At 58.4% G+C, this 139,688-nt stretch overlaps 3 protein-coding genes across 8 annotated transcripts in view; 2 read left to right on the top strand and 1 right to left on the bottom strand.

Moving 5' to 3' along the window:
* Positions 1–22,956: 22,956 nt before the first annotated feature.
* MUC6 (mucin 6, oligomeric mucus/gel-forming) lies at positions 22,957–45,223 on the top strand. The gene is made up of 38 exons (XM_061203817.1): positions 22,957–23,014; positions 26,224–26,286; positions 26,695–26,935; positions 27,005–27,131; positions 27,433–27,523; positions 27,604–27,713; positions 27,870–28,077; positions 28,264–28,386; positions 28,802–28,922; positions 29,030–29,168; positions 29,257–29,361; positions 29,505–29,577; positions 29,664–29,801; positions 30,081–30,242; positions 30,321–30,415; positions 30,508–30,640; positions 30,738–30,987; positions 31,066–31,118; positions 31,210–31,319; positions 31,778–31,929; positions 32,077–32,218; positions 32,315–32,425; positions 32,777–32,962; positions 33,047–33,286; positions 33,410–33,566; positions 33,737–33,880; positions 34,107–34,169; positions 34,418–34,540; positions 34,654–34,761; positions 35,193–35,418; positions 35,483–35,710; positions 36,917–37,362; positions 37,690–39,123; positions 39,451–41,230; positions 41,573–41,733; positions 42,089–42,493; positions 44,617–44,719; positions 45,046–45,223. The coding sequence occupies exons 1-38, from the start codon at positions 22,957–22,959 to the stop codon at positions 45,221–45,223; spliced, it is 8,787 nt and encodes a 2,928-aa protein (XP_061059800.1).
* A 2,509-nt stretch (positions 45,224–47,732) lies between these two features.
* On the bottom strand, positions 47,733–110,935 carry AP2A2 (adaptor related protein complex 2 subunit alpha 2). 4 transcript variants are annotated; one of them, XM_061202295.1, is made up of 22 exons: positions 110,744–110,935; positions 84,962–85,030; positions 76,298–76,440; positions 74,727–74,920; positions 71,557–71,686; positions 68,420–68,521; positions 65,227–65,335; positions 63,763–63,910; positions 62,697–62,865; positions 61,410–61,547; positions 60,323–60,505; positions 59,675–59,772; positions 59,068–59,299; positions 58,787–58,960; positions 55,538–55,698; positions 52,871–52,953; positions 51,282–51,373; positions 50,488–50,609; positions 49,422–49,538; positions 49,264–49,333; positions 48,985–49,119; positions 47,733–48,132 (listed from the first exon to the last, which is right to left on the bottom strand). In XM_061202295.1, the coding sequence occupies exons 1-22, from the start codon at positions 110,808–110,810 to the stop codon at positions 48,055–48,057; spliced, it is 2,814 nt and encodes a 937-aa protein (XP_061058278.1). In that variant the 5' UTR covers positions 110,811–110,935; the 3' UTR covers positions 47,733–48,054. The 4 variants fall into 4 exon arrangements, with proteins under 4 accessions (XP_061058278.1, XP_061058276.1, XP_061058277.1 ...); XM_061202293.1 differs by having other exon boundaries at positions 58,757–58,960; XM_061202294.1 differs by having other exon boundaries at positions 63,763–63,913.
* An 8,569-nt stretch (positions 110,936–119,504) lies between these two features.
* Positions 119,505–139,688, top strand: part of CHID1 (chitinase domain containing 1) — a 24,422-nt gene continuing 4,238 nt past the window's right edge. For 2 of the 3 annotated variants that reach the window (XR_009702267.1, XM_061202296.1), the window contains exons 1-10: positions 119,505–119,607; positions 122,416–122,569; positions 123,094–123,243; positions 123,502–123,634; positions 124,189–124,233; positions 125,026–125,132; positions 125,547–125,608; positions 128,615–128,707; positions 134,692–134,793; positions 135,326–135,481. Coding sequence is in view for 2 of the 3 variants with exons in the window: in XM_061202296.1 (XP_061058279.1) it covers positions 122,459–122,569; positions 123,094–123,243; positions 123,502–123,634; positions 124,189–124,233; positions 125,026–125,132; positions 125,547–125,608; positions 128,615–128,707; positions 134,692–134,793; positions 135,326–135,481 (959 nt within the window). In the remaining variant the exon portion in view is untranslated. The remainder of the gene's footprint in view (positions 119,608–122,415; positions 122,570–123,093; positions 123,244–123,501; positions 123,635–124,188; positions 124,234–125,025; positions 125,133–125,546; positions 125,609–128,614; positions 128,708–134,691; positions 134,794–135,325; positions 135,482–139,688) is intronic. The other variant, XM_061202298.1, reaches the window with a different exon arrangement.

Below are 139,688 nucleotides of genomic sequence, written 5' to 3' on the forward strand. Positions count from 1 at the left end.
ATATATAGACCAGTTTGGGAAGAATTAAATCTTAGCAATACTGGGTCCTCCAACCCATGAACAAGGTACAACTCTCTATTTATTTAGATCTTTAATTTCTCTCAGCAATGTTTTATAGTTTTCAATGTACGGGTCTTTTGTTTCTTTTGTCAGATTTTTGTCTAAGTATTTCATGTTTTTTATCGTATGGTAAATGGTCTTTTTATGTCAATCTCTGATTGTTCCTAATATATAAAAATACAGTTGATTTTTGTGGTACCTACAACCCTGATAAACTCACCCACTAATTATAGTAGCTTTTTTGTATAGTTCAGGTTTTCTACATAGAAGATCATGTTACCTGTAACTAAAGGCAGTTTTACTTCTTCCTTTCCAGTCTAGTTCTTTTTTTTTTCTTTCTCTTCCTGGTTGTACTGGCAATGATTCCCAACACAATGTTGATTAGAAATGATAAGAGCAGGTATCCTAATCTTGTTCCTGATTCCAGGGAAAAGCATTCAGTCTGTATGTATGACTCCAGCTGTAAGCTTTTTGAAGATGCTCTTTATCAGGTTGAGGAAGTTCTCTTCTATTTTCAGTTTGCTGATGGATTTTATCTGGAAGTGGTGTTGAAATCTGTTAAATGCCTTTTTCTGCATCTATTGAGCTGATCCTATAATTTTTCTTCTTTAGTCTGGTAATATTGTGAATTATAGTGATTCATGAATGTTAAACCCACCCTGTATTCCTGGAAAAAAAAAAATTTAGTCATGATTTTCATATGTTGCTGGATTTGATTTGCTAAAATTTTGTTTAGACTTTTTGCATCTATGTTCATGGGGGAGATGCTCTACAGTTTTTTTCCCCCTTGGGGTGTGTTTGTGTGGTTTTGGCATCAGGGTAATACTGGCCTCATAGAAAGAGTTGAAAATATCCCTTCTGGGGCTTCCCTGGTGGTGCAGTGGTTAAGAATCCGCCTGCCAATGCAGGGGACACGGGTTTGATCCCTGGTCCAGGAAGATCCCACATGCCGCGGAGCAACCAAGCCCATGCGCCACAACTGCTGAGTCTGTGCTCTAGAGCACGCGAGCCACAACTACTGAAGTCTATGCGCCCAGAGCCTGTGCTCCACAACAAGAGAGGCCACCGCAATGAGAAGCCCGCACCCCGCAAGGAAGAGTAGCCCCCGCTCGCCACAACTAGAGAAAGCCCGCATGCAGCAATGAAGACCCAACACAGCCAAAAATAAATAAGTAAATAAATAAATAATTTTTTAAAAAAGAAAATATTTCTTCTTTTTCAGTCTTTCTGGAAGAGTCTGTGCAGATTTGGTATTATTTCTTCCTTAAATGTTTGATGGAATTCACCACTGAAGCAGTCTGGGTCTGGAGCTTTCTCTGTGGGGAGGCTTTTGGTTTTGTTTTGTTTTCTATTTCTTGAATATATAAGGCTCTTCAGTTATTTCTTCTTCTTGAGTGAATTATGTCTTTCAAGGAATTTGTCCATTTCACCCAAGTTGCTAAATTTATTGGCAGAAAATTGTTCATAATATTCCTTTATTATCCTTTTAATATCTATAGAATCTGTGGTGATGTCACCACTGTCATTCCTAATACTGGTAATTTGTGTCTTCTTTCTTTTTTTTCTATCAGTCTGGCTAGAGGTTTATCTATTTTACTGATCTTCTCAAAGACCCAGCTTTTGGTTCCTTGCTTTTTTCTCTAGTAATTTGTTTGCTGTTTCATCTTATTAATGATATTCCTTTCTTCCACTTACTTTGGATTTAATTTGCTCTTTTTCTTTTCTAATTTCTGAAGGTGGAGTCTGAGGCATTGATGTGCGACCTTTCTTTCCTCTTTTCTATCGCAGCTGCTTCGTGCCTGACAGGTCCCCCAAACACTGCCTTCACGGCCTCCCCTCCTCCTTGGGGCTCTGTCTCTAGGGTGCCCATCTGCCCTCCAGTCTCTTTCCTGACTTTGGACCCTGGATTGACCTCGGAAATCCACCCTGTACCACTTACTGTCCCATCAGAAAAATGAAACCACAGAAGGTATTTCAAACAGACGGGATTCAGCACAGAGCTGGTTACGCAAGTGCTGGAGGTTGTGAGGACAAAAGGAGGCCTTGGGGGAGCGGCAGGAAGTGGCTTCCACCCCCAGGGCTGGGGGAGCAGAGAGGAGGGGCCTCCTGGGGCTAGGGCGCAGCTGGTGGTGGGACCGCACAAGAGCCACCCTCTGGGACGGCAGGGACTCCAAAAGAAGCCAGAAAGGAGACGGGAATTTCTCCTCCCTCTCCCCTCCCCACCCACCAACAGTGCCTTCCAGGGAGCCAGCCGGCCAGGGAGTCCAGAAACACAACTTGCAAAGTCCCAGCCACAGGTATAAATCAGCCATCACTCACAGCACAGCGCCTCAAATCCAGCTTGTTCAAACCATAAACAGAGGATAGATGACAGATACAGAGATAGATGGGTGACAGATAGATAATAGATAATAATAATCGTGATAATAATAATAGCTAGATAGGTGACAGATAGATGATAGATAGACAGATGGGTGACAGATAATAGATAATAATAATCGTGATAATAATAATAGCTAGATAGGTGACAGATAGATGATAGATAGATAGATAGGTGATAGATAATAGATAATAATAATCGTGATAATAATAATAGCTAGATAGGTGACAGATAGATGATAGATAGATAGATAGGTGATAGATAATAGATAATAATAATCGTGATAATAATAATAGTTAGATAGGTGACAGATAGATGACAGATACAGAGATAGATAGATGATAGATAGACAGATAGGTGACAGATAATAGATAATAATAATCGTGATAATAATAATAGCTAGATAGGTGACAGATAGATGATAGATAGATAGATAGATAGATATAGGTAGATAGAAAGGTGATAGATAATAGATAATAATAGTAATAATAATAATAGATAGGTGATAGATAGATAACAGACAGACAGATGGGAGATAGATAGATAGACAGATGGGTGATAGATAGGTGATAGATAATAATAATCGTGATAATAATAATAGCTAGATAGGTGACAGATAGATGATAGATAGATAGATAGGTGACAGATAATAGATAATAATAATCGTGATAATAATAATAGCTAGATAGGTGACAGATAGATGATAGATAGATAGATAGGTGACAGATAATAGATAATAATAATCGTGATAATAATAATAGCTAGATAGGTGACAGATAGATGATAGATAGATAGATAGGTGACAGATAATAGATAATAATAATCGTGATAATAATAATAGCTAGATAGGTGACAGATAGATGATAGATAGATAGATAGATAGATATAGGTAGATAGAAAGGTGATAGATAATAGATAATAATAGTAATAATAATAATAGATAGGTGATAGATAGATAACAGACAGACAGATGGGAGATAGATAGATAGATGGGTGATAGATAGGTGACAGATAATAGATAATAATAATCGTGATAATAATAATAGCTAGATAGGTGACAGATAGATGATAGATAGATAGATAGATAGATATAGGTAGATAGAAAGGTGATAGATAATAGATAATAATAGTAATAATAATAATAGATAGGTGATAGATAGATAACAGACAGACAGATGGGAGATAGATAGACAGATGGGTGATAGATAGGTGATAGATAGATAGATAACAGACAGACAGATGGGAGATAGATAGACAGATGGGTGATAGATGGGTGATAGACACGTATGCATTTGGTGTCTTTCTAGTGCTGTCCACTGAGAGGGCCTGCAAACAGGACACCTCACAAGCAGTGACCACACCCAAAGCCCAGATCTGGGTTCTCAACACCACCCTCCAATAAAAGGAACCGGGGCTCCTTGGAGAAGTAGCCGAGCTTCTGGGCAAGAACATTGAGATGACCTAGAGCAGCATTGTGTAACGTCAGAGAATAAGCGTCCCCCCTAAGCGTCCACCATCAGGAACCAAGGCCTGCTGTCCCGCCACCGGGCCTGGATGGATTAAGGGCCGTGAGGCTGGACCCCAGGACAGCCCACAGCCGTTAAAAATCAAGTTCTCAGCAAATATTTAATGTTTGATTTCATTTCCCCGATATACTGTTGGGAGAACGAGGCCATAAAACAATCTAAGGTGACAGCCAGGGAAAGGGGTGAGCGCCCAGTGGGCCGGGGCATGAGGAGACCCACCAACACCCTTGAAGGCTCACCACACCCAGCAAGGGTGTCGCCAGCCCCGCAGACCCGCCATGTTCCTCCAGGACGAAGGTCCCCGTCAGCCCGCCCACCAGCTGCCCCTGGGCCAGGCGGGAGACCCTGGCCCGCAGCGCCTCGGCCGGGCGGTGGGCGCCCCTTGCTGAGGAGCCCTGTGGCCTCCAGCTGGTGGGGGTGTCCGTGGGCGGCTAGCAGTCACTCTTCATCCGCGCTCAGCGCAAGGGAAACCCAGGCAGGCACGGGAACCCTTGCGTCCGGGGACCGGGGGCTCAGGGCTCTGAGGCAGGGGCGGGGGAGCCGGGATGGGACCCCCAGGCCGCTGACCGCTCAGAGAAGTTAATGTTATTTAGTAAAGAGAACTGGGTGCAAATTGTTCCCAAGATGTTCAGACACAGAAACGTCTCCAGGAGCTGCGCGGAAGAGCTGGGAGGGAGGCCATCGGGGCCAGGACGGCGGTCTGCGTGTCCAGCTCCTGGGCTGATGGAGCAGGGCCGGCGCTCAGAAAGGAGCAGTGTGTCTGGCGTCTCTCCAAACCCCTGCCACGTGGGTGTGGGCAGGGTGACGTCACACCACTCACAGAGACGCGAAGGCCAGGCTCGCCCAAGGCCACAAACGCCTGCTTCCTGCTCCTCGGGGACCTCCTGACGCAATCACAGCACAGTAAAGATAGGACACCGGAAAGACAGGCGAACGTCAGTCCCCGGGCCCACATCCAGCATCCCGCCCCCCCGGGCTGGGGGCTGGGGCCCTCCCTGACAGGACAGGGAGGCCTGGGCCTGAACCCCAGCTGCTCTCCAGGCCTCGGTTCTGAGACTCAAGACACACAGACACCTGGGCCCCGGGGGAAGCTCTGCGGGCCCTTCTAGGGGCAGGAGACCCCGGGACACCCTATCCTGGCAGGACCCCTGGGCCTCTGAGCAGACAGGCACCAAGGACAGGGGCTCCCCAGGGAAGAGGAGGCAGCAAGGGAGGGGCGCGGGAGCCCGGGCGGGAGCGTCTGGCAGGTGGCAAAGGGGCCTGGTCTGAGCCCTGGGGCCCGCCAAGGATGGACCTCAAGCTAGAGGCCAGGGCACCACAGCCACCAGGCTGCCCATTGTCCAGAAAACAGACAATAACAAGTGCAGACGAGAATGTGGAGAAACCAGAACCCCGTGCACCGTTGGTGGGAATGTAAACCGGTGCAGCTGCTGTGGGAACGGTACGGAGGGTCCTCAAAAAATTTAAAACAGATCTGCCATTTGATCCGGCAATCCCACTTCTGGGTACGTCCCCAGAAGAAGTGAAAGCAGGGACTCAGATACTTGCACACCCGTGTTCACAGCAGCTAAAACATGGAAGCAACCCAAGTGTCCACTGACGGACGAATGGGTACACAAAAGAAGGAAATTCTGACACGTACTGTAAATGTGGATGAATCTTGGGGACACTACACTCAGTGAAATAAGCCAGAAACAGAAGGACAAATCCTGTTTGATTCCACCCACATGAGGTCCCTGGAGGAGTCCCATCCATAGAGACAGAAAGTAGATGGTGGAGCCGGGGCTGGGGGAGGGGAGGGGAGTGAGTGCTTCATGGGGACAGAGCGTCCGTCTGGGAGGATGAACAAGCTCTGGAGGCGGACGGAGGTGAAGGTTGAACAACAATGCGAGTGTGCTTCACGCCAGCGAGCTGTGCACTTAGACGTGTGGCTAAAATTGTAAATTTTACGTTACGTGCACTTTACCAAAATAAAAAAAAAATTTTTTCAAAAGAGAGAGAAAATTTATTTGAAGTAATAAATAAATAAATGCAGGTCAGGGAAGCAGCCCCCAGCTGGGACCCCTCAGGGAGGGGCCCAGAGCAGGGGCAGGTCTATCGTGGGGTGCTCCGGATGGGTCAGCACCTCTGCATGGGGGCAACATTGCCACTCCCCAAGGTCAGAGACCCCCCCAAGAAGGAGCATGCATTGTGGTTGGCAAGAAGGGGGTCCCCAGCAGGACAGGACGAACTCCTCCACCTGAAGACCCCTTTACACCTTAAAAAGCATTGAGAGCCCCCAAAGAGCTTTGGTTTATGAGGGTGCTATCTCTCGATATTTGCCACGTTAGGCAATAAAACTGAGAAATTTTTTAAATGTTGATTTCAGTTAAAAATAAATACACTACATGCTAACATAAATAACATTTTTACCCCAAAAAACTATATTTTCAACAAAAAAAAATTCAGTAAGAAGAGCGGCATGAATACACGTTTCTGCGAATCTCCCTGACGGCAGGCTTCTCAGCGGCAGCTGGACGTCATCACCACGTCTGTCTTCAGTCAGTTGGGAAATGTCGTCTTGGTCGAAGCATCCGGAGAAAATCCGGCCTCGCCTAGACTTGCAGCTGGAAAGGTAGGAGCACGTGAACAGCCTTTTAGGATCCTCGCGGACTTTCTCCTCTGCTCCGACACCAAACCCCAGCACGTGGCGTCTCTCGGGGCGGCTGCAGTCTGGACCGGGAGCCCACCCCGTGCACGGCTCACTGGGGCCCCGGGCATCCTCGGTCCATCTCGCCCCGTGGACGGGTCTCTGGCCGCCGTGATGCTGTAACATCGCGCATCGGTCGTTTGGAAAACGCTGGTTCAGAGTCTCCCATTCCGTGTCCACGTGGAACTCACACCTACATCACAAGCTCGGAGAAAGGCCTTCACGTCGGGAAGCTGTCTCGCTGATGCTGGCAGGTTCCAAAATTCTCATTCCCACTAGAGAGCTCGAGTTTACCGTGGCAACAAAGACTGTCCGCTGTTGTTCTCGTTTTGGAGAAAACGTCTACCAAGAGCCCCGGTGTGAACAGCCACGGCCCGTCGGTCAGTGGTTCTCACCCCTCACCCGTCGCCCGAGCCCAGCGCAGCGGGACGCTCGCGCCACCCGACTCCTCACGTGCCAGGGCCCAGACTGAAGTCAGTTAAATTAGGAACGTTTGCTGAAAGCGCTTCTTTCCCTGGGAGAGTGTGTGGCGAAGACGGGGGGCCCTGCCCCGTGGCGACGCCGGGATCCTTGCTGAGGAGCTTCACCCACTGGGGCTTTTGCACCGTCTGTGCCACGGGAGCCCAGTGAAAAAGGCAGATCACTCGGTCTTGTTATGAAAATAGTTTAGCGCTCTCAGTCTTCCCCCAAAAAATGTCTCGGGGACCGTGCTGGGGAGTGGCTGAGACGATGCATCACCTGATAATATTATTAGAATCACCCAGGTGAACACTGATGCCTGGGTGGGGACCCTGTCCAGGGGCAGTCAGCAAGGAGCTGGAAGAAACACCATAAGCTCCCCCAATGTGGCCCCTTTCCAAACTAAAACATGAAAGTGATCATTTCTGCCTCAACTGACCCCACCTTCCTCAATCCAAGACGAGGCCAGGCCATGGAAGGGATGGACCCCGGGCCCTGATCCCAGCTCAGGGCTGGCCGAGTGGACGCACGCAGGCCCTGCCTTTTCTGGGCCTGTTTGCCTGCCTGGTCACTCTCCAGGCCTGCGCCCCACTGTTGGGTTGGGGGGGCCTGTGCCTGCAGCCCCAGGGCCCCCAGGGGAGCCCCAGCCCCCACTGGCCCCCTCCCCAGGCCCACAGAGGAGCCTGCCAGGGCTTGGGCAGGCAGGCAATGCCACCCACACTCTCAAGGAACAAACAAAGGTGGCCATTCCTGGGAAGAGCTGACAGCTGGGGGCCAGGCTGGGGGCAAAGTCCGCCAGGGAGGGTCAGCAGTCCACGCCAAAGCCCCCACCCCGCCTGTTTATGGCCAGGTCCTGTTGGGGCACAGGTCCAGCGCCACCACCCTCCCTCCTCCCGGCATCTTCCGGAAGCCAGCCGGGGATCCCGGGGGCCAGGAGGCCCCGGCCAGGAGGACACCCACTTCTCACTTCCCAGAGATGGAGGAAACAGCCAGCTGTCCCCCCATCCAGCTCACAGAATCGGAGGCAGTGTCACAGAGAGCAGAGGACAGGTGCTCCCATGGTCCAGGCTGCCCTCCGCCCCGGGTGGACGCGGGGAGCAGACGTCCTGGACGAGGCACATGGTCACACACTTGGTGTGCAGCCGCAGCGGGGACCCACCTGCCTCCCCTGAGCCTCCATGTGTTAAGTCAGCTGAGGCTAGGGAAGAGGTGGATAGGGGAGGGTCCGGAGAATTGAGGGATCAGCCCAGAGGGCCGGTGGGGGGGTGGTGGATTTAGGGAGGGAGGTGAGAGTGGGGTTGGGGGTTAAGGGGTACAGCTTTGGGCACAGGGCAGGGTCTGAGGGCTACGGTGTTAGAGCCAAGGGGACCTGGGGTGGGAATTTAGGGCAGGTGTAGCAGGGGTGACACCTGAAGGGGGGGGAATTAGGATCAGGAACCCGGGACCACCGTCACCCACTAAATGACGGGACGCACTGCTCTGGGAAGCAGTGAGGGCAGCAGGGTGGGACCCGAGCGCCCACCCCTGCGGCGGGGCCTCCACTGGTCAGCTGGGGGGGCCTCCTCGTCCCTGCATCCTTCGCGAGGGCGGGGGAACACCAGCCACATCCAGCCGACCCCTCCCTTCAGCCAGGGCCCAGGCAGCCACCAGGAGACCAGCTGCCCTCAGGCCCAGAGCCACCAGGTGGGGGCCACCAGGCATCTCCTTAACAGCTGGATGAGTCCTTGGTGCCTAGGCAGCCCCTCTTGGCTCTGCCCCAGGGCGGGCCTGAGATGCAGAGCCTGGTGGCCCCACTTCTCCAGCCACATGTAAGATCACCGGGGAAATCATTTCCTCCAGGCCCATCTATGGGCTGGGGCCGGGGGGACGATGACCACACCCACTCCCAACACCCCCCCACCCCGAGGCCCCTGCAAGTAGCTCAACCAGGCAGCCCGCAGGGGCACCAAACAGCTGGGGTAAGGTGGGAGGGGGAGGGGGGGAGAGGAGCTCCGCCCAGGCGCCCCGGGTTGGGAGTGAATGTCTGGGGGGGATTCTGGAACCACAGGTCCTCGCTGGCCCTCAGAGCCAGCCCACTGTTTGCTCCCGGGCCTCCCACCCTCAGCATGCTCTGCATCCCGCTGGCACTCAATAAAAACCTGAGGTTTTGGACGGCGGAGGGCGGTTCCATTGCACACTGTGGCACTTCCGGGCCCCCGTGTGGGCTGCCACTTCGTGCCCCCACCTGTGCCCTCTGGCCAGCGAGTGGCCCTGGGGGTGCGGGCAAGCTGCAGGGAGGGAACAGGGTCCTGGGGGGGAATCCCCGCAGACTCAGGCGGAACCTTAGTCTGGGGTGCAGGCGCGGGGGCTGCTGCCAGCCTGGGGGTCTGCAGGGACCTGGCGGTGGATGGGGGTCAGCTCTGAAACCGCACATCACCCTGGGGGGGCCATGAGCAGCGGGGGCGGGGAACCGGCCTCCTGTGTCTGCGGTCTGGTTGGCAGCTGCCCCTTCTGCACGTTCACAAGCAAGGGGGGCTCGGCACAGCCATGGGGAACTTGGGACCCCCCCGCCTGGAGCCCGACACAGGGCCCGCCAGGCCCAGAGGTCCCAGGAGCCGGGCGGGCCCTTGCCCCCCACCCCCAGTGCCACCTTGTCTGCCCACCTCAGTGCTTCCTCTGGGCACTGGGCGCTCCTGCGGCCACACGTGCAGGGAGCTCGCCCCCTTCCCAGTCCCGGGTGTGCAGGAAGGGTCTCAGCATCCGGGAAGGCCCACACCTCGGCCAGCGTGACCGGCCCACGGAAGGTTCGGGAGGCGGGAGGCACGCGGGATGCCGATGTTGTGCAGCAGGTGGCGCCCAGCGCCCGCACATCTTCCGGGAGGAGAGCTGCGCGTGCGCCCTCGTGTGCCGGAGCGTGGGCGGGCCCGAGCGTGTGTGGGTGTGGCTGGGACTGAGCGGGTCACGCCCACTCGGACGGACCTTCGTGGGTGTGGCTTGAGTGGACCACGCCCACTCGGAGGTCCCCTGCGTCTGCATCTGGGCCTCAGCGGCCCTGGAACGGAGTGGGGGGCGGTCGGTCAGAGGGCTTCCCGCGGTCACCTGACCCCATCTGTCTCTGCACCGCGGCCCCTGTGACAGGTGGGCGCCGTCTGCTGCCGGGTCTGCGTCCTGCATGCGAGGCAGGCACACAGGCTGGGCCGGAAGGAGTCGGCCCCTCTGCTTCCTCCTGCCCGACCTTGGCCTCTCTCATCTGCCCAGTGATGGTCAGGAAGCATCAGTCACTCTAAGCATTACACCCGGTGGGGACCCTTCCCCAGCTGGGCAGCCCTGCCCGTCCTGGCCCTGAGCCCTCCCTGCCCGGCCCTGCCCCACAGAGGGCCGCCCATCTCTGACCCTGTGCTTGGGGAACTGGGCGGCAGCAGGCAGGTGCAGGGGAAACTCCTGACGTTCGGCCAGATGAGCGCACGGAAGGCCATTGGGCATCCTGGCGGCCTCCCTCCTCCAGAGGGGAGCCCTACTCCACCCGGAGGCCCTGGGGCTCTGCCTACAAACCCCTGGGGATAGTCAGGGCTCTGAGGCCTCAGCCCACACCCCAGAAGGCCCTTCATGACCAGGCTACCTGGGGCCCACCTGGCCTGAGCCCCTCCCTGGGAAGCCAGGGGGCAGGATGAAGGCAGAAGGGCCACGCTGGTGGCCAGCCCCTGGGGCAGGGGACGCGGGAGGGTTCAGAAGTGCCCAGAATGATAGCCCCAGCTCTGGGGGTGGGAAGAGGTGGGACCCTGCCTGGAGTCGGCCACAGCGCCACCCCCGCCCGTGGGCTATGAAGCTTGGATGACTGGAATCTGCCCCTCCTTCCCTCAGAAAGGGGGCCTGTCCTCCCCAGGCGTGGCCACATCTGGCCTCGGCACAGCGACCGTACAGAGAGCCTCTGGTGTCCCAACTTCCTATGGTGGGGAGTGCAGCTGTGAGTGGTGACCCCCCAGGAGGGGCCAGAGCCCCACACAGCAGGCCCAGAGCTGGACCTGGAGCCAGGCCTAGTGACGCAGTGCCGCAGGAGCAGGGACATTCCTTGTGCGCAGGCCTCGAGGAAGCGGATGTGGCCTCTGCACTAGCCGATTACAGAGCTGGCGAGGGGTAGAGTCAACAGAAAGCTCTCAAGGAGCAGCTGGGGGGACTGCCCTACCCGTCACCTGTGGGCCAGAGTCACTCCGGGGGCAGCAGCACGGGAACGGGGCCCAGTGGGCAGGGCCGGGCTCCAGGCGCCCCCGCCAGCCACAAACACTCAAAGGGCAGAGCCCGGCACAGGGCTGTAAGCGTGGACTGCAGTAGCAGCCATTGCCATGTTTCTTGTTATTATTGCTGGGAAGCCTACCCTTGTTCTACAAGCCGTGTGTGCCCAGTGAGGCTACGGCCAGAGGGCTGGGGGCTGACTCAGGCCAGCAAGGCCCAGGCCTGGGGGCACCGCATTCATCTCAGTGATACCCAGGAGGAGGTGAGGGGAGACTCCTACTCTGCGTGGTCCCCCAGCAGGTGGGGAGGCCTGAGGGAGAGAGGTCCAGCTCAGAGGGTGTATCCATGGCCCTCTGGAGGCCCCCCAGCAACTTTGGGCAGGACCCCCTGAGATGGGCATCTCCTTCGGGAGAGTGGTCCAGGATGTTGGCAGGATGGAGGGTACGGGCAGAGCCTTGGGAAGAACGGGCCTGCCCCACCCACTCCCCACAGAGATGAACAAGGTGCACAAGGTAGCCCCCCAAACAGTCTCCAAAGGAGAGAGGAGTCCCTGTACGTGGCCTCCTGTGGAAATGCACAAATTTCCAGGTCAAAGTCCTGACCCCCAGCACCTCAGAATGGGACCTGACGTGGAGGTAGGGTCCTTGCAGATGTAATTGCTTAAGATGAGGTCACACTGGAACAGGTGGGCCCTAATCTATACGAGTGGTGTCCTTATAAAAAGAGTGAACATTTTAGTCAGACACGCACACGGGGAGAAGGCCACGTGAAGATGCAGGCAGAGATGGGGGTGATGTGTCCACAGGCCATGGAACTCCAAAAGTGACCAGGAAGCAGCAGGAAGAGGAGGGCTGTGGACCAGATGCTCCTCCCAGCCCCAGGGGAGCCAAATCTGTTGACCCCTGATCTCAGACTTCAGCCTCTGGAACCAGGAGACAATAAATTCCAGGCATTCAAGGCACCCTGGAAAAGTAAAACAGGTGTCACGACAGTGCTGCCCAATGTCTCACACACAGAAAACAGCCAGGAGGAGACACAGCAGGCTAACAGGGTGTGGGTTTGGGCAGAGGGACCCCGCGGGGCAGTGCTTCTCTTCTGGCTACTTTTCTGCATTTGCCCACATTCTGTTAGTGACTATGAACCACATTATAAGGTTTTTAGATTCCATCTCATCAAGTTCTTCCAGCTCCAACCTCCAAAAAGAGTAACACTGGCTGAATGTACTCCCGCCTGAAACAACTAAAAGATGGGACAAAACATGGGAAACAACAGTGGTCAAGATGCTGGACATCAGGCAATGAAGAACAGGGATCCCAGGGGAGATGGGGCATGCACCAGGGGCGCCCTACAATTTCCCGGGTCACTGCCCTGAGATAGCTTCCAGGACAAGGTGCAGGGAGGGGACCAGGAGGAGCTCAGCCGAGGCCCCTGGACACCAAGGTAGCTGGAGTTCAGGGGATGCCGGAGAGGACAGGGCTGCAGAGAGTGAGCCCTGGGTGGGCAGGAGCTGCCCGAGCCCCACGGGGCAGGACACACAAGGGAGGATATGCCCGGGCTGGGAGGAGCCACTTGCAAGGACCGGAGAGAGCAGTGGCCAGGGCTCCCACAGGCAGGGAGCAGCCACCGCCACCCCCCCAACCAGGCAATGCTGGAAAACCTCAGGATCACAGTGCAGCAGGTAGACACTCCCCAGCCCTGCCTGGACAGAGCACTGCTCCAACCCCATCTGATGGTTCACAAAAGTAAGACCTGAAAGACCGAACTGCATCCACGTACCTTAACCGTGTCCTAGAACAAAGCTCAAGAAGACAAAAATATCCAGCCCCCACAAGGTAAAATTCACAATGTCTGGCATCCAATCAAAAAGTACCAGGAAGGCAGAGGAAAAGGACAATTCAACCCGCAATCAGGAGAAAAATCAGTCATTCGAAACCAGCCTAAATCTGACATGGATGTTAGAATGAGCAGACAAAGACATTAAAACAGTTATTATAACTGTATTCCCTGTGTTGAAAAAGCCATAGAAAAGACTGACCATGTTAAGCAGAGACCAGGAAGATATATAGATAGATAGATGGATGGATAGATAGATGGATGGATAGATGGATAGATGGATAGATGGATAGATAGATAGATAGATAGATAGATAGATAGATAGATAGATAGATAGATAGAGATATATTTTAAAGATCCAAATTACAGTTCTAGGGATGAAAACCACGACCACGTATGAGATGAAAAATGCACTGGAGGGGTTAACGTCCAATTAGACCTGACAGAAGAAAAGATTCATGAACCTGAAGACACAGCAATAGAAACTACCCAAAATGAAACACAGGAAGACAAAAGAGTCCAAAAACAAACAGCTCATGAGTGAACAGTGGGGCAACTTTAAGCAATTTAATTTACATGTAACTGGTTCCGCAAAGGAGAGAGAGAGACAGAAAACAGACTGAAGAAATAATGGCCAAAATTTGTTCAAAATAATGAAAACCAGAAACCCACAGATGTGAGATGCTCAACACCCCCCAAGTACAAGAAACATGAAGAAAACTACACGAGACAAATCATCAAATTGCTCAAAACCAGTGATGAAAAGAGAATCTTAAAAGAATCCAGAGGGGGGAGCACTCAGAAGATGACGACAGAAACCAGCAGAGAAAAGGACAAAAAAGCGACCATCCTGAAAAGTATCTTCCAAAAACAGAGGCAAAGTGACAGTGTTCTCAGATGTGCCACCATCGCACAGGAGAGGTTCAGGCAGAAGGAAACAACACCCGATGGTTGTGTGGGTTCACGCAGAAATGGAAGCAGCTGGAATGGCAATTACACAGGTAAATATATAGGATATTTTGCTTATTTTATTTAAATCTCTTTAAAAGATAACCGACTAAACAAAAATAATAACCACGTAACTAGTGAGGGTCTATAACATGTGGAAGTAAAGTGCACACAGAGCACGGGAGGAGGGAGAAGGGGGCACAGCACTGCGGGTTCTCATCCCATATGCTGTGTCTCTAAAGGTGGGATCTGACAAGTTAAGGCAAACACTATAACCCTGAAGGCGACAAAAATAACAAGACGAAGGATTCCAGCAAAGAAGGCAGCAAAGGAGGTAAAGTGAATTGTGAAAAACTGCTCAGTGGATCCAAAACAAGGCAGAAGAGATGGAAGAAATAGAAAACAAACAGCAAGATGGTGGGTTTTAACTGAACTGTGTCAATAATTGTATTCAGTGTAGCCTCTGAAACCCCAGTAAGAAGGTATGGGTTGTCAGGCTGCATAAAAAAGCAAGGCTCCTCTATTAGCTGCTCACTAATCATTCAAAGTAAAAGGATAGAAAAAGACATGCAAACAGATGGGAGGAAAATGGAGAGGCAATGTTAACATCAGACAGAGTAGATTTCAGAGCAAAGGGTATCACCAGGGATAATGGAGGTCACTTCATCATGATAAAATCCGATTTCTTAGACGCAACACTGGAAAAGCACAATCCGTAGAAGAAAACTTCGTAAATTGGGTTTTGTCAAGATTAACAATGTCTGCTCTTTGAAAGATACTATTCAGGATAAAAAGACAAGCCACAGACTAGGAGAAAAATCTTTGCAAAGCCTCTATCTGGTAAAGGACTTCTATCCAGAATAGATAAAGAACACTCAAAGCTGAATAACAAGTAAATAATCCAATTTTTCTAATGTGGAAAGATTTGAAGGACACATGACCAAAGAAGACATATGGATGGCGAGTAAGCATGTGTATGCGAGACACCACTATCTGTAAGAATGGCTAAAATTTGAAAGACTGAGGGTGTCAAGTGCTGACGAGAATGTGGAGGAACCAGAAATCTCATCCGTGGCTGGCAGGGATGCGGATGGTGGGGTCACCCTGGAAAACAGTTTGGCTTAAAAACTCCAACAGATGCCAAACGTGCAATCCAGCCATGCCACCCCCGGGTATTTACCCGAGAGAAACAGGAACATATGCCCAAGCGAGACCAGACACACCTGTTCCAGCAGCTCTATTTGTAATGGCCCCAAACTGGAAACATCCCAGTGGCCACCATTGTGGGACAGAGAAGCAGGCCGGCTCACCCAAACCACTAAGTACTGCTCAGTGATAAAATGCAGCCGACGATTGGATCAAACTACGACATGGATGAATCTCAAAATAATTTCACTCAAAAAGCTGAGTGAAAGAAGCCAGACCAAAAAGGTACATATTGTATGATTCTATTTACATAAAATTCTAGAAAATGCAAACAAATCTGCAGTGACAAAGAGCAGGTCCACGGCTGCTGCGGGTTTCGGACGGGTCGTTCCCAAGGGGGCACTGGACACTTCTGGGGATGGAGGTGACTGCTGTCCTGGTGGCGGTGATGTTTTCCCGGGCGTGTGCTTGGGTTGAAGCTGATCACACGGAACTCTTCAAGGACAGGCAGACTCATTTTATTGCGCTTGGCAAATATCACATTTTTTTTTGTTTTGTTTTAAACAAACTGAAGGTTTGAGGCAACCCTGCGCCGAGCCAGCCTATTGGCGCCATTTTTCCAACAGTATTTGCTCACTTTGTTTCTCCGTGTCACATCCTGGTAATTCTCGCAGTATTTCAATCTTTTTCATTATTATATTTGTTGTGGTGACCTGTGATTAATGATCTTTGCTAAGGGCTCCGATGATGGTTAGCATTTTTTATCAATAAAACATTTTTTCGTTAAGGTATGTGTAATGTGTGTGTGTTAGAAATCATGCTGTTGCACACTTAATAAACTACAGTAGACCATCCCTAAACTCTAAGATCACAGGGTCACAGGGACCCAGTACCAAGCCTGGAGCAGACCGGGCAGCAGCTGGGAGGGGGCGTGTCGTGCCTCTGCAGCTGGGCTGGGACTGGGGCCCCAGCAGCCCCTGAGCCCTCCTGCACCTGCCTCCCATCTGAAACTCTGTGGAGTGAGGCCACGGCTTGTATACAGCAGGTGCTAGTGCCCCAAGCCAGGTTCCCAGGTGAACCGGCCCCCCAGGTCCCAGGGCCGGGCCATGGGGCTGCCTTCCCTGCGGCCCAGGCTTGGCCCTCTGGTCCTGCGAGCGCTGGAGCCCCTGGCAACTGCCTCCGTGCCCACAGCCCAGCGGCCACTCGCTGTCTGAGGCCTGCAGGTACCTGCATGACACCTCCCCCAGGTGACCAGAGTGACACCATGGCCGCTGGACAGCAAGTCTGGGCCCCAGGACTCCCCGGGGCCAGTGCCTGGCATGAGTGGCCCCGGAAGTCCACCTGGTCCCATATGGCACGTGCTGAGTCCCCGTGGTCAGCCAGGCAGACTGGCCATTGTAAGCCTGGGAGCCTGGCCCTGGGATCCTCCCCACCCGGCCCTGCCCGCTCTCCCTGCTTCCTGCCGGGTACCTGGATCGCTGCCCCACCACTTTGTGCAGGCCCCCCACCCTGCTGTTCATCCGCAGTTTACCCACTTCTCCCAGCTCACGCTAGGCCCAGGACACCCTCTGGCCTGGCCCCGGCCCCCTCACCAGTGTCCCCACAGCTAAGCAGGCACTTCCGGCCTCAGCAGGGCCTCTCCCCACCCCAGCTCCAACCCCGGGCCTTGAGGGTCTGGCTGCCCCTCCTCTAGCCCACCTCCTCCAGGAAGCCTTCCCGGGCTGCTCAGGGCCCTCCCAGCTCTGAGCTGTGTCTGCCCTCAGAGACCACTTGACTTGTGCTTCTGGGGTTCCTACCACGCCTTCCAACCTGACAGCCCTCCACAACCTGGTACTACCTGTTTGGGGCTACATGTTTGTGTTTCCCCAAAATTCATACGTGGAAGCCCTGACCCCAGGGTGATGGAATCGGGCCTTTGGGAGGCGATGAGGTCGTGAGCGTGGGGCCCCATGATGGCATCAGTGCCCTCCCCCCTCTTCCCACGAGGCCCAGGAGGAGCCCTCACCAAAGCCCGGCCCCAGGGGGACCCTGACCTCAGACCTCAGTGTCCAAGGGCTGCGAGAAGCAGTGTGTGTGTGGGCGAGCCACCAGGTCCGGGTTTCTGTTCAGCAGCCCGACCGACCTGGACACCCTGCTGAGAACGCCCCCCATGTGCTCCCCGCCACCCTCCGGCCCCCCAATGGAGGGACGGATCGTGTGCATCAACCGGCACCACCACCTGGCCACCAGCTCCCGGGTCACACCCACAGCGGCCGGCAGCCCCTCACGGCCACCAGCGGAGCGCAAACACTCAGTACCCGCCACGTCCGCACCTGGAGCCACAAGCAGCCCGATAACCCCTGGCCCGGTGCGAGGCTCCCGTCCCGCTGCTCCTGACCAACTTTATCTGTTTGCTTTTCACCCAACATCCGCTGGCACTCAACGCAGCATAGCACAGCACCGGGCAGGGGGCCAGGGCAGTCCGCTCAGCCGGGGGGCCGGGGCGCGCTGAGCCGGCCCACAGCTGGGGGGCCGAGGGGGCAGGGGGCTCTGGCCAGAAGCTGAAAACATCATCGTCTCCTCTGGCACCTTGGAGACGTCGGGACCCTCAGCTCAGGGCTGGAGGCGGGTGGGTGGCAAGCCAGGCCCAGGAGAAACGTGACTCGGAGCCCCTGAGGGGCAGCCCCAGGTCCCCGAGTGGGGTGGGAGTGGGAGTGGGTGCTGGTCGGGAGGGGCCACTCCACCACCGTGGGGTCAGAGGTGCCCAGACTCCGAGTGGGGGGAGGATCGTTCAGAGCACGGGCCGGGGCCAGGGGGCACCCCGGGTGCTGCCCGAAGAGCTGGGCCGAGCACTGCCTCCTGGGAGCACGTCTCCCCGACCCCAGCTACGCTCCCCCCTGGCGGGAGGGGCAGGTGGCCAGGCCCCCATCTGGCCGGAGGTGCCTGGGCAGCAGGTGGGCATCCAGCCCCAGGCCTGCTTTCCCAGCCCACTGTGGCTCAACCTGTCCCTCAGTCCCCTTGTGGTCCCCCCGTCAGGCCCCAGCACAGGGCCAGGCACCTAAAATATACACAAAGGACCAGAGGCCCTGGCCAGGAGAGGGGCGGAGGTGAGCCTGTCCAGGAGCACGGTTCCACCAAGCCTGTGGCAGTGACTCCCCGACCCTGGACCCCCTAACCTGTCCCAGCGCCAGTCCTATGCCTCAGCCCCCTCCTGCAGCCACAGCCATGAAGTTCTGTCCACCTGACAGCTACACGATGGGGCTGTGGGCAGCAGTCAGCACTGGGGCTGCCCTGCAGGGGCCCGAGTGGTGGGGGGCAGCACACACCTCAAATCCAGGCCCAGGAATTTTGGGGGAGGGCTGGGGCCCAGGGGTAGGCGCTGGGGCTGGCAGGGAAGCCCTGGGCCCCCGGAGGAACGGCCTGCCCCAGCCCCTTGCAGCACCCTCCCTGGCTGCCCAGGCCCCTCGCCTGTGGCCCTGGCTCGGTGGCTTCACTTCTGCCCGGCAGGGTTGATCCCAGCAGCTCAGGATGGGGGTCTGGAAGGGCCAACGGGAAGCAGGAGTTGGCCGGGGAGCGCACGGGAGGCCAGGGAGCTGCAGGTAAGGTGGCTGGGACGTGGTGGGGAGAGCCTGGGTCACCCTCTCAGCCCTCACGCGGCCGCTCCCAGCTGGCTCCAGGGTGGGGGTCTCGAGGAAGGGGCTGCAGGTGACTGGCGATCAAGAGCAACAGTGGGGAGGGGGGCCGGCCGGGACCCCAGCGGAGCAGCCTGCCCAGGACCTGCCCCCTGGCCACACACAGGATGTTAGGGCAGAGCTGGGGCTGGGGTGGCTGGTGACTCCACCCCCAGGCCGAGGTCCCTCGGGGAATCTTTGCTCCGGCTACTCTGGACCCAGGGTCTCCTGGTCTGCACCATCTTCCCAAGCATCAGCTCTCAGGAGGGGCCCAGGCTCGGGGCACTGGCCACTCGAGGTCTCACAGCTCCCGCATGGCAAAGGCTCAGCCAGCCGGCCGCTCAGCGCTGGCCTCAACGCCGGGGTCCAGGACAGTTGCAACCTTGTGTCCCGACTCAGCGGGAAGTCACTGCTGGCTCTGCAGTGAAAGGCCCGTCATCCCAGCGCTCCTGTCCTTACAGCCCTACCTGCCACCCGGCCCACTCCCCAAACAGGCAGTGGCCACAAGGCTGACTCCCCTCCAGGCTGAAATCTTGCCCCAGCACGTGCTGAAGCCACCGTCCTCAAGCCTCAGGGGTTGAAGCCCCACCTGCCCTCCCCCAGGACCACCGCATGTGCGGGGGGCGCCCAGAGGGGAGCCTCTGGAAGCACCTGCTGGTGTCCCCACCCAGGCCCTCGGCCCCAATCCCAGGGAGCCACGGCCTAGGGGACAGGGCCCACCCTCCCAACTGAGCCAGGAAGCTGGAAGCAGTGTGTAGGGCCTGGACAGAAAAAGGCTTTTTTTTCCTAGACAGAAAAAGGCTCTGGGGCTGGGGGTAGGCTCAGGGCAGGCTTCGGCCAGGGCTCAGGCCCCCTCGGGGTCCCTGCCTCACGGCACCGGCGGGAGCCCTGGGGTGACCAGCGCTGCTCAGGGCCGGCCACACAGGCGGAGGGAGCGAGGGCAGACAATCACCCGTGTGTCCGGGGTTCCGCTCCCCGAGGCCGGCCAGCGGGACGCGCTCCTGTCGCCCAGCCTGCAGGGGCACAACGGAGAACAATGGCCACACACATGCTTATCTCCCTGCCACCGTTTGCTCAGCGCATTCCAGCGCCCCCAGGTCAGCAGACAACAATGCCATGCTCTGTGGTTTCCCGCCAAACCACTGTGTAGAAAGGGAAAAGGGGCCTCAGCCCCGCCTTGCTGGGATGGAACAGGACCCGGGTGCCAGCAATGCTGAAAGGTCAGAGCTGTCCGCTAATTTCAGGGCCTGGGCCGCCTGCGGTGACAGATCCTGGACCGCACGGCATAACTTTCCCAGGAAACTCAAACCAAGTCACACGCACACATACACAGGCCTCTGATCCAGGCCCCGGGGGCAGCCGATTGCAATCCAGTGACATCCCACACCAGCCAGGGCCACGCCTGCAACCCTCAGGCTGCTGGGAGGTGACCCTGGGCCCCAACGAGGGAGCCCCTTGCCTGCCACAAGCCCCGCCCCACCCAGGACACAGGAGTGTCCGGAGACCACAGTCTGCCCCACCTGTCCCCTGATGTGTCCCGAGGCGTGGGCCCCCTGCAGGTGCTGGGACACACTGAGAACAGGCGGACGGGCCCGTTGGGGGAGGACCTGCTGGGAGACACAACAGCACCCAACGTGCAGGGCGCAGTCTGGAGAAGGGGACAGAGAAGGCTGTCAGAGGGGAGGGGAGGAGCCAGGGGACATCTGGGGGCCGTGTGCGGGACACCAAGGGCAGCCGACGCCAAGGCCCTGTGGTCGGGCGCCTGCTGGGCAAGGGCTGAAGCAGCTGGGGACCCGGAAGGGTCCGGGCAGAGGGATGGAACGGGGGCCATGAGAGAGAAAGGCTTGGGGCTTGATCCCACAGCCAGTCCCGGTGGCAGGGGGACCTCTGGGGGACAGCCCCACCCGGCCCATTCTGGAGCCTCGAACTGCCCACCGTGGGCTGCACCCAGGCCCCGGGGATGGCTTTGTCTGGTGGGAGACGGCCCGGGTGGCCTGTCGGAGCCCCTGCTTCCCTGCTTGTCCCGAGGCCCGATGGGCCGTCTCCCTGCAGCCCCACAGTGCGTTCACCCTCCCGGGGCCCTGGCCAGGGCTGAGGGCTGAGGCCTGAGGGCTGAGGCCTGAGGGGAGGGCCCAGGGCCCACCCTCTTGCCCCTGAGAGCCCCCACCCACCAGCTTTCCCTGGCCCTCCGTCTGGAGCTGCACGAGTCCCCCTGTGAGCGGGAGCTCCCCGAGGGCAGGGGGAGCCCCCAGGGAGGCCCCTCGGCAAAGCCCGGGCAGATGGCCACGTGAGCCCACTCATGCCCAGACCACAGGCCCCTTTCAGCACCATCCCTCCTGTAGGGACCCCGGCCGGGAGGGTCTGGGGTAGGGGCACCCAGGGGGGCCTCCCTGGGACCCCCTTTGCCCACCCCTGCCTGGGCCGGGAGCATTCCTAGGCCTGGGGTTCTCCAAACGGGGTGCCAAGAGCATGGAGGAGAAATGACAGAGAACTGGGTCCCCAGGGCATCCCACCTGCCTGCCCGCCCACCAGGGCTGAGGCACCCCCAGGCCGGCAGCTCGCCGAGAGTGGTTTCCTGTTAAAACAACTTTCTATTAAAACTAAAATGTATTTAAGGTAAATACACAGAATCTTCTGCATCTGTGAGCCGGGAGGGGGTGGCCCCGCAGAGCTGGGTGGTCTGTGAGGTATGGGGAGGCCCCAGACACAGAGTCTCTGTGGAAGGAGCCCAGGTCCATGTGGGGCAGAACCGCCCCAAGAAGGCAGAAGCCCCCTGTGCCAGGCCCCCCGGGCTCCTACTCAGGGTCAGGATGCCCTGGACAGGTCGGACCCACCCTGCTCCCTGACTGCGAGACGGTCCCGTGGAGAATTCAAAACACCTGTGCCCCGACCCTCGCCTCACCCTGACCCTGACCCTGATCGTGACCCTCGCCCTGACCCCTCGCATTGCGGGCGTGTGAGCTGCCCGTGGACAAGTGCCCACTGGCCCCACCGGCCTCCTGCTCCCCAGGGCGCCTCCCCCAGGAGCCATGTCCTTCTGTCCTTCTCCCAGGGGGGTGTGGGCACAGCCCCTGCTTCTCTGCCTGAGCGGGCCGGGCACCCTGAGGCTGGCACAGGAGATGCCCCCCCCAAGGCCGCCTCACTCCTGCTGTGCCTGAAGCAAGTAGCTCAGAGCCATGTGGGTTCAGACAACCGTAATTAGGGGGCCCCGGGGTCCAGCAGGACCACTCTGCCCCTCCCACGACCCAAAGTCCCAGGGGGCCAGCTGAGAAGGGGGTCTCCAGCAACGAGCTGGCCAGCCAGGGCCGTGCACCCCAGGGATGTGGTGTCAGCCCCATAAGCTCCTCAGGCCTCCAGGGAGGCATCCATCTGAGTCCCAAGGCCAGCGGCCCATGCATGAGAGCCCCCCAGCCTGGACCCCACCCCGAGGGGCAGTCTGGACTGGCTTGCCCTCTGGAGAGTCCCTGCCACTGGGCAGTCTTTCCTCCCAGGGTGGGGGTGGGACCCAGTGTGCTGGCACCTTGTAGGGGTCCTGGGTCCAGGTGAGGATGAAGCGCCCCCCCAGGAGCTCTCTGTGTAGCACCCTGGAGGGGGTGACCAGGCATCTCCCCCCACATGTCCTGGACAAGCCCCCTCTCAGTCCCCAGGTGCCCACGCTGACTCCCTGGACTGACCCCCAGGGAGACCCCTGGCAATCGAGGTTTACCCCTCGCCTCGAGTAAACACCGGAGATGTTTGCAGGACCCCGGAGGGTGTGTGCCAGCCCCCTGCTCAGAGGTAAGTGACAACGGGGCCGCTGCCCGCTGAAGAATTTTCCAAAGGCCAGGTCCTGATAAAGCAGCGCCCCAGATCCTGTTTGGCCACCACTGGACTGGCTGTCCGTGGCAATTACCGGACGGGAGCGTGGGGCACAAGCAGGCGTGGCGGGGCAGGGCCCTTGGCCCCTATATAAGGCGTCGGGGGAGGCCACTCAGGCCGCACAGGTGCGGCGAGCCTGCCCAGTGTCCCGCGGTGGGAGGTGTCGGGTCCGGCAGTGACCGCTCTCCTCTCCGCGCCATGCTCGGGCCCCGGCTGCTGCTGTTCCTCTCCTGCGGGGGTGCCCTGCTCAGCGCCGGTGAGTGGGGGGGGCCTGCAGGCCATGCACCAGGGTTGGCCAGACACCCTCCGAGGGCCCCGCGCGTGGGAAGTCCTCCCAGGCCTTCTCGCCTCTGCGGCTAGGCCGTGGGGACGCTGATGAATGGGAATGGGAGGGGAAGCCAGGCCCAGGAGGCCTCTCCTCGCTCCGTGGCTGCCCCACACTTGCCGAGGCCCAGGTCCCCGCCGGCGGCCTCGGAGCCTGGCCCAGCCCGTGGGAATCCGGGGCGACAGGCAGTCTCCCCCACAGTAGTGGTGCGGCAGACGTGGGCGTGCGAGGCGGGGACAGTGCTGGGACCTCAGCGCTCAGCCTGGCCCTGTCACTCTCCCCGCTGGGCCCTGGGTCCCGAGATGCCTCTGGGGGTCCCCAAGGGGCAGCCAGAGGGCGTGTAGGGGGCCTTGTGGGCCTTGAAGTCGAAAGACTCAGGGAGAGACCCCAGCTCCACTGGGTCCTGGCTGCGAACAGACAAACCACGAAGTGGGCTCTGGGCCTCAGTTTCCAGGTCTGTACAAGTGCGGGCGATGCCTCCCTTCTGTGTGGCTGCCATGAGGATTGAAGACCTGGGAGGCTGGAAGGGGCCGTCCCGCCCGAGTGCCCCCAGCCTCACCCATCAGGCTGTTGGGACGGGGGTCCCCTTCCTCCTCCCACAGGTCCCTTCGGCCAACTCCCCCAGGCACGGCAGATGCCGCAGGCCTGGGAGGCTCTCACCCCGGCCCCGCCCCCCAGGAGGGGCCAGCCCCCAGGGGTCCCCTGATGGCCAGGGGGGAAGCCCCTTCCTGCTGACTGCAGGCACCCGCCCCAGAGCCCCGGTCTCCGAGCCAGCGGGACTCGCTCCTGCCTGCCTCATAGGTCCTTGCCCCGCTGCCCTCTCCTTGGCGGCCCCAGAGCCCCACCAGCCTCAGCTAGGAGCCAGGGAGAAGCGCCAGGCCTGCCGTCTGGCCATGGCCCAGGCGCTGGGGGCAGGCTGGGGGCTCCGAGTAGAGCAGGCCCCCCCTGGGCCCATTCCACCCCTTGCCTCCCACGAAGCCCCTTCCCCGCCCCCCAGGCACCAGCTTTCCCACCAAGGGTGGCCCTGAGCACTCAGGAACCTTGCCCATCCGAGGCCGCCTCCCTGGGCCCATCCCTGGCCCTGGAGACCCCCAGACCTGGACCCAGAACCAGGGCGAGGAGGGAGGTGCCCGGGAGCCAGGCGGGGCGGGGTGTAGGCCAGCAAGTGTAGTGAGGGGCGTGGCTTTGGGGAGCCATGGGGGTCCAGGCTGTGAATGCTGCACGGGGCGGGGGGGCGGGGGGGCGGGGGGGGGGACGGGGCCCTCTCCACGTTTCAGCAAACACTCTTTGAGCACCGATTCCGTGCTGGCATCAGGGGGAGCGAGAGGCAGGCCCTGCCCTCCTGGACCAGAGGCCTCAAAGCACCAGTTCAGACATCAGGGTCTTGGGGGCTGGGGATTCCGGGACAGAGGCCCCTGAGCCGGGCCAGGGTTGACCCAGAACGGGCAGGGCATGCAGGGCTGCCAAGCGTGCAGAAGGAACAAACAGCGTGTGCTCCAGCCACCACAGGGCCCGTCCAGGGGCTGAGAAAGGTCAGGGGCGGCGGACCAGCCCGCCCTGCAGGCCCCGCGGGTCCCAGCCAGGGACCTGAGCGCGATGCGAAGCTCAGACAGTCCTAGGCGGGCAGCAGCGACGCTGCTGGGGGGCTGTCGTTCAGACAGTGGGGCCGCAGGGCCGGGCGGGGACTAGACAGAGCCGAGGGCCGGAGCGCAACAGGGCTCGGGGGGCTGGTGCTGGGTGACAAGGCGGAGAAGGGAGGAGCCGCTGCGAGGGGGCATCTGGGAGTGACCCTCGGGGGCACAGTGGACGCGACTCTAGGCATCGTGGGGGCCAGCGGTGAGCCGAGAAGCGGGGCCCCAGGCGTGGACGTGCGTGGTGGGCACTGCAGAGGAAGGGGGCCAGGTGTCACCACCCGCCCAGCCTAGGGACCCTGTGCCATCGGGCAGGCACCCCTGCTCCCTGGCGTCACCCAGAGAAACAACACTGGCAGCGACCAGCACCGTGACTCGGGAGGTCAGTGTCACCCAGGAACACACAGACCCCGGGGAAAAGGGGGCGCGGTGGGGAGCAGCAGGGACGGGACCCCCGGGGGCCGCATTCAGCGGACGACCCTGCCGCCCGCCCGCACCGGGCCTCATTTCCCACGGGGCCCACGGGGCCGCAGGGAGGACTGCAGCAGGGCAGGGATGGGGGAGGCGAGGCTGGGCCCGTGCTTCCTGTCCCGACAGTCGCCGTGAGCAGCCTCACTGGGCATTTCTCTGGCGATGGCCAGCGCGCCGGGAGGTTGACAGGGAGGAAAGCAGCAAAGAAACAGCCACTTTTAGGGCCCAGAAGAGGGAGAAGTCCTCCGTGGGCCTCAGCCTCACTCAGCCTCTGAGCTGGCGGCAGAGCGGGCACGGACCCCAGAGGGAGTGGACCCGAGGTGGGCTGAGCTGGGAACTCGGCGGGTGTAGCCGGACAGCGGCACGCCGCCGGCCAAGTCACCCACAGACGCCCGGGCACCCCTGCCCAGCTCTCCCTGACCCTCCCGCCACTTGCAGAGCCCCGAGCCCCTCTGGGATCAGGGCTCCTCACCCCCACCTGCAGCTACCACCCCCCATGAGGCCCACACGGGAGCCCACTGGGAGCCAGCGCAGCCGGGAGCCCCTTTATCACACGCCACCTGCGTGCACGGTGCCCGGGCTTCTCTGGGGAGCGAGCCAGTGCCTGGAGCCCGGCAGGCAGACCTGCAGGTGCTGCGGGCCAGACGCCGCCACGGACAGCCGGGGCCCAGCTCGCCCAGCCCTGAGCCCCACGCTCGGGACCCCGTCTCCCCAGGGACCTCCCGGCTCCCAGCGCCTGCGGCCACCCCCTCCTCACCCTCTGGCCCCACTCACCGCCCTTCCACGCGTGCGTGTGCCTGGGGGCGGGGCCTCATCCCCACTGTGTCCCCAGCCCCAGCAGGTGACAGCTCAGAGAGGTCCCTCTGAGGCGACCAAAGGAAGGGACGGCGGGGACGGCGGAGCTTGTGCAGCCCAGGAGCGGCCCCGCTGGCGCTCCCCGCCGTGCCCCGGGCCCGGCTCACCCCAAACACGCTGCCGGCCACAGCCCTCGAGCAGAGCTGGGCAGCCCCACACTGACCGCGGGCCCTGTCCACGCAGGTCTGGACAACAGCTCCTTGGTGCCCCCAGGCCTCCAGAGGCTGAAGGACTCCCCGCAGACAGGTGAGGGTCACGGCAGCCCCCTGTCCCCGTGTCCACCGGCCACGGCCCTGCTACAGGGTAACCGTGTCTGGGGTTTCCACGAGAGGCTCCAGCTACGGAAGAGCCTCAGACCACCCTCGCCTGGGGGAGACAAGCCCCTGCTGCCCCTGCTGGATGGGGGCTAAGCTGCAGCTTCATGTCCTACAGACCCCAGGGCTGATGGCGCCATAGACCCCAACCACAACAGAGGCCTGCGCTCCCGTAGGCAGGGGATGGGTGTGGGGGGCGGGGCCCTTCTCCCGCCCACCCCAGGAGGGCCTAGAAATTGGGAAGCCTCTTGTCTCCCAGTGTGGGCTCCCCGGGGCCCCAGACCTGCCCCACCAGCCGGGAGGACGCAGGGCTCCGAGACCCCGCCCGCTCTCTCCGCAGCTCCAGACAGGGGCTGGTGCTCCACATGGGGGGCTGGCCACTTCTCCACCTTCGACGGCCACGTGTATGATTTCTCGGGGACCTGCAACTACATCTTTGCGGCCATGTGCAAGGATGCCTCGTCCACCTTCAGCGTGCAGCTACGGCGAGGGCCGAGCGGGAACATCTCCCGGGTCATCGTGGAGCTGGGGGCCTCTGTGGTCACTGTGCAGAAGGCGGTCATCTCCGTCAAGGATGTGGGGTAGGCTGCAGAGCCGGGCCGGGCGGCTGGGGGCCCGAGGGGCGGCCGCTGACTGCTGTCACCCTGCAGGGTCGTCAGCCTGCCCTACACCAGCAACGGGCTCCAGATCACACCCTTCGGCCAGAGCGTGCGGCTGGTGGCCAAGCAGCTGGAGCTGGAGCTGGTGGTCATGTGGGGTCCGGGCACCCACCTCATGGTGAGGACGCGGCAGGGGTCGGGGGACCGGGCTGCGGAGCTGCCCTCCTGGGGATGGGGGCCCTGACCCCGGCCAGGAGCCTGGGCTTTTTGTTGGCTCAGTTCCCTCCATCGAGCAAGAATGGAGGTCCCCTAGGAGGAGCCGGGCGGGCAGACCCTGGGGTGGCGTGGCGCCAGGACCCTCCCCGTGAGGGGTGCTCTGGGCCCCTGGAGCAGGCGTGAGCAGCTTCCGAGGTGTCCTGGGGCCCTGGGAGTCCTGTGCGCCTCCCCGCCCACCCGACGGCGGTGCCCGACCCCTCCAGGTCCTGGTGGAGAAGAAGCACATGGGCAAGATGTGTGGGCTGTGTGGGAACTTCGACGGTGAGAAGACCAATGAGTTTCTGAGCGAGGACGGTAGGTGGGGGGAAGTGGTGGGGAGACCCCTCTGTGGCCCAGCAACCATGGTGCTGACCCTGCCCCACCCCACACCCCAGGCCAACTCCTGGAACCCCCTAAGTACGCCGCCCTCCAGAAGCTGGATGACCCCAACGAGATCTGTGCCTATGAGGCCATCCCCAGCCCCCCGGTCCTGCAGGCAGAGAACGTAAGTGAGGCGGTCGGGCTCCCCGGGGCCAGGGTGGGGCCGGCTCACGGGATCTGGCAGGGTCCCGAGGCCAACGACACCCCCAGACTTCCAAGTCACATGTGTGGTGTGGGATGTGGCCTTGACCCCTATGACCCTGAGTGTCCCTGTGCCCAGGCCCAGACCTGCATCCAGCTGCTGACCCTGGTGTCCCCCGAGTGCAACGTGCCCAAGGAGCCCTTCCTGCTGAGCTGCCAGGCGGACATGGCCACGTGTGCCCAACCCGGCCGGCACAACTGCAGCTGTGCCACGCTATCTGAGTACTCGCGCCAGTGCAGCATGGCCGGCCAGCCCGTCAACAGCTGGCGGGGCCCTGGCCTCTGTTGTGAGTCCTGGGGAGGGTCGGGGGGAGGGCCAGGGCTCCAGACACGATGCCCCCAATCCCCCCTTGTCTGTGAGACAGAGGAGACCCAGGTGGAGGAGGGGCTGGCCTAAGTCCTCGGCCAGGGTGGGGTGGGTGGCCGGGCCCTGGGCGCCCGACCCCTCTCACGAGGGCCACACGGGCCTGCAGCTGTGGGCCGGTGCCCAGCCAACCAGGTGTACCGGGAGTGCGGCGAGACCTGCGTGCGGACCTGCTCCAACCCGCAGCACAGCTGCCCGGGCTTCTGCACCTTCGGCTGCTTCTGCCCGGAAGGTGAGGACAGCTGCTCTCCCAGGACCCTCGGAAAGGAGCCCAGAGACAGGGCACCAGCTCCGCCCACACCCATGCTCGGAACCCCCGGACCCTCTGCTGGGACTTGGCCCGGGGAGGGCTCTGCCTGCACCGCGCTCACAGCCGCCCTGGGCCACGGCCGTGTGTGCCCGTCCATGGGGAGTAAGGTGGTGGGCAGAGGCGGGGTTGGAGCTGGACAGGGCCCGCTGCCCAATGAGGAGCAGCACCTAGCACGAGGGGGCGGGAGGCTGCGAGGCAGGCGGGGCTGAAGGCGGAGGCTCTCCTGGGGCACGCCCCCAGCCCCCGCCGCCGCAGGACAGGGTGGGGGAGGGGCTGCCCAGCAGGAGGGCGGGAGGGGTCTCCTTGCCCGCAGCCCCAGGAAGCCCCTCTCCCGCAGGTACGGTTCTGGACGACATCTCCAAAAACCACAGCTGCGTGCCTGTTCCCCAGTGCCCCTGCTTGCTCAGCGGGGTGGTCTACGCCCCTGGGGAGGTCACGACAGCCGCCTGCCAGACCTGGTGAGTGCAGGGCAGCAGGAGAGGCGTGCAGGCAGGCGGGGGGCAGGGACGGGGACGCGGCGGCCTCAGCCCTGGGGGCCACCTGGGTCATGCCTCCTCGTCCACAGCCGGTGCTCCGGGGGCCACTGGGAGTGCGTGGAGCGGCCCTGCCCCAGGCGCTGTGCCCTGGAGGGCGGCTCCTTCGTCACCACATTCGACGCCAGGCCCTACCGCTTCCACGGCACCTGCACCTACATCCTCCTCCAGGTAGGACACAGCCTCCGCCTGGGGGCCCGCCATGGGGGGTCGCCGTGAGCACCCCGGGCCCCCTGTGCTGAGCCGCCCCTCCTCCCAGAGCCCCCAGCTCCCCGACGGGGGCTCGCTCATGGCCGTGTACGACAAGTCTGGGTACTCGCACTCGGAGACATCGCTGGTCGCTGTCATCTACATGTCCAGCCAGGTGAGGCCACCCCGCCTGCCACCTGCGCCCACCCAGGGCCCCAAGCAGATGCGTCCCAGCTCCCCCTTCACCCTGCCTGGCCCGCGGGAGGCGGAGGCCTCCGCAACTCCCGGCCCCCCGTAACTCAGCCACCCTCCCCGCAGGACAAAATTGTGATTTCTCAGGACGAGGTGATCACCAACAACAGGGACACCAAGTGGCTGCCGTACAAGACTCGTACGTCCTCAGCCCCCACCCAGCACCCAGGGCCTCACGAGCCGGGTCCCAAAGCAGGCCGCCTGCTGAGGCCCCTATCCCCTCAGGCAACATCACAGTCTTCAGGCAGACATCCACCCACATCCAGATGGTCACCACCTTCGGGCTGGAGCTCGTGATCCAGCTGTGGCCCGTGTTCCAGGTGTACATCACTGTCGGGCCCCAGTTCAGAGGCCAGACCAGAGGTGAGTCCCTCCCCCGGCTGCCCAGGGTCGGCCCAGCTGCCCCGTCCCCACCCGGCTCGGCCACTCCAGAGGAGGAGGGGCCCAGCAGAGCCCTGCACTGACCCAATGTGTCGCGCGTTCACGGCCCAGGCCGGCTCCACCTAGCCGGCTGGTCCTCCCAGGGGTGTAGCCAGCCATGGCGTCTCACCCTGGGCGTGGTTAGGGGAGAAGACGGGCTTTGGGGAGGGTGGGGCAGGACAGGGGCATGGGCCAGTCCACCCTCACGCCCGGCCGGCCCAGGGCTCTGCGGCAACTTCAACGGGGACACGACGGACGACTTCACGACCAGCATGGGTATCGCCGAGGGCACCGCCTCGCTCTTCGTGGACTCCTGGCGGGCAGGGAACTGCCCAGCCGCGCTCGAGCGTGAGACCGACCCCTGCTCCATGAGCCAGCTCAACAGTGAGTGCCGTCCAGGAGGGCTGCGGGGTGGGCGGGAGACCGCGGCGGACGGCTGACCCACGCCGGCCTGCCCCCCAGAGGTGTGCGCGGAGACCCACTGCGCGGTGCTGGTGAAGAAGGGCACGGTGTTCGAGAAGTGCCACGCCGCCGTGGACCCCAAGCCCTTCTACAAGGTGGGCGGCCCCGTGGGCAGCGGGGGTGTGGGGGGCGCGGGGGGCACCCTCGGGGTCCTGGGTGGGCACCCACGGCCCCTGTCTGCCCACAGAGGTGCGTGTACCAGGCCTGCAACTACGAGGAGACCTTCCCGCACATCTGCGCCGCCCTGGGCGACTACGCCCTCGCATGCACCTCGCGGGGCATCCTGCTCCAGGGCTGGAGGGGCAGCGTGGACAACTGCAGTGCGTACGGGCCGGCGGGGCTGGCGGGGCTGGTGCCACCCCCCCCCCCACACACACACACACACACACACCGGGCCTGACTCTGGGTCCCCCGCAGGCACCCCTTGCACAGGCAACCAGACGTTCAGCTACGACAGCCAGGCCTGCGACCGCACGTGCCTGTCACTGTCCGACCGCGAGGTTGAGTGCCACCCCAGCGCCGTGCCCGTGGACGGCTGCAACTGCCCCGAGGGCACCTACCTGAACCACAAGACCGAGTGTGTGCGTAAGGCCCAGTGTCCCTGCCTCCTGGGCGGCTCCAAGTTCATCCTGGCCGACGAGTCCACCATGGTCAATGGCGTCATCTGGTGAGCGAGGGGTCCAGAGGGCGGCCGCCCGGCCTGCAGCCCAGCCCAGGCGGCGCTCACCGGACCTCTCTCCTGCAGCTACTGCGTCCACGGGCGGCTGAGCTGCCCGGCACAGCCTCAGATGCTCTTGGGTACGTAGCTGCGGCCGAGGCTGGCGGAGCTGGACTGTGGGTGCCTTGGCCCCTCCGGGCCCGCCTCACCCCAGGCCCCTTGTCTCTGCAGCAACCTGCTCGGCCCCCAAGACGTTCCAGTCCTGCAGCCAGTCCTCGGAGGACAAGTTCGGGGCGGCCTGCGCCCCAACCTGTCAGATGCTGGCCACCGGCACCCCCTGTGTAAGACCGGGTGGAGCGAGGGGCACGCGCGCTCCTCAGAGGGCAGGTCCCACCGCCTGGGGGTGCCGGGGACACCCTGGGCTAAACATTCCCACGGCGGACGCCCCAACATCTTCTCCTTGGCCCACAAGAAGATTCCCACAGACCCCTCATGAAAGGCGGGCCATGCTCCATTCCCACCATCCCGTTGATGCACGTGACCGGTGGCGTGGCCGCCGGGTGTGCTCCTTTGTGGGCTCCCTGAGGACCGTGGGCCCTGCCAGCTTGGGGTGGGCGTACAACAGCCCAGCCATGACGCAGAGGTGATGCCCCTCAGAGAGGGGCAGCTGTGCTAAGGGAAGGCCCAGAGCAGGATGGACGCAGGGAGCAGGTCTGGGGAGAATGCTGGGGAGTCTCAGAAGGTCCCAGGGCTGCAAGCAGGGCCACCCTCCAGGGGCCACTGACCCTCCTCCCTGCAGGTGCCCACCAAGTGTGAGCCTGGCTGTGTCTGTGCCAAGGGGCTCTACGAGAACGCCAACGGGCAGTGTGTGCCCCCCGAGGAGTGCCCGTGCGAGTTTGCAGGCGTCTCCTATCCCAAGGGCGCCGAGCTCCACACGGACTGCAAGAGCTGGTGAGCCGCAGCCCTACCCGCAGACCCTGGTGGCCAACTGCCCTTGAGCCCTCGGGGCGGGCAGGGGTCCCTACCAACCCGCGAGGTCAGGGTCCTGCGGGGGTGCGTGTACCCCAGTCACCCCAGAATGCCCTGCTCCTCCCACAGCATCTGCTCTAGGGGGACATGGACGTGCCAGCAGAGTGCCCACTGCCCATCCACCTGTACCCTCTACGGCGAGGGCCATGTGGTCACCTTCGATGGGCAGCGCTTCGTGTTTGATGGCAACTGCGAGTACATCCTGGCCACAGTGAGTGCTGGTCTGGGCCCCAGGGGACCACAGGGGGGCCACGGGGGGCCCGGGGGGCCGCAGGGCCGGCTCCTCCTCAGCGCCGTCTCCCCACAGGACAGCTGCGGTGCCAGCGACTCGCAGCCCACCTTCAAGATCCTTACAGAGAATGTCGTGTGTGGGAAGTCAGGCGTCACCTGCTCGCGGGCCATCAAGATCTTCCTGGGGGTGAGCAGGCGGGTGGCCTTCCCAACCTCCCCCTGAGGCCCCAGGGCCTGGCCTCTCGGGGCCCTCACAGCCCTGTGCCCTGGCCTCCACGTCCACATCACGGGCAGCAGTGTCCCCGGAATTGGACAACCGTGCAGCAGGGAGGGGTTCTCCCACAGGCCTCACCCTCAGCCCTCAGCACAGTTTCCAGCATGTTCTGGAACCTTCTGCCGACAGCAGGCTCTAGAGGGCAGACCCCCCAGGCCAGGGCTGGCCCTGCCACGGAGAGCTCAGGCCGGGAGGCAGAGCCCAGCGGCATTTAGTGGCCACCCAGGACGTGGGCAGGCATCCTGTGACAGCCGCACCCCACAGGGCCTGTCCATCATGCTGGCGGATAGGAACTACACGGTCAGCGGGGAGGACCCCAGCATGCACTTCCGGGTCAAGGCCAGCTCCCTGCACCTGGTGCTGGATGCCACCATCAGCAGCACGTACCACCTGACCCTCATCTGGAACAAGCACATGACCGTCTTCATCAAGATTGCCCGTGCCTCCCAGGTACCGCCGCCCCTGCCCCACAGCCCCAGGGAGTGGTGAGTCCCTGCCTGCCGGCCACCTGACACCTGACACCAGCCCCCGCAGGACGCCCTCTGCGGCTTGTGCGGCAACTACAACGGGAACATGAAGGACGACTTCCAGACACGCAGCAAGTACCTGGCGTCCAGCGAGCTGGAGTTCGTGAACTCCTGGAAGGAGAGCCCGCTGTGCGGGGACACCACCTTCACGCTGGACCCCTGCAGCCTCAACACCTTCCGTCGCTCCTGGGCTGAGCGCAAGTGCAGCATCATCAACAGCCAGACCTTCGCCGCCTGCCACGGCCAGGTGACCCCCCAAGTGCCCCGTCCTGCCCTGGCGGGCGCCCCGGGCTCCACAGCCAAGCCGTCAGGGGAGGGGTGGCCGGGAGGAGCCTGGCCCCGGCCTGACGCTGAGGGCCGGCCCCCGCAGGTGTACCGCCTGCCTTACTACGAGGCCTGCGTGCGCGACGCGTGTGGGTGTGATGTCGGCGGGGACTGCGAGTGCCTGTGTGACGCCGTGGCCGCCTACGCCCAGGCCTGCGTGGACAAGGGCGTGTGCGTGGACTGGCGGTCCCCAGACTTCTGCCGTGAGTCCCGCTCCTGCCCAGAGGCCCCCGCGGGGCCACAGGCGGCATGTCCGGCTGCAGCGCTTCTCCCGGGCGGGCGGCACCCCCAGGGAGGCACAGGCGCCCGGGGCCCGCTGGCAGGTGCGGGCTCCCGGACCAGCTCTGCCGCCTGACGGTGCCCTTCCCCCCAGCCATCTACTGCGACTTCTACAACACCCACACGCAGGTGGGCAGCGGCAAGTACCAGTATGCCCAGGAGGCCAACTGTACATGGCACTACCAGCCGTGCCTCTGCCCCGAGTGGCCGCAGAGCGTCCCGGGCGCCAACATCGAAGGTACTGGGCGCAGAGAAGGAGACGGGAGGAGGGGCTGCCTGGGAGGGATTGGGAGCGCTGGCGGGCAGGATGTGGAGGCGTGTCTGACAGTGGGGACCCGGGTGGGCACCTGTGCCTGGGGATCGGGGGAGAGGCCGGCAGAGAGAGGGGAGGGACCAGGCCTGGGGAAGAGGGGCTTCTGGCTCTGGACACTGAGGTCTGGCTGTTCTCTGCACGCCCCCCTCAGGCTGCTACAACTGCTCCCAGAACGAGTACTTCGACCACGACAAGGGGATGTGCTTGCCATGCAGTAAGCTCAGTCCACCGCCCAAGAGCCCCCCATGCCCCCCCACAGAGCTCCCAGCTCCTGCCCAAACCTCTGGCCAGCCCCCCAGCACCCCCACTCCCCAGGGGCACAGCCAGAGACCAGGGCAGCCAGAGACACAGGGAAAGGGATTGGCCCTCGCCTCCCCTCCCCTCCCCAAACATCCACTCACCCAGCCTGCGGCCACACGGCACACCCGGGTCCTGCCAGCCTGCTGGGGTGTGTGGGTGCAGAGCAGGGACCTCCTGGGAGTTCGGCAACAGGCGGCCTGGTGGGCACTGGACACTACCTGCAGCTACCCTTGGGCAGCACCCCGGCTGGCCCCTCCAGTCCCTGCCAGGCCCATCAATGCAGAGGTGGGGGGAGGGGAGAGAAGATGGGGAGGGGAGGAGGATGGGGAGCAGGGGTCCCGGCACGTCTGCGGTACCTCCATCCCCCGTGTCCTCTGACTCACACCCTGGGGACACAGCTGAAGGCTCTGAAGGGCCCAGGCAGGCGGAGGCGAGGCGGGAGGAAGCACCCCCGACCACCCCTCCTCTTGCAGCGTCGTCGCCCACCGTGCCGCTGCCCACAGCAGGTGACTGTACACATGCAAGGTGCCAAGGGGAAGCAGGCTCTCTCCCAGGGCTCTTCCCCGGCTCCACCAGCCGGCCTGCAGCCAGCCCAGCCTGTGTCTGTCCACCCAGCGGCAGCAGCCAGGCTTGCGGGTGTGGGGCAGGGCAGGGTGCACCTGGGCTGGCCCTGGGCTGCTTGGCACCGTGGGGGCAGCAGGTGCTGACCAGGAAGTCAGATGGGAGGGGCTTGGCAGGCCCCACTGGGCCCTGCTGCCTGGCCACCGAGCACAGCAGGGCCAAAGGACACATGCCCTGCCGGGGGCCCCCACTGCCCTGAGGGCTCCTGCCCAGCCCGCGTGGCTTGGGGGCCCAGCAGGGAAGTGAAGGGCTCTTCCCAAAGGGAGTGCCAGAGCAGCTCCCTACCCCACAACAATAGCATGTGTGCCACACTCAGGCTTGCCTGGCACAGAAACCAGGCCCACCACAGCCACGGCCAGCACCACAGTGACCCCCGGCACCACTGGGCTGAGCTCCCCCAGACCCTCGCCAAGCTCCCCGGCCACACCTGAGGCCCCGACCCGGACACCCAGCCTTCCAGCCACAGCCACAGCCCCCACCACCCGGACACAACCAACATTCTCCTCGGGAGGTAAGGCGCCCGGGCCAGGGCCCCGGGATGGGTGAGGAGGCGCCCGTGGCAGTGCGGACGGGGCTGAAGGGGATGTCGGGCGTTGTTCTCTGCAGATTCGCCTCGAACCACCTCCACCGTCACCACACGGGCCACAGCAGCGCCGACCGCCACGGCCACTCGAAGGTCGACAGCCACGGCACCCACCGTGACCCGGGCCACAACGCGGCCCACAGGATCCTCCCGCAGCACAGCCACGCGGTCCACAGCTCGGTCCACGGCGCGAACCACAGCAGCCCCGCCAACCCCAGCAACATCAGGGACCTCCACAGTGTCCCCCACAAGTAAGCATGCCACCACTGCCTGTCCCCACAGAGGGGCCTCGGCGGGGCAGCCCCAGCGCCCAGCCCAAGCTGTGTGGGGCCACGTGGAAGACGGCAGCCTTGGGCTACCCCCACGACCACACAGGGCTGGCTCAGGCCCGAGGGAGGGGGCAGCCTGGCTGGCTAATCACGCTCCTCTTTGCACATCTCCCCGGCCACAGCACCCAAGCCCCCATCCACCACGGCCACCCCCACCAAGGGAGTCCACAGGCCCCAGGGGAGGCCAGGGCTCCAAAAGGCCCCTGACCCAAGTGCAGGCCCCAACCCTGGGGCAGGGCCACAAACCTCCGATTCCCCTGACAGCAGGCGAGAAGAGAAGCCCTTTCCCAAGGCCAGTGGCAGGGGAGCCATGGAGGGACAGCCGAGCCCACCCGAACAACGGCCACCCTGAGAGTAGCGTTGAGGGGACAGAGCCATGCAGGGCTGTTGGAGAGGGACCCCAAAACCCACTACAAGCAGCTAAGATGCAACAAGGGTCCGCAGAGAATGCCGGGGTGGGGTTTGGGAGAGGAATGAGATAGTCATTCAGAAAACTCCTGGACACACCACCAGGGACACACAGAAGCCACATGTGAGAAGGACGATGTGGAAGGTGTGGGTGATGAACAGGTCACACTCCAAGGTAGGGTAACGAGGAGGAGGGAGTGAACTGACCACCATTGTTTTCTACAGTGTCCTCAACACACCGTTGGACCCCTGAAACCCCAGTCAGCCAGGAGACACAGCAGACGGACCGTCCACGACCCCCGGAGAGCACCACAGGCCACAGCACAATGCACACCAGTCCACTGTCAAGAGCCACCACTGCTAGGGCCGAGGAGACCACCAGTCACACCACACACTCCGCATCCAACCCCCTAACACACACCGCCACGGCCACACCCACCACACCACACATCCCTTTCAGTACTCACTCCACCCCCACCCGTTCTGTCCCCACTACCACCCACACAACAGGTCCGCCCACGGGAACACCTTTCTGGACCACCACCACCTACCCCACCCCATCACACCCAGAGACCCTTCCCATCCATGTGTCAACATCTGCCACCTCCTCGGTGGCTCCAACCTCTCACCGAGTCATCACCCCAACAGAGTCCCATGCTACTTCCTCCACCCCAAAGCCAACTGGCACCCCACCCACATCGACACACGTCCCTGTCACAGAAACAAAGCCCACACCCACAGCCCCACCACTGACAAAGACCACAACAAGGACGGCCACACCCAGAACCCCGCCACTGACAAAGACCACAACAGGGACCGCCACACCCACAGCCCCACCACTGACAGAGACCACAACAGGGACCACCACACCCAGAACCCCGCCACTGACAAAGACCACAACAGGGACCACCACACCCACAGCCACGCCACTGACAAAGACCACAACAGGGACCGCCACACCCAGAACCCCGCCACTGACAAAGACCACAACAGGGACCGCCACACCCACAGCCCCGCCACTGACAAAGACCACAACAGGGACCGCCACACCCACAGCCCCACCACTGACAAAGACCACAACAGGGACCACGCGAGCCCAGAACTCGGTCAGCACAGCCACAACCTCCACGGCCCCGGTATCACACTCTACTTCAAATGCCCTCCATGTAACCACGTCCCCACCATTCACCACCAACTCCCATAAATCCACCAGTAGAGGTGCAGGCGTGACACACACCGCCACGGCCAACCACACTGGGCCACACACCCCTTTCACCACTCACTCCACCCCCACCCGTTCTGTCCCCACCACTTCCCACACAACAGCTCCATCCACAGAAACACCCTTCCAGACCACTACCACCTATCCCATCACATCACACCCAGAGACCCTTCCCATCCACGTGTCAACATCTGCCACCTCCTCGGTGGCTCCAACCTCTCACCGAGTCATCACCCCAACAGAGTCCCATGCTACCTCCTCCACCCCAAAGCCAACTGGCACCCCACCCACATCGACACACGTCCCTGTCACAGAAACAGAGCCCACACCCACAGCCCCACCACTGACAAAGACCACAACAGGGACCGCCACACCCAGAACCCCGCCACTGACAAAGACCACAACAGGGACCGCCACACCCACAGCCCCACCACTGACAAAGACCACAACAGGGACCGTCACGTCCACAGCCCCACCACTGACAAAGACCACAACAGGGACCGCCACACCCAGAACCCCGCCACTGACAAAGTCCACAACAGGGACCGTCACACCCACAGCCCCGCCACTGACAAAGACCACAACAGGGACCGTCACACCCACAGCCCCGCCACTAACAAAGACCACAACAGGGACCGCCACACCCACAGCCACACCACTGACAAAGACCACAACAGGGACCGCCACACCCAGAACCCCGCCACTGACAAAGACCACAACAGGGACTGCCACACCCACAGCCCCGCCACTGACAGAGACCACAACAGGGACTGCAACACCCAGAACCCCACCACTGACAAAGACCACAACAGGGACCGTCACACCCACAGCCCCGCCACTGACAGAGACCACAACAGGGACCACCACACCCACAGCCATGCCACTGACAAAGACCACAACAGGGACCGCCACACCCACAGCCCCGCCACTGACAAAGACCACAACAGGGACCGCCACACCCAGAACCCCGCCATTGACAGAGACCACAACAGGGACCGTCACACCCACAGCCACGCCACTGACAAAGACCACAACAGGGACCACCACACCCACAGCCACGCCACTGACAAAGACCACAACAGGGACCGCCACACCCAGAACCCCGCCACTGACAAAGACCACAACAAGGACCGACCCACCCAGAACCCCGCCACTGACAAAGACCACAACAGGAACCGCCACACCCACAGCCCCACCACTGACAAAGACCACAACAGGGACCGCCACACCCAGAACCCCGCCACTGACAAAGACCACAACAGGGACCGCCACACCCACAGCCACACCACTGACAAAGACCACAACAGGGACCGCCACACCCAGAACCCCGCCACTGACAAAGACCACAACAGGGACCGCCACACCCACAGCCCCACCACTGACAGAGACCACAACAGGGACCGCCACACCCAGAACCCCGCCACTGACAAAGACCACAACAGGGACCACCACACCCACAGCCACGCCACTGACAAAGACCACAACAGGGACCGCCACACCCAGAACCCCGCCACTGACAAAGACCACAACAGGGACCGTCACACCCACAGCCCCGCCACTGACAAAGACCACAACAGGGACCGCCACACCCACAGCCCCACCACTGACAAAGACCACAACAGGGACCACGCGAGCCCAGAACTCGGTCAGCACAGCCACAACCTCCACGGCCCCGGTATCACACTCTACTTCAAATGCCCTCCATGTAACCACGTCCCCACCATTCACCACCAACTCCCATAAATCCACCAGTAGAGGTGCAGGCGTGACACACACCGCCACGGCCACCCACACTGGGCCACACACCCCTTTCACCACTCACTCCACCCCCACCCGTTCTGTCCCCACCACTTCCCACACAACAGCTCCATCCACAGAAACACCCTTCCAGACCACTACCACCTATCCCATCACATCACACCCAGAGACCCTTCCCATCCACGTGTCAACATCTGCCACCTCCTCGGTGGCTCCAACCTCTCACCGAGTCATCACCCCAACAGAGTCCCATGCTACCTCCTCCACCCCAAAGCCAACTGGCACCCCACCCACATCGACACACGTCCCTGTCACAGAAACAGAGCCCACACCCACAGCCCCACCACTGACAAAGACCACAACAGGGACCGCCACACCCACAGCCCCACCACTGACAAAGACCACAACAGGGACCACCACACCCACAGCCCCACCACTGACAAAGACCACAACAGGGACCGCCACACCCAGAACCCTGCCACTGACAAAGACCACAACAGGGACCGCCACACCCACAGCCCCGCCACTGACAGAGACCACAACAGGGACCGCCACACCCAGAACCCCGCCACTGACAAAGACCACAACAGGGACCGCCACACCCACAGCCCCGCCACTGACAGAGACCACAACAGGGACCGTCACACCCAGAACCCCGCCACTGACAAAGACCACAACAGGGACCGTCACACCCACAGCCCCGCCACTGACAGAGACCTCAACAGGGACCGTCACACCCACAGCCCCACCACTGACAAAGACCACAACAGGGACCGCCACACCCAGAACCCCGCCACTGACAAAGACCACAACAGGGACCGCCACACCCACAGCCACGCCATTGACAAAGACCACAACAGGGACCGCCACACCCACAGCCTCGCCACTGACAAAGACAACAGGGACCGCCACACCCAGAACCCCGCCACTGACAAAGACCACAACAGGGACCGTCACACCCACAGCCCCACCACTGACAGAGTCCACAACAGGGACCGCCACACCCAGAACCCCGTCACTGTCAAAGACCACAACAGGGACCACCACACCCACAGCCACGCCACTGACAAAGACCACAACAGGGACCGACACACCCAGAACCCCGCCACTGACAAAGATCACAACAGGGACCGCCACACCCAGAACCCCGCCACTGACAAAGACCACAACAGGGACCGCCACACCCAGAACCCCGCCACTGACAAAGACCACAACAGGGACCATCACACCCACAGCCCCACCACTGACAGAGACCACAACAGGGACCACCACACCCACAGCCACGCCACTGACAAAGACCACAACAGGGACCGCCACACCCAGAACTCCACCACTGACAAAGACCACAACAGGGACCGTCACACCCACAGCCCCGCCACTGACAAAGACCACAACAGGGACCGCCACACCCACAGCCCCGCCACTGACAAAGACCACAACAGGGACCGCCACACCCAGAACCCCGCCACTGACAAAGACCACAACAGGGACCGTCATACCCACAGCCCCACCACTGCCAGAGACCACAACAGGGACCGTCACACCCAGAACCCCGCCACTGACAAAGACCACAACAGGGACCGTCACACCCACAGCCCCGCCACTGACAAAGACCACAACAGGGACCGTCACACCCAGAACCCCGCCACTGACAAAGACCACAACAGGGACCGTCACACCCACAGCCCCGCCACTGACAAAGACCTCAACAGGGACTGTCACACCCACAGCCCCACCACTGACAAAGACCACAACAAGGACCACCACACCCAGAACCCCGCCACTGACAAAGACCACAACAGGGACCGCCACACCCAGAACCCCGCCACTGACAAAGACCACAACAGGGACCGCCACACCCACAGCCACGCCATTGACAAAGACCACAACAGGGACCGCCACACCCACAGCCCCGCCACTGACAAAGACCACAACAGGGACCACGCGAGCCCAGAACTCGGTCAGCACAGCCACAGCCTCCACGGCCCCGGTATCACACTCTACTTCAAATGCCCTCCATGTAACCACGTCCCCACCATTCACCACCAACTCCCGTAAATCCACCAGTAGGGGGGCAGGGACACCCCTGACACACACCGCCACGGCCACCCCCACTGGGCCACATACCCCTTTCACCACTCACTCCACCGCCATCCTTTCTGTCCCCACCATCTCCCACACAACAGTTCCATCCACGGGAACACCCTTCCAGACCACTACCACCTACCCTATCACATCACACCCAGAGACCCTTCCCATCCATGTGTCAACATCTGCCACTTCTTTGGTGACTCCAACCTCTCACCGAGTCATCACCCCAACAAGGTCCCACACTACCTCCACCACCCCAAAGCCAACTGGCACCCCACCCACATCGACACACGTCCCTGTCACAGAAACAGAGCCCACACCCACAGCCACACCATTGACAAAGACCACAAGAGAGACCACCACACCGACAACCCCGTCACTAACAAAGACCACAACAGGGACCGCCACACCCACAGCCCCACCACTGACAGAGACCACAACAAGGACCACCCGAGCCCAGAACTCGGTCAGCACAGTACTACCACAAAGCTCTAGCTTTAGCTCTACGTTATCTTCTCCAACTCCTCTAAACCCAAGCCAAAGTCCTTTCACCCCTTCTGTTTCTGTATCGAATCTTCCACATTACCCCTCGTCTTCATCCAGCACCTCCACTCTCTCCTCCCTGCCCACTACTTCCTCTCTTCCTTCTCACGTGTCCTCACACACCACTCCTCCTTTTATATCATCTTCCCCATCACCTTCAGCAGTTTCCACTTCACAGAGCATCCCAACCGTTAGTTCAGCTCCGCACAGCCCTTCCCCCTCTGCACCTGTGACCATATCACATACAGCCTCCCTGTCTACCAGCCCCTTTTCCCCAGCCACCATCACGCCTGTCAGGTCCTCCCTCTCACCTCCATCCTCTCCCACCCTGTCCCCTCTCCCCACTTCCAGTACCACAGTCCTGCCTACATCCCGGACCACAGCCAGCAACCCCACCTCCTCAGTTCTGTCCTCTCGGTCCACTACCTCACAGCCCACCTCTCTCACGACCCGAGCCCCCACGCAGGGCCTCCTGTCTTCTACCCTGGGGGTGACAGCCATCCCGAATTCTCCAGCCACCAACCTCACCACCAGACAGCCAAGTACCACCGGGCTGCCGGCCACCGTATTCCTGACCAGCTCCATCACTGCGCATGGAAGCTCCTCCTTTCCCACTGCCGGGTCCTTTTCCACCAGGGACCAATCCATCTCCTCTCTCATCACATCTCTACCCAGCTCTCCAGGTGAGTGACATCTCTGCAGCCACCTCACGACCCGTGGTGCACACTTCTTCTCAGCCTTGTCTCTCCACTCTGGACAACACTCTGGGTCACTGCCATGGCATCTCCGCCTTTTCTCGTCGCCTCACACTTCCTGATGGCCCTACGGGCACTGCCTCTCGGCCTCTGCTCCCACCCCTGCCGCGCCCCATCATGACCTGCGCACACCCCCAGAGGCTGGCCCCGCCCTCGCGGCAGGTGTGTCTCCTTTGCTCCCCCTAAAGCCTTCACTTCCCTTGCCTGGGGGTGGCGCGGCAGCACAAGGCGCTCAGCAGACTCGGGGTCACGCGCAGCCTGGGGGAGCCCCAGCTTGGCCTCTGACCAGCCCCGGGTGCCATTCCAGGTCTCTGAGCTTCGGTGCTTCAGCTGTGTCCTGGGGGTGTCTAGAAGGACAGGGCCTCCACCAGCAGGCGGTGGCCGAGTCACATCTCCCCCAAGCCCCTCTCCAGCCTGTCCTCTGCTGTACGCTGCTTACATGTTCTCGGGGCCTCTCCTCAGCCTTTCTTGGCCAGGTCCCAGATCTTCTCTCCCCTCTTCTCAGGGCTCAGCTCCAGTGAATTCCAGTCTGGCCTAAATGGGCGCCTGGCCTCCCCCAGGTGGCCCCCTTCCCCACCTCAGGGCCTGACTGTCCTGCACCTGCCTCCCTCAGCCCCCCGCCCCTCCACGTCCCTGCTGCAGTCCTGGCCTCCCTTTGAGGTGACCCCCTCAGCAGTCTTCCACAGCGACCCTCTGCAGAGCTCAGAAGGACCTTGAGTTTCAACTCTCGCAACCCTCCCCCCGGTTGCAGAAAGCAGGCACGCGCCTCACCCCAGGTGATCGTCGGGGCCCGAGCTGGGACTAGCGGCCGGGGCGCCTGCACTCCAGGGTTGGCGCCCACCCAGGTCTCAGTGCTGCAGGTGCCTCCAGCTCTGCTCTACCTTCCTGCCCCAGGCCTGCCTAAGCCCACCCTGTCCTCCAGGGACACCACCTCCCCTGCACAGCACCCGTCCCCTGGAGCGGGCTCCCCTCTCACACCCCCAGCCTTCCCCCGGCAGGACTGTCCGCCACCGCAGGACGGTGTTGAAAGAAGAAGTGTTTTCTTTTGTGGGACAAGGACGGGGTGGAGGCTGCCCATGAAGAGGGGACCCGGGACGTGGGGCGAGGGAGCAGGAGCTCAGGAGGGGAGGAGAGCTGGGGGCAGTGGGAGCCACAGCGAAGTACCCACAGCCCCATCCCCGCCGGGCCTCTTGTCCCACCTCCACTGGAAAAGCAGGGCAGGCAGGGCTCGAGGCCACAGGGAGACCTTGGAAGGGGGCAGGTGGGAAGGCAGGAGAGACTGTCCAGTCTTTGCTTTTTCACTCAAGTCCCACACTGGCAGTTTCTAATGGCAACACTGCTCTGCCAGCTGTCAGGGTACCCACTACAGTCTGTCCACTGGGACAGATGCAGGACAGAGCTCACAGCCAGGTCCACACCCCTGCAGGGAGCTCTTGTGATACCAAATGTCCCCTCAGGGGATGCTGATATCCTACCCCATCCCTACCGCAGGTACTGAGCCCAGCAGACCAGAAACACCTCTGCCCACAGGTTGGTGTCAGGCCAGGAGAGCAGGTGGAGAGGGAGGCTGGGGCCAGTGCTGGGAATCTGCCTCGTCCTCTGAGAAAACCCTTGACCCTGGGGGACTCCCAGTGTAGCCAACTTTCAGGAAGAAAACACACAATGAGAGACTTGATATCAGGCTTTGTTCCCATGCAAAGCCATGAGGTCTGAGCTCAGTGGGGCTCGGACAAGGGGAGATGGCCTGGGGCAGGGGCCCGAGTGCAGGGTGGGGGCTCAGGGAAGATGCCACCGTGGGCACGAAAGTGCTGGCGGGTGCCCACACGGCCACATCCAGATCATCTAAGCTGTCGGGCAGCTGGCAGCCTTCCCTTGGTGGAGCCGGCACTATCCACCGTGCCACAGGAAAAGGGATTTAAAAACCCGAGGCCCAGAGCCAGGTACGTCAGTTGCTGCCCTTGAGAGGGCCAGGTGCGGAGCCCCCAGAGGCCACACCTGTCCTCCAACCCAGCCGCGGGGCCGCCGTCTGATGCCTGCCTCTCGGCTCCCAGGGACCTGCAGCGTGAGGGAGTTTGAGGAAGAGGTCACTTACCAGGGGTGCACGGCCAACGTGACGGTGACCCGCTGCGAGGGCGTCTGCGCCTCCTCAGCCAGGTGAGCTGTCGGCCCCGTGCGGTCCTTGTCCAGGTCCCGGACTTGGAACCCGCCCTGCTCGACAGAGGCGCTGCCAGTGGGAGCTGGGGATGATCCACCGAGAGCTCCCGGCCCAGGCAGCGTGCTGCCCCATCGGGGGGCCCCGGCCCGCACCCACCTCCACCACACCTGCCGGGAGCCGGGGAGGTCAGCGATGCGAGGCCAGCCCCTCCCCGAAGGCGCAGCCTGGGACCCTGGCGTCCACCTCTCCGAGCGACCGGGGAGGGGCAGGAGCGCTCCCAAGGCAGCGGCCCTGACCTGCGCTCCCCGCCGCCGCTCCTCCGCAGCTTCAACACTGACACCATGCAAGTGGACACCAACTGTAGCTGCTGCCACCCGCTCAGCTCCCAGGAGAAGCAGCTCGTGCTGCCCTGCCCGGACCCCAGGGTGAGGGGACAGCGGCTGACACTCACGCTGCAGGTGTTCAGCAGCTGCACGTGCCGCTCCCAGCGCTGCAGAGACTAGAGACCCGGCCCCGGGAGCGAGGACCAAGCCGCGCCCCCGACACCCGCTCACCCCGACTCACTGTGCCCAGCAGCCCCTTTCCTAGGCACAGGGCATGGCCTCAAAGAGCCCTCAGGTGCAGCTCCCCCGGGCATCTGAAGAGAAAGGGGCTGCAGGCGGGGGTCCTGCAGACCCTGACCAAACCCAGCAGGCTGCACTGGACTGCCAGCCTTGGGACTGCACAGGGCACTGCCCACCGCTCCTCCACACAGCCTCCCGGCCTTGGAAGACAGCCGTCCAGTCCTGCCGGGACCAGAACCCCGCCCCCGGTGGCAGGAGCCAGGAAGGCTGCTGCAGAGGGGGTTCCTGGGGAGACAGGGGCCGCGCAAGCAGAGAAGGGCTGGGGAGAGGCTCGGGTCACAGCGAGGAGAGGGGCCCTGCAGTCGGGGAAGGGAAGGGAGAGGCCAGCGTCACCGCCTGCCCACCGACAAAGCTCACCCTGGGGAGGGGGCACCAGGCACTGCGCGCCATGAGCCCACCGTGAACAGACAACAAATAAACTGGCACTGGTCAAGGCACAAAGGCTCCTGAGCTCTGCCCCTGCTGTCTCCCGCGCCCTCAGGCACTCCTGAGTCCCCAGACCCACGTCCGGCCCATGGGGCTGGACCCGCACCAGTCTGGGCCAAGGAGGGATGCCACTGCGGGCCCCCGGCCTTCCCCTCCCCTCCCCTCCCCTCCCCTGCAGGCCCTCTCACCCTTCCCAGCTCAGGACTACTCTCCTGTGAGGCCCTCCGTCCCGCGGGGCCCTGTACCCTGCCTGTGGCTGGGGCCACCCCGCCTGAGCTCAGCAGGCTCACTCCCCAGGAAGGAACCCCTGGGCCCACTGGTCCCCTAGACCCAGGCCTCCAGAAGGCAGGCCCCCAACGCGCACCATGGAGTTGGGGGAGCCAAGGCCAGGCCGCAGGCCCCACCAGGATGAGTCCCACAGGCTCAACCCACGTCCCGAACCCAAGTGCAGAACAAAAGGCACGTCACCTCGACACACCTAAGCTTCCACCCCCGTGACTGGGGAACAGGTTCCGGACGACGGGCCCGTGTCATCGGTTCTCAGCGCCCCATGCAGCCCCACAGGACGGGACCTTGAGCCGTATGCCGGGTGCCTTTCCCTCCAAAGACCACACACATTCCGATCGCCATCCCAGCATTTGTTCTTCTTTGCTGATGGATGCTCACCCAGAACGGTGGGTGGAGGGAGGGCGTCAGCTGACATGAGAAACCAGCCCCGAGCTGGCAGTCCGAATGCTGGAGCCCAAGCACCGCGTACCGCCCAGCACCTTGAACAAAAGCACGACGGCCACGCCATCCATCTGCAGTGCAAAGCGGTGCCACCAGCGGCCATGCTGCCACACACGCAAAGCCTCAGCCGCCACAACTGCGCCCTGCAGGGGCTGCACGGGGTGGTGGCTGTGGGAACCTTGAGTGGGCGTCCGCAGCGCGGGGGGGCCCCAGTACCCACGTGGCGACTCCCAGAAGCTGCCTCCCCGCGACCCGCACCACGGCAGAGGGCCACTGTGTTCCCCTGCCCCACACGGTTCTCCCCACCGCGCGGCAGGGAGCCCGGTCCCTGCTGGAAAGCCAGGGTAACCAACAAGGGCCCCAGCTCTTCCTGGGCCCCTCAGTGCCGAAAGCAGACATTGTCTGTCGAGGACAAACCTGCAGCCTGTGCCTGCCGCCCACCTGGTACATCTGCCGCTAACAGGACATGGGCCCCGCCTCGGCATCTCGAGGCGCAGGGGACGGCACATGAGAGCCGCGCGCATGGGGCGGGGGCGGGGACAGGTGCCAGCTGATGCCCGCTCTGCTCTCTGCTTCCTGACCACACGCAGGCCTCCCTCCTCCCACTGCACAGGCCAAGGTCCACAGCACCCCAGCCTGCAATCATGACCCGGGCACATTTAGGCCACTGCACAGGGAAGAGACCAGCTCACCTTCCAGAAATCTTCTCTGTTGGCCCACAACAAACGCTTCCATCACAATCGGGAACCAGTCCTGGGCCACTGTGGTGACGGTGCACTCATTTGAAACCCAAAGATGCATGAGGTTAGGTACACACCCTCTAGAGCCACCAGGAACCCTCCCCCCAGCACTGCACACATAAGGTCTCAGTCAGGCGGCTCTACAAATCTCACTTTAAGAACACAGTGCTGGGAAAAAGGAAAATAGAATTAAATCTAGCCAGGATACGTGTTTTTGTTGATTGTCATTGAGAACACAACCCTGTCTAACTTCTAGATTCAGAACCCGGCCCCGGCAAGCCCCCAGGCACCGTGCTCTCACCCTGGCCGAGGTCGGCGCTTGGGCCCCATGTAAACATACCCATCAGCCCTTGGGCCACTTCCCCGTCTCCCATCCAAGTAGTCAAGATCTATTCCCATGGCAGACAGAATGCCGCCTCTCCTCTCAGAGCATCAGAGATGAACTATCAATAAGATAGCACTGGCATCTTGATAAAATTTCAAAAAACTGTCCATTTTCATTCAAACTTCTAAATTCCCTTTAATTTGTAGACTTAACCACAGAACTGTCTTGATTTCTATAAGAGTGGATCCCGGGATCCACGCCCCTCTCCTCCTGACTTGGCAGGCCGGCTGGGTCCAGGTTGAGCCTTTTCTTCCTCAACGGCACACAGGCTCCCCATCCATCCCCAGAAGGGACGAGGCCAGAGAAGCAGGGCTGGGAGGCGCCCGGGCTGCGACACTAGACAGGGCATGGACTTGCAGCATGGCAACGAAGACGATAGTGGAGATGAAGAAAAACGCAGACACAGGAGCCTGACCCTCTGTCCTTGTTGATTAAAACTGTTCCGAAAGCAATTCACACAATCTCTGAGAGACGGTTTCTCTACTCGTCCGCAGCGTGAGTCGGTACATCTGAAACAGAGGACACAGCAGGTCAGTGGCGGTGCCAGGGCAGACGCTGCGGGGCCAGCCCCGCCCAGCGGCCCCTCAAGGCCCCCTGCTCAGCCCTTCCCTGGAGGCGCCCACTGTTGACAGACTCAAGCACCGAACACGCTTTCAGTGGCAAAAATAAAACAGTTTGACAATAACAAGTGCTCGTGTGCATGTGGACCAACTGGAACCTTCATGCGCGGCTGGTGGGCGTCTGAGACCGCATCGCTGTCAGGGCAGCAATGCTGACCGTGCCCGGACCCCATGAGCCGGCAATCCCACCCTGACTGTTCCCCGTGTGAAATGAAAACACCGGCTGGTCGCACCACCGGGGACAGGCGCCACCTCTTCCCGTTCCCAAGCGGTCCGTGTCCTACACAAAGGCATGTCCGGATGTTTGCAGCAGCCCTATTCAATGCCTCCTGAAACAGGGGCAGCCTGATGTCCATCGACAGGAGGGCTGGGCAAACTAGCGTGGCACCTCCCCGCAAAGGAGGGCCACATGCTCCACGAGGACCCACCGTGGACACGGCAGCAACACGGTGACTGCTGGAGCCCGGGGCCAGGCGGGCCCCACACTGGGCCACACGGCGCTGCCTCCTAGGGAGGCCGGGGCTGACGCGGGCGTGCCAGGGACTTTCTGGGGCAGTGGAAATGTTACACGCACCAACAGGTGGCGGTGGTTACACAGGTGTACACATCTATCGAAACACATAAAACTACCACATTTGGGATCTATCTGCATATTTCACTGTGTATGAATTACACCACAGTAAAAAAAAAAAAAAAAAAAAAAATTTAAGCGTATTCAGCGATTCCCTCAAGGGGCTTGACCTGGGCTTGCAGATTCGGCTCCAAACGCAGTAAGCATCCAATCTGGGTGGTTTTGGTGTGTATGATACCGGCTCCCACAAAGTTTGCAGGATTAGGATCGACTTCCTCTAGGAGTGCAGAACCAAAGCCAATAATCTGTGGGAAGAACCGGGAGAAACAGGAGCCCCTTGCACCGGCGCCAGCAGAGGTGGAGGGTTCTCCGAGGGGAGAACCCGCCAGCCTCCTCCGAGGGCTCCGGTCGTGTCCCGACCCTGGGAACGTCCACAGCAAGACCTTTACCTTGGCTTTGGTGATCTCTGTGTCCATTGGATGCTTCGCCTTGAAGATATTCTGCACTTCCTGCTGGGGACTGTGGGAAACAGAGGCCAGCGCGGGTGCCGTCAGCTGAGCCAGAGCCGAGGCCCCCCGCCCATCCGGGGGCACAGGGCGCCACTCACTTGCTCAGCTGCTTCCAGCGCTGGAAGAAATCCTGAGAAGCCATTTCCGTGGGCTGGAAAAACTTGTTGAGTGTGATAGGCAGCTTCACAGACACATTCTGAAAGGTTCCCCCATACCTGTGAGCAACACAGAGGCTCGCTGGGAAGAGTCCAGGTCCCGAGCGTGCCACCTCCAGGGCACAGAGGGGCCGCGTGCAAAAGGCGGGGCGGAGAGATCTGGAAGGGCAGCCCGGGGCTCCAGGGAGGCTGGTCCGTCTCCGGCGCACCGTCATCGATGGCCGAGGACGTCGGGGAACGTGCCCCCGCCACCCCCGGCCAAGGCTGCCGGGCTGGTCGCACCACCGGGGACAGGCGCCACCTCTTCCCGTTCCCCAGCAGTCCGTGTCTTACAACTCCAAGTTTAAATCATGTGGGTTTTTTCTTTTTTCCATGAAAAGACTAAAAGAAAACAGTGCGCCTACGGAATGAAACAAAAATTCTGCACGTCTAATTCCCTATATTTTACAAAGTACACTATCTGCAGGTCTCTGTATACTTCGTATTTGGAAAGGTGCTTTTTCAAAATTTAACCTTACAAATAGCCAACAGGGAAGGCTGGTATGCACACTCTACCACAGTCACTGAAAGATGGCAGGAACGAGCCGAGAAGCAACGCAGACACGTCACAAAAAATAATCAAACCGGCGCGTGTGCTCAGAGTACAACACGCAGGGGCTCACACACCCGATGAGGACCTGGCGGGCCCACCACCCTGCAGCTGACCTCTGGGGCAGCAGGCCGGGCAGCGCTGCGGCGCGACAGGCCCTCGGTCTCTGGCCTGAAAGCTCTGGGCCTGGGGAAGAAGGCCCCGCCCACCCGGCGTCCCAGACCCCGGGCACCCTTTCCCTCCCCCACTTCCCACACCCCCTGTAGCAGACGCCGGAGTGTGCACGGCAGGTCACCCCTCGGTCCTCACCACACCCCCTGAAGGAAGGATGCAGAGGTCCCGCGTCACAGCCACGCGCCGGCCCAGCCTGACACCCCCGCGTCCAGCAAGAGCGGCTGGTGCCTCGGCCGGGGCTCCCACCTGAACTGGATGTTGAGGACGGGCGCCTCAGTGAAGTCGGACACGCACTCTATGTTGACGGCCTGCTGCACCTGCGCGCCCCCGTCCACAGTGGGGTCCACGGGCTTGGTCTGCAGGCTCAGATGTGCGCGTGTCAAGGAAGCTGTGGCGACGCTGGGAACACGTGCTGAGCCCCGTGAGCCCCGAGGTCAGAGAGGCTCCAGAAGGGGCCCGGCAGGAGTCGGCGCTCACATCCTGACCTCGGACGAAACCTGCCGTACGTGTGTTTTTAATGACTATCCCGAAACATTTAGCTTTAACGGTCCACGTTTAAAACGTGCTTATCTTAAAATAAAAATAGATCTGGCCTGTAGTAAGGAGGTTCCTGCTTCACACGGCTTTTCCAGGGAAGGCGGCATCCTTGGTGGTCAAGCTGGGCCTCCTTCTCCCTCACTTTACCCGGGCGGCCCGTCCTCACGGGAACAAGACACCTGGATGGCAAGGCTGACAGGCTGGAGAAGCTCACGTCCCAGTTCTGCCGTTTATATGGGACTGTCTCCGGTCGCAGCTCGTCCCAGGTGGCCCATCACTCGCTCTGCCTGGGCAGCAGCTCCCTGGGAGACTCCCCAAGGAGACCAGAGCCCCAACGGATGTGGAGGCCGGAACAGGCCTGCATGAACTTCACCAGCGTTATAAACAAGCAACATGAGTGTGGGAAGGTACCCCGAGGCTGCAGTAACAGCACCTGGAAACGTCCTCCTAGTCTACCCTCCACCCGCTTCTGCCAGGGGCCGAGGGGCAACGGAACCAAGGATATTGGCCTGGAGGTCGTCCGAACAGATGAGCGTAGGAGTAAAGCTCAGGAACTGCGTGGAGGTCTTATTACCGTAAAATATGAACATCCGGCCTAGAAGGAAGCAAAGGAGCTTGTTCCCACGACACGCCACAGCCTCCTGAGCTGCACGGAGGAAACCAGAGCCCCCGCCCCACACAAGTGACGCCCCGAGCCCTCGGCCTCGGCACTTGGGGGGCTCGGAGCCAGCACAGCAGAAACCGCCACACAGACCTCTGTGAACGTCTTTACGCACTCAGAATTCAGAATGGAACGTGAACTTCAAATTTCCTGAAAAGGACCCACAGGTGGGCATGCCTCTCCCACAGCCTAAGAAACACCACGGCTCCTGGGTGACGCCACCGTGGCCCGGAGTCTAACCCCTTCATCAAATGAGAAACCAACACCTCCGTCCGTCCTCAGTGAGAAGGAGTCTGAGGGGCCCTGCGGGGCAGACGCACTGCCTTCCCACCCTCCACTCGTTTCCGCAGACAAGGCTCCACGATGGTGCCAAGAGGGAGGCGGGGCCAGCAGCCCAAAGGGCCCCTCGGCAGCAGCCCCAGTAGTCAGTGGGCATAATTTTGGGGGGCTGGGGGAAACAGAAGGCTTTTTTTAAAAATGTGGTAAAACATACAGTATACAGCCTGCAATTTACCGTCTCAGCCACTTCTAGGTGCACGGGGCAGGGCACGAAGCACATTCACATGGTCGTGTTACCTTCCCCACCATCAACCCCGGAACGTTCCGTCTTCCCAAACGGACGCTCTGTCCCCATGAACACTCACTCTCCTCCCCTCCCCCACCCCGGGCCCCACCGTCTACTTTCTGTCTCTATGGATCCGACTCCTCCAGGGACCTCCTGGGAGTGGAATCAGACAGCATTTGTCCTCCTGTGACTGGATTATTTCACTGAGTGTAATGTCCTCAAGGTTCACCCTGTGTAGCCTGTGTCACAGTTTCCTTCCTTTTTAAGGCTGCGTAATGTTCCGTTGTGTGTTTAAACCACATTTTGTGTATCCACTCAAATGGATGGACACTCGGGTTGCCTCCACCTTTTGGTGACTGTGAACGTGGGCGTGTGAGTACCTGTTCCAGTCGCTGCTTTCCTTTCAATTCTTTTGGGTAAATACCCAGAAGTGGGATTGCTAGGTCATATGTATGGGAGTTCTATTTTTAGTTTTTTAAGAAACCTCCAGACTGTTTGCCACAGCAGCAAATACATCCCCCCAGCGCACAAGCGTCCAATTTCTCTACGTCCTCGCCAACACTTGTTTTGCTTTTTATAGCAGCCGTGCTGATGCGTGTGAGGTGGTACCTCGACGGGTCTGATTGCATTTCTCAGACTATTAGTGATGCTGGGCACCTTTTCATGCTCTTTTGGACATCTGAATGTCTTCCTTAGAGAAATGTCTAAGACTTTTGCCCATTTTTTAACTGGGTTGTTTTTCTGTTGTTGATTTGGAGCCCTCTATATATTCTAGAAACTAGACCCTTTTGAGATACATGATTTGGAAATACTTTCTCCTCATAACTTCTAAGAGAAGTTTTCATTAAGTAAAGTAAAACACGTACCTAAATTCTGCCGAAACTCAGACTTCAGTCCAATCTGAAGAAGCTGGTTTTCAAACAACACACCATTATTTTTACAGACAAACCTGGGGGACAAGGGACAGCATGAGTCACTCAAAGCCACCCACCCACCGAAAATACCAAGATCAGTTTTGAAAAAGGGTTTAAAGAACACGAAGACCAGAAAAACCTCTCTGGGACATGAGGGAAGGGAAAAGCAGCAAATATTCCAACGAACACCATTAAAAGCGCCCGCTAGAGATGGGAGGTAAGCTGAGAGGGTGACTCGGCGCACCCAAGGAACGACCACAGGAGCAGGTCGTCTGCTTTCCGTGAAGGTGCTGCCCAACCGTGAACAGCTTCCACCGACTCAGGACATGGGCGCCACGGCAAAAGCACACACGTCTGTTCAGGTCGGCCCACGGGCTCGGCCACCTGACACGCCACCGGGGCTGTCCGCAGGCCACGCACACCCAGGCCCACACCCAGGCGGCCCTCCCCGCACCTCCCGTCCTCCCCTCCCCTCTCCCCCGCTCCCCCTTCCCCTGGTGCTGGGAAAGCTGGACAGCTACGTGGAAAAGCATGAGCCTAGAACATCTCACACTACATACAAAAATAAACTCAGAATGGATTAAAGACCGACATGTAAGCCTGAAACCATAAAACTCCTAGAAGAGAACACAGGCAGAGCACTCTTTGACATAAACCGCAGCAAATATTTTCTTGGATCTGCTCCTAAGGCAAAGGAAACAAATGCGAAGATAAACGAGACCTAATTAAACTTAAAAGCTTTTGCACAGCAAAGGAAATCATCAACAAAACAAAAAGACAACCTACTGAATGGGAGAAAATATTTGCAAATAGTAAGACCAATAAGAGGCTAATTTCCAAAACATATAAACAGCTCATACAGCCCAATATCAAAAAACCAAACAACCCAATTAAAAAACAGGCAGAAGACCTGAATAGACATTTCTCCAAAGAAGACATACAGATGCCAACAGGCACGTGAAAAGATGCTCAACATCACTGATCATCAGGGAAACGGGGATCAAACCCACAAAGAGACAACACCTCACACCTGTCAGAATGGCATCAGCAAGAAGCCCACAAGTAACAAATGCCGACGAGGACGTGGAGAAAAGGGAGCCCTGGCACTGTTGGTGGGGATGTAAACTGGTGCAAACACTGGAGAACAGTATGGAGGTTCCTCAAAAAACTAAAAATACAGCTACCACATGACCAGCAATTCCAGTCCTGGGTATATTCAAGGAGAATGAAAACACTAATTTGAAAAGATACACGCACCCCAATATTCACAGCAGCATTATTTACAAAAGTGAAGATATGGAAGCAACCTAAGTGTCCGTCAGCGGATAAGTGGATAAAGATGTGGTATAATATACAATGGAACACACACACACACACACACACACACTCACTCACTCAGCCATAACAAAAATGAAATTCTGTCATTTGCAACATGGATGGACTTGGAGGGCGTCATGCTAAGTGCAATAAGTCAGACAGAGAAAGACAAATACTGCATGCTGCCATTCACATGTGGAATCTGAAAAATAAATGAATATAACAAAGCAGAAACAGACTCACAGATATAGAGAACAAACTAGTGGTTACCAGCAGGGAGAAGGAAGAGGAGAGAGGGAAGACGGGGTACGGGAGTAAGAGATACAACCTGCTATGCGTAAGATAGATAAGCTACAAGGATATATTGTACAGCACAGGGAAATACAACCACTATTTTGTAATAACTTTAAACGGAATATAACCTAAAACAGTTGAGTCCCTACGTTGTACACCTGACACTAATATGATGTTGTAAACCAACTAACTATACCTCAGTTTAAAAAAAAGAGAGTCTGTTTTCAGCCAGAGATGGACAACCAGCGGCACTGCAAACCTGCCCTTCCCCAGTCATTTCCAACAAGCAACAGGAAAGACGAATCAGCGTGCGGGGTGAACGGAGAGAGACTGGAGAAACTAGACAACCCAAGAACTCGTCCGTGGTCACAAAGACGGAGGATGAGCAGCCGCTCCTCGGAGACAACAGAACTCACACCCGCTCTCCTCTCGGAGGGGGGGCCCCCCACCTCCTGGCCGGATTTAGATCCGCAGAGACAGGGGGACACAGAGCAAGCAGGGAAAAGCGACAGGATCCGCGCAGCAAAGCGCGGCCAAGAGCAGTCCAGGATTTCGCCTTCCAAGTGGGGGAACGGGGCCAAGTCGACCGCACGCAGGACTCTGCTGGCCCACAGCAGGGGTGTGAACGTCGGGACACCGGTCAGACAGAGGTGACAAGGATGGAACGGGTCAGCGGAGGAGCAGGACGCGGGCCTTGGAAGCAGACCCCCCAGGACAAAGCAGTGACTGTGAGCTGAAGAGCGTTTCTTCAGAACAAAAGCTATAGGTGCCTGGAGGGCAGACACGGAGCGTGATCAGAGAGCCCAGGGGCACAGCACAGAGAGCAGAGTACAAGCGTCCTGCAGGGCAGGCGCAGCCCACAGGAGCAGAGAGCACGCGGGGCGCCCGCCGCTCCCTCACCCGCCCAGAGCCTGAGCCTCCTTCCTCCCTGAAGGCAGGGCGCCCAGGGCGCAGGCCTGGCGGGGGGCGGGGGGAGCCCCTGTCCTCGGGACGCAGGAGGCAGACTACCTGGCGAAGTTGTCCTCGGAGCCGGGAGCCAGGGGAGCGACCGCGGAGGGTGAGTCTGAGAAAACGTCCACGAGCAGCCCGCCGGCGGAGGGTGGCGGTCCGGTGGGCACGGGGGGCGCAGCGCCCAGCCCCAGGAGGTCTGCTGACGGAGACGGCGTGGACTGGAAGAGAGGGCGGGGAGGGTCAGCGTGGAGCCTTCTGGGCAGCACGCCGGGCAGGCACAGGGCCTGCGCCCCCCGCACCCCGAAAACAGGTGTCTGGCTGCAGAGAGAAGCCCGCGCACGTCACTGTCAACCATCTAAAACAGTCTGAAAACATGAAAGGAGTAAAAGCAAGCAGCTTATTAGGGTGCATCCTTAATCATTTCTATGTTCCATTTCGTTACAGAGAAAAAGCAGATAAAATGCCTGCAGAACAGGGTTTTTTTTTAAAATAATTGCTTTTTTCGTTGTTTTTTTGTTTTTTTTTTATTGAAGTATAGTTGATTTACAATGCTGTGCCTAAATAGCTGCTTTTTGATCCGAGGCAAAAGACAAAGAACAAAGCCAAAGCCCTTCCCAAATCACTCTCCAGACTCACAGGAGACACAACAGTGCAGTCATCACACGCTCACTCCCCAGACGTCCCCCCACCGGCTGCACAGAGAGCTGGCGCCGCCCCTGCCAGGGCATACACGTTCCAGAAACGTGCAGGGTTCTGATGACCATGAGGATCATGTCGTAGCAAGAACCAGGCCTGTGAGAACTCATCTGGAATGACTCTTAAATGTCCCACTGGACCGTCCTGAGGGCAAATATCCACTTACAGTCACCTGAGGCTACATCCGAGAGCTGCTTTTCGTCACTGCAGTGAACATCTTGCTCGGTTTTACGACACACTCACTCATCTTTCCAGGAACGCAGCCACGCTGGCAGCCACGCTGGCAGCCACGCTGAGAGCCAAAGGAGGCCAACGCCCTTTCTTTCTCAGGAGTGTGGATGCACCCACCCTGGGCACTGGCCAGTCCGCCCTCAGGCCATGCTGAGGACGTACACGCGGGAATCATTACGTTAGCATAAATAACTACTTATTTCCCTTTTATATTTAGAGCACTGCACTGAATTTCTAGCAAAATCACACGTGTAGGCAGATGATCTTCTGTATGGATTCCACGTTGAGACAAAAGAGGCGTCACAGAACACGTGTCCCGTCCCGCAGAGAGGACGTGGGCCTGAGCCGGCTGAGAGCTCCGCTCTGCGTGCCGGGCCCTCCTTCCCGGGGCTCCAGGGCAGGCAGTGCGCCAGGCCCACCCTGCGGCCGGAAGCGGGCGGCTCCGGGTGCAAGGGGCTCCTGGGTAGAGCGGACAGGCCAGGCCGGGCTCCCCAGGAGAAGGGGAGGGGGCCCCAGAGGAGCTGTCGAGCTTCATCAGAAGCTTCTGCGCCGTCGGGAAGAGTCTGGATGAAACGGCCACGGGGGCTCTTGGCCCTGCACCTGGGACGACACTCCCGCACACACAGCCCCTCACAACAGCCTCCTGCCAGCGAGGCCATCGTCGGGAGCCTGGCCACCCAAGGTTAGGAGCTGCTCCCGGGGGGCCCCGAGCCTCCTGTGAGTGACGCGAAAAAGGCCTCTGCCTGGGCCACAGAACCCGCAGCCTGACGGGGTCACTGCACCTCTGCCACCTACTGCACAACGTCTCCACTGGTTCCCGAAGAACAGTGCAAATGCTTTTTAAAGTAGGAAAACCCTTCTGTCCCGTTAAGTCAAACACAGACAGACAAAAGCAAGGCTGCTCCTTCGGGAGGCCCCGCTAGGACGCCTGCTCCCTCCCCAGACCCCACGTGCAGGCTCCATCCTGCAGCACTGGGACCCCCCGCCTCTTCTCAGGACTCGGGGAGACCCTCCCCAAGAAGCCGGCCTGGCACCCACTCCGCACAGGTCACATCCGCTCGAAGCGCCGCACACCACAGGGCGCAGGGCGGCTCCGGGCTCCTCCGCCAGCCCAAAGCCCCAGGAGGACTGGCGGCCTCCCGACACCCACCCTCAAGGCGCACAGACAAGCACCCCGAAGCCACAGCTGAGCTGAGCTCCCAGGAAGGCCACAAAGAAAATCACCTCCTGGCGTGACCTGTGAGCCTAAATAAAAGGCATTCTGGCCAATATTACACAAAGTAAAAGGCATCACAGGTTTTCTTGTAAAATCCAGACATCTCAATGCCACTTTGAGGCGGGGCCTCCCTTCTGAGTTTGAAGACAGGAGAAAGAAGACACCAGGAGGAGAATCCCAGCCAGGAGGGACCCCAGCCTCTGTTCTGTCCTGCTGCTTCTGCCTCAACTCCCCAGCCCCGTCAAGGCCTCCCCCCTGCCCCAGCTCCCTGAGCCGCGAGGACAAACGGGAACTCACAGCCACAGGGCCACGAAGAGCGCCCCTGGAGAGAAGGTATCAGGGCTCAGGTGAGAGGTCCCAACTGTGACGGGGCCCCAAGTCAAGGGCCAGGCCAGGGCTGAGCACAGGCCACACAGCTGAGCTGAGGCCCCGGGGCACACAGGGGGATGCAGAGCCGGGCGAGCGGCCCCCCGCGGAGCACCAGGACCCGGACGCGAGCGCGCTCCAGACGAGCAAGCCACCCGGGCCCCGGGTTGTCCGCACGCGGGCACGCGCCGCCCTCACAGAGGCCGCCGGGCAGTGCAAGCAGCCCCGTCCACGGCGCTGGACCGGCGTCCTGGAGGGGAGACACAGCTCTCCAGGCTGCCTCCCGACGGGCCAAGCGCAAAGCCCAAGGTCCTCGGGAGCCGCGCGCAGGGCCGCGGGGGCTGCTGCTCAGCCGGGCTGACGCACCTGCTCCCCGGGCTCCCTCCAGCGAGCCGAGAGAGGAAACACAACTCTCCAAACGGCACGTTCCCCGACGAACGCCAAAGGACACGTTCTCAGGGCATCGTGCGCGAACAGGACGCGCGCTCTGATGCGCTCACTAGTGAAAAACCTCTGAGGACAGCAGGAGGCGGGTCCACTGGAAACCAGCGAGCGGCACGGGACTATACGGCAGTCGTGCAAGAGACGGGTGACCACGTCTTCTAAATCCAAAGCCGAGGGGAGACGTGGGAGCTGACCGCGGACCCCAGACAACCATCCGACAGACACAGTCTGGCCGACAGACACAGGCGTCTGGGTCAGCCCGCCCCCCAACGACAACAGTCCAGGGTCACGGATCTCGGGGACCAGGTGCCCCAGGAGCTCACACAGGGTACGGCCCTCAGGAGGCGACCCACCGCGGCGCTGGTGCTGGCCGGGGCGGGCTCGGGGCCCCCGTTGACGTCGGCGCTCCTCTCCCGCTTGGCCTCCTCCAGGTCGGTCACCGTGCTGGGGCCCTTCTTCTTCTTGAGCTTGGCCAGGATAGAAGACTCACGTTCTGGAAACGGAGGCATCTCCTCCAGGACAGTCGCCTGGGGGGAAAGGAGCCCTGGGTCAGCGCAGCACAAAGCCCCATGGCCCCCGGCCCCCAGACAGGGCAGCCAAGGCGAGGCGGGGGGGAGAGAGCAGCGTGGCGCACCAGGATGTCGGTGCTGGCGACGGTGCTGAGCCGCAGGTACTCGACGGCACGCTGCTGCAGCTCCACGTCGGCGTTCTTCAGCTGGCTGTCACTGCGCAGCACGTCCTGGATGGTGCCCTTCACCTCCGGGAAGAGGTTCACGAACTTGATGTAGGTGGACAGCAGGAGCGCCCTGGTGGGGACGCTGCACAGGTGGAACTTGGAGTGCAGCAGGTGGAGCTGGGTCAGGGGGCTGGGGGCACACGGGGCACGGCGTCACCGCCCCGCCCCACGCCCCGCCTCACGCCCCGCCTGGCCCGCCCCGCCGGAGCCTGACCCCCGCGCGTCCCCGCCGGACGGGGAGTGAGCCCACGCTCGGCCAGAACCTGCGCGTTCCGGCTCCAGGCCGAGTCCAGGCTTCCCTCTGAACAGCGCTGGCCATCGGCCACGCCTCCTTTTCCCCCAGAATCCCCGCGTTCTGTACAGTCAACCAGAGTGGACGTGCCCTCGCTCCGGGCTGTCCTGGGGAGCTCGGGACATAAGCTGGCCTCTACTAGGCCATCGGGTGAGAACCAGTGGGCACAGGCCCGGCACTGGACGCGGGACTCCCGGCCCCCGGGTGACTCACCTGGATCTTGGGTCTCCTGCTATCAAGTTCCCAAACTCCCCTAGGATGTAGCCACCGACTTTGACCAGGTTCTCGTGGCACGCTGGGGCCTGCAGCGCCTACGGAAGAGCGTGTGCGGTGAGCCTGGTGCCCAGGCAGAGGAGGCACCGGTAGCGCTCGGCCTCCGGAGAAAGCCACCGAGCCGCGTGACGAGCCAGGAGAGCGGGCTCAGGCTGCCTTCCCGGGGAGCCTGCTGAGCCCCTCCCGAATGCACTCCCCGCCCCATCCTCCCTCCTGGCCACTTCGGCAAAGGAATCAGTAGCAGGGGAGCCCCACGGGCAGGGCCACGGCCGACCCCACCCCTGAAACGAGAGCCGCTCCCAAAAACTGACGCTTGGGCCCTGGGCAGGGGTGGGGGCACACGGCCCTCGCCGACGGAGACCGCGAACCCCCCGCGGCGGCCCCACGCTTGCTCTCGGACACACAGAGGCCAGCCCGAGGCCCCGGCCCGGGCAGCTTGCTCAGGAGGCCGCTCGCTGACCGAGAGCCTCCCACCCGGGGCCGCCGTGTTGAAATCAGGGAGAGAGGGCACTGAGACTCCAGCGGAGGCAGGAGCAGTGCCGGAGCCCGGCCTGCGGGAAGGCTGGCGGGGGCGGGGCGGGGCCACACCTCAAACACCGTCTTGGCGGCGTAGCCCTGCACGTCGTCCCGGTTGATGACGATCTGGATGACGCGGTACCACACCTCCTCGCTCACGTAGTCGCCCGCGATGCGGATCAGGTTCAGGATGGTGTCCACGTACCACGTGTAGTCCACGGCGTACTTCTCCGCCAGGATGGCGACCTTCAGCACCTGCAGGGCACGGCCACTCAGGGAGGGCCTCAGAAGGGCCTGAACCCACGCCAAAGCGACCCCCACTTCTCAAAGGAGCCCGTAAGTCTAAGGTTCCAGGAGCAGACGTGGAAGGACGCGTCGAGGGAGAACAGGCACAGCTGCAGGAGGCACGGCGAGCCCCGCTCGCCCCGCCCGCCCCGCCCACCCGGCCCGCAGCCCAGGCAGCCCCGCTGGCAAAGCGCCGGCCGCGCTCACTGGGCCTCCTGCTCCAACAGCCCTTCTCACCAGCTCCCCAGGGCACCTGCTCCGGGCTGTGGAAAGGAGACCCCTCACCTCCCCAGGGTACAGCCTCCTCCTGCACTGAGCCTGCCCTGAGCAGCATCGGCCGCCAACCTGGAGCCCGGCCCCCCGCGCTGCCGCCCTCACGCCCACCTTCCCCAGCGTGACCTCCTGACCGCACCCCAGAGGCCCCATCCACCTGCTCTGCACACCCTCTGGCCTCCAAGTCGACCCTCCGTAACGACCCCAGAGCGTCGTTCCAGGACACCCGCCTCGTCACCGCCCTCGGCTTCGAGTCCTTCGAGCCCAGAGCTGGCCCCAAAGCTGGGCGCTGGGGGCCCCTCACTGCCACGCCGGCCTGTGTCCCCGCTGTGCCCGCCCCCCACGCACGCCCTGCTCCCTCTGTGCTGAGCACCTGCCTCCCGGGACCTCCGCACGGGAGGGGGAGGGGGAGGGGGAGGGCCTCTGCAAAGTGATTCTGAAAGACTGGAAGGCTCCACTGAAAATGCTGATAAAAAAACTAAAGCAAAGGACTCTTCCATCCAGTATGTAGTAGACTCTCAACAAAGGCTGTAAGGAAGTACCTCAGCTGAGACACACAAGCATCGGTGCCGGTGACGACACAGAGGCCGCCAGAACTCACAATCTCTTCTCGGATAGAGTAGTCGGCCGTCTCCAAGTAGCTCAGCATCTCGGCCACGATCTGCTGGGCGTTGCTGCGGTCGCACATGGCGTAGAGGAGGTCCACGGCCCGCTGCCGCACGCTCACGTCCCGCTCCGTCTGGGGAACGAGCACAGAGCCAACAGCCACATGAAAGGAGCCTGGGCAGGGAACGGTGGCAGTCCGCTGTGACACATACCCTCCCACGGTCCCGAGCCGGGCGGCTCAGGCACACCCCCCCCCACCCCGTCCCGATGCTCAGTCGAAGCTCTCCTCACTCACCTCCCAAATCCAGGGCCCCGAGAGCCCCTCACTTGCCACCCCACTGCCCCCCTCACTCCGGCACTCGGACCAGGCGGCTCTGGACCGGCCAAGATCACGACCCCGCTCCATCCCCAGAGGGTGGGTCAGAGGCCGCCCGCTGTGTGGTCACAGACCGGCCCCTTCCGCGTCGCCTGAGAGCCTGTCCCCGTGCTGACTCCCAGCCCCACCCCAGACCCTCAGAAACAAGAGCACAGCTGCTCCCCAGCACAGGACAGCACGAGAGGCACTGCCGTGGGCCCAGCCACAGGCACGGCAAGAGCAAGTCTTTCTCATCCAGACAGTGACTGAAAGAGACGCCAAAACCACCCAGGAGGAATTCGAAACACCAGAAAGCGAAATTCCAAACCTTTGTACAGCCTCTTGTTCAAAACACACACCAAAAATGTCTATTAAATACACGCAAACCCAAAGGAACAGGGTCAGACGTGTTCTCAGCAGTAAGCCCAGGACCAAGACAGTGGGTTCTGTAGCTTCCCCACCCGCCTTCAGTTTTCTAACACGTAGGAACGCAGTGGATGTGGTTGTGTCTGACCCTGAGGAACCAACCCTCATTAGAGCAGAAGACCTCAGCTTGGCTCTTCCAGCTCTGGAATTTCAATTCCCTGGAAAAAGCAAATATTCTTCTGCAAGGAGTGAGTTTTCTCGGAGACATGGACAAAATATTTCATCCTTCTACCAAAAAGAACAGTTTCTATTGATCCTAATTTTCATTGCGACTCTGCTCACGTGCCTGGCCCAGCGGGAGATGCCCTGTGTGGTCGTGGTCTCTCGCGGGCAGAGCGCAGAACCGCCCGGGGACGCACGCAGCCGGCCAGATCACCCGGGGCCTGAGAGCACGGCCCCAAGTGACCGCGGGACCCCACCGGTAGCTCATGAGTGACAGCATGAGTGACACAGGGACAAGGCGCCCCCGTGGCCAGGCAGCCCCCAGAAGGGCACACTTGCCTTCAGGGCGTTGATGACCGTCTCGATGTGTGTCTTCACGGCCTCGTGGGAGAACTCGGAGCTGGCCAGCGTGCACATGCTCTCCAGGGCCAGGTAGCGCAGGTTGGTCTCCCGGTGCTGCAGGAACTGGCCCAGCTGGTTACAGGCGCGGACCAGCAGGTTTGGCTCGCTGTGCGGACGGGAGAGGTGGGTGGGCAGGGGTCCCCCATCAGCCTAGGCCGTGCCACATTCACGGCCACCACGGCCTCCCGGGACGCAAGGCCTGACGCTCACTCTGGTTGGTACCACACAAGGACCCGCGCCTTGCATCCCCCAGAGCATTTCTGAGTGCATCTGCAGAACCCCTGACTCCAGAGGGTCGAGGGCAGCTGAGACCCTGAGCCTCCACGCCAAGCTGGCGGGGCGGGGGCGGCAGGCGGACCCGGCTTTCACCAAGCCTCACCCAGGGGTGGGCTCTCAGCCAGAGAACCCGCTTGGCCGACAGCCGGACAAAAGCCGCGACACCAAGAGACAGACGCACAGACGGAGATGATATAAAAGAGGTTACTGGCTATTTAAGTACCGACTACATGAAACTTGGCGTAAGTCTCTGCTCGCTCTTTACTCTGCCCTCTGAACACAGTTAACAAGGACAAGGAGGCCCCTCCGAGAGGGAGAGTCTTGTTACGGGTGCCCAGCCCCATGGACCGCAGAGCTCACGCAGCTGCACCCGGCGGAAGCGCTGCAGGAATGCGGGGCCGCAGGAGCACCCCCCCACCCCCTCCCCTCCCTCCCGCTCCCCCTCCCCTCCCTGTGCCACCTCCACACGCTTTCCCACCACAGCCTCGGACCAACAAAGCCTACAGGACGCACGTGCTCCCGCCGCATTCCCAGGTGGCCCTGGGAGCAGCGGGTCAGGCAGGACGCCCAAGAGAAGCAGGGGAGCCCTCTGGGGGAAGTGAGACCACGGCAGTCAAGCTCACGGTGTGGAGGACCTGAGGCCAGAGCGCGCGCGGGGCAGCTCAGAGCACGGCGCCCTCAGGCCCGCCAGGGAGGGCGGCGCCGGGGAGCAGGCCGCGGGGCCCACCTGTCGTGGTGGATGACGAGGCTGATGGCCTCGAAGAGCACGGCGTTCTTGGCGTTGGAGTGCTGCACCTTCTTGGACTTGGGCGGCTCCTGGGCTTTGTTCAGAATCGTCTCCAGGCACTCGGTGAGGCGGCCTCGCACTGCAGGGTCTTCTGGGCGAGACAGACAGACGTTGGCCCGGCTCCCCTTGGCCCGCACGGCCGCCCCACCTGCGTATTGGTACCCCTCGTCTCACAACCCCAAAACGAAGGGCGAGGACCCCTACTCAAACCGTGTGGCTGCTTAAAATAAGAGGATTTGACAGCCAGGGTAACTACACAAACATTTTAACACAAATAACATATACAAGTTTTTGCTGAAATATAGATTATGTAAGTCAAGGAAAATAAAATCTCAGAGATGTGGACAAAACACATGATATGAAAGTTTGAGGGAAGGGGGGGCAAAAAGTTTTTTCCTCTACTTGCTATTACCAATAGAAATAGAGAAAACACTATGAAGAGCAATAAAATGGAAAGAAAATTTTAAAGTTCTAGTCAAACCAGAAGAAAAGAAATAACGGACCAAAAAAAGACTAAGAAAGCAATAAAAATACCAGAACTCCAGAAACTGTTGCAGCACATCTAAGGCACCTACCCAACCACCAGCTGCTCAGGGAGGGCAGGCCCTGCGCACCTGAGCGGACGGAGGGCAGGGCCCCCAAAGCCGCCCCGGGATGGGGGGCAGGGGCCTGAAAGGAGGAGGGTGATGAGATTCACCCCCACCGGGGGTCGGAGTCGCCCCAGGTCTCGGAATAAAGGAGGCAGAGGTCAGTTCCACGGAGAGAACTACTGCCGCAGGGGAGACGGGGGCGGCCGGCGGGCGGGAGTGGGAGGCAACGGTGGGGTCCCGCTCCCGCTCCCACGCGAGGGCTCTGCCGCAGGGTGTGTGGCTCACGCTTTAGCATAAAACAGACTCAGAATGGAAAGTTACTGGAATTTAACAAAGACATACCTTGTACAAACACAAATGAAGATTAAAATGTAAAGGTTACAACAATAAAACCATCTTTGTAGAGGCAATTTGGAAGTATTGAACACAAATTCTCCGGTGCATTCTTCAACCAGGAAATTCTATTTCTAGATACCTATCATACTAGTCAAACGTAACGTTTCAGAATAAAACAGGAACATAACAATATCCGTGATGTGTACTTTAAGGTTACACAGATCGTTAACAACTTAGGATGTAAGGTTTCGAACAGTTTCCAGAATTATTCATAAAAACAGAGATCACCCCAAGCCGTACCAAAATTGTGATTTCTCTACCAGCTGCCGGGGAAAGCCAAGAGCCATGGCAGCATCACAGAAAGATCCAGAGAACAAGAGCCAGCACCGGAGAGGACTTTAAAGATAGCAAACAAGAGACCTAACCCTAACACGCTGCCGTAAACCCCTGCGGAGAGGCCTCTGCTGCACGCTGTCACCTGGGGGCGGGTAGCACTGCAGCAGCCTCAGAAGTTTGACTGACAGCCAGGGAGCCGGGACGAAATAGTACGTGTAATCCTGGAGGTCCGTGGAGGCCGACGTCACGATCTGCAAAACAGCACAGGGGATGAGACATCGTGGGCAGGTGTGCTGAGAGCGTGTGGCGCACCTGTCTGTGTCTGAGGGGCAGGAGCACAGCCGCCCAGGCCCCAGGAGGAGCCACTGCGCGATGACGCCCCTCCCCCGCGGGACACAAACCCTGGGCACCGGACCCTCGAGAGCGCCACAGCGACCCGGCCCTCGGTGCAGCGTTCTCGGAGCCTGGACCGGGAAAGTGCATTAAACGCAGAAGGGAGGCATTCGGTCCCGGCCCTGCACCCACACCGCCCCGAGCACAGGCCCCGCCGCGAGCTGCCCAGGCCCGAGAGCAAGCGGCCTTCCATCACGCTGCCACCCGCCTGTCCCACACAGTCTGGGCAGGACAGACACCCCCTCAGCCTCCTGGACACGGGACTGTCCCTAAGGCAGCACACGCCCACCAACACGCAGCCCGGCGCCTCCCCACGTCCTGCGTCTGGGAGCTCGGAGCAGCTCCTGTCACAAAGCTCGCAGTGGAGACACTAGGTCATGAGTGACCTGGGACGCGGCCACTCCTGCAGTGGGTGGGCTCCAAGCCGTGTAAAGCACTGACAGGACCAGCAGAAGCGGGTGCGGGCGCACCGAGCGGAAGGAGGACCGCGCCACCGCGTGGACACAGCTGGCCAACAAAGGCTGCCTTTCGAATGCGTCTCATGCAGCGAACGCCACACTTAGAGACAAACTTACAGCTTTAAATGCACACAATGAAACAAATACAAAAACAAAAGCATTGAAGAATTCATCTCAAGGGTTCGGAAAGAGACTAGCAAATTAACCCAAAGAAAGTAGAGAAAACAATAGAGATATAAGCAGACAGTAATAAGGTAGAAAAATCAAAATAGGACCAACAAAGTCAAAAGAAACTCTTACACACTTGATGAGATTAATCAAGCAAAAAATGAAAAGGGCAAATATCCAGCGTCAAAATGGAGAAGAGAGACCTCAATATGAAGCCGACACACAGAATAACTTCCTGCCAATATGTCTGAATATTTACACAAGTTAGCAAATGTCAAGAATTGAATTTGAATTGAATGCATAATTAGAAGTTGTCTCACAAAGAAAACCCTAAATTCAAATGGCTTCACCAGTTAATCAATGATAAAAATGTTAGCAAAGATATAGAAAGGAATTTCCTTAATGTGGCAAAGAGAAGGAACACTGACAAAACCAGCCTACGTCGTACTTAACAGTGAAACATCGTAGACCTTCCCTTCGAGAGAGTAGAAACAAGACACCAATCATCTCTCATGTTCAACACTGCAGTGGAGGTCCCGATTGGAGCCATAAAGCAGAAAGTATAGACAAATATGGACTGGGAAAGGAAAAAAACTGTCATGGTCCACAGACCACATGATGGAATACGAGGAAGACCCAAAGCAATCCACGTATAAATTACCAAAATTAATAGGTGAGTTTGGCAAAATTGCCAACATCAAGAGCAATATACAAAAACCAACTGTGCAAACCAGCATACGCTGTTGTATAATAACATTTATAGGGTATCACTGAGAACAGCATTTTTTAAATAAAGTATATAAAGACAAGACGAATAAAAAATAAAAGAACCTCTACTCGAGAAGTTGAAACATTTTTGAGAGAAATTAAAGATTAAGTAAATGGAGAGAAATACCATGGTCATAGATTGAAAATCTCAATACTACATAGATTTGAATTCTCCCAAAACTGACCTACAGGTTAAAGGCAGCCCCAGTAGGATTCTGTTGAGTGGGGGAACACTGGCCCCACGAGGCATCAAATTAACCCAAAGTCACACCACTGGTGCAAAGATGTACAGAGAAACCAAGGGAGTGCAGCACAGACCCAGCTGCTGGTGTGGGACCAAGGGGCAGCGCAGAGTCTGCGGGGAGAAAGCAGCACCACACAGAGACAGACACCTGTCCCAGGTGGATCGTCGACCTGCACGCGAGCCCTCAGAATAGGGAACAACTTCAGACATTTAAGGACACAAAGGCATTAACCATACAGGAAAGGATTAGTTAAGCCTGACTATATTAAAATGTGGAATTTCTGATCATAGAAGACGTCATAAGAGACTGAAATGGCAAGTTACAGAGCAGGACAAGATTTTTAAACACAGAGTAGGCTGAACCATACGAAGCTGGCATTTTTGTAGATCAATAATGGTTAAAAGTCGGCAATTCTGTTTGGTTCAACCCCATCTAACCAACAAAGTGCTCACATCTAAAATATATAAAGGGGACTTCCCTGGCAGTCCAGTGGATAAGACTCCTCACTTCCAGTGCTTCCACTGCAGGGGGCCCGGGTTCGATCCCTGGTCGGGAACTAAGATCCCACACGCCACGTGGCGCGGCCAAAAAAATAAGTAAATATAAATGTAAAAAGAAACACAAAATTAAGGTAAATTAACAAAATAAAACAAGAACTTCTATAAAACAACAAAAAAGACAACGCCATGGGAAAGTGGGTGAAAGACTGGACAGGCTCTTCACAAAAGAAGGTATTCCAAGAGCTAGTAAACGTGCAAAGCTGCCCAGCTCGTAGGTAATCAGGAAAACGCAGACCAGATCACAACGGCGAGAGGGCGCCCAGCGCTGGGCGGGGCCAGGCTCCTCACAGTCACCTCCGGGGGAGGGCTAAGTGCTGGACAAGACAAGGCACAGGCGGGCGGGGCACAGACGCTGCACGGCAGCAGGGACCAGCCATCGGCACTTGAAACAATTCGCCAACTTCACGTGTCGAGCAAAGCAAGCCAATCACAAAACAACATATGCTGTGTGATCTTGCCACACAAAATTTAAAGCGCAGAGCTGAATGCAGTTTGAGGACGCTCCCTCCCCACAGCGGGGCCAGGGGCTGAGCCGCTCTGCTCTGTGCACTCTGCCGCGCGAACAGGGCACTTCTGACAAAAAGGTCAAAAGAAAAGCCGATCAGCTATTAACCAAGACACGTTTCCACCCGTGAACTTACAAACTGACCCAAACATCTTGCATTCCAAAAAGTACATATATTACTTAAAGAAAATAACTAAGACCAGAACCCACCGAGTTCCGTTCCCCTCGACGGACTTACTCTGCTTAACCTGGAGACGGCCAGAGAGACAGAGGTTTTAAACTCTTCCGGGTTCTTCTGTGCTAAGGTGGTGATGAGGCTGGCGGCGGCGGTCACCACGCCCTGAGAGGAGACACACACACATTTAGACGCCAAAGCTCCTGACGACACCCTCTCGTTTTAAACTCATTTTCTAAACAGAACTTTAAACTCAGAGGAACAAAGGCAGAGGCAGCCCAGGGCCACCTCGGGCCCACTCTGATCAGCTCTCAATGTGCTTAGAAAGCGAGGTGCACACATAGGTTGTTTTCTTGTTCTAGTTTCCCTCTGAAAACTGGGAAATCCAGCACCCCTCTAGCCCAGACCCTGCCTCGGTGAAGGCCAGTGCGGGGCAGCGGCTCGGGGCCCCAGTCTCCACCCACCCATCGCCTGCCTCTGCGCTCGCTGCCCCGATCTAGATCATTCCGGGTGGACACACCGTGTTCAGACTCACATGAATCTTTACAACCCAAAACTGAGATCGTGTAAAACAGCAACTGAAAAGCCCATTCTTCCCCATTTTGAAGAGTGGTCCAAGCCATGTCTCTGCCCTCTGTCCTGGAAGCACCACCGGGCCCGGAGGAGACCCGACCCTCCCCACGGAGCCCCGCGGCTCCTGGCCTCAGCACACGGGGAGCTTCCACGCAGCCCAGGGGAGTCTCTACCGACGTTCTGGGACACTAGTATTTACTCCCAGTAACTCACGTCTCCTGGAGGGAGACACTGGCTAAGTAGAGAAGGTCTCTTGCAAATATAAGAAAGAAAAGACAAAACGAATGACACCCATTGACAAAAACGGGTGTAAAGATGCCAACAAAGCTCCCTCGAATCATCACATAATCCCCCCAGTCCCTCCCCCACCCCCACTCCTGAGCAGGTGGGAGAAGGCGGCAGAGTTTCTGCAGCGAGGCGGGGTCAGGCCCAGCACCACGGCGACCTCACCAGAGGCCGCCGCCGCGCTATTCTCCCGTCGTTCTGATGGAAGCGCGAAAGCCACGCTACAGAAACGGACCTAACTGGCCTCACTGTCCACTTCTCAGTGGGCAATAAGGGCCAAACACAGAGCTTTAACAAACAGGCATTTGCAACACGCGGATTCCGCAGGGCAGAGTCTCTTTCACCGTGGCTTCTGAGTGTTTGGGACACAGCCTGCTTCCCCAGGAAGATTCACCTGCGGGATGAATCAGGCAACATTCTGACAGAAGTCAGTTGGGGCTGGTTGGCTCCCGAGGCGCAGTTCCTCACGTTCCCTGCGCGCCCGGAGGGTCTCTGCAGGAAGGCGGTGTGAGGAGAGGGCTGGGGGCCCACGCAGCCGTGGCTCTGCCGGCCCCCAGCCCCCCACCCCCGACCCGGGCCGCCCCCTCTCCCCGCTCGGGACACGGCTCGGGCCGCGCAGGACTCAGGGAGGGCCAGGCCTGGCACAGGGCTCCGCGCGTCACAGCCCTCCCGCCTCCTCCGCTGCTCTCGGAAGGGCTTGCTCCCTCTGGGCGGGCGAGTGACACTCTTCCTGGGCTCTCCTGACCTTGAGACCAAAGAAGCCAAATCTCACGCCTCTGGTGGCAAAGTCAGGAGGTGTGTGACACAGAAGCCACGGCCCCGCGGAGGACAGAGCGCAGGTGCAGAGAGCAGCAGAGGTGAAGGCAGAGCTGGCCGGCGGGCGCGGCCTCACCCTGGGCTGGCTGAGACGCCCCCTCCACCTCGCCCGACGCAAGCTGGGCTCCTGTGGCCTAGAACCACAAAGGCGCCAAGCGGTGCACCCGGCCACAAAGCCGGGTACGTGAAAATACAAAAGCGAACCAAACAGCCGCGCACAGAACCGTCAAAGGAGGAGAGCCTCCTGGCCGGCGAGACACGGCTCCGCCACCCTGGAAAGCGCTCGGTGTGGACGTCGCTGGCCTTGGGCCTCGGCACCTGTCGGCGTGTGGCTGCAGAAAGCTCCCCCGACAAGGCAGGAGTGATGACAACTCCTGGTAAAATGCCACGAACCGTAACCAATAACGCCTGCTCAGAGCACTGGGCCGCGTCCCCGCCACACCTGGGCTCTACACGGCCCTGCCTTGCCGTCGGCTCCGGGTTCAAGCCCGGACCTGTGTGAAGCCGTCCAACCTCTCTGAGCCTCAGTTTCCTCGTCTGCAAAACTGGAAAACGCCCCACGGCCTCCAGCCTGGCCTCCCGGCTCCACGGCGGGGCCTGAACCCGAAGAGATGGAGCATGGCCCGGCCCGCGCGCCCCGCATGTGAACGCTGCGGCCCGAGGCCCCCGGCCCCGCAGCACGGCCTGCAGACGCCCCCTCCCCTCCAAGGAAGGGCTGCCCTGTGCAGACTCGAACGTTCCTGGTAAGCGTGGGAAACGACGGAGGGGCAGCTCGCCGGGCAGCCCAACAGGCAAGCCGCCCAACCACCAGCTCTCGTCTCTGAGTCTACATATGCCGATGGGTTACTTTTCATTTAATCTTTAAGGGAGATTTCTCTTCTGGGAAACAATGGAGTAACCAGCTAACGTGCTAACACCTATCAGCTCAGCAGGAAATTCTGTGTGGAACCTCGATTCTCTCGTTTGTACAACGGGATTCCGGCAGGACAAGGCCACTCTGTCCAGCGTCATTTCCTACTCGGCCCCGCCTCCCGGTGTCAGCGTGGACAAGGGCCCGTGACTCACAGCCAACCACAGCCACCGAATCGCTCCACATCTCCCTGCCCTGGCCTGCGACACGGGGAGGGCTCGGGCCTGGCTCGTGCACCAGCTATGTGCATTAGGCAGCCTGCACGCCAGAGCCTGGGGGGCTACAGGACAGCCCTCTGACAGCCTTAAGCAGGGTGCAGACAGGCACGCCTTGTGAAGCCCTCAGTGGACGCGGTGTTTCCAGAAGATGCTGGGCTATGCCTTGTTCGTCCCTGCAGCCGGCAAGCTGGAGACCCCCCAACGCCTGGGGACCGGGTGAGCCAGAGGCCCTGTCTAGCCCACCCTGTCTGTCCCCAGCGCAGGCGCTCACGGGCCCGATGGACAGGTCGTGGACGTCGCCCCAAGCATCCGGAAGTCACACGCAGCTGCTCGCACCGCGCTGGCCCAAAAGAGGCTGCTCCACGGGAGGGGCTGCACCCTGGCCCAGAGGCACCTACCAAATGCTGGTCGTTGAGGAGGTGCACCACGCGGGACGTCCAGTCGCCCATGGGGACGAGGTCGGGAGACGTCCTGTACAAGCGCAGCAGGCACAGGGCGGCGCTCTGCTTCACGCTGTCCATGGTGTCTCTGCAAGACAGACAGCAGTCACTCCTGGGCACAGCCGGTGCGCCCGGCCCAGAGCCCACGGACAACGCCCCCGAGTCACCACGGGAGCGGAGGCGCACCCGTGCGGGGGCTGGAGGGACACTCAGGATAAGGCCGCTTCAAGCTCTCCACGCAACAAGCTCAGGCCCACCTCCCGCGCTGGGTCTCGGTGGGAACCACGCCTGCACAGTGACAGACAGCCGTCCGCTCGAGGGGCCGCCTCCACGGACGTCGCCCCGAACACGGTGGACGGGAAGGGGTCCTGCCACCGTTAACCTGCCCCTCGCTGAAGCAGCGATCCCCAAGTGCTGTGCACGACCTCAGCTACGCAGGCTGACAGCTAACGTTCCAAGGACTGATTAACTGAATTACAGTATTTTTTAAGCTCACTTAATAACACACAGTCCAAAGGGGAGAGTATCAGAGAGCCTTGCACGGCCATGGAGCTCCGTGTCCACCTAGAGATCTCCTCCCCTACACGCCGGGCGGGCGCGGGAGCACACAGGAAGGCCCGGGAACAACTGCAGCTACGCCGGGCAAGGGGCGTCTGGAAGGTTTCCTGTCCTGGTTTTAGTGCTGACCAAGGACAGAGATGGTCCCAACGCTGTTTACCCCTCCTCCTCCCGAACCCCAGCCAAACGCTGCCATGCAGCCAGCCAAGCGGCAGGCCCACCGAGGAGCGTTCCAGAGGAGGCCATCAAAATACGCCTGAGAAGAACCTGTCCACGCCCCCTAAGTGCTGACAGAAGCAGTGGGGTTCCTGTTCCGTGGAGGGAAGAGCAGGGTCTGGGGGCTGTCATTACCATTTACCTCCTTTTAGCTTTCTTATTCCTAAATAACTCCCAACGGATATGACAAACCCCTAAACTGCCCCCCATTCCATGCCAAAGAAAAATTACTTCAGTAAAAACTTCTCTCTTGGATGTAAACCCTCTGGGGAGCAGGGGGAGACGCCTGTCCCTCTCTCTGGCCCCGCGCCGCGTGCACCAGGAGCAGCGGGCGGCGGCAACCTCCAGGCCTCGCGGCCTCCTGGGCATCTGCCGTCTGCGCCCACACACTGCGGCTGAAAGAAGCCGGCCGGTTTCTACCGCGGGGCCTACCAGCTGGCGGCCCACCCTGCCTGTACAGCCTCTCCTGGTGGGAACACCGGAGGACGGTGCGAGGCAAGGAGACCGCTGCCCCCTGAGCTTCAACTCTGTCTCCAGTCGGGGCCCAGAGCTCAGTCCCGGCCTGGAGGGCGCCCCATCGTCCCTCCCTCCCCGACCTCCCGGCTCTGCCCCGCCGCCCTCAGCCTTGCAGCTCCACGCCTGGGCACCTCCGTCCTCACAACTCCACTTTGAGTCTATTAGGTCGCTGGATTTCAAGCATTGGTCATTTTTTTCAAGGAGGGCTTGCAGGTCCACACAACCTGAGCTTCTGGGGGGAGAGCGGCTGCCTTTGATGCTGACACTGAGAGAACGAGGCCGGCTCCCCACACACCCGTCGGCGATCTTCCTGCTGCAGGCTCTCTTCTCCACCTTGGGCTCGGCCCCTCTGGGCTGTGTCTCAGCACGCACCCTTCTGTGTCCCTTCAACCCGCAGTGCAATCCACCCTTTACTTCAGGGAAGTGTTCTGGAATTATCTGAACACTTTCAGAGATTACCTCTATTTTACATTTCACTCATCCAACAGGTATTTATTTACCGAGCCCAGGGAGCTTGCTTCTGAAAGCAGAGACCGGCAACCCGCAGCCAGGTTAACTGTGCACCGGGCGGGGGCGGAGCTCGGGCGGGGGCAGGGCTGGAGGAGGGGGTCAGTACACAGCCGCCTCCTGACTGGCTCCAACCTCCAGCCCCGCCTGCCCCTCAGGCCCACTCTGATCACACCGCGTCTTTCTCCCACCTCGGTGACTTGATTCTTGGGGCAGCCGCCGCGTTCTCTGCGTCTTGCGGTTCACAGGCGTGTAACAGTGTCGCCTTGCTTCTCCACGTGCTTGCTCAGCTCCGCCACGCCTCTCCTGTGCTCGTGCTACTGGGGGTCCACCACCTCTGAGCTCTCACATTCGGGAACGCTTTTTCCATCAGGCAGTTCCGCGGCCTCTCTTCCAGCCTGGCTCCTCCGTCTGCCTCTGGTGTGACACCCCGGTGGCACTCCTCCAGGCCTGCAGCCACACACCCGACACTCCCCGGGCCTGTGGCCACCCTGCCACTGCACTGCTTCTTGCTCACGGCCAAGGTGCTCAGCCTGGCACAGCTGCCACCTCGGGCTGACCATTCTCCGTGCACCGTAGGGGGTGTAGCTGCATGCCTGGCCTCCACCCGTGAGATGCCAGGAAGACACCCGTTGTGGTGACAACCAAACGTGCTGGGGCAACAGCACTCATTGAGAACCCCGCGTCTACACCCACGTGCTCTGGCGAGGTGTGGGCGCGCTTCCCGACACCCCCCGGCCTCTCCACGCGTGGCGCTGCCCGCGGGCCGTTCCCGCGCTCCCATGGCCAGAGGCGCTGGGAGGTGCCGAGCCCTGCTCCGTCTGCTCGCGGGTCGTCCCAGAGAGCCCAGTCCCCGAGTCCTGACGAGCCCCCCAGGCGGGGACCCCTATCCAGCCATGCAGGCCGCCCGGGTGCGGGCTCTGGGCCACCCTCCCAAGGTGCAGAGCGTCCTGGAACAGGAGGGGGGCCCGCCTCTGCCGTGCCCCGTGGCCCAGCCCGGCACAGCACTGTTGGAAACTCTTCCAGACCTGCCTGCTCAGCCCCACTCAGCTTCCCTCCAGACTGGAGAGGGTGGGGGCGCGGGGTGCTGGGAAGTCTCAGGATTGGGGTGCGTGAGCGCTTCTGGGAAACGGCGAGAAGGCGCCCCGTGCCCGCAGGACGGCCGCGCTCCCTCTGCCTGGACGGAAGGTCCACCTGGCCTCCCCGTCTCCCCACCACGTAAGACGTGAGACGGGGAGGTTAGCGCACTCCAGACATCCTTCAGCAGTCACACAGGTGATCTATTTAACATGAGAGGTGGCCACACTCTCAACAGGGCACCGGACACATACCCGGCTACGAGGATTTTAGGGATCTCCCCCGCGAACGCCTCGGCCATCTCCCGGCTGCCCACGTTGGCGATGCAGTGCAGGGCCAGGCCCGTGAAGGTGGGGTTGCGGCTGCCCAGGTCGTTCTTGACGGCGTTGTTGATCAGGCGGATGAGCTCCGAGTTGGAGTTCACCAGCACCGAGATGAACAGGTAGCCCTGGGTGCCAGAGGGGCGAGAGGGCACAGCGCTCGCGACGGCCCGCGTGCCCCACACGCCCGCCAGGCGTGCTCGGCCTGCAGCGCCGTCTCAGTCTGCTGGGGGCGCTGCTGCCGGCAGGCCACGGAGGACCCAGCCGCCTTCCACTGGACATGCCAGTTCTGCCCCTGGATTCCGCCGTGAACGAGTCTGTGGGACGAACCTAAGAGGCGCTGTCCCCACCGGCATCAGACACCTTGGTGCCCCCCATCCCACTCACTCAGCCATGGGGACCTGTGCTCACCACGGCCTGAACAGGACGGAAAGGCCTGCCTCAGCTGGAACGGGGACACTATGGTGATTTCCAGCAACCCGGCTGACTGTCGTTCTCCCCTCTCTCCACTCTGTCTCTGGGCCCCAGCTTCCGCTTACCACCAGGCCAAATTCCAGCCCCTTGTCACCCCCACTGTCCACGCCCTCCGCACGCAGGGGCACGCTGACCTCTCAGCCCCCGTCGGTCTCAGGAGGAGCTCGCCTCCTTCTCCGGGTTCCAGCCGCTCCACCCTTCCGCGGACGCGCCTTGACTGGGTGCTGCTGCGCTGTCTGCCCTGGCCCCCGGTGCACCCCTTGGCCTCAGTCTCAGCTCAGGACGCCCCCCGGAAGCCCTCCCTATTGGCCACCCGCCTCTCAGGGTCCGGAGGGTTCTACACGCCTCTTTCACTGGGCACTGCCCACAGCTCTATTCTCTGTGTACGGGGCTGTCTGATGCCGTCTCCCCCCTGGAACAGAGCAGGGTCCACATCTGCTTATGGTCATATATCCCCAGGGACCCCCAGCACACTGCTGGGTCCCTGGCAGACACTCGATAAATTCCTGTTGAGTAAATACCAATACTTAACAGAACTCCTGGGGCATTTAGGGTATTTTTTCACTTTCTGTAAGTTAAATTTTTGGACAAGAGGAAAATGTTACTTTGTAACACTCAAGAAAACATACAAATAATGTTACTCCAAGAGAATGCAGGGCTACAATTACAAAACCTGGGGTGGGCGGGGCCCAGGCACTGGGCCAGCTGGGAGCAAGGCCAGGACCCCCACCTGCCCTTGGCTCTTAAACCATGTGGGTGTGGGGCCTGGTTCAGAAACAGGCAGTGGCCGGAGGGGCCACTGGGTGAACTCATCTGGGACACGCATCAGCAAGGCGCTGAGGGGAAGGAAACGCTCTTCCCTGCCCTCTAAGGCGGACCCATGGGAAACAGCACCCCTCGCGTCAAACGGGGGTTTGGTGCAGCTCCCGCCTAAACCCACGGGAACTCCCCCGACTAGACGGAAGGTGCGGAGGAAGAGCACGACACGAACGGCCACCTGATGAGAAGAACCCCCGCCCCCGCACACTCACGATCTGCTTCTCAGTGTATCTGTTGGAGCTGAGCAGGTTTACGGCCTCCATGTGCCCAAAGTCAATGTCGTGGCCCAGCAGGAAGATGAAGAGCAGCTTGCACACATACTTCTTCTTGCTGTAGCCGTCCAGGGCCTTGTCGCCTGCGGAAAGGAGGTGGGGGCAGGGCAGAAACAAGACAGCAGGACGTTGAGGGGCCGGCCTCCAGGAGGCCAGCGTCGTGCTGCACGGTGTTGCTAAGCCAGGTGCTGCACGTCGGAATCCTAATGTCTGGCTTCCCTGACAAAACAGAAGCCAGAACCCCTGCCTGGCAGCCGGAGCGCGGCCTTCCCAGGACGGCCCCGGGGCCTCACTCCCACCCACCACAACCTTGCCAGGGCCACCCTGTCTTAACCAGCAGCTTAATCTTTTAAACATGTTTACTAATTTAGGCAGGCAGGTGAACACATTCTAAATAATCTTTCATTACACCCAGTTTTAGAACAAATCACCCACCCTAAAAGTCGCACACAAAAGGACCAGAAGGGCTTCTGTGTCTTTACCCTAATCACAGCACGACTACGCCTCTCACAGGAGATCACAGCAAGGCGGCTTCATGACATGTCACTGGCAGAATATAAGATGCCATTTTAAAAAGGACCACTAAACACTGCCATTTTAAATACCAGAGGTTCTTATTTCCCCCGAGAAGCGTAAAACGTTCCTTAGCAGACTACAAAGATGACAACCAGAAAGTCTGGCCGTCTTACGAGCTAGGCATCACAGTGACGCCACTGCCACACTGTCAAGGGCCAGACACGGGAACCAGGAAGACAAGGACAGCAATGCCCCTCATGGTAAGGGGTCACATCGCTCGTGCTCCAGAGACAAGCACTGGCCGACCTCAAAGCGCTGCCCAGAAGAAAGACCCCCCACCAAGATTTCCCGGGGTGACAGTGGATCACGAGTCAGCCAGCCAGCTGGACACCTTACATTGGGGAGCTCTGAGAAACCCTCCCTCCTTCCCAGCAGCAAACTGGCATATGGTTTAATGACCAAACAACATAACATCAGACCAGGTCTGGCTCCCACCCCCACCCCCACTCGCTCATCTGCCCGCTGCACTCGAGGAGCCCAGCTCTGTCACTTCCTGGCTGGGACCCGTCCCCGTCTCCGTGGGAGAGCATCTGCAGACGCAGGACACGCAGCCCACGGCAAGCAGCAGCCCCCCATCTCCTACCCACCCAGCCACCCAAGAACCAGCCTGAATTCCATCACCTCTGGAAGCCTCCTTTGACAAGCAAGCCAAAAGTGCCGCCCCCTCCTCTCACCCCCTGGAGAGTGGTCCCTGCCACTCAGAGCCCAGGGAACGGCCGGCCAGACTGTGTGCTGGATGCGGCCTGGAGGCCCAAGGGGCTCTTTCTCTGCTGCTTCAGGACCTGGACCCAGGGTCCCTCCCACAGCCCTGCCCAACGCTGGGAGACTTACAGACGCACACACTTGAAGGCCAAGCCCACAGGAAGGTGAGGGCCACAGCGCAGGCAAGAACAGTCAGGGGTCTCGGCCCCGGTGCTGCCGTGACACGGGATAAGAGCCAGTGTCTCTAGGGAAACGCATCTGAGCCCTGGTGACCAAATCCTTCTGGAGGACTTTTAACTGTGATCCTTTTTCGCCCTTTCTCTCACTGAGACTAGCGTTCAACCCTGACCCTAACCCTCAACGAGTATCTTCTTATGTTCAAAGAAGTAAAAAGACTAAGATCCCGAGGATGGACAAGGAGGGCGCCCCTGTCGTTTTGTGGAGCTCAGTTAAAGCACCCCGTGGGCTGTGACATGCTTCAGAACTGCTGGCACCAGGGTATTAACTCTTCCCTCCCCAGCATCCCCACAGACCTGGGTGTCTTCTTCATTCTCCATAGCACTTAACTGAATTCAGTTGTTAAAAAAGGGAAATGCAAATTAAAACCACAGTAAGGTGTCACTGCACACCCACTAGAAACACCAAGATTTAAAAGATTAACCATACCACGTGCTGGTAAGAATGTGGAGAGACTGGGAGCTCACACACGGCTGGCGGGGGCACAAAATGATGCAGCCACTCTGGAAAACGTGTGGCAGGTTCTTAAAAGGTTAAACATCCACCTTCCACGTGGCCCGGCCACTCCATCCCCAGGTACCTTCCCAATGGGAACGAAACCAGGCGTCCACACAAGTCCCGCAAACCAGGACTCACGGCAGCTCCACGCCTAGCCGTCAGCACAGGAACAAACCCAGATGCCCACCCTGGCGAGCCAGCACACCGTGAGGCAACCCACCACGACGTGGGCAAACCCCAAACGCAAACGTAAGTCACAGCAAGCAGACACCAGAGGCCTCACGCTGCCCGATTCCTTTCATGTGAAATTTCTAGGAAGAGCAGAAGTGCGGTGACAGAAAGCAGATCAGGGGCTGCTGGGGGCTAGGGAGGGGGTTAGGTGCAAAGGGACACGAGGGAACATTTTGGGGGTGGGAATGTTCTCTGTTTTGTCTGTGGGGGTGGGTGCACGAACACACGCATTTTTGCCAAAATTCAAAGCACACGCTTAAAACAAGTGAACTTTATTGTGAGCAAATTGTATCTCAGAAAACCAATTTTTAAAAAATTACTCTGTCAAAATATCCCAGGAAAAAAAGAAGAGCAAAAGATGAAAGAACACGGGCAAGGGGCTTCCCTGGCGGCGCAGTGGTTAAGAATCCGCCTGCCAATGCAGGAGACATGGGTTCGAGCCCTGGTCCGGGAGGATCCCACATGCCGCGAAGCAGCTGGGCCCGTGCGCCACGACTACCGAGCCTGCGCTCTAGAGCCCGCGAGCCCCAACTACTGAGCCCACGTGCCACAACTACTGAAGCCCACACGCCTAGAGCCCGTGCTCCGCAACAAGAGAAGCCACCGTAATGAGAAGCCCGCGCACTGCGGCAAAGAGTGGCCCCCACTCGCCACAACTAGAGAAAGCCTGAGCGCAGCAACAAAGACCCAACGCAGCCAAAAATAAATAAATAAAATAAATAAATTTATTTAAAAAAAAAAAAGAACATGGGCAAAATGACGGCAAGTGGTGAAGCCAGGTGACGGCCACCAGGCGGGGAAGGGAACAGCGCCCCCCCCATACGTATACGTTCGCGTTCCCTCGATAAAATGGGGTGGCTTTTCCAAGTCTTTCTATACCTGTAAAAACATACATTCTTTAGGAAATGCTTTTTATTCATCTTTCTACCCCTGGCACCTGGGACTGAGTGAGCGCCCAGCAGTGAATGAGCAAATGAGTGTCTGTTACCTGGTAAACCTCCGAAGGCCACCAGCCAGAAGACATTCTCCCACCTCTGGGCAGGACAACACAACAGCTGTTTTCTAGAGGTTCCAAGGTTGAGGGCAGGCCCACTACAGCCCTAATGACCTCCCACTCGGCGGCTTCCACAAGCAGGCCGGCCGGGCTGGCGGGTGTGCAGGGCAGGGCAGGGCAGGGTGGGCGCCCCACCCACAAGGGGCTCTGGGCCTGCCCAGGGAGACGAGCTTAGGCTAGAAGGTGACGCCCTCCCTCAGCGGTCGACAGCGCACGCACGTGAGGGCATGGCCCGGCTCTGTCAAGGGCAAGGCTTTCACACGGGCGCTGCCCTGAGGCCCCAGGCCCTGCCCCAGCGTCACCACCTCTGTGTGTCTGCCGTCAAGGACTCCACCAGATGCCACGGCCACCGGCAGCCTGTGCGCTCACCTGCACGTCCACCTCATCTTTCCTCCGTCTGCGTCCGGGACCATTTGTCTCTGGTCCGAAGCACATCCTTTAGACTCTCCTTCAGCACAGGCCTTCTGATGGGAAACTCTCCTTTTTTGTCTGGCAAAGGTCTTTTTTGGCTTCATTCTTAAAGGACATTGTTAGCCAGCTGCTGCTGTCCAGCACTTTGGGACCATCCTCCGCTCCACTGCCCCTCGTCCTTGTGACAAGTCGGCTTCCATGAGGCCCCTGGGAAGACGGCCCATCTCTTCCCCCTCTGGCAACTTCAAAGATTTCCCGTCTTGGGTTTCTTCATTTTCACAATAGTGTGTCTAGGTGTAGATTTCATCTTATTTATTTATTGTAACTGTGTTCATTGAATCTGAGGTTTAGTGCATTTCATGAATTCTGGAAAGTTCTGTCACACCAGCTCCCCTTTCCTCCCAGGAGGTCACTTAACCCTGCAGGCCTTTGGACCACACGCCTGTATCTCTCACCCGCTCTGCTGCTTTGCATTCAGGACGGGCTGTTTCCTTACCCATCTTTCAGAACATGCCTGTGGTTATAGCCACCCGAGTTCTTCATTTTAGTTCTGCATCTTTCGGTTCTAGAATTTCCATTTGGTCTTATTTCAAAATCTGCTATGTCACTTTTTATACTTCCCAAGCTTCCCACTGAAATTTTCAAGTTCGTCTTTTATTTCTTTAAAAACAGTAAACCTAGTTCTTCACTGTAATCTGAATCTGGTCTCGGAGGCCTCTGTGATTCTGTTTCTGTTTTCTCTGCTGGTTCTTGCTGTGCAGTCTTGATTCTTTGCGTGCCTGATTATCTGTGACTAGGTGCTGGACAACATCCTTGAGAAGCTACCTGTAGGAATCACTCAGCCTGTGATGGTCACCTCTTCCTCCAGAGGACTGCGTGCGAAGTCCCGCTGCAGGTCTGGGGCAGGACGGGCTCACTCCCGGGTCACTCCTGCCCTAAGGGCACCGCCTTTAGGGCCTCAGTTTAAAATGGAAGAAGGCTTCACACTGTGGGCTCTGGGATGACTCCCCTCCTAGACCCCAGCTGCTCAACCTCAGCACTGGGCCTCCTCAGGCCAGGTGGTTCTGGGGGGCTGTCCTGTGTGCAGTGGGGTGTCCGGCGGCCTCCCTGGCCTCCACCCACTAGATGGCAGTAGCACGCCCATCTCCAGTCCCGACGGCCTTTGTCCCCTGGGGGCAAAATCACCCTGATGGACAACCGCCCCTCTAGACACTGAAGGTCACCCAAACCAGGCTCTGTTTCAGGGCTGCTCCCCTGGGGTTAGCAAACTCCCTCCCGGCACAGAGAGACGAGTGCTCTGCTTGCTTTCGTGGGCCACGAGTTCTCTTCTCTTCTTGCTCTATGATGCTTTCAAGATTTTTTTAATACCGTGTCTCTTTTTAAGCCCCTTCCAGTGGAAGAGTTGGTTGAGGTGTGCGCTAGCCGACGTGGCAGCTTCAGCCGCATGGGGCTACTGAGTACTTGGCCTGCACTGGTCTGAACTGAATGTGTTCCATGCGGGACGTTCCAAAGACTGGGCATGAAAAACATGTAAAATATCTCAATAACCTTTCCTACTGATTACATGCTGCAATGATAATATTTTAGGTACACTAGATTAAATAAAATATATTAAATTTAGTTTCATCTGCTGCTTCTTACTCTTTTTTAATGTGGCTCCCAGCAAATTGAGAATTCAGTGTGTGCCTGCGTTTCCGGTGGACAGCAGGGATGGAGAAGCGCAAGTGCAGCCCCCAGAGCACATACTTCTGAGAACAAGGAGTAGGTTTTCCCTTGTCTGCTGCCACTCAGGGCACACACGCTCCATAAATGCCAACTGGTTAACAGAGAAGAGCGAGCCTCCTTCCCTACCCAGAAGGGCTCAGCTGAGACAGGCTCGGGGGCAGAAAAAACTACAGAAGTCTTGTTTGTCCCCAAACATTTAAAGACAGTTTGAAGATTCACCCTCTTCCAACCACATGGTGAACATCTCTTAGGCGCTGCGTTCCTCCCCAGGAATGCGCCTGTGTTTCCACACACACGCACACAGTTGCAGCAGCGGACACCACCTGCCCCTTCAACAGAGGCCTGGAGGTGCCAGGAGTGGGTCAGCTCTGTCGGGGTCAGGATCTGCCTTCCTCGGCTTACGAGCCACGGCCAAGCAATGTCCCCAGCCCGTGCCAGACCCTCTACCAGGCAGTCTGCACTCCGAAGCTCCCTCGAGGGCTAGTGACAACGCTGACAGACCAACACCTCTATCTGCGGCCTCCCCTGCCTCCAGCCAACCTGCTTCCTCTGTTTATAATCCGCGGTGTCACTCTCTAGTCAATCTTCTGTCCTCCAACCCCATCGCAGGGCCTGCTTCACAGAGAACCCAGCCTGAGGCCATCAGCACCCCATTTAACGGCTGGGAAAAGAGGCGCAGAGGGGTTAAGTCACTCAACAGGGTAACCCAGCTAGTAACTGGCTATCAGAGCAGGTGCGAGCTGGGGGTAGTCAGGGCAGCCTAGCTCTCACCACCACATTATACGCTCCCTTTTAGGAAGCAGTGGACGTTCCAGACCCCTCACCAGAGAAGATATACAGATGGCAGATGAACACATGAAAGGATGCTCCACATCACAGGTCATCAGGGAAATGCATATTATAAAATATTCTAAAATGCATACTATAAAATGCATATTATAAAATAGTGTGTAGAGATACCTCTACACACTATCGCAGCAGCTCAAATCCAGACACTGACGACACCAAATGCAGCGAGGATGTGGAGCAACAGGAACTCTCGTCCAGCGCTGGTGGGGACGTGAATGGTGCAGCCACTGTGGGGGACAGCTGGGCGGTTTCTTACAAAACTACACATACCCTCACCATGTGATCAGCAATCATGCTCCTTGGTATTTACCCAAAGGAGCTGAAAACTTATGTCCACACTAAAACCTGCACACTGATGTTTTTAGCAATTTTATTCATAATTGCCAAAACTTGAAAACAACCAAGACGTCCTTCAATAGGTGGATGGATAAAGAAACTGTGGTACACTGGACAGTGGAATATTATCCAGCTAAAAAGAAATGAGCTGTCAGGCCACTAAAAGACATGAAGGAACCTTAAATGTGTATAACTAAGTGAAGGAAGACAACGGGAAAAGGCCATACACCATATGCTTCTAACTCTATGACATTCTGGAAAAGGCAAAACTACCAAGACAGTAAAGAGGTTAGTGGTTGCCAGGGGTCGAGGGAGGGAGAGATGAATAAGGAGAGCCAAGAGGATCCTAGGGCAGTGAAAGTGCTCTGTGTGACACTATAATGCTGGGCACTGTCGGCGTACCACCTGTGCACACCCACAGAACATACAACAAGAAGGGACCCTAACGTGAAGTATCGATTTGGGGTGATGATGACGTGCCCATGTAGGTTCACTGTGACCAATGAACCGCTCTGGTAGGGAAGCAGCTAATGGGGAGGCTGTGCATGTGTGGGGACGGGGTGGGTACAAGAAATCTCTGTACCTTCCTCTCAATTTTGCTGGGAACCCAAAACTGCTCTACAAAAAATTAAGTCTAAATTTAAAAAAACTTTTTTTTTTTTTTAAGATTTATTGATTGATTGATTGATTGATTGCTATGTTGGGTCTTCGTTTCTGTGCTAGGGCTTTCTGTAGTTGCGGCAAACGGGGGCCACTCTTCATCGCGGTGCGCGGGCCTCTCACTATTGTGGCCTCTCTTGTTGCGGAGCACAGGCTCCAGACGCGCAGGCTCAGCAGTTGTGGCTCACGGGCCCAGTTGCTCCACGGCATGTGGGATCTTCCCAGACCAGGGCGCGAACCCGTGTCCCCTGCATTAGCAGGCAGATTCTCAACCACTGCGCCACCAGGGAAGCCCTAAAAAAACTTTTTAAGCAATGAAAGTTATAGACCACCTCCCACCCACCCACCCACACACACACACACACACACACACACACACACAAAACTAAACCATTTCACATACAGTTTCAGAGTTTCACAGACCTTCTTAGCGGATCCTTGGGCCTGGTTAACAGTAAAGCATAATACCTTCAGAGGGCTCAGCAGGGGATATATGTTAGTAACAACTCAAATTCCACAAGTGTTCGCATCATCTGATCACACAGGACGTCCATTCTCAAACCCTGAAAAAGCTCCCACCCCAAGAAACCCTGTCTTCTGCTGCCCCCCGTTCCCTGGGGCTCGGTCCTGGCCCCCTCCTCTACTCATTTTTTCTGGGCAATTTCAGCCACTCCCGTGGCTAACGTCTGCTCAGAGACTTGAACGAGGTCTCAAATCTGTAAAACTCAACTGAAAAATTAAGGCTTAAGGGATTAACCGGTCTTTCATAAACATGTCCCAAGACTGAAAATCTACACTTGACAATTCCTCAAAATGAGGATGCTCAGGGGAGGTGTCTGCCCCAAAACCTGGCTCGCAGAGCGGCTGTCTCCCTGAGTGGATTAGACAACATGGTGCGTTATCCACTGCCGCAGAGGAAGACACGTCCACGTTGGAAGAGCTTAGGTGACCGTGCAGGACTCCTACGCAGAGCAGTTCCCCACCCGAGATGCACACCCTGCATCGGGTCCACTGGCTCACGCGCTCCGGCACCCTGTGGAGCCGAGTCCGGGGCCGTGGGGAGACAGCGGCTCTAGACAAGCGTCCTTCCAGCTCCAGGAAAAGGCTGGTCCCAGGAGGGGACCCGCTGTCTGATCAATTCTACACAAACCATCAAACGACTCCAGACTAACCACTGGCTTGACTTGAAACGCCAACAAAGCCAGGACAGTAACGGTGCTGCCATCTTCACTTTGGTTTGAAGCGGAAAAAAATAAAGATGAGATGAAGTCCCTACTTTATAAACTTGACAAAAGAACATTTCATGATAAAGATTCAACACTTACCTTTAAACTTTGATCTAATGTTTGCCAGCTCTTTGTTTATTCTCTTTATTTCTGCTTCTTTACTTTTGCCTAAAAAAAGAGAACACAAATGCATCTTGCTTTAACTGATTTCTAAACAAACACCCACTCCCTGACAAAACGGACACATCAGAATTAAATGCAGAATCGCGGCTCTTAGGAGCCCAAGGAAAGAAGCAACTGGCCTCCACCTGAAGCCAGGCAGGAGGTGGGTGAGGCAGAAGCCGGGCTCTGACGCAGTCTGGTGCGGCCCCTCCCCGCCAGGACCGGCAAGTCCACGAAGCCCCCAGGGGAGAGGGGAGTTGCCACCCCACAGCACATGTTTAGCTCTGCCTTTTCGCCACAGTCCTGGACCTGGAAACTCTCAAAGCAGTGCTAGCTATCATCATCAGCTAATAGTTTACTCCTAAAATTGACTTTTACTGCCACAGATAATTTTTAAATGTATAAAGGTTTAACTACTGTAGGCTTTGAATTTTCTTTCTTTATGAAATTCACCAACCTACAAAATCTGACAGGTTCACTTTTATAATATTCAATGAAGTTTGGGAATCAGCCAATATATTAAAAAAGGATGGAAGGTACATTAAATAAATACATGACAGTCACACTTCCCCTACGTCCTGCATCTAGTGCTAACTCGGCCTTCCTTCAACAAGTGTTGGCACGTGTGTCCAGCTTCAGTCCACCTTGACTAGGTGTGGAAACAGGCCTAGAGAGCAGAGACGATTTTTCCAGGGCCACACATCTTAACAAGTACTGTAAAAATGTAAGAAGCTGTTCATCACACAGGGCAGGTGAGTTGCAAGTTCACACTTGTGTAAATTTCCATCGCTTCTGGAAAGCAGGAATGAAGTTCACTATTAAAGGCCCTCCCCAGGCTAGTCCCTGGCTCGGTGACTCTATTCCCAGGGGAAGGAAAGGCTGCCACAGCAACCGCCCGCACTGGAGCACTGCCAGGCTGGGGCCTCACAGGTGCCCACACGCTGGGCTCGCCAGGCCGTCCTGCAGACTCGCCGCCCACCCGCCCAGCCTCCATCACTGCCGCTCTTGGAGCTTATCTCACCTCGAAGTGAGGCAGCCTCCCACTCCCCAGGGCACTCCCACAACACCAGTTATCTTTCACGACTAAGTCGCTAATAAACAGGGTTTAACATCTGCCCAAGTGTAACGGAACCCTCCTTTGAGCCACTCCTACCCTAGAAAGCCCCTGGTCCAGACAGGGCACAGAGGCAGGCTACCCCCCAGGTGCTGTTCAAGGTGCCAGGACTTAGGTTAAAACAACACATCTTGCCCTTGGGAGCTGCCGTTCCAAGTGGGGGGGGAGGGGGGGGCACCGCAGATCTTTAACAAAACAAGCCCGGCAGGCGGCTCTGGGGAACCAGGGGGGCAGCCAGGAGGGGATCCTGACCCTCCTTCTCAGCCCTGAGTGCCCTGGGGGGAGACAGCTCCCAGCTGTGCCCACTTCCTCATCTGGAAGAGGCGCCCCGAGAACCCAAGGGGGCACCGTGTAGAGCAGCGGGCCTGATGCCCCGGGGCGGCGGGTTAAGGGCAAATTTTTTCTTAAGTTTTCCTGAAAAAGTAACACCTTTGCTGAAGTAGGCTTTTCTGACCTGACTGAAAGGGCCACGAAAACAAGGTCATGGGCGCCTCCTGCCCACAGCCTGGCTTGAGTGTGGACGGAGCACAGCGCACAGGAGGGCCCACATGTGTGTGCAAGTGTGCGTGCCTGCGTGTGCACATTTGTGTGCACGTGTGCTTCTCACAAGGGTGCAGGAACCTGTGTGTCTGTGCTGCTCTCCGGTACTCGCACTCTGCTCTACCCGCCCAAGCCCAAGGGAAACAGAGACCCCTGCGTGGCAGGAACTTGTGTTGTGCAGAGTCAAGACGGGTCAGATCCAGAGCAGAAATCATAAAAAGATTAGGAGGTAGTGGATAGGGGGCATCATGCTAAACAAACTACAGGGATCTATAGCTATTACCCGAGACTGGTAAATCACAAAATAAAACCAAAAGCATGTAGTTTGGAGTTTAGGGGTAACCAGCAGGAGAAACAGAAGCCAATGCATAAGCTGCACTCCCTCTGTGCAACAAGACCAGGGCTGGGCAAGAAGCTAGGGCTTTCCAACCAAAGCTTTTTTAAAATCAGCCCATTTACAGCAAACACACACATTTGTTTCAATCAGGGGAGGTCAGGCTCCCCCAGAGGAGAGGCACAGGGGTCCGAGGACAAAAGCAGACTCTGATTCACTCTGCAACCAAGGGGAAATGACTCCACATCTCTGAGCACAGTTCCCTCAAAAGGGAAACCACTAAAAGCCACAAGACCTCACAGCAATACATCTGGGCAAGGGGAGGTAGAAGCGAGAGCCCCAGACAGATCCGGGGGACTACACGGGGCGGAGCGTGAGCACCGGGGGCTGGCACGATGACCAGGGACAGGGAGGGCCACAGAGGCCGGTGGACAGGGCCCAGGAAAGCCCGGAAGCACCGCCTGGTGAAGACGGTGGAGGAGCGAGTCTGTGCGGCAGCAAAGCCACCTTGGACCTTGCCCCCCAACCCTGCCACAGCCCAGAGGACGAACTCCACGTGAAACAAGCAAGTTACACTCCACACAGAGACGACAAGCAAGAGGCGGAAGAGCAAAGCAACACCCAGCAGACAGCGCACAGACCAGAGCAACACTGGGGCCTCCATCTCCAAACAAGCTGGAGAACAGTAAGAAAAACAGTGAAGACACTTAAAACTCCATAGAAAAACTCAGATGTTAGGTAAGAGAAATCAGGTAAATTAGAAATTTAAAAAATCATTTCAAAAATGAAGAATAAGAGGGACTTCCCTGGTGGTCCAGTGGTTAGGACCCTGCGCTCTCACTACTAAGGGCCCAGGTTCAATCCCTGGTCGGAGAACTAAGATCCCACAGGTTGCGTGGTGCGTCCAAAAAAAAAAAAGAGGAATAAGAAACAGAAGGAGGGCTTCCCTGGTGGCTCAGTGGTTAAGCATCTGCCTGCCAATGCAGGGGACACGGGTTCGAGCCCTGGTCCGGGAAGATCCCACATGCCGCAGAGCAACTAAGCCCGTGCGCCACAACTACTGAGCCTGTGCTCTAGAGCCCGCGAGCCACAACTACTGAGCCCGCGTGCCACAACTAGAGCCCTTGTGCCACAACTACTGAAGCCCACGTGCCTAGAGCCTGTGCTCCGCAACAAGAGAAGCCACCGCAGTGAGAAGCCCGCACACAAGAGTAGCCCCCGCTCGCCGCAACTAGAGAAAAAGCCCGCGCGCAGCAACGAAGACCCAATGCAGCCAAAAATAAATAAATTTTAAAAATAAATAAATTAAGAAACAGAAGGAACAGAAGAAAAAATAAACACAACAGAGGTCTGGAGAGAAACAGAAGATGAAAAGAATGAAAAGAAACAAAACTATTTAAAGCAAAAAGAAATGAATAAAGAGATAAAGGATACAGGAGAAAGTAGCAAATACTGAAAATGGACAAAGATGCAGCATATGGACAGTAGGAGTCCCTGAGGAAGACAGCCAACTGAGCAGTGCAACGGCCTAAAGCGCGTCATTTGAAAAAGCTTTCCTGAAATTAAACAAAGTAAATAAAAGATTTAAAACCACATAAAAAACCACACCACATACCTGGGAATACCGACCCCAAATAACACACACCAAAACATATTTTAATATAACTATTGGACTTTAAAGAAAAAAAAAAAAAAAATTCTGGGATTTTCCCTGGCAGTCCAGTGGTTAGGACTCTGCACTCTCACTGCCAAGGTCCAGGTTCAATCCCTGGACGGGGATCTAAGATCCCACAAGCCACACGGCACGGCCAAAAAATAAAGAAAAAGAAAAAAAGAAGAAGAAAAAAAAAATCTTTTGAACATCTGGGAAAAAAAGCGCCTGATACAAGGAAGAAAATCAGATTTCCTCAGACCTCAGACTGGTGCGGGCTCAGGTGTGGGCTGGACACCTGGTCCACTGACTGGACTATGCCTGAGTGCCCTCATCACACAGGGGAGACAAGACCTCGGGGGCCAAGGACACAAGCCCACAAACACTGGCCCTTGCTGGCTGGTGGGGCTGCTTCCACCCGACGGGGCGAGGCTGTGGCTGAGCAGCAGCCCTGGGAACACCCTTGGGCATTGCTCCGGTTCCCACACTCCTGTCCAAGGTGAGGCTTTAAAGAAAGTCGAGTATGGCCATGGGGGGCTGACACCACACACAGATCAACGCGTTCAAATCAAACTTATGCCCGAAATTTACCGAACTGCCATCCTCCTCCAGGTGGTGAGGACACCTGGGAAAAACGCAAGCGCTGGGGCCCTGGGGGCCTTCCCCACCCCCAGTCGTGCTCACTCAAGCTGCACTTCCCCCCCGACAGAAGCCCAGCCACCCCACACTGCTGGCAGCAGATCTAGCAATAAATCCGATCTTTCTAGATGAAGAATCAGCTCTGGGAGAACGGGAGAGGTCACTGCCCTACCCTGACTTCTGAAGCCCATTCTAACAGGGTAAAGACATCAGCCAGAGTAGCTGGGACACGGTGACAAGCCTCGCCATGCCTGTAGCTTGATCTCTGTTCCACAGTGAAGAGGCTCTGGTCTCTGCCACCCTGTGCTGTCTCCACCTAAAACGCGGCAGGTCTGTCAGCCACAGAAAATACCAAGCTTCTAACAGGCAATTCCCACAATGGATGTCGGTGCTCTGGTAGCTAATGAGTAACCTAGACTGTCCCACAACCACTGACCGAAAACAAGCTACAGTTTGGTCCAGTAAATAGCGAAGAACGCACTCTAGGGGGACAAGCTTTGAATAAAGCCCTTGGATTTCTAGAATGACCGCCCCTGGTCATTCTTCCGGAATAACATGCTGGTTGACGATTTCTTCTGGCCTGCAAGCTGAGCTCATCAACTGACAGGGCTAGTGTTCTGGGAACAGCCTGATTCCAGACAAAGGGCACAGGGGCCTATCACAGCTTATTATAACTAACACACCAAACCGCCAAAATCGCGCGGCAGGAAGTCTGAAATTTACAGTAAAATTTGGTCGAAATAAAGTTTAGTCTCTATATAAAATGATTTCACTGAGTAAGCCCAAAGCCCAAAACTGAGCAAACAAAAGCCTATTTTTGAAGGACGGTATCACTGTTAAAATGATACTGAAGGCGGTCAGCGCAGCAGGAAGCAGAGCAAACTCTGGAAGCAAGCCTGCCCTGGAATGCCCCTCCATGTGCCCAGGCCAGCAACCTAACCTCGTTGGGCCTCCGTTCTCCTTCTTCACATGAGGCACCACAGAGTGCTGTGACGAGGGCCGCACAGACGACCCCCAAAAAGCACACACAGAGCAGCCTGCCCACGGGAGGCTGTCGTGCACATCATCGGGACTGTTCTCTCTGTTTTCTCTTTATTTGTGCACAGGAAGGATGGGCCTCCGAACAGAAAGCCTCAACAACAGCAGACTGGAACAAAAGACTGCAAGGAAGATTAAAAGCTGCTATGCCACAGAAGATAAAACCACGTTTGACCCTGACAAATGTTAACAGGTATATCTTATTTTAACAGCTTTAGTGTGATATAATTCACGTATCAAACAATTCACTCATTTAAATCACGTAACTCAATGACTTTGAGTATATTCAGAGTTCTGCATCCATCACCACTATCTAATTCTGGAAAATTTTCATCTCCCCCAAAAGAAACACCACACCCAACAGCAGTCATTCACCAACCCCTCCCTCCTCAGCCCCTAATCTCCTTTCCATCTCCATAGACTTACCTCCTCTAAACATTTCATATAAATACAATCTTTATATGTTCTTTTGTGATTGGCTTCTTTCACCACTTACAAAAGATAGCATGATTGTTGTTGGTTTTTTTAATATTTATTTATTTATTTATTTGGCTGCGCGGGGTCTTAGTTGCAGCATTCGGGATCTTCATTGCCGTGTGTGGGATCTTTAGTTGTGGCATGCAGGATCTTCAGTTGCAGCATGTGTGATCTAGTTCCCTGACCAGGGATCAAGCCCGGGCCCCTGCATTGGGAGCTCGGAGTCTTAACCACTGGACCACCAGGGAAATCCCAATGATTGTTTTCAAGTATAGCGTTTTCAAGGTAGCATGAATCAGTACCTCATCCCTTTTCTCTGTTGAATAATATCACATTATATGGATATACCATATTTTGTTATCTGTTCATCACTTGATGAATTTGGGGTTTGTTACCACTTTTTGGCTATTAGGAATAATGTTGCTATGAACATTCGTGTACAAGTTTCTGTGTGAACGTACGTTTTCATTTCTCTCGAGTGGACACCTAGGAGCAGAATTGCTGGGTCATATGACAATTCTGTGTTTAACACTGTGAGAAACTGACAAGATGTTTTCCCAAAAGGCAGCACCATTTTACATCACCACTATAAAAGAGCGAGGGTTCCAATTTCTCCACTTGCTATTGTCCATCACTTTTATTCTAGCCATCCTAGTTAGTGTGTGTGAAGTGGTATGTCATTGTGGGTTGTTTGGTTTTTTTTTTTTTTTGGCTGCACCACACAGCTTGCAGGGATCTTAGTTCCCTGACCAGGGATCGAACCCAGGCCCTTAGCAGTGAAAGCGCGGAGTCCTAACCACTGGACCGCCAGGGAAGTCCCTGGTGTGTTGTGATTTTATTTTCACTTATTTTTTTAATCTCCCTTGTGTTTTTTTCTTTGACCCACTGGTTATTTAGGAGGCTGTTTGATTTCCACATATTTGTGAATTTCCCAAATTTCCTCCTGTTACTGATTTCTAATTTCATTCCATTGTGGTTGGCAAACACTTCGTATGATTTCAATCTTTTTAAATCTACTGAGGCTTTTTTTTTATGGCTTAACATACAGTCTATTCTGAAGAATGTTCCAATATGCACTTGAGAAAAACGTGTATATTCTGCACTTGTTGGGTGGAGCAGTCTATAGATGTCTGTTAGGTCTAGTTGACTTAGTGTTGTTCAAGTCTTCTATTCATTGCTGATTTTGTCTACTTGTATCTCTTACTGAGAGCAGGGTATTGAAGTCTCCAATTATTATTGTTGAAGTGTCTATTTCTCCCTTCAATTCTTCATGTATTTTTTTAAATTTATTTTATTTATTTATTTATTTATTTATTTTTGGCTGCGTTGGGTCTTCGTTGCTGAGCATGGGCTTTCTCTAGTTGCAGCGAGGGGGGGCTACTCTTCATTTCGGTGTGGTGGCTACTCTTCTTGTGGAGCATGGGCTCTAGGCGCGCGGGTTTCAGTAGTTGCGGCACGCGGGCTCAGCAGTTGCAGCTCGTGGGCTCTAGAGTGCAGGCTCAGTAGTTGTGGCGCACAGGCTTAGTTGCTCCGCAGCATGTGGGATCTTCCTGGACCAGGGTTCGAACCTGTGTCCCCTGCATTGGCAGGTGGATTCTTAACCACTGCACCACCAGGGAAGTCCCTCTTCATGTATTTTGCTTCATGCATTTTGAGCTCTGTTATTAGGTATGAATATGTTTAGAATTGGGAATTCCCTGGTGGTCCAGTGGTTAGGACTTGGCGCTTTCACTGTCATAGGCCCGGATTCAATCCCTGGTCGAGAAACTAAGATCCTGCAAGCCTTGAGGCTCGGCCAAAAAGAAAAAGAAAAAAGGGGCTTCCCCGGTGGCGCAGTGGTTAAGAATCCGCCTGCCAATGCAGGGGACACGGGTTTGAGCCCTGGTCCGGGAAGATCCCACATGCCGCAGAGCAACTAAGCCCGTGCGCCACAACTGCCGAGCCTGCACTCTAGAGCCCGTGCTCCGCAAGGGGAGAAGCCACCGCAATGAGAAGCCCACGCACCACAACGAAGAGTAGCCCCCGCTCGCCGCAACTAGAGAAAGCCCGCGTGCAGCAACGAAGACCCAACGCAGCCTAAATAAATAAATAAATAAAACAAATTTAAAAAAAAGAAAAAAAGAATTGATATATCTTCTTGAGGGGCTGACGCTTTACCATAGTAAAATGTTGTTCTATGACTCTAATAACAATTTTTGTCTTAAAGTCTACTTTGTCTGATATTAGTATAGTCACTCCACCTCTCTTCTGGTTACTATTTGCAAGGCACATCATTTTTCTTCCTTTCACTAGTATCTTTTGTTTGTATCTTTTAATCTATAGTGTCTTTCGAAGAAAGCATTTAGTTGGATCATGGTTTTTTTTAACCCAGTCTGCCAATCCTGCCTTTTAATTTGAGGGTTTAATCCATTTACATTTAAGATAGTTTCTGATAAGGTAGGGCTTACATCTGCCATTTTGCTGTTTCCTATATGTCTTCTGTCATGTTCCTGCATTCTTCCATCATTGTCTTCTTTTGCATTAAGAAGTATTTTTCAGTGCACCATTTCAATTCACTTGTTTCTTTTACTTTTTTTTTAGTTACTTTCCTAGTAATTGCCTGGGGATTATAATCAACACTTAACTTAAAACAATCTAGCTTGATACAAACTTAATTTTAGGGAATTCCCTGGCAGTCCAGTGGTTAGGACTTGGTGCCTTCACTGCCGTGGCCTGGGTTCAATCCCTGGTCAGGGAACTAAGATCCTGCAAGCTGCGCGGCGCGCCCAGAAAAAAAATTTTTTTCCTTTTCTTTCAACAGTTTGACTATGATGTGTCTAAGTATTGATCTCCTTGAGTGTATCCTATTTGGAGGTCATCTTGGATATGTAGATTAATGTTTGTCACCAAATTTGGGGAGTTTATGTCTTCAAATATTCCTTCTGCATCTTTCTCCTACTTCTTTCTTTATGGGACTCCAGTTATGGGTATATCAGTATACTTGATGGTGTTCCACAGGTCTCCGAGGCTCTGTTCATTTTTCTTCATTCTTTTTACTTTCTGTTCCTCAGATTGGATCTGTACTTACCTTAATAGAGATCTTAATTTAATTATATTAACAAACCTATTCCCAAATTCACTGATTTCTTTCTTCTATCAGTTCGAATCTACTGTTGAGCCCCTCTAGTGAATTTTTCATTTTTTCATAGTTATTTTATTTTTCATAGTTATTGTATTTTCAACTCCAGAATTTCTATTTGGTGGTTTTTTTAAATAATTTCTACCTTTTTATTGATAGCTTCTACTTGGTGAGATATTCTCATACATTAATTATTTAGACATAGTTTCTTTTATCTTTGAGTTCTTAGAACATATTTACAGTAGCCAATTTAAAGTCCTTGCCTAGTATTATTAAGTCCAACATCTGGACCCTTTCAAGGATAGTTTCTATTGACAACTTTTTTCCTGTGTATAGACAATATTTTCCTGTTTCTTTGTGCATCTCATAAGTTCTTATTGAAAACTAGTATTTCAGGTAATACACTGTGGCAACCCTGGAATTCAGACTGTCCTCTTTCCCAGGGACTGTTGTTGCTATAGCTATTTGTTTAGTGACCTTCCTCAACTAGTTCTGTAAAGTCTACAATTCCCTATAGTTTACAGTTACTATAAGTCTTTGCTCAGTTAGCTTAGTGGTCAGTTAATGATTGGTCAGGAATTTCTTTAAATGTGTTGAACTAATAAGTGTCCCAGACACTGCCAAGAAACTGTGCGAGTGCTGCGGCACACCTTCGATACTCAGGCAGTTATAACTCTGCCTTTGCCTTCACTTCTTATTTGTGGAGGGACTCAAGATTAGAGAGAGGTGAGAGACTATGGCCCTCTCAAGTCTTTCCTAGGCATGTACACAGTCCTGCCTCTGTGCAGCCTTCGAGATCCACAGGAATCTATCAGAGCTTTTCAAAGCCCCCTAATAGCACGTCATTCTTCGTATCTTTCTTCTAAGATTTTGGCCAGACTCTCGTTTGCCCCCAACTGTGATATTAACTGCCACTGATCGTTTGCCACAAAGACACTAAGGGTAGGGCTCTTCCCAGTGAGTGAGATCAAATAATGACAGCTCTGCAAATGGGGCTTTTCCAGAAAGCTGCAAGGCCAGTCAGAGTAACAACACTCTGAGAAGAGGACTTTTGAGGGGCTCCAAATCTCATCTGTCCCTTCCAATGGCTGCAAGGCTGCTGGTTTTCACAGTTACCATGGCTGTAAGGCTGATGGTTTTCAATGCTACCACAGATCATGAGAGAGAAGAATGACAGTAGGTCAAGTTGGAGGTTCAGCAGTTTTTCTTGAATAAATCTTCCTGAGATTATGTCAACCTTTGGTTCATTTCCAGAGTTCCAACAAAGTTTATTTTGACCATTTTTACCAGTGTTTTCACTGCTTTTCTGGAGGAGTAGATTTACAGAGGTCCTCCCTCCACCATTCTTACTAAATGGCGTTTCTGCTATACAGTCAAAGCCACTATGAGTAAAGAGTACTTTACCATTCGCCCCCCCGTCAATTCTGATTTCTGTATCTCCAAAATCCACCCCTACCTTTCCACTCCTACTGCCTTGATTCAGACCCTTGCCATCTCCTCTAGACCAGAGCAATCAATCTTTTCCTAACTGGCTTTCCTGCCTTTAAACCTAGTCTAAAATCCATCCTTCGCATTCAAAATTATTATTCTACTAATAAAAAAATAAATTGTATAGTGTCACTCTCCTGTTTAAGATATGTCAATGGTCCACGTCCCACAGAGGAAGTTCCCCATGATCTGGCTATGGCCTGCTCCTCCCACCTTGTTCTCCTACCACATCCCCCGACCCACCAGGCACTACTCATTCCAGGAACCACCCACAACTCCTTGAGTGTGTCCCGCTGCCACTCACGCCACTCTGCAGTGTGATGCATGGTGGTCCCCCCTTTCATGGATCATCCCCCTACACCCTGTCAGCTCAGCAAGACCTGACCCAGGCCAGGCATTACCCCATGTCACGATGCCTAACCACCCTCTCCTGACCATCTGCAGCCCATCCTGCTGAGCTGACCATCCCTCACTTTCACTATTCATCTCACACACTTACCACTCTGCGATACAAGGGCTTGAGCTGCTCTGAGGAGAGAGATCATGTCTCATTATCTTCAGTGTTTAGCATGTGAGAAGAAAACAGCCACGACCTTTACAATGCTCTACACAGGCCCTATGACCCCTGTCTCCCCACCTCCAATACCCCCGACCTAACCTTCTACCTAACCTCCTTCTTGGCTCCCTATTGCAGACACACGGCCTCCTACCATTTCCTCCATACACTGGTTATCTCTCCCCCCCAATGAAGGCCTTTGTACCTGCTGTTCCCTCTGTCTAAGATGCACCCCCCCCCCAATTTCTACATGACCCAGTGCCTTCAAGTCTTTTGCTCAGCTGTTACCTTTAAAGCAAGACCAATGCTGGTCACCCTATTTGAAGTTGAAAACCCACAGCCCCATGTTCCCCATCCCTTCTCTCCTTAATTTTTCTCTCTTGTACTTATTGTCTTCTAACATACGATACAATTTTCTTTTTATTTTCTATCTCCATCCACCAGAATGTAAGCTCCATAGGAGTAGGCAGTTCTGTGTGTTTTACTCACCACTATAGTCCCGGGCATTTACTAGGTGCTCAATAGGTATCTGGTGAGGAATGCACACCCAGTGTAGAGTGTGTGCTCAGTGACAGCAGCAAACATCTGAGTACTTGGGCTAAAAACTGCCCCAAGAGCTTTCAAGCAGTTGAGCTAGGAAACAACTAATATTTACTGAGCACCAGAATTGCCACCAATGCGGGTGACGTTTTCATCTCCAACAGAAAACTCTCTCTTGAGGCCCTCCCTCTCCCTCACATCCATCCTATCAGGGAGTCTTGTCCATTTTTCCTCCAGAAAAAGACTCTATTCTCACCACCTCCACTGCCACCAACGTCTCTTGTGTGGACTGTAGCAACTTCCAGCTTCCACTCCGGCCTCCTCCAATCTATTTCCTCACAGAAGCCAGGGTGATCTTCACATATAGGTAGACCTGTCACTCACCTGATTCTCTTCAGCCGCCTCCTACAGGACACCTAAGAGGAACTCAGATTTCCCGTCAGGGAAGGGCCTCCAAGGGCCCAGCAATCTGGCTCCTTTCTGCTCCTCTCCCTCTCACTCATGATGCTCCAGCTGCACTTGGCTTTCAGGTCCTGAAGCAGAACTAGCCCTAGACTACCCCAGGCCCTTCTCCCCTCAGGACCCAGCTCACATGCTGCGTCCTCAGAGAGGCCCTTTTATGAACACTCTACCTAAGGTAGTCTCCCTTTCATCCTCCACCATGAGGATGCATAGAAGTATATTCTAAAAATATTTCTATTTTTAAAAGTTTCACTTCAGAGTTTAAAGTAACTCTTCGGAAAAGTTAAGTATCCAAACTCTCCTGGATTGACTCATCATTACCCATAATAGAATCCACTGACTTCACCACAAAAACAAATTTCCATTTACTATATTCCACCACCGGCAAGAAACTGCCTCATTAGCACAGACCATGTCTATGAAACAAAATCCTATGAGACGCCTATCTCCCCTGCTTTGATTTCTGGGTCTCAGAGCCCTATAAACTGAACCATAAGAAGTAGGTGTGCAGAAGTACAGCCTGCAGTGGTCTGTTAGCGGAGAACAAGGCCCACCCTGCTTGCCTTCCTCAAGTAAGAAGTAAGTGTCACAGAGTCACATGTTCTCTTTAAAGTTCTGCTTAGAAACTCGTGCCAAACAAGCTGCACAGTGAGAACCACCCACCCAAATTAATTTAATAATATAAGGTATTATTGTTCCACTTAGGAAGTAGAAGGTAAAAGTGCAGAAAGTCAAATTATTCTCTCCCAAGACCTTCCCTCAAGGAGTGGTTAATCCAAAGTATAAATCCAAAGGTTATGAAGGTCTGCATGGTTGGTGGGTGTGTGTGTGTGTGTGTGTGTGTAACATATAAAATTAGTCAAAAGCTTATTTAAAAGGAGGAAACTGTATGACAAGAGCACGAGAGCAGTCACCACAACAGCCCTGGACACTGGAAGGAGATGGCCAAGTGCTTAACTGACTCAGCCTGACAGAGCAAACTGGGACCCAGCCGCCCGCAGGAGGGGGAACCAGTAAAAAGCAAACCTTGCCCGTCACAGGTCCTGCCGCCAGGTGCCTCAGGAGGTGGCTGTCAGGAAGCGGCCTGGAAGTCTACGTAAGGAGCCGCAGGCCCCTCCACCGGACCCCAGAGCCAGGCCACCTCTACCCCTGATCCCAGCAGAAGACAACAGGCCTGTCCTCTGGAAAAGCAGGAACACAGGAGCTCTAGGCCTGGTGACGCCACCACGTGCTGGGGTGAGGCTCCACACTCGGAAAAACACAAGTGAGCGACGGACTCCCTGAATGGCGAGACGCCCACACCCAGAACGACGGCCGCCAGACTCCCCACACTCACTTACCCCACCGAGCCGGAGAGGAGCCTGGAACTTCTTCTGAAGAATACGGCTGCCACGCAGCTTCCCTCCGTGAAACTGGGAACCCTCACCCATCACCACACAGTGAGGCCTCCACCAAAGCCCTACCCGTGCTGGCTGACACTGGTCCACGTGAGTGGACAGACACTGACCACCAGGCATCCAGGACGGTCTCACAGCACGAGCCAGAGACCAAAACAAACCTACAGGAAAAGAATGCAGAGTAAAGAGGCTACGTAGAGAAGGAAACTCCAAAACAATCAATATTCTTACATAAATAAAAGAAAATACAGCTTTAAGAACCAGATGCCACCAAAAGAGGAGCACTCAGACAATAATAAAGCCCTCAGGGGGGCAGGGAGGGATAAATTCGGAGTTTGGGATTAACATATACACACTACTATATATAAAATAGATAACCAACAAGGACCTACTGTATAGCACAGGGAACTATATTCAATATTTTGTAATAACCTATAAGGAAAAAGAATCTTTTAAAAAATAGATATATATGTATGTATAACTAAATCACTTTGCTGTACACATGAAACTAACACAACATTGTAAATCAACTATACTTCAATTAAAAAAAAAAGGAGAGAGAGAGAAAGCCCTCAAAATGTGGAGAAAAGGGGGACTTCCCTGGCGGTCCGGTGGTTAAGACTCCACACTTCCAATGCAGGGAGCACAGGTTCAATCCCTGGTCCCCCGGTCGAGGAATTAAGATCCCACGTGCCACACGTGGGGCCAAAAAAAAAAAAATGTGGAGCAAAGGGAACCCTCTTCCACCACTGATGGGAATGTAAATTGGTGCAGCCACTATGGAGAACAGCTATCACATGACCCAGCAATCCCACTCCTGGGCATAGACCCAGAGCAAACGCTAATTCAGAAAGACACATGCACCCCAACGTTCACAGCAGCTCTGTTTACAATAGCCAAGACACAGAAATAACCTAAGTGTCCATCGACAGAGGAATGGGTATACATATGGTACATATATACAATGGAATACTACTCAGCCATGAAAAAGAGTGAAATAATGCCATTTGCAACAACATGGACAGACTAAGAGATGATCATACTAAGTGAAGTAAGTCAGACAGAGAAAGACAAATATCACATGGTATCACTTATATGTGGAATCTAAAATATGATACAAATGAACTTATTTACAAAAAAAAAAGACTCATAGACACAGAGAACAGACTTACAATTACCAAAGGGGAAGGGCAGGAAGGGAGGGCATAAATTAGGAGTCTGGGATTAGCAGATACAAACTACTGTATACAAAATAGATAAACAACAAGGTCCTACTGTATAGCACAGGGAACTATATTCAATATCTTGTAATAACCTATGATGGAGAAGAATATGAAAAAGAATATATATGTATAACTGAATCACTTTGCTGTACACCAGAAACTAACACAACATTGTAAATCAACTATAGTTCAATAAAAAAAAAAAGAAAGCCCTCAAATTGTAAAAGTGATAGGAGAAAGAAAAATTCAAAAGGGCTAGAGTCACAGAAAAAAGAATACCACAAAGACAAAGAAATGGAAGACGAGAGATAAAAGAGTAAGAAAATGTAAGCCAAGAGGTCCACATTTCAACTATTATTAGAGGATTACTGAAAAAGGAGAAAGTGAAAAGAAATTATCAAAGAAATAAAACAAAAACATTTCCCCAAACCCGAAGGACATGAATTTCCAGAATGAGTAAAGCCACTGAATGCCATACCTGGGCACAGCATGTTAACATTCCAAACCACTAGGAACTAACTAAGAGTAGAGCTATGCCTTCAAAACTGAGGAAAAGTTATTTCCAGTCTAGAATTCTACCCAAGCCAAATTCTCAATTAAGTATGAAGGTAAAAAATGCTTTTGTTTTTTCAAAAATGCAAAACCTCAAAACCATTTTACCTCCTGTGCACTCTTTCTCACGTGCACAAAAGACGTGCACCACCAAATCGAGTGCAAACCAGCACAAGCCCAGAGGACAGACAGGCAGACTCCAAAAGAACAGGAGTTCAGCCAGAGACAAAACCCTCAGGATTATGTGAAGGGAAGTCCCCGGAGGACAGTGTGAGCAACAACGACCTGTCCAGAAGACAACAGAACTGACCACTCAGGAAAGGCGCTCCCGCCAGGGGAAGGAGGGGCTGAGAGGCCACCCGCTGTGTCCAATCACATTAAGGGGGATCTTACAGTCGTGTCCGAAAGCTTGGGGCTGAAGAGCAATGGGTGCGTTAAAAGGTAAGCAAAGTCAGGGACTTCCCTGGTGGTCTAGCGGTTAGGACTCTGTGTTCTTACTGCGGAGGGCCTGGGTTCAATCCCTGGTTGGGGAGCTAAGATCCCATAAGCCGCGTGGTCCAGCCAGGAAAAAAAAAAAAAAAGGGCAAGAGCTAACGCCAAACAAATTAAGAGTTGACCCATTAGATAAAGACGATGGTGTGTATACATATACACAATGGAATACTACTCAGCTATAAAAAAGAATGAAATAATGCCACTTGCAGCAACATGGATGCAACTAGAGATTATCATACTAAGTGAAATAAAAAGAGAAAGACAAATACCATATGATAAGTTCCAAACTTATATTTGGAACCTAAAATACGACGCAAATGAACTTATTTACGAAACAGAGTCACAAAAAGAACAGACTTGCGGTTGCCAAGAGGCAGGGGATTGGGGAGGGATGGATTGGGAGTTTGGGATTAGCAGATGCAAACTATTATATATAGAATGAATAAACACCAAGGGCCTACTGTATAGCCCAGAGAACTATATTCAATATCCTGTAATAAACCATAATGGAAAAGAATATGAAAAAGAATATATATGTATAACAGAATCACTTTGCTGTATAGCAGAAATTAACACAACACTGTAAATCAAATATAGTTCAATTAAAAAAAAAGTCAAACCATTATTCTCAGCTAAGAAGAATATTTTCAGACATTAATTAAATGTTACAGATTAATTAGATAAAATATTGTGACCTACTAGAGAATGGGAAAAGGAAAGCTTAGGTAAGTTAAATCCTCATCTTCCACAGTAAGAAGTTAATAAATAATGACTAAATGGGGAAAAACACCCATGAATGGTATGTAATTTAGAATAATCACATTTTTTAAAGTAAATATTAGAAGAGATGGATAAAAATGAAAATAATTGACTCCGAGGTTAGGAACGGGGGAATGAGGTGAGGGTCAAGTGTTTTATAATTAACTTCTTAAACTACATTCTCGATTTTAATTTTTTTAAACATTTAATTGAGGACAAGAAAATAGCAAAAATGAATATAATTCGGAAGACCTGCCCAAGTACTTACTATAACCCTACCCCTCTCCCCGCCATACCAAGATGAATGACCCCCCCAAACCCACTGGCCCTGATCTTGGCTCCTCAGAAGCTCTGGTCCCGCCAGAGCCACCGCTCCAACAGTCACCCTCCCCACGCTCCACTGCAGGGACCCCACGGGCCCATCCTTTCAGCTCACAACATCAGGTAAGCAAACTCTGAACCCCACTGCCCCGCCCCCAGGACTTACTACCCACTCCCTCTCTGTCCCCCTCCCCGTCCTCACCACCTCTTACCAGCCTCAATCCCATCACATAAACCAAGTCCCGACCCTCCTTCTCCATCTAAGCACTTGCTGGCCAAACCCCTCCCTGCTGAATCCAATTCATGGTCAACTGGCAGGTGAGCCTGGAGATCTGAGCGTGCCTGGTGACACACCCCCAGCTCTGCTGGGCTGGCCTCACATGTGAAGCCCAGGGAGGCCCTGCCAGCTCTTCCCAGGGGCCCCCTCACAGCTTCTCCTCCAACACCTCCTCCCTTCCCCATCACTGGTGGCTGGGGCGCCTGGTCCCTCACCAGCACCACCACCCCCTGCACCTCTGCCGCTCTCTGCCCCTCCACATTCCCCCTGACCCTTGTCATTCCCATCAGCCAACAAACGGTCTACCTCCCACCTCCTAGCAGGTCCTCACCTTTCTCACCTGGTTCAGAGCCTCCTAACCGGTCTCCCCTGCTCTTCTCAACCCAGCAGTCAGGCGTTCTCCCCAGAGCTAAGTCCCGCCTCTGCCCACCCTGCACTGGCTCGGCCTGGCACACAGGGTGAAAGCCAGAGTTCTCCCAACCAGCTCCGAGATCCCCAACACGCGCCTCTCCCCGTCCCCCAGCTCTTAAGTCCAGCCCCTGTGGCCTCCCCACCTGCCCACCAGCACTCCAGGGACAACTGACCCCCAGCTTCCCTATCTGAATTGCAACCCCCTTTTATTTTTCCCTTTATTTTCCCCTTAATATAGTATGTGATGCACTGTACATTATACTTATTTACTTTATGTCTACCTCACTAGAACGTAAGCCACATGGGCGCACTCTTATCTGTTTTTTTGCTCACTGTGTAAAATAGGAACCCAGTAATTTGCTGAGCAAATGAATTAATCTTAAAAAAGCGTTCCTGACCCCACTGTGATAGGAAGAATACCCCCCCAAAGACACCCACACCCCAGTACTAGGATCCTGTGAGTTACCTTCCAGGGCAAAAGGAACTCTGCAGATGTCACTAAGACTGGGGGATGACCCAGCCCATGTAAGCAGCCCAGTCTAATCGCAAGAGCCCTCCGAGCAGAGGCTCTCCCCGCCTGGAGGGAGAGGTCAGGGAGAGCCAAATCTGGAGAGGGACTCCCCCGAGGGGCCCGGGGAGGGGCCGCGAGAGAAGGCATGTGGGGACCTAGTGGAAGCAGCGTCACCCACAGAGTCTCCAGAAGGGACGCTGGTTTCAGCTTGGGAGACAGGCAGAGCACCCTGCTGCCAGGCCGTGCCCACTTCTGATCCACAGAACACGAGATGTTACAGGAGTGCTGCTGGACGCTGCTAAAAGCGTGCTCCTGTGTCAGGGCTGCAACAGGGGCCAACCTGCCCTCTACCCTCTGCGTCACCACCTCTTTACAGCAAAGCTCCAAGAGAGCTGAGACTCTCGTTTCCCAATTCTTCTCCTGTAAACCACCCCGTCAGGCTCAGCCCTGCTCAGTCCTCTCCTGTGACCCGCCTGACCAGCCCTCCTCACTGGCCCAGGCTGCCCAGCTGCTTAGGGCTGGCACGTCGGGAGCTCTGGCCATCCGCCTGGAGAGCTGGCCCAGCACTGTGGTTCAGGGGAAAGACCTGGAGCCCAGCAGCTTGGGTCTGGGTCCTCGCTCAACCACTCCAGAGACAGGGCCTTGGGCTCCCGGGTCTCGGCTCCCTCCTCGGTAAAACAGGATGGAACTTAGTGCCTGCTGTACCGTTATCATCATGAAGATCAGATGTGTAAACAAAGGTAAAGCGCTTGTGATGATTTCCACCCCCTCGGTCAGCTTCCCAGGTCAGCTTCCCAGTCTCCTGGTATCAAAAGCCACCTATAAACAATGCAGCCGTAGTCTTACCTCTAGCCCAGACCTTGCCTCTGAATTCCAGTCTTGGCTGTCTAACTCCCCAAAACCTACTGGCCAGAAACAGGGATAGGATTTACCCTCCCACCTTAGGCAACTAAAAACCTGAACAAAATTATATGAAACAATAGTTTTCAGACACTGGACAACAGACTATGGAAAACAGCAGTCACTGAGAGTCAGGAAACAAACAAGAGGAGCCTTACGACTGCCCGGCTCACTGCCTAGGGACAGGGGACCCAAATGGAGCCCAGAGGTGTCACTGAAGTGAGGAGACGGGCACTGGAGGCTAGAATGCACATTCTTGTGAAAGCAGACAGACAAAATAAACGAGAAAAACCCATCTTGTCATTTGTTCTGTCTGTCTACTCTCACAAGAATTTAAGTTTCTGAAAGTACAGGGATTTTGTCCATTTGGTTAAGCACTGAATCTCCGGTGCCTAGAATAATGCCCGCACACAATGGGCACCCAAAAGGTTTCTCAAATGAATGAATGAATTAAACAATTATGTCAAAAAATAGAATCCAGAAAAATAAAGAAATAAATTTTGAAATACACACCTTCAAAACACCCTTCACTCTTGGGGTTGTATCAAATTATAGCAAAACAACAAGAACATAATATGAAAAACAACGTTTCCTTGGCTACTTATAAAGCAGATTTATATTAGATCTACAGCAAATGCTACATCAAAGAAGCACATCAGACAGACATCAGCTCCAACAAAAGAGCATCTCCTCCCTCTGTGACCAGCTTTCCCGTAAGACAGTTCGGGAAGCCACAGACGCAAGGGACCTATGGCCCCACCCCATGGACGACAACCTCAGAAAAACCAAGCCTCGGGAACTGAACGACTCAGCACCAACGGACCCTCAGACAATCACCCTCCCACCTCCCTCTTCCTCCACGTTCTCAGTGCTGGGAAAGCTGGCTGTGCTACTCCAGGCAAGGACGACTCAAACTGTAGTAAAGTAATGAGGCGACGGAAGTTTGAACCCGGGAATGAACTGAACAGAAGCTGCAAGCTAACTGACAGAAGTCCCTGAGACTGTGAGAAATGTGCTCCAGGGAAGGAGGGCTTATGCAGACTACTTGGCCCAAGTCAGCACACGCTCCATCCCCGGAGACTCTCGCTCTCACAGGCACAGTGAGGTTCAAAAGAAGGTTCTGATCTGGTTGTACTGTACAAGACTCCCTCTCCCCCAAAAAAGCTACTGAACTGTATTTTTCAATAGCAATAAATGCAATCCAAAAGTATTCCAAAATACTCATTTTCTTGCTCTATTTTTCCTACTGTGCTTTAAAAAACTATTCAACATCAACATAGTGCCCTTTTTCAATGCTGTTTAAACTGCAATAGAAACACATAATTGCCCTCTCAACCCCATCACACAAAGGAAGGCCGGCCACAGAAAAAGCAAAACACAAATCCCCACACAGCACTGCCCGCCCTAAGGAGCTCAAGGTGCTGTAAGTACACTGAATAACTAATCCTCATGACACCCTTCTGTTGCCATCAGAAAGGATTTTAAAGGGGAAAAAAAAAAGACCTTGCAATGCAAAATACAAGCCAAGCAACGCAATATGGATTCTGGTCTCCACACTTTTCAGCAATCCTGCAGATGGGGGCGGGCGGGAAGAACCGCACGCGGGAAGCATCCTGAATACAAGGACAGGGCTGAACGCAAAACCACTGCAAGTCTCACTGGGGTTTTTTTGTTTGTCTGTTTGTTTGTTCTGGCCGCGCTGCATGGCTTGCAGGATCTTAGTTCCCCGACCAGGGATCAAACCTGGGCCCTCGGCAGTGAAAGCACTGGACCGCCAGGGAATTCCCTCACTGGGTTTAAATGTCGGGCAAAATGAAGACTCCAGGCTGCCTAGGGTCACAATTTGCAAAAGTGAGAAAGAAAAAGGGACAGAATCAGGATCTGACCCAAACCACTGGCCAGAAGTTTCTGCCTTAATGAACACATCCAGCAGTCAGCCAGCCACTCCCTGTTTCCTGAGGTACCAGGAGGCTAAGGGAGCTACACAGGGCCAGAACCGCACCAGGGAAGAGGGTGTCAGCCTCCCTGCAAAGGGGTTCCTCTCTTTCTTGGGCACAGGGCAGCTGCAGGCACATCACTGCCCTCCTTAAATCCGTAGCACCTGGACTCACACAAACTGCAAGGGCCAGACCACGGGCCCACCCCACAGCTGTGTGTCTCCCGCCGTCCCCGCTGGCGGCTCCCACAGAAGCCTCGGTGGCCCCGCTTCCCTCGCTCGCATCTAGGTGCTGCGCAGAGGGGGTGCCCCGAGGGCAGTGACAGCGCCTGGGGCAAGGCTGGGCCTCGCCTCTCCCTTGCTGGCACCCCACAGCGCCATCCCCATACCCTTCTAGGTCCTCTTCCCAAGTCGGTCTTCAAGGCACCGTTTTAAAACAGGGCCGCTTCCTCCTTACATGGTCTTTATTCGACGCACCTTGGCCGAACCCTTAGGACCCTCTCTCCAGCACAGAGGGCGAGAGCTGATCTCTTCACACAGCCTCAGCTCCCACCTCCACGAGGGAATGCCCACTGGAACCTATCCTGCAATTCTCCTCCTAATAAAATGACACGTTTCAACTGTGTCAACCTTCATACCAAAGTCAGGAAGATTCTGAAGAGGAACAATGCCAAAATCAGTAAATACAGTTTTGTAATCCGACGTTTTAGGTGTCACGTGGCCTAGTGGAAATTGCTCATTTCTGTTTTCCAGTGAGTATCATCCCGTTTACCGTGCTGAGCTGGCAGCGAAGTCATTTAACTTACTCCACGCTGCAGCCGCCAGAGGCTGACAGAAGCCATTGACGTTCAAGCTCCCCAATGCAGCGTCCGTGTCCAACGTCAGTGCTGACCAGAGGGAGGGGCAGGACGGGAGGGGTGCGTGCCTGTCGCAGGAGTCCTGAGCACAGGAGGTGCTCGATACACACGGACGTGCTGGTGGGAACTCACCTCCCACCCTGTCTGTCCGTCTGTCTGCAAGCACCTCAGGAGACCAGGGCTGCGTGCTCCATTTCTCGGAACCCCAGCAGCATTTCCAAAACAAGCCCAGATGCCACCCATCATCCAAAACCTGAGGCCCACCTTGTCCCAGAACTCAGAACCGCTCAGCCTTTCGGAGGAAGCACAGCATGTGACCGTGGGCCCCCAGGGCGTCCCGGAGGCCAGCTCACAGGGAAGGGACCCCACAGCTTCATGGCAGCACAGCGCCAGACAAGTCTGCCACAGACTCACAAAAAGACTTTCCATCCTTGGCGGCTTAGAAGTTTTGAAATCTGAGCTCTGGGAGGCCGGCCTTGTGCCCAAGAACCTGCAAGTGACATTCAAGGAACACAGAGCCCCTCCTGCTCAGAGCTCCCGCCAGAGCCCCTCTCTCTGGTCACAGTAATGCAAAACGCCTTTTCCCACGGCACTCCTGAATCTTACCCTTGGGTCTGACTCTATTCGATTTTTTTAAAGCCCAGAAATGCCTTTTAATCCCACAAAGACAGCCTTTCCAATAATTCCCCAACTACAAAATCCTGACACGTGTCGGTGCCAAAAAAAACAGAGCGAAAATCATTTTAAGAGGAAAGAAAAGTAATGCTGAGTATGTGGCATGAGAACACTTATCACGAGGACATTTCAACGTCTCGTAAGAAAAGCAGAGTGACCCCCCACCCCTTCAGAAGAGCCAGAAGGGAAACACACGGAAGAATACACAGGTATTTCCTAGAAGCAGCAACCACCAGCCTTAGCAGAAACGTTCAACCAGACCAAAGCCTTCCTTCCTCCCCCAGCCTGGTGGTCCGTCCCTCCCAGGAGCCTTGTCACATACTTCCTAAATCGGTTTCTAAGGAATGTAAATTATGCAGAAGAGTGCAAAAGAAAATATGCAAGAAGAGCAATTTTTTCAAAAAGTCAGCATTTTTTAAATGTACAGACAAGAGTAAAATGAACCTTAATTTTTTTTTTTTTGGCTGCGTTGGGTCTTCGTTGCTGTGCACGGGCTTTCTCTAGTTGCAGTGAGCGGAGGCTACTCTTCCGTTGCGGTGCACGGGCTTCTCACTGTGGTGGCTGCTCTTGTTGTGGAGCACAGGCTCTAGGCACACAGGCTTCAGTAGTTGCAGCACACGGGCTCAGTAGTTGTGGCTCACGGGCTTAGTTGCTCCGCGGCATGTGGGATCTTCCCGGACCAGGGCTCGAACTCGTGTCCCCTGCATTGGCAGGCGGATTCTCAACCACTGTGCCACCAGGGAAGTCCCCAAGTTAATTTTGGGGGCACGGAATTGGTTCGCTACCTGAGCCACAAAGCTCCACGGAACACGAGGACACGGGCAACTCTCAAATCCTGGAGCACAATCATGGCCACCAGCGCAAAGAGGCGCAGCACACAAGCCCGTCCACTGCAGCGGATCCCAAAGTGAGGCACAACCCGAGGCAGAGCTCGCTCCTAAGGCGGACATTTAAGAGACTACGTTGTGCAGAAAGGGAAAAGGAAGCTGCAATTTTAGAGCTGAAACGCTTCAGTGATACTTCAGCTCCAAATCCACCCGTCCGTGTCAGTGGAGGAGACCGAGCTCCGTGGCCATGGCCCCGGCTGCCCTCTCCCCACAGAGCCCGGCCACCTGGCTCACCCTCACAACAGGAAAGCAGAGCCGGCCGGGCAGGGGGCAGCAGGGACCCCTCTCCCTGCTACTAAGGGCTCGGCTCGGGGCAGCTCCAACCAGGGCTCGCTGTCTGATCCCATCTCCCAGTCAGACCTGCTCCTCCTCCCTGCTGTGTGCCCGCCGCCCGGCCTCGGCCCGCGATGCCCTTCAGCCAGTGCAGGCCCCAGATGGGCGCTGTCTCCTCATCCACCGGGTGCCGTCTCACGCCAGACACTGCCAGCTGGGGGGAGCAACGTGGTGGGCTGGACAGATGTGGCCCCCACCCTGTGGGGCTTCCACTGCGGGCCACGGGGCCACGAACTGCTGACGCTGCTCTGAAGGCAGAGGACAGCGCCGCAGCCGACAAGGGGGTTAACAGGACGGCGAGGAAAGCTGGCTCTGAGGAGGGGGCCGTATTAAACAGAACCCCGCCACCCACCCACGCCCTCCGAAGGATTAGGCGCATCTTCTTCTTACAGAAGCTCCGTCAAAGAAGACACTGTCTTATTCACGGGTCTACGCCAGGGGCTCAGGGTGGGCGTGGGGAGGCAGGGGTTGTGCCCTGCAGAGTAACAGCTGGAAACATTTTTGGTTGTCACAACTGAAGCATTTAGGCGGTAGAGGCCAGGGATGCTGCAAAGCACAGGACAGCACCGCACAACAAGTGATCAGCCCCAAATGCCACCGTGCGGCGTGGAGAAAGTCTGTCTACACTCAGTCAACAGCCAAGTCTCCGCTATGTGGCAGACCCAGCACAGAACACATCTAGTTCGTAGATGATCACTTGCCCAAGAAAATGGGTTTCAATCTCAGCGACCTGCCCAATGCAGTTTTCTTCCAAAATGGAAGGACAGATGTGATGGCTAATTTAAGGCGGCTAAGCTTTGGCCCAAGGGGTCTCCTGAAGCAGTAGCACACCCACAATTAGCTTTCCAAGACGCATTACGATTACAAATATTATTGTCTATGAAATCACATTACACAGCAAAGAAAGAGAAAAAGGATACTGCCCGACTTGTAAAAGCACAGACCTCAGGGTGTGTTTCCACACCGATTTCTTGCAGAGAAAGGGAAGGGACAGAAAATCTAACCTTCCACAGTCTGGTCCTCCATCCCAGTCTAAGGAGGTGACGGGATCAAGGGAGGGTTCAGGACAACAGCATTTACCAGTGGATGAAGTCACAAGCATTCTTTAAAATATACCGAAACCTCAGGTGTTGAAATCCACAAACGTCTGGTGGATAACAAACAAGAAATAAAACCAGACAGGAAACTGGCTTTGTGTCTATCTTTTTAACTACATAAAGGGAACAGCTACCTGAAAAGCAACAGGAGTTTCTGCGCACCAAAGTCAAATGTATCGGTGGACCAACAGTGCATCCACCGGCCTCCCGGCCGTTGCCCTTTTTGGGGTGGATTTTTCCACTCCGAGGGGACACATATCGCTAAGAACCCTGTCCCTGATGGAAGACGGCGGGCAGAGGAGCAGTTCCCCTAAGCCATCCCAACCCCCCACCGCCCGGTGTCCAGATTCCCTCTGGAACGAGTCATTTTAATCAGGGCCTAATAAGCCGCCAGAACCCGGGTCAAGGAGCTGCTTCCCCGGCAAGACGCGGGTTTCGCTAGTCCCACTCCCAGGGAAAAGCCACGCTGTTTTGGAAAACGCTGGGTTAAATGCTCCATTGCTAGAAAGACGTGCCGACTGCTCGAGATGACATCATGCTGGGGAGGGGCGCCTCCGCCAGAAGCCCCTCAGCGGTGCCACAGACCCGGCGCGGCTGCGGAACGCCGCCCTCACCCCCGCACCCCTGACCCCGCCCCCAGGCCAGGTCCTCCCCTCGCTCCCCACCCGCCCCCCGCCCGCCAGGTCCGCGCCCCGGACCCCAGCCCCCAACCCCCGGACCCCCGCCCGCCAGGTCCGCGCCCCCGACTCCAGCCCCCAACCGCAGGACCCCCGCCCGCCAGGTCCGCGCCCCGGACCCCAGCCCCCAACCCCCGGACCCCCGCCCGCCAGGTCCGCGCCCCGGACCCCAGCCCCCAACCCCCGGACCCCCGCCCGCCAGGTCCGCGCCCCGGACCCCAGCCCCCAACCCCCGGACCCCCGCCCGCCAGGTCCGCGCCCCGGACCCCAGCCCCCAACCGCAGGACCCCCGCCAGCCAGGTCCGCGCCCCGGACCCCAGCCCCCAACCCCAGGACCCCCGCCCGCCAAGGCCGCGCCCCGGACCCCAGCCCCCGAAGGCCCCCGCCGGCCAGCCCTTCACCCCGGCCTGCGCCCCCACCCCACGCAGGCCGGGTCCGGCTCTCGGCCACTCACAGTTGCGGATGTCCGAGATGAAGACCGCCAGGCCCCGCATCCCGTCCCCCTTCGACACGGCCGGCATCTTCGGGCCCGGGAAGCGGCCTGGGCTGGCGGGCCCGGAGCAGGAGCGGGCCGCGGGCCGCGGGAGCGGGAGCGAGAGCGGGGAGGAGCCGCCTCAGCCGAGCCGCCCCAGGCTGCAGCGCCGCTTTCGGGGCCGCCGCCGCGCGCGCGCACGCACGCACGCTCGCAGCCGCACGCACGCGCACGCTCGCTCGCGCGGCCACAGATGGCGGCCGGGGCGCGGGGGCGAGCACGTCGGTGGCGGGCCCGTAAAGGCAGGCACGGGGCGGCCCCGAAGACCGGCGCCGCGGGCCGGGCTGCGCTGGGAGTTGCGGGTTCTCTTGCTCTGGGCCACCTCCGCCACGACCCCGCCCACCAGTCTCCACCGAGCCGGATCCCCAGTACCCTGATTCCCACCAGAGACCCCAGCGCCCGACCCCTGCCTGGGACGCACCGCCACCCTGACCCCACCGCCCCGACCCTTACCCCAGACCTCTCAGCGCCCTGCCCAGCCGAAGTCCTGGGGCAGCTTGCTGCCGGCCTTGGGGGACCAGTCTCCATCAGAGCTCTGGGGGCCTGCTGCACATCACCTGGGCTGTCCAGAGCCAGCCCCTTCCTTTCCAGAGGGCGAGCCGAGAATACTCTCCACCCCCATCCCTTGACAGCACCAGGTGACCAGGGCCCAGTCTTGAATCCGATTCCTCACTGACCAACCACACCCTTTGCCACTGTTGGCACCATGCACCTCTGCAGACTGGGGAGGTGGAGGTGAGGACGGCCACTGCGGCCCACCTGCAGCGCACTGCAGGGCCCTAGGCAGGCACAGAATCCAGGAAGTTTGGAGAGCAAGGGGCCCTGCTGAGCTCTCCTTCATGAAGTAGAATGGATTTGAAGAGGATCCTTCCTCATCTGGGATCACCCAGGCCCTGTACCTGGAACCAGCCCAGACCCACCCTGGCTCACTTCCTCAGTTCCCACTGAGAGGCCAGGCCCAGGTGGACCCTGGCCAGGAGGACAAAGCACCCAGGCTCTGGTCCTTTGGGACCCCTGGGGGGAGCCGGAAGCCATGGAGACCCGAATCCTTATAAGGCAGCAATTTCACCACCTTCCAAGACCTTCCAAAGGGCTGGCCAGCAGAGGGCTTACTGAGGGAGAGACCCCTAGGGCCTGCATCCCCAGGCCGGAAGATTATCCTACCACAGCCAGGCCAGGGGACTCAAAGGAGGAGACTGTGACCCACCCCTGGCAGCCACTCACAGGGCGGGGCAATGCAGAGAGGCTGCAGGGGCTCATGCAGGGCATGGACAGAGGGCAAGCTTGGCCCACGGTGGAGGGGCTTCTGGGAGGAAGGGCTTGGAGATGGGCAGGCATCCCACCTCCTCTCACTGCTGACCCTGGGCTTCCCAAGCCTCCTGGGATTCCTTCCCACCAGTGTCTGTGTATGTGTGGGGTGGTCCCAGAGCCTGATGAGACACACAGCTGGCTGTGCGAAAGCCCCCAACCTCCTGCCTCCTGCCCCGCCTTCACTGCCCTGCAGATCACTTAGTCGTCAGGCTTCGGGCCTGAGTCGATGCGGCCCTCCCTGAGCACGGTCACTCCTCAGCGAGGGACAGGTCACTTTCGGCAGCATGCAGTGCTTCGTTTCTTGGGTTGTTTGAACTGGACATGTGTCCCATTCTAGCCATTGCTGGTTCCCCGGCTCTCCTTCTGTGTCTAGCAGGAGGGGAGGGCCCCAACACTTGCATCGTAAAGGAGAAGAAATGAAAGCCAGGGAGCCCAGAGCCCGGAGCCGTGGTGTCCAGGGGGCTCCTGTGGCGTTAGCTGGCTGTGTCTCCACTTGTACCTGGGCCTGTCAGTTTTATGAGTGACCCAGTTTCCTTCCCATAATCTCTGGAGTGCGTTGCAGACAATAACCTTCCAGAAAATTGGGGTTGGCAGCCTGGTCCAGGCGTGGCTAGAGGCCCTGAGCAGCCATGCGTGTTCAGGGACAGGATGTGGCATCCTGGGCCCCCAGTGGCTACCTGTGCTGACCAGGAATGATATGCCAATGATATGAACTCTGTGGTGGGTGGGGACTTCAAAGGAAGCCCAACCACCTGGCGGACAGGGACGGGCTCAAGCCCCTGACCGCTCACCTTAGGGAGGTGGGAACCTGCCTATGACAGCGGGTCTCATCTCTCGCAGCCATAAAACTGAGCCCAGAGCCACACACGGCAGATTCAGATTGTTACAAAAGAGACACAGATGGGCTTCCCTGGTGGCGCAATGGTTAAGAATCCGCCTGCCAATGCAGGGGACACGGGTTCGAGCCCTGGTCCGGGAAGATCCCACATGCTGCGGAGCAACTAAGCCCGTGAGCCACAACTACTGAGCCCGTGTGCTGCAACTACTGAAGCCCATGCGCCTAGAGCCCGTGCTCCGCAACAAGAGAAGCCATCGCAATGAGAAGCCCGCACACCACAACGAAGACCCAACACAGCCAAAAATAAATAAATAAATAAATAAATTTATTTAAAAAAAAAAAAAAGAGACACAGAAGGTGAATCTGTGGCCTCCCCGGCTGCGCTCAGGAAAAGCTGGTGCACTGGTGGGGCCCAGAGAAGGGCAGTAGGGGGAATATGGCAGACCAGGGGACCCCAACCCCTACTTTCCAGGAGTCCCCATCACGCTTCACGGCCCCTTTCCCCTCTCTGGGCAAAGTTGTCCCCATACTTGAAGACCCTGTCATGACATCCCTTGAAGAGGTTACTTTGTAAGAGAAAAGTCAGTTCCCCCCAAAGCTCCCTGGCCCGGCTCCATCCCTTACGACCTGAGAGAGTCAAGTCCCAACACAAAGTCAGACTCGGGGACTTCCCTGGTGGTGCAGTGGTTAAGAATCCGCCTGCCAGTGCAGGGGACATGGGTTCAAGCCCTGGTCCGGGAAGATCCCACATGCCACAGAGCAACTAAGCCCGTGTGCCACAACTACTGAGCCTGCGTGCCACAACTACTGAAGCCTGCGTGCCTAGAGCCTGTGCTCCGCAACAAGAGAAGCCACTGCAATGAGAAGCCCACACACTGCAACAAAGAGTAGCCCCCGCTCACCGCAACTAGAGAAAGGCCGCGCACAGCAACGAAGACCCAACGCAACCAAAAATAAATAAATAAATAAATAAATAAATAAATAAATTTATTTTTTTTAAAAAAAGTCAGACCCGGATTGGAAAGGCTTAGCTGCCAGGAGAACTGCAGGAAGTTGAGTTTCTGTTGACCAAACTCTGCAGAATGTGTGTAGGATGGATTCTGACAGAGCGGACCAGTCCCACAGGGCACCCAGCGATCTGGGTCAGCTGAGTCTGCCTGGGCAGCTGGCTGCCTGGAAGCTGGATTCAGTGGCCCTGTGTTAAAACAAGGTTGAGATGCCAGAAATTCCTGCATATAATGTAGAGAAAGGAATTCAGAGATGTATTATCTCCCAGTTCTGGAGGCTGGAAGTTGTTGATCAAGGTGTCGGCAGGGCTGGTTCCTTCTGAGGCTGTGACTGAGGATCTGACCCAGACCTCTGTCCTCGGCTTGTAGACGGCCGCCTTTGCCCTGTGTCTCTTCACACCATCTTCCCTCGATGCATGTCTCTCTCTCTGTCCAAATTTCCCCTTTTAACAAAGACACCAGTCATGTTGGACCCGGGGCCCATCTTACCCCAGCACGAACTCATCTGAATTAATTACATCTGCAACGACCCCAAATAAGGTCCCATTCTGAGGACTTCAACACGTGAACTTTCAGGGGACACAATTCAACCCAAAACAGACGTTTGGCGACATGATTTTGAATCCTTGCCCCTCCTTTTCCATCCTACCTACTTGGAGCACGGTTCCGATGGCTGAAGCTCCGTTTTGGACCACACCCTGCACTGCGCTAGCCCGCAAGCTGCCCGTGTTTGTGCCACTGTGGCTGGGGGCTCTGCTACACCGGCCGAACCTAGATACTAATTAACACCTATTCCCATGCCCGAGGGTGCTGTGTCATTGGGGTTTCTGGTGCTCTAGGGGCCTAGGACATGTCGGGATGCCCCCCACCATCCTGTCCTGTGGCTTGTCATCAAGACCACTTCACGTCCATTCCCCTTGGGCTTGAAGGGGCCTTACAAGCACTGTCAATCATCAGCCTCAGGAGCAACGCAGCTGATGACGCCAACCAGGGGAGGGGGGGAGCATCCCCCCAGGATGCTGCCAGTTCAGGCATCCTGTTCACCCCCAGAGCAGGGAACCATGACCTCCAGTCTCCCTAAGGTACCTGTTAAAAAATACACCCCTTGACCTTAAAGGCTGGATCAGCCATGCTGGTAGCCAGCCAGCCGTCCATCACTGAATGGGCCTCATATTGTGGGGTGTTTTTTGGCATCTCAGGCCGACATTCACCCACTGCAGCTCCTCCCTCTAAGGGCTCAGCCAGGGTGGGCTGATGGAATATAAGCCAATTTTAAGATTAGCCTGAGAAAAACAGCTTTAGGAAAGAAAGCATACCTAAAAATATCAGTTCAGGCCTTTCAGCACCACTATAGTAGTTTCCTGCAGCTGCTATAACAGATAACCACAAGCTGATGGTTTAGGAACAGCAGAAATGGATTCTCTCACGGTTCTAGAGGCCGGAAGTCCAAGATCAAGATGTGTGCAGGGTTGGTTCCCCTGGAGGCTCTGAGGGGGACTCCATTTCCCGCCTCCTCTAGCTTCTGGTGGCTGCGGGACCCCTCAGCCCGTGGCCTTCTCCCCTGCGTCTGCATCTCGGACCTTCCTCTCTCTCCTCTTACAAGGATCTCAGTCATTGGACTGAGGTCTCACCCTAAATCCAAGATGGACTCCTCCCGAGATCCTAAGTCACATCTGCAGAGACTCTATTTCCAAAGAAGGTCACCGTCACAGGTGCTGTGGGTAGGGACGTGGACAACCTTCCAGGGTCCACCACTCCACGTGCCCCGTGACAGCCACCAAGAAACGCTGCCCATTTGGCTTCGTCGACACACGTACCACCCCTCCCCTTCGTTATGGGGTATTTTCACGTGGGTTGTGGGATGGCGAGAAGCATTAAAACCCATGACTGACACCACAGAGCACGCAACCCTGTGCACGGCCACTTGCCCATCGCAGAAGCCTACCTCGGGGCTTAGCACCTGCCCGGCCACTGACTGGACACCTACATGCCAGACGGCACACAATGCCCAAGTCACGGCAGTCACCCCAGTCCCAGCCAGATGGGCTGGTGGGGGTGGGACACAGCAGATCTGCTGTGCTGGCTCTGGAGCCATATCTGGAAGCTTCCGCTGCACATGACACGCCCTGTTCCCTCTCCCTTCTTGCTCTGGACTTTGCTTATCCCAGCATCCAGGGAGGGTGTCTCCATCCACGAGCTGGAGGAGGGCTCGGCAGCAGGAAATCCTTGCATGCGTCCCTCTTCCTGGCCCTCCGGCCTCAAAGCTGAATGTTTTGCGGCCCAGGAGTGATAAGACAGTGATAGTGGCTTGGGCCCTGCCCTTGGCGTGACCCCCGGCCAAGCCTTCCCCATTAAAATAGGACAAGTCACGGGTGGCCCCTGCCAGGAAAACAACTTACCTTGTGCTGACTTGGCAAATGAAGAGAGGCTCAGGGCTGCCCACGGGGCCAGGGACCCCGCCCTCGCCCTACCCGGGAGCACTGGCCACCCCAGGGAAGACACAAGCCCCACCCCAGAAGCCCCACAGCCACCAGGCACCTCCAGCAACAAGGTATGAGTGCTCTTGGGGTGTCGACCAGGTACTGGGCTCCCCATAGTAAGACAGGGATGCCCTCCAGGCCCTCCTGGAGAGGCAGCCTCAGACTGGGGATCCTCGGCTGGCCGGGTGCCCCCGAGGTGGGGTGCTCTGGCCCTGCAGGTGTCCCCAGAACATGGGGGAGGGGCCCAGTGGCAGCAGGAGAGCTTGCCTCTGAAGGCCCTCTTGCTCCACAGGGCCTGTATCTGCCCTTGCGTGTCCTCTGGTGCCCATTGCAACAGGCAGGGGACAAGGAGGAGGATGGAGCAAGGGTGGGCCAGACCTGGGCTCGCAGCTCAGAGCCTGGACCTGGCAGGGCAGGCTGCTCCTCAGGCAAGAGGGCCAGGGATGGGGGCTGAGGGTTAGGGTTTCGGGCCTGAGCGAGGAGTTTATACTCAGATTTACATTAAATTTAAATAATTAGGATTCGATTTATTAAAGTTATAATTTCAAAACCTAATTTTTTAACCTGCTAAGTTCAGTTTTACAAGCCCATGTTCCCTTCATAAGCCTAGCAGATTTTATAGTTGTTTTTAAGGGGCCTCTGAATAATATTTGGTCCCATCGACAAACTCAAGCATTTTCAGCATTTCAAACTGAATTTATAAATTAAGTATCTTTCACTTCCATTTATGTACTCTAGCTTGTCTGAACTGACAACAAAATCTCGGGTGCTTCAAGAACTCATACACTCAATAGATTAGATATTTAAAATGGTGAACCCCAAGTTGTCTCAAATGTTCCAGAAACATGCACTACCAAATGTGTTCAAGTTTCACTTCATCTGTAAATGCTAACACTTTGGTTCAGATTCTCTTAAACCTTCCTATGCCTCATTCTAAATCTTCCTGTGGCTGGACCCATTTAAAGAAGTCAGCTTTCAATCCAGGTGCTGGGGCCCCTTGGCACCAGCTCTGCCAGCTGGGAGGCTGACAGCTTTGTGCTCACAACTCCGAAGTCCCCCAAACCCTGCCCAGTGGGGGCTCTGGAGAGGGGGGCTGGCGCCAGGTTCCCTGTCCCTCCTTCCTGCCTGCTCTTGGGGTCTGCCGTGCTGGACCAGAGTGAACCCTGAGTGGATTCTGCAATTCTTTTTAAATTTTTTAAAATTTTTATTTATTTATTTTTGGCTGCCCTGAGTCTCCATAGCTGCGCTTGGGCTTTCTCCAGTTGCGGCGAGTGGAGGCTACTGTTCGCTGAGGTGCACGGGCTTCTCATTGCGATGGCTTCTCTTGTTGCGGAGCACAGGCTCTGGGCGCACGAGCTTCAGTAGTTGTGGCGCATGGGTTTAGTTGCTCCGTGGCATGTGGGATCTTCCCGGACCAGGGCTCGAACCCGTGTCCCCTGCATTGGCAGGTGAATTCTTAACCACTGGACCACCAGGGAAGTCCAACTTTGCAGTTCTTTAGCTCCAAATATCTCTGCTCTCAAGGGATCCTAAGGCGACTACATGTCTTCCTCACTAAGAGAACTTTGCCCTTGCTGGGATCTCCTTGGCATTCCTAGGGCTGCATCCAGCATTGCCTCCTGGGGCCCTCTCCAGAGCTCTGCCTGACCTGGGGTCACTACCCACAGGTCAGGCCTCAGGGCTGAGCTGGGTGCCAGGAACGCAGAGATGCCCAGTGACACTTGACGGTTGGTATGTGACATGCTTCATCACACCCACCAGCCCCCAGCCCCTGGGAAGACCGTGGGGGTCGTCTGGCAGAAATAGGAGGAAGAGATAGAAGGAAACCTGAGTAGGAAGAAAGAGAACGAAGTTTAGTTTAGGGAGTAGCCTCTTGGGCAGCAGAAATGGGGAAACAGCCGTGCAGCAGGTCCCAGGGCTGGCCGAGCAGGGACTGGCTATGCGGTTTTCTGCAGGAAACTGCTGGGAACAGCTAGGGATGGGTGGAGGATCTGTCAGCATGTATCAGGTGTAAAATGCCTTGTGATTAAAACTGCTGGCCACTGTGCCCTCAATCCGTCCCAGAGGCGCACTGACTCCCCTTGCTGGGGCTGAGATGTTGGCCGGGGTGGGGGGGGGGGCGGGGTACTGTTAGCCTCTGGAGGGTTCCAGCTTTGTGGGATCTGCATGTGAGAAGTGCCACAGTTCCTGGAGGCGAGGACAGAGAGAGCACTGACTCTAGAATATGTGGGATTTACGATGTTCAGGGGCCATCCAGAGGGCCTGGAGCACGTGTCCCTGCTCCAGACAGCGTTGTGGGCATCACCGGCCCCTGGATGGTGACCAAAACCAAAGAGTGAGAAGAGCTCACCCAGGGAGACGTGGGGGCTGACGGAGGAGGGCTAGGCTGGGGGGCGGCCACCAGGCGGTAGGAGGAAAGCCTGGAGAGGCGATTCCCGCGTTCAAGAGAGAACGTGGAATTCCGGATGTCGAACCTGCGCGGCCCTCCGGGCCACCTGCGGCCCTGGAACCCACGGCGCTCCCTGGTGGTCACCCACGTGGTTGCAACGCGGACGTCGCACCGGGAGCCCAGCCCTCCACCGAGCGTGCGCTGGCGGGGCGTGGGGACCGCGCGCTCCCCGGAACCCAGACCCCCGCGCCAGCTGTCGAGCGAGGGCGTTAGGTTCCCGGGAGAGTCCGGGGCCCGCGGAAGGCCGGGGTCGGCGCGTGCGACCACCTCTCGGCCCTCCCATCGCCCAAGTCTGGACCCCACCCGCCCCGAGCGGGTCTCCTCCTCTCCGCCCGCTTCCCGGCCCGGCCCGGCCCGGCCCGGCCCGGCCCTTCCCTTAGCCTCCTCCGCCCACATCATCAGCCCCGCCCTGTTCACCAGGCTCCGCCCCGCCCCGGTTCCGCCCCTCGATCTCGCTCCGCCCCCCACTCCCGCCCCTCTGCCCCGGCCCCGCCCCCCGTCCAGGCTCCTCCCCTCGGCTCGCCCCCACCCTCCCGCTCGGCCCCGCCCCCAGCGTGCCTTGCGTGGCTGCGGCCCGGAAGCTGGCGTGGCGCGGCGGCGGCGGCGGCGTGCGGGCTTCCTGAGGCGGGACTTCCGACGGCGTTCGCGAGCGTCTTCCGGCAACGTTAGAAAGTGGTCAGGCCGGTCTCCGGGACATGAAGGTGAGCGGCGCGGCGGCGGCTGGCCAGGGTGGCGTCCGCGTCCCGCGTTCCGGCGTCTGCTTCCCCGCCTCCTACGGCCTCCGTTCCCCTCCGCGGAGTGAGCGCGCGGGGGGTGCGTGTGAAAGCAGGAGGCGCGGCACGAGGGAGAAGGAGTGTGACAGCGGTGTGGACGAGAGGGAGTGTGTGAGCGGGTGTGTGTGAGGGAGTGTGAGAGGGGGTGTGACAGCGAGTGTGGACGAGAAAGGGGTGTGACAGTAGGTGTGGGCGAGACTGGGTGCGAGGGCAGGTGTGGACGAGAGGCGGTGTGTGAGTGGGTGTGACAGCGGGTGTGGACGAGAGGGGATGTGAGAGCGGGTGTGAGTGAGTGAGTGTAAGAGCGGGTGTGGACGAAGGACGCGGGGCGGGAGCTTGCGGGCGCGAGCGGCAGCACATGGCGTGGCCGGCGTGGGGCCGGGACCCGGGGCGCGATGGGCCGCGCCGGGCTGGCTCCTTCTTGACCTCGGACCCCGGCCCTTGGAAGCTGCGGCCTTTGCCCGCTGGAGTGTGCCGCCTAGGCCTGAGCCCGGAGGCCAGGGGGCGGTGGGCTGGCTGGCGGGCGGGCGGGCGGGCGGAGAACCGAACCCCGTCGAGCTAGTGTCCTCCGCTCCTCCTGCGCATGGCAGGCTGCCTCGGGCTTCCTCCGCTGAGGGAACAAGACGGTGGCCCGCAGTGTGGACAGAACCCGAGGTTAACGTCCGCCGGGGCTGGGGTCTTCCTGCTCTTAGGCCGCCTTCAGTTCCAAGTGCACTCGGCCCTCCCCGCAGGAACACAGCTAGCTCCAAAGTTTGTGCTCACAGGCGAGAATCTGTGACGGACCTTACCCGCGCTGTGGGGACGGCAGCATTCTGTTCACGGGACAGTCGGCTCGGGGCCCTACCAGGTGTTGGTGATGGGCGCTCAGGGCATGGTGGTCAGCATTTCTCAAATTGCGTGTCACTGAGCAGAGACAGGTTTGATGGATTAAAACCAGTATCTTAAGAATGAAGTGGAGGGCTTCCCTGGTGGCGCAGTGGTTAAGAATCCGCCTGCCAACGCAGGGGACACGGGTTCGAGCCCTGGTCCGGGAAGATCCCACATGCTGCGGAGCAGCTGGGCCCGTGCACCACAGCTCCTGAGCCCGCGTGCCACAACTACTGAAGCCCACGAGCCACAACTACTGAGCCTGCATGCCACAACTACTGAAGCCCGTGCGCCTAGAGCCCGTGCTCCGCAACAAGAGAAGCCACCTCAATGAGAAGCCTGCGCACTGCAACAAAGAGCAGCCCCCAGTCGCCGCAACTAGAGAAACTCGCGCACAGCAGCAAAGACCCAACGCAGCCGTAAATAAATAAATAAATAAATAAATTTATAATAAATAAGTAAACAGGACCCTGCTGTGCGTGTGCACTTTGTGCTGGTTGTACTAGGGGGTCATGAGCACCGCGGTGCCCTCTGTATTCTGGCATCTGGGAGTGCAGGGTATTAAACAGCGCTGCAGTGAGCATCTTCGAGCGTTTTCGACATAGGCGGGATGTCCCCCAAAGTGGGATTTTTGAAAAAAAAGAAACACATGTTGGAAAGTATAATATTTGTGACCAGGTTGTCACCTGAAAAGGTCTGATCAACTTGAATTCTCAGGAACAGCTCTGAGAGTGAAGCTGCCCCAGGTTCTCAGGTTGCATCATTCTCTTAGTCTTTGCCAGTGCCTGGGGGCCGGTGAGGGGGGTGGGGACCAAAACGCACAGGTCGCTGTCTTATCTCAGCATCAGTTCCTTTGGTTGCTGGTGATGCTGCAGTGCTGTTTCTGTGGCTTGGGTGTGGGGCTGGGGTCTGTGTGTTATGGGGGGGTCTGTTTTATGGGGTGTCTCTGTGTGTTACACCTTTTCCCGTTCTTTCTGTATTTTATAGTGGGGCATTTTTTATTGGAGTGTCTTTTATTTTCAGTTTGTAAGAGTTCTTTGCATGTTATATGTAGATAAGGAGTAGAAATTCATTGTCAAGTATGGTCCAAGTATTTTTTTGTTTTGCGTATTATTTCTTTAAGTTTGCTTTTTGTTGGGACTTCCCCGGTGGTCCAGTGGGTAAGACTCCGTGCTCCCTGTGCCGTGGCCCGGGTTCGATAGCTGGTCAGGGAACTAGATCCCATATGCCTCAACTAAGAAGTCCGCATGCTGCAACTAAAAGGTCCCACATGCCACGACGAAGATCCCGCGTGCCGCAACTAAGACCCTGCACAGCCTAAATAAATAAATATTTTTTAAAAAAGCAAATAAATAAATTTGCTTTTTGTTTTCTAAGTGAAAGCTTGGCATTTTTACGTAGTACACTCTATTGATGTTTCCTATCATAACCTTTACTCTTGCTGACTGAGGTGGAAAAGCCTCCCCACTCCAGCCCCCGTCCTTGAGTTTACATACACAGGCACCCATGTTTTCTTCTAGTCCTTTCCATGGCTCTGTTATTTTGCACTTAAGCCAGTAGCTCGTAGCCAGAATATTTTTGGGTTTGAGGGGGGTGGAGAGCCAATCTTTTCCTAGCTGGCGGGCTGTGGTTATGGCGGCCCTGAGGCAGTGGGGCAGGGCTCACCGGCCTGCAGCAAGGAAGGCCCTTCCTGGTGTCTGAGGGGTGCCAGGGCCCAGCGGTGCTGACAGCTGGACTCTGGCCATTGGGGCTGGCTCAGTGCCCAGCTTAGTGCTGGGAGGCCTCAGGCACTGTTAGGAACATTGCTGCAGTAGGCGGAGGGGACACCCTGCCTGCTGGGGGTCTCCACGGGCTCTGCTTTCTCTGCAGCCCCCTGGCCCCCGAGGTTGGACCCTGCTGTGACACGCCCACCATGCAGGTGCTCCTCGGCACGCTCTGGCTTGCCCTGGCCTGCGGCTCTGTTCACGCCACCCTGTCAAAGTCAGATGCCAAAAAGGCTGCCTCGAAGACGCTGCTGGAGAAGGTAGGGGCAGTCTGGAGACGGGCCGAAGGGCTGAGCCATCGCGCCTCCTTGCCCGCTGGGGCTGTGAGCCGAGAGCTTGGCCTCTGGGCAGCCTGCGCTGTGCCGCCCCAGGGCTCTGGCTGGCTGGCTGGCCTCGGCGGGAGCAGCTTCTGGTGCTGGGGCCCAAGGATGCGCCTGCCCCCACTGGGCTGGCCTTCCGTGACGTGCCACGTTTCCGCCCTCACCCTGCTTTCTGTTTCTTTCGACCCCTGCTCTCTTCCCTGCTTCACTGAGCAAATCAGACAAGAGCCACGCCGGGTTTGGCTGTGTCTTTGTGCCTTTTTTCTGGGGCAGCCCTGGGGGGGCAGAGTGAGTCTTCGGGGACTGTCAGCTCCTCAAGGCAGGCCTTTCCCTGCGGTCTCCTGGTCAGCAGCTCCGTGTTGATCCTGGGACACACCCCTGCTGAACAAGAGGACCACTGCTGTCCCTGGGGTTCTGCCTGGGGACGAACCCTCACAGCTTCCTCCCTGCTCCTTCTGTTTCAGACTCAGTTTTCAGGCAAGCCCGTCCACGAGCGGGGTCTGGTGGTGACAGACCTCAGAGCCGAGGATGTGGTTCTCGAGCATCGCAGCTACTGCTCAGCGAAGGCCCACAAAAGGCACTTTGCTGGGGACATCCTGGGCTACGTCACGCCAGTAAGCCGGGCCCTGGGGTGGGCAGGGAGGTCCCAAGGGCAAGGTGGCTGCTCGGGTCTGTCTGTGTTCTCACCTCCCCTGGATGCCGCCGCCATGGGGGTGTGGCGGGAGCCATGCCTCCCAGAGAAGCGGCCGGGATCGCGCCAAGCGTCCTGTTCCCGTGGCGCGGGCAGCCTTGCAGTGCCCCAGTCCCAAGGTGGCTCTCAGGCCCTCTGCCCCAGCTGCAAGCAGGCTCACCCATTCTCCGTTCTCTGCCAGTGGAACAGACACGGCTACGATGTCGCCAAGATCTTCGGGGGCAAGTTCACCCACATCGCGCCCGTGTGGCTGCAGCTGAAGAGGCACGGCCGCGAGATGTTTGAGGTCACGGGCCTTGACGACGTGGACCAAGGTGCTCACCCCGCTGCTCATCTGCGCTCGCCCCAGGGGTCTGGGAGGGTGTGAGTGTGTGCGAGCGTGATGACTACCTGGCATCAACCCGCGTCCCTGTTGCCCTTGGGGGTTTGTACGCAGTGTCCAGGGAGGAGGCGTCCAAGACAGTGTCCAGGAAGGGGCGAGGCCTGGCTGTCCTGACAGCCGTGTTTTGCACCTTCGTTTGCACAGATGTTCTCCCTTTCGGGTTCAGAGAGAGGAGGTGTTAGTTAGTGGTGGGGTTCCCCGAGCTGGGAGGACAGTGTGTTGGAGGACACGGCCAGGCAGCATCAGTGCCTGGCCTCTGGATGCCCCTCAGCTCTGAGAGATGGTCCCAGGCGCCTCGGAGTCGTCGCCCCTGGAGCAGCCACTTGCCCCTGGCCCTGGCTGTCCTGCAGGGGGAGGAGGGGCAGTGCAGGGCCCACAGACTCTCCCCTGCCCGCTCCGTTTGTTCTCCTCCTTGCGGGTAGGTCAAGTCTTCACGTGGGCAGGGGGCTGTGTCCCCACGTTGACTGGCTTCTCCACGTCCCACAGGGTGGATGCGGGCAGTCAGGAAGCAGGCCAAGGGCCTACGTGTGGGTGAGTCCAGTGGGCCTGCGGGGTCAGGGTTGTGGGCCCTTAGGCCATACACCACGGGTGGAGGTCCTGGAGCTCCCTGTGGGTGGGTGAGTGGCCCCAGAGCCTCCAAGCCTGTCTGGTAACCCAGGCTATGCTGCCTAGCACGTCGGTCACTCTCCCAACGGCTCAGAAATGAGGCCGCCCCAGCCCGGCATTCATGGCCCTCAGTCCAGCCAGAGCCCTGTGGCCCTCCCGCCCACCCAGCTCAGCCCACCAAGGCCAGCCCGCCTCCACCTGTGGTCTTGCCCTCCCATCGCTTCATTCACCCACGAGTGTTTATCGAGGGCCCCTGGGGGCTGCGCCCAAGGGCGATGCTCACCCTGCCCTGCCCGTCCTGGCGCTCATGGCTGGCGAGGGAGGGACCCGTTGCAAAGTGCAGTGGGGTTTGGGGAGGGAGGCTTGGGGCTCTAGGGGCGCGTAACAGCTGCGCAGGAGAAGCTGGGGGGGCAGGGGCCAGGAGGGGACCTGCAGTTGGATCAACAGGGAGCTGGTGGAGGATGGTCCAGCCAGAGGTGGGCAGCGAGGAGCCGGACGAGCCAGCATCTGGGCACTCGGAGGCCTGGTGTGTCGGGAGGAGAGGGTGCGCATCTCCGTCCTTCCCCAGTGCCCCCTGGTGCCCCTCCCTCGCCCAGCCACCTTGCACTGGGATGACCGCACTGGGTGCTTGGCTGTGGTCACCCTGCTCTGGAGGCCAAGGGCCAGCCTGTGGGCAGGGCCGGCACAGGGGGTCACAGTCTGCGGGTCTGTCCCCAGTGCCTCGGCTCCGGTTCGAGGACTGGACGTACGAGGACTTCCAGAACGTCCTGGACAGCGAGGACGAGATCGAGGAGCTCAGCAGGACCGTCGTCCAGGTGGCCAAGGTGACTCGCGGTGCCTGCGCAGCCACCACCGGCTGCCCTGGGCTCCTTCTGGCCACCACGCGTCTCGGGGGCAGGGGCTTCCCTCGGGCAATGCCCAGCTGCCGGCTACCCTCCTGGGAGGGAACCCATCCTGGTAGCTGGTGCTGGGCTGCAGGGAGGGGAGAGCTCTTCAGGACCCTGGGGTCAGGTTTGGGGGAGGCACACCAGTGGACGGGGCACACGAGAGCCCCAGCCCCTCTGCTCCTGGCTTCTTTGGGGACCCCCCACGCCGCCTCCTTCAGAGAGGGGCTTCCAGGCCTGCCACCTGGCCCTCGGGCTGAGGCCTGGTTGGGTGGGAGGAAGCGGGGCTGGCCCTGCGCCTCCCTCCCGCCCCTTCCTCCTGGGACCCTCCTCACCAGCTCCCGTTCCTCGCAGAGCCAGCACTTTGACGGCCTGGTGGTGGAGGTCTGGAACCAGCTGCTGATCCAGAAGCACGCGTGAGTGGGCTGTGGGCGGCGTGCGGGCCCCCAGGTGTCAGGAAGAGGAGGCTGGAGGAAGGATGTGGGGGGACCTCGTGTGGGAGGAGGGCCTGCTTCCCACAGTCTGCCCCTGGGGGTGGGGATGGCACCCCGAGAAAGTCGGACAGTGGCTCCAAGAGGCCTGGGAGCAGCTGCGGGCAGGTGGCCAGCTGAGACGCCCACGTGGTTGGCCGGGTGGAGCCTCCAGGGGACTTTGAGAAGAGGCGGCCGTGCAGGGCCAGGGGCCCTTGGAACAGGTGGCCACGGAGTCCTCTGGGAAAGGAATCTGCCGCCCAGTCCCACAGGCTCTGCATCAGCCGGCCTGGGAGGGTGCCGCATGGTCCCCTCGAAGCAGTAGCCACCCTGCGCATGAGGCTCACGGCCAGAGTGACCCGGCAGGGCAGGAGGGGGGCAGGTCCCCTGCAGGAGCGGCTGCCCCTGGTTCTGTCAGGGCCATGGGGTCAGCCCCACGGGAGGCGGCGGAGAGACTGAGTTCCGCCCGGGGCGGCCTGCGTGCTGGGTGCAGGACAGGCTGCAGCCGGTTCCGGAACTGGCTGTGCGCTCCCTTTCCTGCACCTGAGCCCCCACTCCTCCACGTGCGCCAGCCCCCGGGGGGAGCCCTGGGCAGGGCTCCTCTTCTACCCTCCTGCAGCTGCAGGCGGCGCTCTGCCTGCTCGAAGACAGCGTCCGTGGGGTCTCCTGCCTCTCAGTGCAGGGGGAGGCGCATTGTCGAGGGGTCTGTGCGGGGGGACAGGCCTCCTGCCCGAGGCCCAGAGGAAGCTGCGCCTGGAGCCAGGCGTGCCGGGGGCTCTCTGCCTGGATGGGGGTGGGGAGACGCCGCTATTGCCCTTGGGAACGGGGGTGGCCTGGGCCCAGGCCCCCAGCCACGGTGCCTGCTTCTCGGTGCTCAGACCTTCGCCCTGGGGGGTGCTTCTGAAAGGCTCCCTCTCTGTGCACTTCTGCCCCGGGAGAGCCCCAAGGCGGGAGCTCAGGAGGAGGGTGGGTGGAGACAGCCAGGCGGAGAGCATGGGGGATAGCCATGTCTGTCGGGAGCTGACGTGGCACGTGCACGTTGGGGGCCCTGGCTTTTGGCCGAGAGACAATCCCCCCGCCTCCTCGGCTCTGCCTCTGCTTGCTGGGCGGTGGCCCTGCTGAGGAGACCGCATGGCACCTTCTGAGGCGTGGGTGCAGCTGGGCAAGGAGGTGCCGGAGCAGCCGGCAGTGCCTCCGTACCCCGGGGGCTCCTGGCGGGGGCGGGGGCGGGGGCGGAGGAGGGCGGAGGCTGGCCAGCCTGGTAGATGGCTTTGGACACTGCTGCCTGGGAGCTGCTTCCCAGGACAGGCCTGGCCATGGCGGGCATGACAGGGACGTCCATGCTCCTGTGCCCACCTGTCACCCTCTTTAGGCTTCTGTTTCCTACCCAAAGCGCCAGGTCACCCTGGAAAGGCCTGTTTGGTGTGATGCGAGGCAATGGCACTTTGTCCACGTGCTACCCTGGGCTGCGGGTCCCCCAGGCCCTCCCGTGAAAGCCTCCCGGGGAGGAGCGTGCGGGGGCTGCCTGGTGCTGGCGAGAGGCTTGCCTCCTGCGTTCACACCCGGCAAGCGGGCGGGCGGGCGGGCAACCGAGGGGAAACCCCAGGGACTCCGTCCCAGCAGACCGCCCCCAGTCCCCGCCGAGCAGGTGCTTCCCCCGGGCCATGAGACCACCTCCCCCTTCTCACAGAGAGGCAGTCCCCTGGGTGGTCCCAAAAGCCAGGAAGGCACCCAACAGTGACAGGTGCTGACAGCTTCTGGCCTCAGGGAGGTGCTGGCCTCCTCCAGCCTGTGTGCTCCCCCGAGGGCGCCCCTGACCACCTACAGTCACAGCCAGAGCGGAGTGACCTTGGCCCGGGATCGCTCCCGCTGAGCGGGGGCCACCTGGGAGGCTCTGAGAGGCGGCCGCAGTCCAGTGGTCAGTGCACACCAGACCCCATGGCAGCCTTGGCAGGATGACCGGCAGCTATGCGTGCCCCACCCCCCTTGCTCTTTGCAGACTTGCTCTGGGGCTGGGGGCCGGGACAGCTCCTCTGACCTCCCTGCATTTGGTAGTGAGGGGGTCACTTGCTGCCCGTTCTCCAGACGGAGGTGGCTCCTGAGGGGCTGCAGCGAAGGACCCAGGTCGGTCACTGGGCCCACAGCCTCCCAGGCACAGTGACGATGGCCTCCGGGACCGGGGTGTCCTGACGAGTGCTCCACTGTCCCGCCAGACGTGCTGCCCGCCAGCCCTGAGATACTGCCACATCCCACACGCCTAGGGTCCAGGCGACCCCGTGACGCTGCTGTCCCCTCTGCCCCCTGCCTGGTGGCCCGCTGCCCACAGAGACGCTCCTCCCCCACGTCCAGGCACTCCCGGCCGAGTACACGCCAGTGCCCCCTTCTTATTCCCCCCTGGGGCTGAGGCCCACAGAGCTCTGTGTCCCGGTGTCTGCAGGGCCGGGGGTGGCTGTGCAAGGGGGCTGGGCCGGCCGCCGCCCTAGGTGGGAGGTCAGGGCCCCCTGGGCACAAGGCCTTATCAGTGGAGCCACCCCAGTGTCCTCATCTCAAGGCACCTCCCGGGTGCAGCAGGGCCCTCAGCATGGCCTGAGGCGTTTCGTGGCCCAGGCTGACCTGGCCACCAGCAGGCCAGCAGGCCAGGTCCACGTGGGTCCTTCCTCACTCCCTGCCCGGTTATGTGTCTGGGAGGGTCCAGAGGTGATGGGGCACCACACCGACCCCCCTCTGCTCTCCACCCTGCTCTTGTGGGGAGGGAGGGGGCTTGAGTGTGAGGAAGGATGGGAGCTGGGCAGGCAGTTTAGGTGGAGGGTGATCCCCGCGGTGTCTGCCAGGCCCCCCTGGTGCATCCACCCTGGAGCCCGTACCTCCAAGGCAGAACGTGGCTGTGAGGGGCATCTGCCCGCAGCGGGTCTTGGCCCAGCTGCTCCTGACCTGTCCTCTGTTTCTTTGCAGGGGCCTCATTCACCTGCTCACCCACATGGCCGAGGCACTGCACCAGGCCCGGCTGCTTGCCTTCTTGGTCATCCCGCCCGCTGTCGCCCCTGGGTAAGTGCGTGCTTGCTTGGCCAGGGGAGGCCCTTCCTGGTCAGTGTCCAGCCCCGTCCAGGTACATACTGGCCACCGCGTGTGTGGACGGGGCTCCCCATCGGCACACTCGGACACCTCGGTGGCCTCAGCATGCCCTCATGGGTCAACGGGTCAAGGCTGCGTCCTTACACCTGAGCACTTGAAACCGTGTTGTTTAGACTCGCTTCCCGCTCCCGCTGGTCCCCGGCGAGGCCCCGGGCACCACGGTGCAGGGCCTGTGTTGCTTTAGGCCCCAGGAGGTCAGGGCTCCCACAGCTTAGCCCAGCTGCTCGTGTCCTGCCTTGAGATGAGGACTTGGGGGCGGCTCCACTGATGAGGCCTTGTGACGAGGGGGCCCTGACCTCCCACCCCGGGGCGGCGGCCGGCCCAGCCCCCTCTCACAGCCACCCCCAGCCCTGCACACACCGGGACACAGAGCCCGGTGAGGCAGCTCTCCCAGAACCCCCGGGACAGGGAGGTGCGGGGCCCGGGTGCCAAGTCAGGTGGCCTGACTCCCACGTCCAGCCTGTGCTGGGCGCAGAGGAGGCCGGATCACAAAGTGAGGACCGAGGGCAGGCCCGGAGCCAAGTGGCGGGTCGATGGCGCACCGAGGCCCGGGGTGCTGCCTGCGCTCTGCCTGGTCCCCGCTGGCTCCCGGGGCAGCCTGGGCCCTCAGTGCACTGCTTCGGAAGGACCGCTGTCCGTGCGTCTCGTCGCCCCGGGCTGTCGGCTCGCTCTGCAGCGCGGGCCGGTTCACAGGAGCAGGTGGGCAGCTCTGGACCCGAGCTCTCTGGCGACCCTGACGCTCACAGGCCGATAGCCCCACACAGAGGAGGCTGCGGGCGCGCCGAGGCCAAGGCCGCGGCCACCACAGCAGGCCCCTGCCGCTCCCAGGTTGGCTGCCCGCCCTTTGCTTGGTGCTCACGCCCCCGGACCCCCCACGCATCACCGGAGGCCTGGGCTGTGGTCCCACCCAAGCCCAGGGGCCTCAGCCTCCCCCCCGACTTTTCTCCCCACCTTTCCAGGGCCCTCAGCCTCGTGTGTGCTCCTGTGTGCAACACACGCGTGTGATAGGCCGGAGGCAGCAGGGGCCAACAGTCTTCCTAGGATGGGGGGCCCCGTTCTGGAAGAGCCGGGGGTGGCGGACACTCAGAGAGCCTGTGGGCTCGGCTGCAGATGGGGGCACCCGTTTCCGGGGTCTCCTGGTTTCTGTGATGGTTCGGGGTGGGATGCTGTGGCCGGTGGAGCCCCGGTTGCCCTTTGTGGTCGGGGGCCGTCGGTAGAGACAAGCTCCTCGGAAGCTGGGGCAGCCCTTCAGGCTCGGCTGGGGAGAGGTCGGTTGCCTGGTCGGGGGTGGGACCCGGGGGCCCTGCTTGCAGCCCTTCCCTGCTGACACCCCTCCACTCCCCAGAGCCTCGGGCCTCGCAGCTTCTGACGGTGCGGAGAGCAGACTCCCAGCCCACGTGCTGGAGAGTGTGTGTGTGTGTGTGTGTGTGTGTGTGTTGAGGGGGGTGACTGGGCCGGACGCCCGTGGAGGGGCTGGTCTCTGGGCTTGGCCTGGAAGGGCAGGAGGGCTCGGGGCAGGGTGGGGAGCAGCTTTCCGGCTGGCACCCTCTCTGCCCAGGCATCCGGCCTGAGCTCCTGTCCCCTAGGCAGGAAGTAGATGGTGTGAGCCAGGGCCGCTCTCTCACCCTGCGGAGACCAGGAGAGGAAGTGCCGTCCACCTGGCAGCCGAGGAGGTGACCGGCGGGAGGAGACCGTGGCCAGGGCTGGAGGCATGGGTCCTGGGCACTGCTGCTGAGCTGTGGCCCAGTCTGGCCTACCCCTGCTGGCAGCCAGGGGTGTGTTTGGGGGTGCACAGGCCTGGGCTGCACCCCCGTGGCTGGCGAGCAAGCCCTGCTCTCTCCAGAGGCTCTGGCGGCTTCGGAGTTTGTCTCATCGTTGACTTTTGTTCTGCCATGCTTCTGGACAGCAGCCCCAGCAGAGGAGCCAGGGAGCCGTAAACAGTCTGGGGTTTTCTGCAGCATCAGTCGCCTCACAAAGGCTGCGCTGCCCCCCACGGGAACAGCAGCCCCAGGAGGGGCTATGTGTGTGGCGCCGGGGCTGGCGTGCCTCTGCTGTTGTGTGCCTTGGTCTGGGGCCTCCCTCCAGGGGCTGCTGGCACAGTGGCCATCCTGACCTTGAGCCCTGCTCCCGAGGTCACGGCTCGGCCCGCATCGACGTTCCAGCACCAGTCAGCTGGTTTAATCAGAGCCCTGGGCCGTCCTTGCTCCGGAGGGGGCTCTGAGTTAGTTCTCGCCCCGGCTTCTCAGGCTGTGTCTTCTGAGAATCCAGCACTCCCGGAATCCTCGGGAAAGGACTGGCCTCAGGCATGGAGGGCTGGCTTCCTTCCCAGGACCTGCCCTGCGGTGAGCTCACATCCTCACGGGCAGGTGCCCACCTTGACGGGTGCTGCAGCCACCCCCGTGGTTTCCCGTGGTTTCGGGCAGGCCACCTCCCCACAGTCAGGAAGGGGATGGGTGGGGGTCCTTCTCTGGGTGGGGTTCCTCTGCACGGAGGCCGACCCCCGTTGACATCCCCCGGGGACCAGGGGTGGCCTGCAACCAGAGCGTGGGCTCGGCGGGGCAGTGGGCAGGCGCAGACGCTGGCGGTCTAGGCTGGAGGGCTGGGGGCCGCGCTCAGACGGGTGGGGCCGGGCCTGGGCCTGCGGGCCGGTGGTTCTGCTCCGATCCTGCAGGGCAGCTGGGGGCCGGGGGGCTCGTGTTTTGGAGGCCCCCGTGCTGCCAAGCAGAGCAGCCGTGGAGGGGCAGCACAGGAGGTGCTGCAGGGAGTGAGCAGGCCGTGGGGCCTGGGGCCTGGGAGACGGCCCGCGGGGAGCAGCGGTGGGGGCCGACAGCAGGCCCGCCTTCTGCACGTGCCTGGCTGGGTGCCCACCTGGGCCACTGTGCGCGAGGCCCTGCAGGCGGTGTCTGGGGACCAGACAAGGTCAGGCAGTGTGGCTGGTGGCAGGGCCAGTGACCATGCACGGAGCCTGCACTGGTCCTGAGGGTGATCGGCCTGGAGCAGGCTGGCCGGGGCAGGACTGGGGTGTCCCGCTCAACAGGCAGCGTTTCGGCCTCGAGGGTGGATAGTGGGGGTGGCTTCGTGGTGTTGGGGGGGATGCCCGTCGGGGAGAGGGGACAGAGGGTAGAGCCGTGGGTTTAAGCATTGGGGAGCTAGTATGGGATTCTCTGGGGCGGGGCACTCAGCACTGCATAAGGAGGGATCTCCAGCAGGTCGGGGGCAGCGAGGGGTTGATGTGCGCCTGTGGCCCTGATGCCCGGCCCATGCCGCTCCAGTGAGGGGGCCAAGCCCTGAGATGGCGCCGGTTAGGGCGATGGACAGGGGAGGCGTCCACCGTGTGGGTGAAGCAGGAGGGGCAGGGGGCTGGGGGTCTTGGGGAGGGTCGAGGCCCTAGAGGCAGGCCGGGGAGGGGGCTGACAGACCCTGCGCTTTCTCCCCGGAGCAGGGCTGTAGGGCCCCCCGTCCGGGCGAGCCGCCTCGTGTCTGGGGGGAAACCGTCTAGAGCAGCGGTCCCCAACCTTCTTGGCACCAGGGACCGGTTTCGTGGAGGACAGTTTTTGCACGGGCAGGGGGCGGGGGGCGGGGGGCGGGGGGTGGCTCAGGCGGTCATGGGAGCGACGGGGAGCCGCACGTGAAGCTCCGCTCGCTGGCCCAGCGCTCGCCTCCTGCTGTGCGGCCCGTTCCGGACAGGCCGCGGACCAGTAGCCGTCCGAGGACCGGGGGTTGGGGAGCCCTGGCCTAGAGGCCACACCGTGTCCTTTGTCCGTGGCCATGTGGAGAGGGGAGGCCAGGCCACACGACGTCCACCAGGGCCACCTCTCATCCTGCAACGCCCGAGGAGACGCGGGTGCTGCCCCAGCCCCGCCTCTGGCAGCTCCAGGGTCTCGGGGTGAAGGATCCCGCACGGCAGCCCGGCCTTCTGGATGGGAGGGGTGCCTGCAGTCAGACGGGCGGTGACTCAGTGAGAAGCACGTGGCAGCCCGGGGCGCCCGGACATGAGGCGTGGCCAGAGGCCATGAGGTGGTCAGAGCCTTGGGAAGCAGAGGGGCTGGTGGGCCAGGGCGGCCCCTGCAGCCCTTTGGGCCGCGCGCTTGATGTCGGCAGGAGCGGCGGCCCCTGGCGTGGTGGGCGCAGGCCACACAGAGTAGAGCCTGCCTCTGACGGGGCTGCAGCTGAAACCAGCAAAGGCGGCGGCTCAGGGAGTCATGCGGGATGGGAGCCTGCACCAGCCTCCTCCCAGAGCAGCGGACTTCTTGGAACAGAGTGTGACTGGGAGAAGGGGCTTGGAAAACTCCACCCTCCCTGACCCCCGTGGCCGTGTTGAGAGTGTGTCTAAGAAATAATCGGCCAGTGAAAGTGAGGCTGTTTGCTGTGCTGAGCGGCTTTGAGCAGAAGCGTTTCTTTTTACGGGGTGAGCGAGGCCGGCAGGGTAGCAGGCCTCCTGGTGCCCGCCCCCCCCCCCCGGAGTTCGTTGCCCCCTGCCCCTCTGCCTGCCTTAGTCCTGTCCCTCGCCGGCCTCCCCTTCACACCTGGTACCAGCGCTTCCAGGACCCCTGGGGGTGGGGTCCCCTCTCCCAGTTGAGCAGGGAATGCCTCCTGGCAGGCCCCGGTGCTGCAGTGACCAGGACATGGGACACGGGGGCATAGTCCCTGCTGGGCCACTGCACTGCTCAGCTCGCGACCCTGCCTCCCCTTGTGAGCCACTGAATCCAGAAACGGTAGGGCTGGATGTCCATGGGTTCCTGAGCGAACGTCCGCCTGGGGACGGGTGAGCTTTTGAATTGTGGAATCATCTTCCTGGAGCTGATGGCATCCGCTCTTTCTGGGGTGCCCCGAGGTCCCAGGCCCTCCTCACACAGGCTTGTCTCCATCTCTGGGGCTGAGCTGGGAGGAAAATGCCGTCTGCCGGGCCTGGCGTCTTCTAGCTGACTTTAGGGGCCCGGTCTGGAGTGTGGCCACAGGGAGCGTGGCTGTCGCTGCCCGGTGAAGCATCTGCTCCCCAGGCGTGTCTGCGAGCTCCCTACCACGGCAGGTGCCCGTCACTGAGTCTTGCTCTATCCCACTCGGGGGCGGCTTTGGGGTCCCGGGGTCGCTGGCTGGTGCTGCGGGTCCTCAGGTCCCACGGGTGCCTCGTGTCTCAGGGGGGCCTGGGCCTGGCCTCCTGGCTGCTCCCTCCAAAGGTGGCGGCCCGGGCAGGCTTTGCTCAGCTGGAGTGGGCAGCCTTGAGATGGGGTATCTCAGGGCTGCCTGGACCCCATGGAACCGGTGACCATGGCTGAGGTCCACGCAGTGGGCCGCCCCTGCCCCTGCCCAGGGATTGGAGGTGCTGGGTGAGAGGAGGGATTCTCTCTCTGCTCACATTGTCGGGGGGAGCAGAGAGCCCTGCCACCCTGGGACAAGGCTACAGTCCTAGGGGCTGCTGCAGGCAGAGCGGGTGGGCTAGTGGACCAGGTGTGTCCAGCAGACAGGCCACCTGGGCTCCCGCCTGCCCCAGGCCTGAGGCCTCGGGAGGGAGGGCGCTCTGCTCATGGCGCCGTGCTCGCAGCTGAGATGAAGCGGGGCTGGCCTCCTGTGCCCACGTAGGGATGGGCCCTCCCGGAGCTGGGCTGATCGCGATCTCCAGTGCACTGGGCAGGAGGGGAGCCGGGTCTCTGCTGGACCTCCAGCAGCAGGCTCTGCCCGTGAGGACCCAGCTGCGGGCCATCCCCTGTAACCGAGCGCCGGGTCACTCTCCAGGGAAAGTGACCTGAGGTGTCTTCCTGGCGTGGGGGAGGAAGGGGCGTGAGCTGGGAGCCCGCACGGCTGGCTTGCTGTGCCCTCTGCTGAGCCCAGGTGTCAGCTGGGGCGGGGCTGGAGGGGCTGTGCGAGCTGGGTGTGGTGACCACGCCGTCTCACTGCAGGACCAACAAGCTGGGCGTGTTCACGCACAAGGAGCTTGAGCAGCTGGCCCCCGTGCTGGATGGCTTCAGCCTCATGACCTATGACTACTCCACGGCGCAGCAGTGAGTGGGGGCACCCCGGGGCCCCGTGCGCTCTGGCTTGGCGCAGAGATGCTCCCCCAACCGGGGGCCTGGACGCTCAGGCGAGGTCCAGCTTCCCACGAGCCTGCTCAGGGCCACGCTGTGTCAGCTCTCGGTTCCAGGCACATGAAGGGCCCGGTCTCTTCTTCCCAAAGCCCGCAATCAGCCTTGCATTGGGCGACCTTCTCCTTTTTGGGGTCACATGACACAGGGCAGCGGGCACCCCCATGGGAATGCCATCCCGGGGTGTCCATCCACGCCTATGCGACCCTGGCCGCCACATGGTGGCTGCGGTGCTGGGCCTGCCTCACTGCCCAGGAGAAGGTGCTCCCGTGGCCGGGGGTGTCATGCTGCTGCCTCTGTCCATCTCGGGCCTTCACCTGAGCCTTCGGCTGGCTGCAGGGGCCCGCCTGTCTGCTGCCGTCCTTCCCACTCCGTGTGTGGGCCCCACCCCAACCTGGGGCACCCTGAGGCCTCTGCCTGCCGCTGAACCCACTTCTCCTTGGCCCTGCAGGGCCGGCCCCAGCGCACCGCTGTCCTGGGTGCGAGCCTGCGTCCAGGTCCTGGACCCCAAGTCCAAGTGGCGGAGCAAGATCCTGCTGGGACTCAACTTCTACGGCATGGACTACTCAGCCTCCAAGGACACCCGCGAGCCCGTCATCGGGGCCAGGTGAGCCGGCGGCTGCCCCGTGCCAGGTGGCTTCCTGTGCCGTCTGCCACGGCGCCCTCGTGTCAGGAGGTGTGCGTCTCCCAGAGGTGAGGGGGTGCGGCGAGGAGGAGGCCTGGCAGGGTCTGACCACGTACCGGGCGCCTGCAGGGTGCTGTCGCAGTGCCCTCTCTTCCCCTGGGTCGGCGGGGGTGTGGCCCCCATGTGGCACGAGCAGCGTGCGGCCCCCCGGCCTCCTCTCCTTCAGCCTGAAGGACGCCCTTTGTGTTGCTTGCTGTTCATTTCTACCAGTGTTGAATCCTCTTCCATTTTATCTTGCTGGGTTTTGGGGAGATGTTTGTGCTGGTTGTGGGGTTCTGGGTTGCCAGCTTGTTCCAGGACCTTGACGGTGTTGCCTCGCCATCTTCCCGTGCATTCTGTCCCACGAGACACTCTTCACCCGGTTTCTCCACACGTATCGCCACCAAGCACCACTGGGCTGTGATTACCAGGTGCCTCCACGTAGGCTTCTTTACATTTTTTCCACCTGGTTTTCGTTGAGTTTTTTAGATTTATGCATTTATCCTTTTCATCATATTTGGGAAGATTATAGTCTATTTTTTCTACTATTTTTCTTGTCCCTCCCTTTCTCTCCTCTTCTTCCAGGCCCATAAGTAGTCGTGTGTTAGGCCAGTCTGTTTGTCCCCCCATCCGCTGACACTCATTTTATTTTTTTGACCTCTGTTTTCTTCTGTTCAGTTTTCCTTGCTGTCTTCAAGCCCACAGACCGTTTCTTGGTCGCGTCTCGTCCGGGGCTTTTCCTTCCCACGTGTCGTAGTAGCTCTCTCGTCAGGCAGTGTGTGTGGGGCTTAGCCTCTGCGTATCCTCTCAGCACTGGGTGAGGACGGTTGCCTGGCGTCGGGCCCGTCTGGGGTCCAGCCAGCACTGTCCCCTTCCCGTCGTCCTGTCGAGCCAGCTCTCTGTGGGCCTCTGCTCCGGGCTGGACGCTGTGAGTTTCGCTTGGCTAGGTGTTGGGCATCTGGGGTTCCTGACCCTCTGCTTTCGCTCTGGGTGCTGTCACGTCCCCTGGACACCAAGAGTTGTACTCTTCTCTCAGGGACCTGGTTCCGTCAGCAGAGACGGTCCCGAGGCCGTGACCTGAGCGCGTGTGCCCACTGCTCCCCAGCGTTTGCAGGGTCACTTGCAGGCCCGCTCGCCGCAGGGACACGCGTGTCAGCCCAGGCAGGGGTCAGGCGCCGAATGCCAGCTGCCCGCCGGGCTGTCCGCGCCCGTCGTCCACAGTGACTCCCTCAGGTCTGCCCTGGGGGAGGGACAGAGGCTGCTGGGTTGGCCCGTGCCTGGACTCGTCGGTCCCGGAGGGCTGCTCCCAGCCTGCTCCCCCAGTGGGGTGGGGCTCCCGTTGCCTGGGTCCCTTTTGTGCTGAAGGCAGGGCCTCCAGGACAAGGAGGAGCGGATTGGGCCCCTCCAGGGGTGGGACATCGGAGTCAGCCGTGCCTTCCCGACCCTGCCCCCTGCGCACAGCTGGTGCTAGGGCCTGGGCTCCAGCGCAGGCCTGGGAGCCCCTCCTCCCTAGGGCCTGCCCCTCTGCTGAGGGAGCCCTGTGGATGGCGGGAGCCAGGCCGGTAGGCGCTGCCCTGGAGCAGCCCAAGCCTACCCCATGTCCCCGCAGCAGAGGGGCTCTCGGCCCCCGGCGCCTGTGCCTCGGATCCGCCCCGCCCATCTGTCCTCCCGGTCACGGCTGCTGTCTGTTCCTTGTGTGCTGCCCCTTCCCCACCGCAGCCTTTCCGGACGTGGGGCTCCTGGGAGCGTCCCTGACAGGGTCCCCGGCTCGGGGGGCATCGGGCGGAGCTGCGTCTGGAGCTCGGGCTCCCAGCACCAGGCCCTAGGGTTTCAGGAGCTGGAGCAGGAGGGCATTTTCTCCCGCTGCAGAGGCGGGGTCAGCAGCCAGGGCCGCCTGCGTGAGGCAGAGCCAGAGGGACCCGGCGCCCCACTTCTCCAGCCCCCAACTCTGCCGGCCGGGGCCTATGGGCAGGGCAGGAGGTGTTGGCCTTGGGGTGCCACCCACCTCTGCTCAGGCCGCCACACAGGTACCACGGCCGGGCTTGAGCCACAGAAATACGTCGTCTCCAGCCCTGGAGGCTGGAGTCTCAGACCCAGGTGTGGGCAGGGCTGGTCCTCCTGAGGCCTCTCTCCTCGGCCTGTAGACGGCCGTCTCCTCTCTGTGTCCTCATGGGGTCGTTGCTCTGTGTGTGCCTGTCTCCTGACTTCCTGTTCTTATAAGCACACAGTCCTGTGGGGTTAGGGCTACCCCAGGGTACCTCAATCATCTTACATTAAACATTTCTTTAAAGGCCCCATCTCCAAATATAGTCACATTCTGAGGTTTTGGGGGTTAGGACGCAACATATGAACTGGGGGGACACGGTTCATCTCTAACACCGCTTGAGGAGTGAAGAGCTGTAATTTCCTCACTAAATGTGGGCCCAGCAGTAACTTACGAGGTGGAGTTGTTGCAGCCATTAACCCAGCTCGTGGGGCCCGGCGACAAAGGCACCACGCGGCCCCTGCCGGTTCTGAGGAGAGGCTGGGAGGCGGGGCGGGGGGGGGGGGGGAGTCTGGTTATGAAGATGTGTGTTTAGCGAGAGCACAGGTGCGCACGTACACACACGCATACAGACTGCCCCCAGCCAGGGACGGAAGGCTGCATCGCCCCATCCGGGCCCCACCCCAGCTGAGCGGGTCCGCCCACCAGACGTGCCCCCACTGATGACGGCCAGGCCTGGAGGCAGAGGAGGGAGGTGGGCCTGTGCGGGGGCGGTGGAGAGGGTGCCCCCAGGCCCGGGGGCATGGCTGGGCTGTGTGTCAGGGACTGCCCTGCCCAGACCTCCTGCAGGCCGCCACCCACCTCACCTGGACCTAGCAGGTGCCGGCTCAGCAGGGCCTCCCAAGGGTCCGAGCAGGCTGAGTGCCCGGCGGCAGGGCTGCAGCTCCCACCTCAGGGGCGCGTGGAGGTCAGGCAGCGGCTCCCGCTCGGGTCCTACCCGGTGAGTTTGTCCTGTGGAGGGGCTGAGGGGGGCCCAGATGGAGTCGACAGGCCCGTGAAGGGCTGACTGCTGTCCCCGGGGGTCGTGTCGACGTCTGGTGGGGGGGGGCCGTGGTGTGGGGATGCCCGGAGTCCCTCCCGTGTGTGGGTGGTGGGGCTGCTGCCGGCCTGAGCTGGGGAACCAGGACGTCGCCGAGCCCCTCTCCTCCCCAGGCCTCAGCCGCCCCGCGGGATGGGGCCGAGGTCGGGCCGGTGCAGTGAGACCAGGCCGGGGGCACCGTGCGTCTGGCAGTGGCTCCCGGACGCTCCTCATCCCGTGGTGGGTGGGCCCCACAGGACCCCCCACACCCGGCGCCTGCACCGAGGCCTCACCCTCCCGCGGCCCGAGTGCCCCCACCCCACCGCTTCCTCCTCCCTCCCAGGGCCCTGGCCGGCCATCTGCCGCCTGCTGCCCGCACCCTGGGTGAGCCTTGGACAGGGGATGGGGGCCCCAGCTGGCCCCGGGGTTGCACTTGACCTTTGTCCACAGCCTGATTTCTTCCAGCCCTTCCCCGGCGTGCAGGGCGGGGTTGACCCCTGGGCTCAGGGCCTTGGGACTCTGGGGGTCGTGGGGAGAGGCCTCTCCCAGGGCTGGTCAGCAGCCCTCCCCCTCCCAGGGCCAGATCATTCGGATCTGGGGAACCAGATGGGCAGGCTTAGCGAGGCCGCCTGCAGATGGATGCCTGTTCCGTGGGAGAGGGGAGGGCTGCCTCTGCAGCGGGTGAGCGTGCTTACCCAGGTCCGGCCCCCCCAGAAACACAGCTCACCAGGATGCGCCCCTCAGCCGGTCTCCACCCCGGAGCTCACTACAACGGCCTCTGTTCCCTGGGCAGACGACAGGCCAGGTGTGAGGGGCAGGTGAGCCTTGTGGCCGCCGGAGTCTCTCCATCTCTTCCGCTGACAGAAGCCCAGGCCAGCCTGGCCCAGGACTACCTGCCCTCCCGCCTCAGCCTCTCCAACGCTGAGACCCTGGCCTTCTGTGGCAGGTGTCCCCGGTCCCCTCAGGCAGTGGGGGATTAGCGGCCTCACCATCTGCTCCCGCGCACACGGAGCCAGGACCCCGAGGCAGGGGCGGGAGGCCAGCTCTGTCAGGCCGGGGTTGGTCTTCTGGCCTCCACCAGCCAGGAC

The sequence above is a fragment of the Eubalaena glacialis genome, chromosome 10 (assembly GCF_028564815.1).
Source record: "Eubalaena glacialis isolate mEubGla1 chromosome 10, mEubGla1.1.hap2.+ XY, whole genome shotgun sequence".
NCBI classification, from domain to species: domain Eukaryota; kingdom Metazoa; phylum Chordata; class Mammalia; order Artiodactyla; family Balaenidae; genus Eubalaena; species Eubalaena glacialis.

Bases quoted from the DNA above. Each gene is read 5' to 3' on its own strand.
- MUC6 (XM_061203817.1), top strand. From the start codon at position 22,957: ATGCTCGGGCCCCGGCTGCTGCTGTTCCTCTCCTGCGGGGGTGCCCTG. The intron at 31,930-32,076 runs GTGAGCCGCAGC...CTCCTCCCACAG, and splicing joins CACACGGACTGCAAGAGCTG to CATCTGCTCTAGGGGGACAT. The intron at 32,963-33,046 runs GTACCGCCGCCC...CAGCCCCCGCAG, and splicing joins AGATTGCCCGTGCCTCCCAG to GACGCCCTCTGCGGCTTGTG.
- AP2A2 (XM_061202292.1), bottom strand. From the start codon at position 110,810: ATGCCGGCCGTGTCGAAGGGGGACGGGATGCGGGGCCTGGCGGTCTTC. The intron at 49,539-50,487 runs GTGGGAGCCCCG...TGTTGCTCACAG, and splicing joins GTCCTCAACATCCAGTTCAG to GTATGGGGGAACCTTTCAGA. The intron at 48,133-48,984 runs GTCAAGCCCCTT...CCTCTGTTTCAG, and splicing joins AGCCGAATCTGCAAGCCCAG to ATGTACCGACTCACGCTGCG.